The sequence below is a fragment of the Pseudopipra pipra genome, chromosome 1 (assembly GCF_036250125.1).
Source record: "Pseudopipra pipra isolate bDixPip1 chromosome 1, bDixPip1.hap1, whole genome shotgun sequence".
In the NCBI taxonomy this organism is placed as follows: domain Eukaryota; kingdom Metazoa; phylum Chordata; class Aves; order Passeriformes; family Pipridae; genus Pseudopipra; species Pseudopipra pipra.
Genome location: NC_087549.1, coordinates 38274646 through 38418529, shown reverse-complemented (window position 1 = coordinate 38418529; position 143884 = coordinate 38274646). Strand labels below are relative to the sequence as shown.

The following is a 143884-nucleotide window of genomic DNA, read 5'->3' as shown; positions in this document are numbered from 1 at the left end:
TGTCATAAATGCTGTTGGAGCAGACCACTCGAAACACTATGATTTCAAATAGCTCAAACAGTAAAAGCTAAACAGGATGGCTTAGAATGTAAATACCACCAGCCACTTAACTGGTATTAATAAAGGAATGATAAAGTGTGCAAAGGTAGAGCACAAAAAAAATCCAAGTGATGTCTTGAATGAGAAAAACAAGCTCTTTCAAGGATATAAAAGAATACAGAAAACTTCCTTCAGTGTTTAATGCAGTGGCAAACTAGTCAAGCACTATTGTACTATTTACCTGGGCTACATGAGAATGAACCCTTGAGAATCTGTATTTCACTTTGTGGAAGCAAAAAGACAAAATGTTAAAGGGCACATCTAGAACTCCCTGCAACATAAAAACAAGTCCCAACACATTGCCATACTAGTTATACATCAAACCAGGGGAAAATGAAATTCAAACTTCCTTCCTTCTGTGTTGCTGCCAAGGGACAAAAATATACCATAGGATAAAGGTTTTCTGCCAGCCCCAGACAGTTACAACATAACATACAATTAACTTTCACAGCTAGTCACAGGCTTTGTCAGAAGCCTGGGGAAAACAAAAAATCCTGTGTGTTGAACCTGATTGTGAATGTACTTATTAAATATGTCTCATTAAATCCATCTGAGTTACACTTGCTGCTAGCTAGGTTAGCTGGCTGATGATAGAACCACATGGGAACAGTACAACATGATCTACCTCGTCAATAAAACCCCTTAACTTCCATGGTCTAAATTGCTTTTCTCATTACAGTATATGCAGCCATAGTGAGATCTCTGAAATCATGCCTTTTTCCTAACTTTGGCTTCAATCCTGCTCACAATTGAACACATGCTCACAATTTACCAATGAGACTTACTCTACTGTAACATTTGAACCCTTCCTGTTAACTCTCTATGGCCAAAGCCATCACTGTATTTCACATACGTACCTATATGCTATAGTTATCAAAAACTCTACTACTGTGACAGTTGTCCCCTTTTGGACCCAGGAAGTTCCTACTTACTGCTCAGACATGCTAACTTAGAGGTTTTTCAACTAGCAGAGTGTAGGCTGATTTTAAGTCACCTGACAGAAGATTTTTCACCCCTTGTAGTCCTTGCAGCCATGCTTCAGAGGTTTGCCACAAGCCTCAGGGGTTTGTGGACCACTCTTTTGTCTGACCTCAGAGTAAAATGGGCAGGGTACTTGTGTGCACCATGCTAAAGTGATATTTGGCTACCAGACTGGAACCTGACTATGTATGTTGGACTTGGAGCACTTAGACCTATCTAAATTCATCCAAATTAGTGAGATTTCAACACAGAATCTCCAAACCAAGTTTTTTAAAGGCATGAACACCTAATGTTAAATGGGCTTCTGATTGCTGCAGTTATAAACCCAGTCTAGCAGAAGTGACAGCTATTCAGAATTACAAATAATGCAACTTCTCTAACTACATGGATCTGTTTATTTTAATTAAAATTAACAGTCCTGGTATTTATCAAGTTGTACTGTAAGGTGAGGTGGGTACCAGATGAGGTGAATCAAACTGGATTTAATAATCTCAGTTGTATTCTTTTTATTGTTTCCAAATGATCCCCTGGCTGGCGTATTAATGAAAATTTTGCCATGGAATTGAGTCAGAATATAAACACCAACACACGCTGCACATAGAAACATTTTCATCTCTCTATCACATCCTGGTAAAAGCAAAGATATTTCAAACTTTCTTTGCAGTGTACTGGCATAATTTAATGCCCCCAGAAGTGAATTGAAGACAAGCCATGCTTTTTTGTCTAGAGCATTGAAGGTGTTGGAGAATAAGTAAACCATAACTTCACACAGCTAAGGACATGCAAGTATGCTTAACTGTCTTAAATTTCTGTACAGAAAAACACAATTAAAATATGTTTATATATACAAGTAGGTGATCCATTTAAAATAACTCCTATATATAAATGTATGTTAATTCTATATTTTGTGGTATTTTCTAGGTGTGTCCAGAGAAAACTTGATATTATATGTACAACAGCCCTATGTGAACCACGTAGTTTCATATTCCACTTTAATTATGTTTTTACTTGTAATTCACAGCATGATGTTGCTGCTAGCAAAGAATAACATCGCAGCCCTCCTGAGACTACTTTAACATATGTACATTCCCGTAGGAAGGCTGTGAATATAATGGATAAAGTGTATATTTAATTTGTGGCTTCACTACAATTCACCTTTAGCTTTTCTCAAGATTCCCTATTTCCCTGTACCTATTACCAGGAAAAGTTAGGTTAGCTCTTAATTGTACTTAACCTTACTTCTTTTTTAAAGCACATCTTCACGGAAGCCAAAACAATGTGGAAAAAATAAACACAATCATCTGAAACTGATCCATGGATTAGCTTTGTTAGGAAAAAGAAGAGGCTATCCCAGTGTGTATGCCCATCCATCTAATAATAAGCACTGTAAACTTCCCTTCAAAAACTGTCTGGCATTAGTAAGAAGTTGTAGATTGCTTGCTAACAAAAGCCTCTTCCTCTGTTTCTACATCCATTTGCATTTTCACAGAAGTTTAGGCTGAGAGCTAGGCATCAGAGACAGTAGTAAACCACTTAAATAGCCAGCAAGGAATGAGAAAACTGTTCCAAATTTCACTGCAGATGTTGTGTGTAACCCCAGCCTCTCTTAAAAACATACATTTATAGGTCATACAAAATGAACTCACACACAGACTTCTCTTCTAGAAAGTGAATGATGCAGAGGAGTGTTCCCAGGCACAGGAACTGAGATCATCTTTGCTCTTAAACATTAGAAGGGTCTCTGGAATGTATTTGGCATTGTCTGACTTTCACTTTTTCCTCAGAGTTCCTAGGCACAGTTTGGGAGATAGTATAAGCCAAGGACCACTCCCAAAAGACAGCTAAGCGATTTTACCAGGTATAGAGCATAACATGGAATATTTGGTTCCATCTGTCACTACTACCATGGAAGGGGTCCATAAAAGAGAATTTCAGTTTAAGAGTGTAATAAAGCCTTAAGGAAGTCCTGTCAAGCGAATGGAGCTAAGTTAGCTTTGCACTTAGGCTGCTTTGCACATGAAGGAAGCCTTTAGTTTACACTTCAGTACTTATACAAAGAACTCTATTTCACAGCAATGTATTTGATTTAGGTAGAGAGAGATAATCCTTCCATAGCCTTGACACTTCACTGAAAGCATCTGCTTATCTGCTTTGTTGGCATGTTTCATCTCTGTGCAAATACCTGGTAGAGGAGAGAAGTTCACTCTTTCAGTTAGGAAGCTGTGTTAGATATAAAAGCTAACTTGATGCATCAGCATTGCTGTGAGTTTAAAAACCAACCAAAAAAAAAGCCTAACAGATTGTAGCATGCTGATTCATAGACAACAAGGCCATATGAAACATAAGGTTCATCACGGTGTTCATGAACTAGAAGCTTCTGTCAGGATCCTGTTACCCAGCAAAAGCTTCATCTTCCTTAGTCTCCTGAAACTGGATATTCAGTCATGTAGAAAATCAGCTCCCCTTCGTGCCCATTTGCAATTTATATAATTTGGAAAAAGCTCATTTCTGCATTTCAACAAATACATTTTATGGTTCAATTTCCAGGTTCCTTTGTCAAAATGATGTTCCCGCATGTGGAAAGCAATAAACTCAGGCACTTCCAAGATGCCTAGCTATACCTGAGGAACATGCAGACAGCTATCTGTGCTGTGCAGATAGATAAGTGCTTTCTGCCTACAATGACATATAGCTCTGAACTTCTAGGTCCTGGATTTGAGGACTGCTCTAATTCCACTCGGCATTTCACTTGCCACTTTTTCTCCCTTGTGAAAGACACTCATAAGGGAGATTCTTCATTGTTTCCGGGGGCTGCTTCCTTCTCCCAAACCATTTTTACTTCCTGTGGCATCCTCTCTGACCTGCACAGCTTTATCTGTCCCAAATTAAGCTTCTGAATGCTTCATTCCTGCTTTTGTTATTAGAACACTTACCTCTGCCTGGAAGAGGAGACTTCAGATAAAAGTTGCTGTGTGCTCCCAGATCGTATTAATTATTCACCATAAGTGGTTTTAAAAAGAGAGGGAGACAAAACATATTCTATAGACTTTTTTTTTAATAGTATTCTATAGGCATATATCTTTCCCCAGAACAGTTCCTAGTCACAGTTTTAATTATAAGACCCTCTGCCTTCCAAAGAGCAGGACAAGCTCTGCAAAGATAAATTACTTTGTAAGGAAGTCTGAGAGAATACAAAAGAGTGTCCCTCTGAGATCACAGTGAAGGTAAAAAGGAGCTTGTAATAGCATCATATTCTAATGGAGTTCTTCTGCCAGGCAGGAATAATTCCACAGGCAATATTATAGATCACACTCAGGAAAGGACTTGTGGCCTGAAACTGAACTTCCTCACATGACATCAAAATACGTTCCCATTGCCTTCAGTATGGCAGTATCTACTTTCAGTGCATTTAAACACGGCCGAAGCAGTGCAAGTATTTATACAAAAAAACCACTGACCAAATATTTACATAGTGGAAAAAACGTTGCAGACATTGGCAACAGAGAAACTGCAGAAGCTGTGTGACAGGAATGCTCTGTGACTTCATGCAACTCAGTTTTGCATTAGTTTTGCTTGCTAAACGCAGTGCATCAGACAACATCACTGAGAATGCTTGTTTTGAGTCATGGTTATGGTGCAAGTCCCCTCTACTTTCCAGAAGGGAAAGCAAGCAGCTTGCTAAGCCTAGCCGCGTCTTGGAAGAGCTTTTTCTTTTTTGAATAATGCATATCCATAGGTCCTCACACACCAAAGAATGGCAGAGCGTATTTTGATGATACACAACCTCTAGCAGTGACATATAGCTACTTCAAGTGTGAAAGACTGCTGGTAGTTCATGTGGTACCAACTACTGGTACCATGTAGTTGCAGCATTTGGAGACAGGGAAATCATGGCTGAGGACAGAAAGGTGAAGCTACTTCATATATTAGCCAGGAGATTTTTAATGTCGGTGCTGCTCTGACAGAAACATGACTTTTGAAGTCTAGTCTTGAATATTCAGCATCTGGCAAGCTGAAGGAAATTCAATTTATTCAATGCAGCAAGGAGAAGCAAAAACTCAGTTTGCCACAGTAGTTTTAGCAACTGATGCTGGAAATGCTGCCAGCTGTGATATTTTAAGTTTCATCTGAAAACCTGAAAATGCCACTACCTAATCTAAGCACTATCACCACTGCAAGTAATGCCTAACACTCCCTTCAAGTGCTCTCCCATGATGCTGTGAACTGCCTAAGAAGGCAGGAGGGAAATTTTATGCATCACTACAGCTGGATTGTGACATTTCCCCAATTATATGCTTTCTCAGCCACCAGAACAGCCTCAGCATTTCAGAGTCACAGAATATTCTGAGTTGGAAGGGACCCACAAGGATCATCGAAGTGCCTTGGCACATTTTCCTCTGTACTCAACTTCCTTCCAAAGACCTCATTAAGAACTCCTGTGGAAGGGAATCTTTCTGAGTTACTAGGCTTTTGAAGGCATGCCCAGACCCCATGTTTTGCGTGTAATCACCTTCCAGGCCGCTGCAACCTCCCATGATCAGTGGAGCCATAGCATTTCTACCAAGACACTGTCCTTCACAGTGAGACTGGTGGCCACCCTCCTCGCCATCTGGGACAGGACACTAAGCTTTGGAGCTGGAGGTGAGACAATAAAGTCAGTGAGGCCTGCAATAAAGCAAGACAAAAATGATAAAAAGACTTCTACTTCTTAGAAATACATTTGGAGCAGGTGGAGCGGGTAGAGCAGGTGACTGGGAGTCTGGAGAAGGCATGGAAGGCTATGAAGCTGTGTGGGGAGATTTCCTATGGGATGAACGGGGTTGGGACTGGCTATCTGGGTTTGTGTCTGCTGTGTAACTCTGTTGGGTAAAAATACCTCTCTGAGTGAACCTACCCCATTCTTCACTCAGTGTGACCAAAGGCACTTTTAGGGCAACCCAAGATCGCACATTACATCCCACAATTAATGATGGGATATATGGGAGAAGAAAAGGTAATATAAAATTGAGACTTCCCTTCTAGTCTGAAATTATTCTTGTGAGTCAATTCTCACGTAATAATTGGTAGACTTAGCAATGACATTGCAGTCTTTGGTCAACTCCAATGCAGGGCAGTGGTGAAATAAAATAAATAGGTAGAGAAAAAAGAAAGAGCACTGAAAGCTGGTGTTATTTGACTTACAACATCAAGAATCACTAGATATACAATCGTCAATGTTCTTCTGAAAAAAACCCACTTTTATTAATATTTAATGGATTCGTAGAATGGTACCTATCACATCAACAAGTATCAACAATACAATTGATAGCATGGGAGTACTAGGAGATGAAAAGGCACTATAAATGAATGGAGGAAAAGCATCCCTAAGAGCATATATACAGCTTGTGCTATCTCTTGCATCAAAACACTCCCTTTCAGAGATCAAATGAAGAGTTGCAGGTTAAATTTGCATGGCTAAAGAGAAAATAAAGTCCTACTGAGAGGAAAGAGCTGTAGAATGCTTTGGTCTTCTGTCTAATGAAACCATTAAAATGAACTCATTTTTCCCTTTATAATGGAGAATATATATCCACATGTGGACATGACTCAAAAGCATGACAGCTACCTTCAATGCATGGAATAAGAGGCTGCAAAAAGAAGGTGAACTAACTCTGGAAGGGTCAAGGGGTATGATTTTTAAGTGTTGGGACAGAAAAATCTAAGCTGAAGTCCATATTCAGGAAAAAGGTTCGTGGCAAAAAGATTGTATGGGAAATACTTTACTTCAGTGTAATGTGATGTGAGAGAGCCCTAAAACAGGCCTCAGCTGTTGTCAGCTTCACCCTTTCAAGACCAATAGCAACAGCCTGGTGCTCTGTATCAAGCTCTTCTGAGAGGCTCTGAGACGGATGACTTCATGTGAATTTATCAAATTTTGAAGTCTGCTTTAAGCTGGTCTAGAAGACAGAGCACACAGGAAAAGAGGAAATTCATGGAGATAATATTCATCTGATCATTTCCCTTAGGATATTCCTGGCTCAGCTTTTCATGGGAAAGCTTTCTTTTCAAATTAAACTCATCTATACTTCATACTACAAAACCAGGACTGTTTTCCAAGTGTCTCAAAGGCTCAGGAGCCAATGTACTTTACGTGTTTGCCATTCAATCCATTGCCCAACAAGGCACTAAAGTACTATCTTCCAGCCACACACAGACATTTTATGGCAGGAACGAGAACATTAGAATGTAAAGCTCTTAAATATTGGATATATTTTCAGCCATAGTAAATATTTTAGACTAACTGGAACCAAGGTTTCTCATGTTTATTATGGGGTCTTTTGCTTCACACTAAAATGTTCATTTATTGTAGTGCATTACTTTGCACATACTCTTAAGTTGTCCTTCAGTCACACACTGTGCTTTTAGTCCATCAGACTGCCATTGCATTTAAGTGTAGAAGCAAAATACTCTTTCCTGACCATCAGCACTGCAGACCACTCATTACATTATAACTCAGCGTGACTGTCCTACTACTTTGTGCGGCATCTGCTCTTACCTATATCTTCTTTAGTCCCTTGCCCTATTCACACCACAAGGGACAGATTCTTTCAGAATGTGTTATCTATACATTTCTGAATATGCTTTCAAAACAGTAGCAATGTATCCTGTGCACATCTCAGCTTTGTTCAGAACATACTCCTTTTGTGTTCAAGAATAACGAGTAAGTTTATCTTATATTTCAAGAATAAATGCATATGGTTTAAAGTTCTTTCATGTTGCCAGAACAGTATTTGGGTATCTGTAAAGAAGAATCGGGTCCTACGAGAAACAGGTTTTCAGAATTCCTGCGTGATTTTCCATAAAAAGTTTCCACATAAGAATGCAAGAATACAGAGATTAATCACTACCTGAAAGATATTAATTTCCTAATAGCTATTAGGATAGGGAGACAGTATGAATCATTTCTTACCTGCTTCTTCCAAGTACAAAATCTGAGAATTTGATTTAAGCATTAATATGTTCATGTGAATTAATGGTATGAGAACTGATTTCAGTGTAGATGAGATGATACGCCAATGTTCATCATTTCAAATGTTTTGCCAGTTACATAATATGTTTTTTTCCCATAGCATCAATCAGAAAATGCACAATAACATTAAAATCATTGATATTTTAAATAGAGCCTGAAATAATAATTTTTTCCAGTTACTAATCAGCATGAAATGTATTCACTTTGCATCTGTTTATATAATTTGAAGCTAGATAGTAGATATTTGATTCTTCTTATCAGCCAGTAACCAGGAGAATTCACCAAAAACAAAGAAATAGAAGAGAAAGGGTACTTTTCTGGCATCATTTTTATTGCTAAGGAAACCATCTCCTTTTACAACAGGCTACAACACTTATTATATTTCTGGTGTTTATTACATTTGCTCCAGTACAGTTAATTTTGTTGCATGGCAGCAGAAAGAATTTAAAGTCTCATCACTAGTAATGGATACATTTAAAAGCACTGCCTGGTAACTGATTTTGTTTCTCTGAATTTCATTATACAATCTGCATATTTATTTTTTTTTTCTGACAGCTGATATTGTTCATAGGTTGAAGTTTTTGACACATCTGTTTACGTACGACTCAGTGACTGGGAACACATACCAAATTTTTATACAATACATGCCATGCAGTGAGGAACAAGTCCTTTTTTTATTATTATTGCTTTCAAGCAACAATAATATACACAAGGGTGTGTAACATGCCAAGTAGGACACTGCAGTGGGATGAATGTAGCAGATTATATGAGCTGGAAAAATGTAACTGAACATCTTCTGTACTGCGTGGTCAGGACTATAACTTTAAACAAAAAGACGCGTGAATTTAGAAACAAGAGCCCTGGGTGCCCACATTACTTAATTGTTAGCCTGCCCTGTTTGGGACTGTTTCAACAGGGTTTATCCTTGAAAAATCTGCGCTAGAGGAGTCAGGTGCTAGGTACTATGTATGCAAGCAAGTCAATGACACTTGGTCTCTTTAATACACCCATTTATATGTAACTAATAGTGTATCTACATCACAAAATGGAGGGTTTTGCAGAGATACTCAGAGTCCTGGGAATCTAAGTGCTTGAGTGGGCCAGTGTAGGCACTGCTGTCCAGTGTTACACAGATTTTCCAAGCTGGTGGCCAGATGCAGCCCAGATGTATGGAGAGGCAGAACTGACTGCACGGTGAGATCAATTCTGGACCTAAGGTGACACATTACAAGTCACTGCCTGATACCTTGTAGCCCACAGTGATTGAGGTTAAAGTACGGTAATTTGCCAGAGAAAGAGAATCATCTTCTATTGCTTAATTAGTATGGAAATCCTGAGGAACCTTTTGCAAAAGCTAGACTTCCTAACAATATCTACTTGACGTTTTGATTCATTTCTACTGCTGAACTTTCTATTCTCCACCTTGAATGTCGCTTAGAAAAGTCCCATGATATCATTTCCTTTAATCAAGACTTTTTCTTTCTTAGCGTGGAAAAAAAAAAAAGGAGGGGATAAGTCTGACACTTTCTCCCTCCTAAAAGATGTGATACTTGCACTCTTTGCTAGTCCTACCTTCAATAACTGCATTGATATTTTTGGACATGACACGCAACACGATTGTGACTAGCAAGTAGTGATTTCATCGTATTGGCTGCCACAAGTGTTTTCTGTCTCCTAATATTGTTTGCCTACAGAGCTAATGATAACATTTTCTCCAGTCATCTCAACTAAGTCTGCTCTGTTGCACACAGCCCTGTTCAGTATGTAACCACATGACATATTCTTGGAACAGAATAGAATAGGCTGTTGTATGGGCTTTTAAGGCTTTACTGCCTTTGATGAATGGCAGTATAAAAACCTATGGGAAGAAGAGGCAAAAAAGTTATCCATTTTCTTCATTCTAGTTTTGTAAGATAATAAAATTCACCAAACGTGGCCTTAATTTTACAAAATTAAATATTGCTAAAATGTCAAGGTTCAGTCCTACCTTAACTCTAACCTCAGACTAGCAAGATAAATTTGGCTTGTAGAATAAATAATCATAATATTTAAAAAATAAATCCAAGTAATCATATCTAAAAGGTCACGGACAGCAGAAGGGTTCATTTGGCGCTTCATGGGACAAATCCCTCTGGCCTACCGCATTTCACAAAGGAAACACTGGCAATACCACCAGATGAAGCACTTAGAGCTGAAATACTTATGCACTCTGTGCAGCTAGGGAAAAGTGAGACTGAAGGCATTTCTTCTCCACACACATTTGCGTGGCCCAGTATTTAACTGTTACATCAACACAAAGTATTGCGGGGGGCCTCACACCCCACCTCAATCCAGCCACGATGGATGACATGGCTGGACCACCTGAAAGATTTCATTGTATTGTTTTCAAAGCTATAGTATTTACAATGTAGGTAGGATATTTCCATACTTCTCCAAAAATAACATATATCTCCTGTGGCTGGGGTTTTCAAGGGCAGCCAGGGAATCACACCTGCTGCTGAGGGTTTGCAAGACATTAGATCCAAAATCCCTTAATGCTTAGAAAATGCCAATCACTGTTACCTCATCTAGATATATTTTTTTTCTCAAATATAACACAGACAATAGCATCTCCAGACCCCCAGATCTGGCATTTCTTTGGATTTTCCCTCTGTCACCTGCCTATTTGCTTCAGTTCTGCTAGCTCGCACTGCCAGGGATGCAGTCCAGCACCTTGTTTTATCTGCTCAAGCGAGAACATAAAAAATGTTCCTGTATTTCATTTCACTTCATGGGTACTTTCTCAAAGGAAGAGCCCCACCCCCCTGTCCAGTGTCCTGAACCCTTCCCTCTTAAAAAAAACCCAACTCTCTCATGCAAAGGAAACATCAAATTTCTTTCCCTTGCCAAAGTCCTTTTGCCCAAAGTTTCACCTTTGGAGCACAGCTGGGTGCAGTGTCTTCAGGTGGCCCATTTTGAATGCAGTGATGGGTAGGTGCCAGGGTTTGCCCAGCACTTTTAGAGAACCCTTAAAGCTGCTGATGGTGTTGTAAAAGAAGGACATGGGGCTGTAAAAATGATCATTTTGTTCCATCGGGAAAACAAAGGAGAATATCAACATTTGGGTACTACCAGCATCAGATGGAGGTAAGAGATAAAACATTAAGCAGAACACTACCAAAGCACTAGAGCAGTCAGGAGAGGTTGATGAAGTGGCTTGTTCTTCCCCATGATTTCCTGAAGGTATAGTTGCTCAGGACTTATAAAATTCTCTTGTTAAATTTAAAGGGCCTTAGGTCAAGCCCACTGTAGTGCAGAGTGCTTTTCCCATATTGCTAGCAAATAAATCATGTTGCTTTTTGACATTTTCCGTGCTTGATAAGCAGTTGATGTGTCTTTCACAGTGGTGTGAGGCTTGTCAGATTGGTGCAGTTTACATCAAAGAGAAATTTTAACACAAATTCCAGCTTTCTGCAAAAGCCTTCCTTCAAGGGAGACTTGTTTCCCTTACAGTCTCTGCCACTCTAAGGGGGTCTGTTTACGTAGTGGAATATTTGTAGATTATAGAAAGGTCCTGTTATTTGGATTTAAACATTTTATTTTAACATTTCATGTGTATTTAAACGGTTCCAGGGTTTCATATCTTTCAACCACTTAGATTGATCTTTTGAAGTCTGGTGGGAGCCATATTTGTCACTCCCTCAGAACAAAGCAAAGCAGATGCACAGCAGTTTTCCAGCCTTGTTTTGTATTCTACAGCCCACATACTTTCTGGACAAAAGCATAAAGTCCAGTAAAATTAACATTGCAAAAAACACACTAAGTTTCCATGATTTCTTCCTTTCCCATGTAAATTTGCCTAGGATTAATTCTTTTAATTAAAGTATAACCTCCTAGGTGACACATATATTGCATATTCTTATTTCTTTCTCAGAAATTTCTCTTCTGCAGCAACATATTTCTTGTTGAGTGAATTTTGTGACTCCCGATAACCCATTCAAATGAAACCGTAGAATGAAACAGCAAAATCAACAAAGTGTATATTAAGTATATTCATCACTGACTCGGCTGCAAAAGTATCTTAAAGTATCCCTAAAGGTCTCTCTCTGCCCCCCATTTTCCCATGACATGGTCATCTAAATTTCTTTATTGTTCCATGTCTTTTAACAAAGGTAGTATCCTGGGATCTATATGATTTGTAATTATATTTGGGTTTTTTTCTTCTTTCTATATGCTAGATTTATCCAGTCACAACTTTGTCTTGCTTGTTGCGGAATCTAAAGTGAATGAAGTAACACATTTAGTTCTACTGTTAATAAAGAGAAATTGTATTATAGATTCTCTAGACACTCTGCCCAAATTTTCACTTGGTAAAGCATGCTGTGAAACAGCCTTCTGAAACTTGGTAATTTCCTCTCATCCTCAAATTTATTACAGCTGTATATTTTGCTGTATATTACAGCAAAGCAAATTAAGAGTAGGTTGTTCTGGTTTAAAGAGAAATATTAATGTCATGTATAAATTAATTCACTGCACTCCACAGTGCTAAATGCAAATAATTTCATTAGTCACTGTCTAATTAAAAAAAAATAAATTAGAATCTCCTCAAAATAGTGCTATATGTCACTTTTAAATTGATTCTTATATATTACATTACAACAGAGTCATCATTACACTTTCATTTTAGGTCATTTTGTGTCTGTGACCAACAGCTTAGAAAATTCTACTTTCTTTCAGCAGAATTATCCACCTCCAAATTGTATCATAATACAACTTTCAGGATGCACACCAAGTGCAAGAAAATTGTCAATGTACTCAGCTTCATAACTTCTTTCAGCAATTTCTTTGACATCAAATACACTATTTTCAGAAATGAGCAGGACTTCAGTTGCTCTCAGATCAAATTCTTGAGTTTTGAGCCTCTCTTAGGGACATATTGGCCTTTTTGAAGTCACAAGAATGTCTCTCCACCTCTCCCCATCTCCTATTCACCCCACTTAGTATCAATAAATATATATATTTTTTACTTTTTTTTTTTTTTTTTTTAATATTTCTTACCTTTTACCTATTTTTGCACATCTCTAGGCCAGTCCAGGGACCTGTCTGGAACTCTCACAGTCAGCAGCACCAGCTAAGGTCACACCTATTTAATATGTAACAGTCTTGACTGCCCATGCTTTTGAGGACCCAAGTAGGGGGAAATGGTTGCTGTGACTTTGAAAACAAAAAAAAATACAATGAAACACTTCAATCTTTCTGAAGAGACATTTTTTTTCACCATTTTATTCATGCCAGAACACTTCTATAGAATCACAGAATCATAGAATGTTAAGGGTTGGAAGGAACCTTAAAAACCATCTAGTCCCAATCCGCCGCTGTCATGGCCAGGGACAACACTCACTAGACCAGGTTGCTTATCCAGCCTGGCATTGAACACTGCCAGAGATGGGACATCCACAACCTCCATGGGCAACCTGTTCCAGTGTCTCACCACCCTCACAGTAAACAATTTCTTTCTAAACGTTTGTTCAGATTCAGAAAACAAACTTTATTTATTAAAGTGCTGCTATTTGAAGAGCTAGAAAATTCTTCTCATGGCCAGAAAAAGGCATTGCTGTCCCTTTCCAGTCATGCTACAGAGTATCTCTACCACAGCTTTGGTCTAAGAGCCCTCAGCACTGGTCTGGGAAGGTGGGAGCAATGCTTGTGGCTGGCTGGAGGGAGCAACCTCTCTCATCTGTTTAGAAGTATGCTTTGTTCTGGTGGCAGGGCTGAGCAATGGTGCTCTAGTCACTCACTACACAGTGAGGCATGCATGGAATACTGGTTAGTGCTAATAGGCATACAAGCCTTTTCAGCATGCCATTTTCCCGTAAAGTTACGACTGGACTTTGACAGCCACAATGCAGAACTGGTGGCTCCCAGTGCCGTGGCCTCACCTGTCTTTGCAATGCTGTGACCCTTGGTGTTGACTCCGGACCAAATGTAGTAAGATCATTCTTTTTCCAGCTGCAGAATCACCACATAACTGCACAAAACACTAAATGCTGAGACCAGAGCATGAGTGTCACCTGCATATCCATACCACAGCTCGCACATATGTTGTATTAGCTAACTAATGCTCAGCCTTCTAGTGACTATAATAGATGTTGAGGTTTTCCAAAGTAAAACTAGTTGTCGTCAGCATAATGGAGGATGGGAGTCTAACTGTAGTCCTAGAGACAGTCATTGACTCCTGAAATATCAGCTCTGTGTTATAGCAAGTCTATATTATATATCATAAAAGAATGATTCCATATCCAATAGCAGTTTGGTGTTTGTTCTGTTGAAGTCAATGCAATGTACAGCAGACAAAAATACTCATTAACTTGCCTCATCTTTGCCTGAATAGAAATTGTTTTCTCTCAAATAATCTCATAGGCTTCAGGATGTCACTCAATACAACAAAATAAGACTCTACCCTGAGGGAAATCAATAGTTTTTCTGTAAATGATTTTAAGATAAATATCTCTTTGGTGGAACTGAATAGTTTGTTTACCGTGAAATTGAAGCACCATGTAACACACTACAGAATACTAAAGCATAATGAAACAGAAAGTTGGTTCTAAATGTAGTCTTTCCTTATATTTTGGGGACAACATATTTTATTAAAGTTGCACTTTTGGATTCTAGTGAAGAATATGGCCCTTTGTGTCATTTTAGCATCTTGCATGAATCTTAGTAGACAGACTCTATAATCCAACAATCACAATCAATGCCTTGTTACGCCATGGAACAGAGAAAGGGTTCTTTGACAGGATGATTTGGTGTTATACATGCTAATGTGAGCCATAGCATCTGCAGAATAGCTCATGAATACCCCCAATACTGTTCAGCACTCTAGTCAGAGATGTGTTTTACTTAGCTATAGTGCCAAGATGCCGTTTCATTAACCTTATTTCTCTTTCTTTTCTGTAAGGCATAATTCTGTTGTAGCTTAGACTCACCAGGATACGTCATGGATACCAAGTAGAGTAAATAGTATTAACATAATATGCACAGTCTGTGCTTCCAATTTCCATGCTTCACACAGGAAGATGTGTAATGACTAAAGTCTGACAGTTTAATTTATTCAGCCCTATGAGACTGGTTTGTTAAAAAACCTTTCAATTTCAGATTCATTTTCCTTTTCTTAAACCATGAAGAAGGAAATAATTTACTTCCATTCTGCCTTAATTTTTAACTGACCTATGTTGCATATGGTTAATAGAAGAGCTCAGACTTTTCAAATGTCAACAGGATCTCTGTCTCTAGTCTATATTTAAAATTCCAACCACTTCTTGGTATTGACCTCATGCCACGGTCTCTCAAAGTCAAAGAACAAATGAGTTAAATGTATATTCAGGAAAAGAACAAAGTTAGAAATTCTACATTAGAAGTGAGTTTTCACGATGCTAAGAGGTAGTTTGTTTTAACAGGAAGGAAGCTGTTTCATCTTCAATTTTAGCAAAGCTAAACAAAAGAGAACCTGTACTATGTCAGAAGTTGATGGAAATAAATTCATTGCAAAAATACGCAAATATAAGTGTATGCTTCTGGAACTAAACTTTTTCAGGCAGACCTTTCCAAAAACCTCAGTTCAAGTCTCCATCACAGGTTTGTACTGTAATCCTAAGCAAATCACTTATGACCAAATTTTTAAAAGTATTTAGACACTAAATCCCATTAGACATTTTTCTGTGTCTGTAGCCACTTCAGTAACTTGGAAAAAATCAGCTTCTCTGTCATAAAGTTCTATTGCAGGGAGTATAGATATGCTGATTTTGCTCAGAGATGTGTTGGAAGTACATAACATATGGGAGTAACTGATAACTTTAGTAAATTAAAATACAAAGAAAGTTTTCCTTGCAAATCTCAACTTTCCAATATTCACAGAATTCAGACTTTGAATTTTGCTTTCTGTAGTCTTCAGTTTTTGATTTCTAGCAACTTCACTTTCAGTTGTAACAAAAGGTATAATAATTAGCTATGTCAGAACAGTTAACCTGTACAGATCACATTACAGCCTGAAGGCTCTCAAGTTCGTCTATATGTGAAAAAGTTTTGGACTGTGCTACCAGCATAATTATTCTGATGACTGAACCACTCCTGTTACATTATGTCTTTTTCAACACCCGTATTTTTAACCCTTTCAAAGGTATTGTAACCTAAATCAAAACACTGAACTTTCTTACTTGAACTTTTTGTAAGGTTACAGTATCCACTTAAAGATGGATGATTTAAGTCACATTTCTTTATTTTTGTCACTTGGTAAGAACACACATAAATAGTTATCTCCATGCAGTTGACAAGTAGCAGTTCTTGAAGTCACAGACCACAATCCTGAATCCCGCAATCCACACTTCACTTTAAACCAGCATACACTTTCCACACAGTCAGGACTCCAGACTCCAGTACAAATTCCCCGTATTGGCCTCCTTGGCTAGCACTGAAAGCGGCTTCTGATGACTGAAATGATCCAGACGTTCAACTGTGCAATCCAATATTCCAGTCACATTCTGAAGTGGAAGGGTTTTGAAAATTCAGGGTATATTTAGACAAGCAAATTGAGCTTAATGTCATTACTAATGAGAGAAATACAGAAAGGTCCCTCAGTGGCCCCAAATATGCTCATTTTTTATTAATTAATGCAACAATATTCTGTTGAGCAAGTCACCATTTTCCCCCTTTTCTTTCACAATAAAAAGCATTTCATTTTCTTCCTAATACAAATGTAGCATCTAATTGCTTCACAGATGTGCTGTGCCAGAGGTGCCACTGCAAAAGAAATCTCTCTGTTGATCAAAGATCTCTATCTTGTTATTGTTTCTATCCTGTAAGAGGTAGGCTGATAGCACTCACCCACAGCATTTGTTCTGGCTCTGCTAGACTAACGTCAGTGTATCCGAAGGTGCTATGCCTTGCTAATATCTTTGATTCCTGGGCCAATACCAGCTAATTGTTTAAACCAGCAATACTGAACATGGTTTCACAGTCATGAGGGTAGAGATAGATAAAAGCAACCCTTAACAAATCAGCAGTTTCTAATAGTGACCAAACTTACAAGCTGACCAAACTCGACAGCAGATTGATACACATCCAGTAGAATAAGAAGTTGATACCATGTGATACCAAATAATTTCAAACAAGGACCAAAATGCCCTATAGCCACTGACTACTTATGCAGTCATGCATGAGATTTGGACTCTGTAAAATATTGCATGAGGAAGAGTCTCTCCGGGAAATTTGGCTCCATCATAATTGTACAGCCTTGGAATATCCATCTTGGGAAAGTTTGCCTTTACTAGTGTCTCATCATGTAGAATTACACAGTAAAATGGAAAATGAGTGTTGAAGACCCTTTTTTTTTTAGTGCTTTTCACTTAAATACAAAACAGGTCAAAGAGAGGAATTGAGGTTTACATAAACACCCTAGGGGAAACACCTAGCAACCTGTCTTTTGAAGGCAGTGACCCATTAACAGCTGGTAGCTCCTAAATGGCAAATCACAGCAGAAGCATGAATTAACTCTTCAGAAATTCTTTTAATTATGTAAGGCCTGCTAATGTTGCTTGTCAGCGCTGTAGCAACCAGTAGTTCTTCCCTGATCAGAGGTGAATGGGAGGATGTCCAGCATCACCAGGGGACACACAGACTGTCCAATCTGGGACCGTTTTTACTATACTTTTACAATAGCTGGACCAAAGTTTGTTAACATATTTGACAGGTACATAATTTCACGTCAGTCTGAAATACAGTGCCACAACAAGGCAGATAACAAAAGAGTGCCTTCGCTCGGAGATGACTGACTAGATTACTAGATGAAGAACTTGGAGAACCTCAAGAGTATTTTCACAGTCATCTGTGGGGAAGAACATAGAGGCAGGACTGCAAAACTGCCTAACCCTCCTCTCTTAAATACAGGTGAGCAGAAATTTCTCACTCAAGTGATTTTTTGACTGCAAAGTGCTATATTGTCAGAGCTGACATGTTAGTGAGGAAAGAGCTTTGGTTTCAACAAATATTTGTCCCTAAAAATATTTTGAGGGAAAAACTGCACATTTTGAACCTGTCAAAATATCTATTAGCATCATTATTAATTAGGATATTCCATCTCTAGTAAGTTATTTATTTGGAAATTCAAGCTACTTCAAACTATCAAAACTAAACAACAAAGAATAAATAAAGTTACCTGTGTAATTTTGCTCATGAATATATTTCAAGGTTTTAATTTTTCATCCTGATTTAGCAAGGGCCAAAACTGATATTAAAAAAGGAAATTAATGGAAGAAAAACATTTTGCTTCTAATATTAAGTTGCAGTTGACTCCCAGTTACTCCACTATGCAGAAACCTGCAAGCATCAGTCTACCAACTTGTGCCACACCAAGTGACCTTCCCTGAACTCCTGTGCTTTTGCTTTGTACAGAGCACTTCAAAGACTCACTGGAGATGTCTCTTTTTCCAGCATTCTTTCTTTATAGACATTTTTCAGGTGATGTCTTTTTCCAAAGTTCACATATACAGAAATAGCACAGGTGGTGTTCATCATCTCTCAGCTTGCAAGGTGTGCCAGGTTCTAGGGCTCCACCATGGGCTGCCCCCACTAATGTAGATTAATGGGAAGGTGATTTGTAGGTTCAGATTTCTATAATTTGTCTGTAAGAGCCTAGAAGATGCTGCATTGGCAGGAGAGTAGCAGTCAACAGCTGTCTCTTGTTATTCACGTCCTTTAATTGCTTCCATTTACTGTTTCAGCAATAAGGGAAGATTAAAGAACTGTCAAAGACGAGAAATGAAAAATGTAAAAATGAAAGGAAAGGTTGCATGGGCAGGATGCTCGTAGATGACTTTCTAGAGCTTGCGCTGAGTTAAAGGTCAGAAGCTTAAGAGAATGGGGAAGAAGTATTGCCCATATTCCCTAGCACTCTTAATTTCATCCTCAAAAAAAAAAAAGGGGGGGGGGAGAACATGTCAAACTGTGCTCCAAGAAGGAAGAAGTAACAAAGGATAAAAGAAATAAGGACCAAAAGGAATACAACAAGACAGAATTGGAGTTGTTTCCAAAAGAACTGGAGACTTAATCAAATTTTATAATACTGTGAAAGAACAAGTGAGAACTGTGTGTAATTCTACTTATAAGAGACAGAAATTCAACAAACCCATGTATTGCAATTACCACTAGCAAATTAAAGAAAAAATTAGTATTTCCTGGGATTAAATTCCTTACAATGTGTTGCCTGTACTACAACTGATGTTTCCTAAAATTTCACCTTAACTTATGATAAAGCTTCCTGTCTGACAGACAGGAAGAAAAAAAGACTCAAGGAAAACTGTAGCTTTCCACAACTGCATAACCATGAGATATTTATATTAAGAGGACTTTGTGAGAAATATGTTCTTCTTTGAATAATTCACAGGGTAAAGGAATCAATTTCAGACAAGTTGAAGTGGTAGGGACACTGTTTTATGCAGAGACTATTTCTCTACAAATTATTTTTCAAGTGCCTGCTGTACAATGCAACTTTTCAGGCATGTCTCTTTATGTTTGCAGTAATACAAAGTTATTCATGCAGGTGAGAACTATATTGAAGGTAAAGAAACCATCTCAACTTGACCTTTAGTTCATTGGCAGTGTTTTTTCAAAACTTGTGAGAACATCCATGACTACTATGTAACATGTTTTTAACCTATTTGCCTGAAGCAAATAGGAACAGCATGCTGTATATTGTCTTTTTGTTCTCTGTGTATGTAGAACTTAGACCTGTGTGGCATTGGTACACAGTTATAGCTCCCAGCCTTCACAGCAATAAGATGACAATATTTAAAATTAGAAAGTGATGTGGTAATGGTATCAGCTGGGATGAAGACTTTTGAAGTGTTGGCCTTAAAGCTGAGCCTGCGGATCCTGCTTATTTGTTGTGTCAGCACCACCTGCTGGTACCTCACGCTTTTTGCTTTGCAATGCAGAGAGAAAGTTTTCCCTTTACATTTTATTGAAGCTCTAAAAATACTTGAGGAGGCTTTAGTAAAAAATTGTTTTGTTTCCTAAACTCTTTTGGTATCACACTAAACAATTCATATTGATATTATTTGGTTTAGGGACAACAGAATAAGAGGTCTACCCAAATCTCTTAAATCCTGAGCTAGGCAAACCTTGCTCTGAAACCAATAGACAGGATCTGGGGAGATGACTTCTGGTTTGCATAATTTCTTACATGCTATCTAGTTCATCATATTTTTGTAACTGAAACAAAATTAGATTCGTCAGCACAGCGAATGATTCTGGAAAGATTTGTACACACACTATATTTTATCAGTTGTGACGTTTCTAAGGGAGGATTCATCTCATCTAACACAGTCACATCCAAAGCATGTTCCTGATCCAGCTGATAAAACATACCAACGTTTTTTTACTAATTTAAAGTTGATTTGTACTTTCTTTTTGCTAGATAGCAAAATTTACCAAATAGATGCCCAAGTGAGGTGGAGATAACTTATTCATGCATCGGAAAAGGGAAATGTAGTGGTAATGAAGTCTGTACGTTCTTCTGGGAGGCAGACAGCAGGACATGCAGCTATGAACAAGCCACAGCAGATGCTGTCCCTGGTCCAAGTGATGGGTCAAAAGAGGTAACTAAGAGGCATCACAGGGGAGATAGGTCATTGCAGTGCAAGGGTGCTGGGAACACAAAAATGCCAATGGTACTTACAGAAGGGGCTGTGCGTTCTGAAATGGCCTTAGGGAGGACAGGAGAAGGCAAGAAGCTGATGTTTTGGCTTGGAACTGGAGAGGGCTATAAAGGGAGAAATGGAAATAGGGAATGCAGGATATAGATTTGTGGGAATTTGGCTTCCTTAGTTCTGTTGAACTGTTTGTCTAATATTTTTATTATTCCAGCTGCCCCCATAGCAGAAGCAGTGGAAGGTGTGTTGCAGACACACTGCCTGTAGACTTGCTCTCACATTGATGTAAATATGTCCTCACTGCTTTTCCTCATCAAGATGCTTTCTTACTACAGTCTCATAAATCTGATTTGCAGTATCTGCTTCACTACAGACCAATTGTCAAACCTTTGAAATCTTCATCTTTGTCTGTACTATGTCTCTGCATCCATTAGTGCCCCCGAGGGAGGCAAGGGGATGGTTAGTGGAGCATCAAAGGGAAATAAACATACAGAAGCACTGGCAGGATTAATTTAAATATCCTGATTTTCAGTGCATCTGCAGGAAACATAGAAAGACTTGATTTCAAAATATCCTTAAAAATATGAGAAAACATCTGCTTTGCCTTTATTTTGCATGTATTGTATGTGAAGGATTTGTCTGATAGCCTTAAAGCCCTGTGTTCTTTCCTGTGTGTTCTTGAACCCTTTGGTTACATAGTGTGAACTGCAAAATTAAGATTGTCAGGGATCCAAATTACTTGAATTTTCCTTTCAAAGTTATTGAAGTGATCGGCCCCATTTGTCCACTGTAACTGGGGGCAGTTCAGTTCTACTCTTGTATGCTACAACTGAAGCTGTATTTTTGGTTTTGTTTTGTTGTTTTGGTTCACCCACACACACCCCCATCCCGCCCTTGTCTCTCTCCCCTCTTCCTCCTTCATTTTATTCTACTGTTCATGTTCCGGTAGAAAACTCTGCCTATGTGCAGTTCTTGTCAAATAAAAGCCAAATACCTGTCATTTGTAGATCCCATGGATGAATGATACATTATTAAATCTTTCCAACACTCTAAGTAACCAGCAAAAACCAAAATATTGCCTGTGATGAAATATTTGGAGACAACCAAACAGGTGCGGGGAAATGAAGACACTATTGCTCTCTTGCAGTTATTGTAATATAAAGTCTGTAATAAAATCCAACACAAATTTCAGAGCTAGACTGAAGAAATTCTAGGTTGAAGTGATGATGAAATAGCAGAACATCAGACCTCAACAACAAAAGGACTAATAAAATATTTTAACATACTGAGTTTGAGAACTGTAGAGCTTTAGAAATTAGAAATAGCAATAGATTTTTACTGGACTATGTTCTGTTTGCTTTGGTGGTGATTTTGTTTTTTAATACAAATACGAATCTCTCAGCCCCTAAGAAACTTCCTTTAATTTATCAAACAATGTTATCAGTTGCAAAACTACTGGTATATTGTGACCATAGGCCATGACAATCCATTGTGTTCTCCCCAAAACTTTTCTTGTTCCTACATTATTTTCTATGGGAAATTTCCCTTTAACACAGTTCACTCCACAACCAAAAAGCACAGGTGTCCATCTCCTTACTGCACTTCTCCCTCTCCTCCACCAGTTCTATGGGACTGCAGCTCCTGGAGAAGCAATAAAACCAGGACATTACCTGCTGCTCACTACTCACAAAACCAGTCTTAAAGGACTATGCATTTTGGCAAGAAACAAGCAAATTAATTTAAATTCAAATGCTATGTCAGCACTCATTCATTTGGTGCTCGAGTAAGAAAGATCCAAGTTTTCTAATCAAGATACTTCACTGTGCCTTTAAAAGTTTTTATCTTACATATCTTCATTCTCCACACTTTAGTGTGGGTTTGTTTCAGTAATTAGAGAAATAAAAAATAAGACAAAACCAAGCCAAACAACCTGGAAATTTATCACAGAAATGCTGTATGAAGCCAATTCAATTCTAAATTAGAAATTCAAAATCTAAAGGATGGAGAGGCACAGTAAATTGTCATAGCATTGCTAGCAAAAATTTCTCAAGAGTGGAGATGGAATGTTCACAAGAGCTACTGATATCCTGAGATTTCAGAAAAAACCTTGCTCCCAAAGCTCTCTTGGACTCTTCCAGCTGCCACACTTACCAGATCAAATGCTTCTCAAGAGTTTCTGCAATGATATTGTGCCTTCTCAGTGTAATGACAAAGTGAACTTCTTGGCAATATCCACCTCAAACTTCCCCTCCCACTGCTAGCTCTCCAAGTCCAGAGGTGTTGGAAATCCAATCCTGGACAGCCCCAGGACAGACAGAATCTCTCACTGTTTTGACAGGTCATAGATGCCACAGCTAAATTGAAAGAAAATTATATTTTCTGTGTAAGACTTAATCTATCGTAGTAAAAAATACATTAAATACAGCAGCCAAGTTCAAATTCTGGGAACTCCCACAAAAACCACATTGAACTATCAACAGTTGTCCTGGTTCTGCCAGATGACATCTTCCCTTGAACACTTTCGATATAGGAACATTGTTGACAGACCTTTTTGAATACCCTGTATTCACAGAGTACTAAAGGCAAGAGGCTTTCCTGGAGGAGCAGAGATAGGTGCTTGACAAATAAACCTAATCCAAACAGTTATTCCCTATTTCCTTCAAGAAAAAACAGCAGACAGAACAGAAGATCCCACAGATTGCATGCAGACTATGTGCTGCCAGTTAAACCATGTTTAGCTATGGAATGTTAACCAAGTAAACTAATTATACCCTCTGGTCTTCCTACCTTTCTAGATATAGATATATTTAAATAAACCACAGGACTTTTGTCACTTTAAATATGTACTTTTTGTTTACTATTTGAAGATACTTGCGTTTTTGTTTTTATGTTACTGAAAATTACCTTCCAAATTGATGTGTTCCCTAGAAGATAAAAAGGTCTCCCATATATTCCTGGGGTTTTGGATAATCCCATCGGGCCAATATGTAATTGGTTTGTAACTTAAATATTTTGTGCTAGTTTTGTTTGCATAGTAAATTTAATGTGGCATCACTAGTCCTTGAAGTTCAAAGACCTGGGATTATATTGCCTGTCTTACTTCCATCTCAGTTCAATGAACATTTAATCACATCAAATTTCAACTCTGTCTCAGCCTCAGCTCTTTATACTCATTGTTCCTTAATGTTTATAAACCTAAAAATATGAGTTTTGATGTCCATCCCTATCTTGATAACTCTTTTTAAAGCCTCTACAATGCTTTTATTTTAAATGTCTTCCTAAAAGTTACTATTAATTTTATCTTTTTTTTTTTTCTTTCTTCATTCTTATTTCCTTTTTCTCTCTAAAGTTATATCCAAAATGTGAGGTGGTGAGTGGGTTGAGATTTAGTAATTTAATTTTGTTATTTTTACTTGTGATTTAATTATATATTTGCTTCTGGTCAGCAATTACTGCAGTGAAATTTTAGAAAAAAAAAAACTGGCTCACTCCCAAATAGGAGATTGTAAATGCTGCTAGTTTTAATCTCTAGGAGGAAAATATCTAGGATAATTGAAGAGCATTTCAGACATAAAGAAATATACAGGACCAAATTTAATTAAGGAACTAGAGCTGCCAGATAGTAATTAAATGTTTTAAATCCATAGCTGTGTGAGAAAACATTGGTCACAATAGTAATTCTTTGCAGATTAAAATGGCTGCTTGGGTTAGACAGATTTAAATTTCCATATATCTGTGATTATATAAATTTTACTGAGAAAAAAAATTATGTGTTAATCTATATTCAGGTGATCTCTTGAAATGTTGTTGGCAGCCTTAACCAGAGAATGCAATCACAGAGAAAGACAGACAGGAATAATGCCAATGTTTAGGGAAGATATGCCTGTCAAAATATGGAACACCGAATTATAAAAAACTGATTCCATAATGAAGTTATTTGGCTTTTAAAGTGATTACAGTTTAGACATCCTCTCTACTAATTCACTGTGCATCACCACAGGACATTTTGACTTACTTAGACAGCAGCTGCACACTGTGAATCAATGCAAGGAAGGCTGAATGAAACAACATGTGACTACGGTTTTATGCTTGACATAGTCCTCATACGAACACTTCAAATACAGAAGACAACCAAGGGGAGATACTATATTTTTCAGATTTCTTTTTTCTCCTAAATCAAGGAAAGAGTCTTTTGCAAGCATACTTGATCAGCATATAAAGTCCAGAATGTGGGAGCTGTATGAAATGTACTATATATAAATTGTTGTATACATATATATACATAGAACATATCTCCTCAGCAGTGCCATTCTTCATCAAGCACAAAATACAGTTCTGCAGGAAAAAAACAATTATTCCTGTTTACATTCTCCATAAGAACAGTATTGTCACAGTGTAGAGCAGGTAGCATCAACCCTTGAGATGGATCTGGGTACCAGACCATGTGGATTTTTTCTGTGGTTTTTTTTGTGGGCTGGAAGAGACTGGTCTGTCCATGTTCTCACTGAGGGTTTGGCTAACTATGAACAAGGTGTGAACTCCGCATAACTGTAGAGCTATAGTCTAGCTTAAATGGTTCTATGAGATCCCAGCTCCATTTGCCACCATTAGCAGTGTTTCTGAACTGTAAGCTGGTGTCAACAGGGTCTAGAGAGAATAATTAGAAAGCACCGTGTCTTTGAACTGCACAGGACTGGAAACCATGGAGGATGGTTAGCTGGCCATTCCAGCTGCAGCTTCACAGTATTGCAGTTCAGCATTCAGGTCACAGTCAAAAGTTCTCCATGCTGTCTAGGTTGGAGTTCCTTTTCCATAAATGCTGTGTTTTGGATTTTGGGGTAGGATAGCCCCACCCTGATAAGGCCTAAAATCCAATCAAGCTATCATGCAAGCTATCATGCAAGATCAACTTCTGGAGCCAGGTCTTGGTATTAATTATGCTAAAACCATCCTGGTTCACTAGACTCCAAACACACACCCTGCTTTTTGAAGTCTGATTTGACAGATAAGGTGATAGTTGGCCTGTAAAGAGATAGCAGTCAATCACTTTATACTAAAAAAGTCCAGTCCCCTCTCATACAGTCAGGTTCTTCTGACATAACCCTTCTTGGGTTGTGTGTGTGGAGATTCCTCCTTTGTCTGGGGACACCCTCCAAGGATACTCCTTGAGGCTGAGAGAAAGAGATCTCCCCATGAGCATTGGTATGGGTGAGTTACATCAAATCTCTACTTAATAATTATTTCTTTTTGCTAGCTTTAATATAACTGCTTCAATAATTGCTTTGTTACAGTGCTTCTTTATGCCATATTATACTCTACTAGTAGATTTTTAGCTATTGTGTAGTAAACAGTTCCGATTAAGATCTTTTTTCTGATCATTTGTATAAATAAATTATTAATTTTATATAAATATTCTTATTTTGCCAATCATTAAAAACCTGCGAGACAAAAGTTGTTCAATCACACCTCTAATAATTCCTTAAATTTAAGCTTTTGACATAATCCAAGGCTAAGATTGGATTCAGCCACACCTAGACTCCTCTCTGAGCAGGGGTTTAGAAAGCAAGGGAGTCCTTTCTGCACCTCATGACTAGACAGCAGGACTTTTAAACAAGTTTTATCTAAACCTTCCACTCCCAGTCGTGACAGATTTGTGACTAAAAACCAGCATTGATAACACAGTGGTGCTTTGGCTATTGTTGAGCAGGGCTTACACAGTATCAAGGCCTTTTCTTCTTCTTACTCCACCCCACCAGCGAGCAGGCTGGAGGTACACAAGGAGTTTGGAGGGGACACAGGCAGGACGGCTGAACCCAACTGACCACAGGGACATCCCATACCATATGGCGTCATGCTCAGCATATAGAGCTGGGAAAAGAAGAAGGAAAGAGAGGACATTTGGAGTTATGGCATTTGTACACCTGCCTGCTGATGGGAAGTGGTGAATTAATTCCTTGCATTTGCATAAGCAGTTTTGCTTACCTATTGAACTGTCTTCATCTCAACCCATGAGTTTTTGGCTTTTGCCCTTCCCATTCTCTCCCCCATCCCACTGGTGGGAAGTGAGTGAGCAACTGGATAGGCACTTAGTTGCTGGCCAGGGTCAAACCACCACATTACAGGTAGCAGAGATCTTTCAGTTTTTACTTCTAAGTTTCTAGTTTTAATTTCTGACACGCAACATTTTCAGGTTTGGTACCTGACTACAGAATTATGACAAGACAGCTAGCATTTTTCTCAAAGTTTCAGAGTATATCAGCCCAAAAAATAAAGTGAGAAACTCAACTTCCATATTTAGAAAAAGTTTTTAATCCTTAATATGTAAGAGTCAGAAACAAAACAAAATCTCACACTTTTAAAACCACATTAGTATTCTAGCATCCAAGAGTCACCACTTTGAGCACCAATATGCCTTTCTCCTCCAAGTGAACAACCCAGTTTGGTTTTTAGCCATCATCGATGGTACTTCATAGTTCTGGAGACGGCCTTGCATGCAAAAACAGACTGAGAAATTCCCTGTGTGCCACATGCACACTCTGGCCATTGGACTGACACCAAGCAGTGAGGTCTGCCAGTCTCCTGTCAGTGGCCACAGGCCTTCCTCTATCTCCAAGTGCTGAGAGAAGGCCACAGGCAAACCCACTCTCCCATTTGCGCTTGCTGGCATGGATACAGCTGGGCTCCTGCTGCCCGAGGGGATGCACATGCTGTTTGCCTCCTGGGGAAAGGAGTCTGAGGGGACACAGACAGAGGGACAGACAGGGACACCAACACACACCCATGTCCCAGCTCCCTTGGTGGCGGCAGGACCTGCTGTCCCCATTTATACCAAGCCCCTCAAGATCTGAGCCCCTCAAGATTTGCACAGGTGTTTGTGTCAAACTTTGAAACTGTTTTTTAGTTGTCATTCAATAGCTGCAGCTGGACAGTTATGACTAAGCAATTGCATTGTGAATGCCATACACTTGGCTAATCTTTTGTTTAAAGAAAAATAGAAGACAATCCCAAGATGAATGGGCTGCCTGGACAAGAGCCAGCAGAACTGAGTAGTAACTCAGAGAGACTGAGTTACTCCCAGAAGAGTCCAGAGAAGGGCGATGAATCTGGTGAAGGGTCTGAAACACAAGTCTTATGAGGAGTAGCTGAGGAAGTTGGTGTTGTTTAGCCTGAAGAAGAGGGGACCTTATCGCTCTGCAGCTACCTGAGAGGAGGTTGTATCCAGCTGGGGGTCAGGCCTCTTCTCCCAGGAATTAGCCATAGCACAAGAGGATGGACATATAGTCTTAAGCTGTTACCAGGGGACGTTTAGCTTGGATATTAGGAAGAATTCCTTCACAGAAGGGGTGATTAGACATTGGAATCGGCTGCCCAGGGAGGTGGTGGAGTCACCGTCCCTGAAGCTGCTCGAGGAAGGACTGGACGTGGCACTTAGTGTCATGGTCTAGTTGACGTGGTGGTGTCCAGTCACGGGTTGGACTCGATGATCTCAGAGGTCTTTTCCAACCATGGATTCTGTGATTCTGGGAAAGGTAATTCCAGCAGTGAGAGGTCGCGACCACCGACTCACAGACCACCTATTTCACAGACCCCATATTTAAGTAGAGGGAAGAACTGCGCCTGCGGGCTAATTGGCATGAGAAGCCAGAGATATAACTAGGAAAGAGGGGTGTGAGTACTAATTGACAGAAAAGCCATGCAATTCGCAAACAACAAACGCTGATGTTTGCTCGCTGAGACGCACGAACAGCGCGGAGCTTTGCTGCGCGGGGAGCCGGCCCTGGGGGGGCTCAGGGCAGCGCGGCGGGCACGGCGCTGCCCCTCCCGTTGCCATGGCGGCCGGGCTGGGCGCTGGCCCCGCCCCGCCCGCCGCTCGCCACCGCCTCCCGAAGATGGCGGACGGCGGGGCAGCGCCCGCGCAGCGGGACGGGGACGGGGACGGGGACGTGCCCGCGGCCGGGGACGGGGCCAGGGCCGGGGCCGGGGCCGGGGCCGGGGCCGCCGGCGGCCGCAGGGATCGGCAACCCCGGAGCAGCGGCCGCCCGCCTAGCGCCCGGGATTTGCAGGTGAGAGGGCGGCGGTGGGCGTCGCGCTGCCGGGGCGGGGCCGGGCGGGGCGGAGCGCCGCGTCCCCTCGGGGGCGCCCCAGGCCTTCCCTGGGGGTGCTTCAGGCCTTCGTCGGGCCGCCCTGAGGGGAGCGGTCGGTGCGTGGGTTCCCAGCCGGGGCTGCCCCGGCGTGGGCTCTTTCCATCCTTCCGCCGCCCACGCCCCTTCTGAGGCTGGGATGGGAAGGATGCCCCTGGAAGAGCACTAGGCCCCTTGGGAGACGGTGGGTGGAACTGGGCGGGAACTCTTCAGGGAACTGGAGGGACTCTGTCGACACTTCAGTATCTGGGTTCTAACTGTGCTTGAAGTTATTTTGGCGCCATTGTATTTCCTAATTATTTGGTAGGAATGTCTCCTCCCGCACGACAATGTCAGTCTCCGCAGATGTGGTGTAAGACTAACGACAAGACCTTTTCCCAGGCGTACATGGGAAGAGTGGAGTGTGATCACAAATGTAACTCAGCACTGGTATTTAAAGGCTTGATTACAAACCCTTTTAGCAGTATTCCTTTTTTGTGTGTGACTTTGACACTGAAAGGTCAAAATATTTGAGAAACAAATCAGTTGGAAAACACGTGAAATGTTTATTAACTGAAAGTGCCCATTTCATTTAATTGTACATAATTAACAGAGAAAAATGGATATAGGTTTTTTTTTTTACCTTGGTTACTATTTGTAATCTTCATCTTGCTGAGATTAATTTTGCTACAATCATAGAATGATTTGGGTTGGAAGGGGCCTAAAGATTTACTTCCAACCCCTCTGCCATGTGCAGAGAACCTTCCACTAGACCAGGCTGCTCAGAGCCCCATCCAACATGGCCTTGAACACTGCCAGGGATGGGGGCATCCACAAATTCTCTGGGAAACCCATTCTGGTGCCTCACTTCCCTCTGAGTAAAGAATCTGTTCCTAACATCTAATTTAAATTTCTCCTCTTTTAGTTTAAAACCATTCTGCCTTGTCCTATAACTGTCTGCCTGTGTAAAAAGTCACACTCTGTCTTTTTTATAAGCCCCCTTTAAGTGCTGAAAGGCCACACTGAGGTCTTACTGGAGCTTTCTCTTCTTCAATATTACTGTTGCATTAATCTCCAGTATTGCCTTATTACTGTTACAGTATATAACAGTAATAAAGTCTGTGTTGATACTTTTCGTTCATAAGGTGTTAGTCAACTGCAGCAGACCGGCATTTTGGGTTGATTCTTATGGATGAAATGCTAAAGCCCAAGGAAAGTACCCTTCTGGGTCAGAGTAGCTGACCGTCCATCCATCCATCCCTGTACTTGATTTGTCGTGGCACTGTAAAAGATGCAATATGAGGAATGCACGGAAGCCTGACCATGCCCTTTTATGCTCCCTCAGCATCCCTGAGTTTTTGGATTAGGGATGGTACAGGGTAGATCTTTGCCTATTCTGTTTAGTGTCTGCTCTTGGACATGTTGTTTGTGACTTACCCCATCAGCTTTACATATCTAAAAGGTATTTGCTTGTTTTCTCAGATAGAATGGGGGTCTTCAGTGGTTTTCTTGAGTTGTCTTTTTACTCAGTTTAATTTTCTTAATGGCTATAATTCCTCAGCTCATATTTTTCCCTGCAGAAAATGCCTCACAATAATATGGGGTTAATATTCTGTGTTTGTAGCAATGTGTTTTGAAGGACAGATGATGTTCAATTTTACTTTAATGTGTATTCCTTCAACATAAAACTGCAATGAAATTGTAGCCTAGTACCTTTTCTGATGTGTGTGATATCAGTTGCATAATGTGAACAAAATGGTGTGGGATGATTCAACAAACAAATTATTCAGGACAAAAGTAAGATTGCTAAAAGTGGCATATTAGATGTCCCTTGCACAAGTTCCTAGAAATGAACTTGCCAGTGATATGGCAGCTTTTAGTGAATCTTTATGGAAAAGCTGTTGGGGTATTTGCAGTGATGTCTTGAATTCAAACCAGCAAGGCTGAATTCATTCTTCATTCTTCATTCCAGTACAAGCTTATTTGAGTTACATTTTTTCAATTTCTATGTAAAATGTTTGTAATATTTATTATTTGCTGCCTAGTCTTATCAGAGGATTACGTAGCTATTTTAGTTTGTTAACATTAATGAGCTGATGCTTAATATCTACCTGTGTATATACTCTGTGATTCTGAATCTAATACAGGCTTAATGTAGCTAGTGAAGCAGTGTGAACAAGATGACAGCAGAGTACAGGTTGCAAGTCAGAATGGCATTTAAGCATTGTGTGGGGTTTTTTTCATAAAGCAGAAAGGAAGCTGAATTTTAGTTGAGGTTTCTCACGTTGATGTTTCTAATTTTCTGGAGAGATGCTACATTTCACATTAATTTTTGTCTTATTTCTGTTCAATATATAGTTCTAGAGTTGCAGACTTCTAAAAAGAGTTCTGTTTCCTACAGCTGGCCTTGGCAGAGTTATACGAAGATGAAGCTAAAAGGCAGTCATTGTGTTCTGACAAACCAACAGCTACAAAGATCAGTAACACAAAAGCATCACAGAGGTAAGACATGCTTTGTGCTTCAGAAAAGTGGGGATAGGTGCTATATTAGCTCACAAAACTTCATCATGCTTACTTGTTCCCCTCCTTGTATAAAAAGCAATCTAAAGCAGTTCATAATCCAGAATTTTGAATTCCCGCGATAATGCATTGTCTGTCTTCTCAGAATGCTTTTTAAATTGTATTTATTTAAGAGCCTTTGTGATATATGGTATTCCAGGAATTCCAAAACACTTTAAACCCCCTTCAGATAAGACTAAGATGCTGTAAGTGAAATGCAGTGTTACGCTTTGTTTACACAGACAGAATTTGGAAATTTGCTGTCGGAAAAATACTGAAGTTAGTGGCTTCTTCAGAATTCAGCAGATAGTTGTTTGTGTGAAACTTGCAAGTGAGCTGCTTTCAGTGTTGTATTTTTGTCAGTACCTGATGAGACAAATAGTAATTTGGAAAATTATTAGTAGCTGCACTAGTAGGCAGCTATGGGGTGACAGAAATAAGAAAGACTTCTTAATTAATTTGTCTGGGTTGGGCAGGTGGAAGGAAAAACACATATCTATATACAAATCCAGGTTTTGCTAGCCTGCAGTGTTTGCAGTTCACATAGCATTTGAAGATTCTGTGTAGTCTTGAATTTTTTATAAAGAAATTTTGCCAGTTTTTAATTAATTTTTTTAAGTCACGTGAAGAAGAGAAGTTTTTACATCATTACTGTCAGTGATGCTATAACAAGTCTTGTATTTGGCTTGTCTTTTAATTGCTGCTGCCAGTATGGATCTCTGTGTTAAAGGAGAAAAAGAAAAGATCATAGTCACCAGAATCATACTTCAAGTACATCTCTAAATTCAGATCTCTTCAGGAAGAGAAATTTTAGTAAAGTGTGTGACACTTGGAAAATAATACCTGTTTTGGTGACTTTTTTTTTGTTGTTTTGGTGAAACCACTTCAGTTGACTAATCAGCTACATAGAACAAAGTTTACAAACAAATAAGCAAACAGCTTCATTTGCAGATACATATCATGAAGTTAAAACTTGTACTCCCAACCAAAGGAAGTACCATTTCTCAAATACTTCAGTGTGATAGTTGACAAACATGTGATCTTTGTTGGCAATCACACTGGAATCTATCTGAGAGGAAGAGATGGCAGCTATGCATGGTGTCCAAAATGAGATTTTTATTGTAGTAGAATTCAGTTTGCTCTCAGATGAGCAGTGTATTAATTGTAAGGAAACATAGTGCTGCTCTTGAAGGCAGCTTGCCTTCCACAGTTACAGGTATAGAAGATGCCTCTGAGCCCTACTGTCATGTTGTGTGAGCTCCTTAGAGAAACTTACAACTGTGGGCACAGAAACACAAACCCCATAAAACCCCATAAAACAGTGCGACACAGGAAGAAAATAAATTATTAAAACTAAGGTTAAAAGTGTTTCTACTGCACATGATCTAAGTCCATAATAATACATTTTTTTTCTGAGAAAATAATGAGAAGCAGATTCTTCACTGAGATACAGAATTACATTGTTTCATCAACACTGATACTTAAAAAAGAAATGGCTACACTTTGAAAGAAGTGTAGAAAGAAATCTGCTACACTTTGATTTCAAAGGTATAGTAATCAGAAAAATTGCATAAATCTAAACTAGTGATCTGCCATTACTCATGTAGCAGGCTGTAGGTACGTTATCCCATGGTAGTTAGCTGCCTCATATACATCTCATATTAATGATTTTTATCAAGTCCTACAGGATAAGAGCATATATCTGCACAGCTTTCCTGGCGTTGTGCAAGCTTACAACCCTGGATTCTGAAACAGCTGTTGAGCTTGCATATATCATGTGTTATCTGTAGGACCACCAGTGGTGTAAAGCAGAATTCTGCATAACCTATGCTAGAATAGAATAGTTCAGTTGGAATAGACCTGCAATAACCATCCAGTCCAACTGTTACTGCAGGATGACTCTACCATACATGTGCCCTTTCCTGCTTATTCATTGAGAGACATTCATGGCTATGTACCTTGTCAAAAAAAAAAAAAAAAGATAAGACCAGAAAAACTACAACTTGATATCCTTAGTTTCTGAAAAGGAATTAGTTTCAGAAGTTAGATGTAAATTACTTAGTAAGGTGTATGTACCAGTCATCTTCAAGCGTATTTTTTTATTCTCTTGGCAGTCTTAAACTGGATTCTCTTAGAAGGCTGAGAAAACCAGAGAGAAGCATGAGTGATGACAAAGAAAACCAAAGGTATTTTTAAACCAAAAAAAAAAAATATTTAACAATCGTGAGAGTGATTGGGTTTTTTGTCACATTCACACTTTGGTCCGTCCTGTTTTTTTCAAAATGCATGTGAGCTAGGTCTGTCCTGCAAAGGGCTAGTAACTGCAGGGATGCCATGGGACTTGTTAGAGTAAGTGTTAGCAGTACACGGCCGTAGTAAAACTATTAGCAGAATCTGACTATAGTGATGTAGGACCTGTAGATGCCTTAACATGTGACTGTGTGGTTGTAAAAATTGTAACTTACACTTGGCACTCATAAAATTTTTTGCCTTTTCTCAATTATCCTGAGTTGTTCTTTGTATCTCTTGTTCAAATATTTGAGTACTTCCTTTCTTGAATGAATGACAATTATGAGAATTCTTGTTTCATCTCCTTACCACTATCATTCTTTTAAATCTAATAATTAAAGATTTTCCATATAAATGGCAGTTGAGATAATAAATACGGATTTATGTACAAAGGGAGATGTTACTAAGGGATTGACAGTTATGTGACGTCATAAAAGCATTATGGTTGTAGAGTACCTTCATGCCTAATACTGGTTTTTTGGTAACTGTAAAATATGGTGGAGTCAACACATTTTGAAGTCCTTAGCCTGAGAGACAGTTTCACATGGATTAATTGATTTACCTTGCCCAAAGTGGTTAAATGTAAATGTTGAGAAAAACAGGAAGCACTTATTAATTATTAATGTTTCCTGTAATCAAAGACAAAACACTCAGGTTTGCCAGATTATGTATTTATATACGGATTTTTTTACAGCATCTGTTCTGTTGGTATTTAGAGATTATAATGCCCTTCTCAGATCTTCATAATCAACCAGATACAGTTTTGAACTATTAAACTATTTTGAATTATTTGTAGTTTAACATTTCATCTTCAAGAGCTAGTAATGGGACTGTGGTGAAGAAAAGAACCCAAAAATTAGCTTTCACAGCAGTTTCTGCAGGTTTTAAAATGCCTTGAAAGGTTAATTACAGTTATTTAAAAATTTCAATTTCTGGTGTTGGCAGGAGTGGAAATATGCTAGATCTGTAAATTAAAAAATCAAATTGTGGCACTGGTCTGGTTTTCCAGAAAAAGTTTCATGTTTGTTCTGCCAAGGTGAGATTAGTTGTGACTCTATATTCTGTCCAGCCCAGGCACAGTCCCACGCACAGGAGTTTCCCTGAGGAGATGTACCTTTCTGTGAGCAGGTGACATCCACATAAGATGCACAGCTGCATCAGGACTGTGTTCACTTATAACATATGACCCTGCTCTCTAACCTCTGGGATCTGGTTGGTTATTAGTGAAATGTCTTTGGTGTAATGCTGCTTGGATTACTGAGAAGATCAGAACCAAATGGAAAATTTCTGTGATCAGAATGAAAGGGGTTTGTGCCAAATTTGTCTCTTTGTTAATTTTTTTTCTTTTGATGGAAAGATAAAAATTATGCTTGTCATTTAAAGCATTGTTGTTTATGTACATTACTACTCTAAAGATTTTATTCAGGTGACTCAGAATATAGAGGATTACAGATTTCTGGGGCTTCCAGTAATCCGAGTAAAATTGTTGCTGAACTCTTCAAGGAAGCAAAAGAACATGGAGCTGTCCCTTTAGATGAAGCCTCAAGAGCATCTGGTGATTTCGGTAAAGCTAAGGTAAAAGTTAAAAGATGCTTTGATCTCTCTTTACATTAGTGTCTCTGAAACTCATCAAACCACATCAGAGCAAGTCCGCTTTTTTGTTGTTTTCAAATAGCAGAGGGTTTGCTCAGCACAGTTGTGTGTTATTGTCTGTGCTCCAATAGCTTGATCTAGAAAATAAACAGGGCAAGAACCAAACAATTTCAGAGGAAATCATTAGACATTATCATGAACTGGAATTATTTGCTTTGTTTTTAATTATAATTGATTACAAAAGAAACCAGTCTAAATTTGGATCCCAAATCAAAATCTCTTACCTGTAGAATTGCTCTAGAGGGTAGTGGTCAACAGTTCAGTGTCCAGATGGAGATGGTATCCATGTTGGGATCGGTGCTGCTCAATACCTTCATCAGTAGCACAGACAGTGGGATCAAGTGCACCTTCAGCAGGTTTGCAGACCACACTAGACTGAGTGTTGTGGTTTACATGCCTGAGGGATGGGATGCCATCCAGGGGAACCTGGACAAACTGGAGAAGTGGACCCATGGGAACCTCATGAGGTCAACAAGACCAGGTGCAAAGTCCTGCACCTGTATCAGGGCAACCCCCAGTATCAATACAGGTTGAGACATGAACAGATTGAGAGCAGCTCTGTGGGGGTGGACCTGGGGTACTGGTGGATGAAAAGCTAGACACAACCCAGCAATGTGGACTCACAGCCTAGAAAGCCAAACATATCCTGGGCTGCATCACAAGAAGCGTGGCCAGCAGGGTGAGAGAGGTGATTGTGCTGCTGTACTTCACTCCGGGTGTGAGACATCACCTGGAGTACTGCATCCAGCTCTGGTGTCCTCAGCACAAGAAGAACATGGACCTGTTAGAGTGACTCCCGAGGAAGGCCACAAAAATAATCAGAAACGCAGAGCATCTCTCCTATGAGGACAGGCTGATTGCTCAGCCTGGAGAAGAGAAGACTCTGGGAAGGCGTTATTGCAGCCTTCCAGTACTTAAAGGGGGCCTATAAGAAAGATGGGGTCAGACTTTTTAGTAGAGCCTGTGTTGATAGGACAAGGGGTAATGGTTTTAAACTCAGAGCGTAGATTCAGTCTAGATATAAGAAAGAAATCTTTTATAAGTGTAGTAAAACACTGGATCAGGTTGCCCAGGGTGGTCATGGATGCCCCATCCCTGGAAACATTCAAAATCAGGTTGGATGGGGCTCTGAGCAGTGTGTTCTAGTTGAAGATGTTCCTCCTTGTTGCAGGGGAGCAGTTGGTCTAGGTGACCTTAAAAGGTCTCTTCCAACCCAAACTATTCTTTGATTATGTTTGAAAAAGTGTACAGAATAGAAACTGAAATGCATCACACAAAGCTTGCATAGCCTGATTATGCTTACTAGGTATAATTTTCCACTTAGAAAATGCATGTCGTAATGCATGTCATATGCAAAACCAAATGCAGAGTATTTGGTTTTTATCACAGGAACAAGTTTGTGGATGCTTTTTTTTTTTTGCACCTAGATAAGAATTTTAATAAACTGTTTCCGATAATTATTTCAATAAGCTTTTCTATGTATTTTTTTCAGTCATTTTCTGGTGGTGGATATAGATTGGGTGACTCATCACAAAAGCACTCTGAATACATATATGGAGAAAATCAAGATGTAAGTAAAATTCTGAATAGCAGAAAACAGAACCTCCAACAGATGCCTGTTTAATCACATGCATGCCAGTATTACTGTAACCATGTCCATGAGCAAAAAATAATACCTAAATATTAGGTGTGTTTAGTAGAAATTGTTAAAGTGTCTGAAGAGAACAGATGTTCATTGGATATCCCTAAGGCCTCCATTAAGGAATTGTCAGATGTAAATTACTTTGAAATTCTTAGCACGCCTTCCTTTCAGTTACTTTCCACCAGGTGTTGTTCTGCATTCTCTTTGCTATGCTGACATTTTAATCCTCCTGGGAAATGATTCTTCTTGTGGCTCGCATAGTAGCCAGTCTCAAACTGGAGGACATTTTTGTGTTCTAGGAAAGGTGAAGCAGCATGTTAGAGGCCTTTTGTCATTGTCTGGCCTTTCTTTCCTATCAATTAAAAAGCAGAATGTGAGGAAGAGGGTGAGAAGAAACAAAGTTCTCTGCACTTTGACATTTTTTGAATGGCTGGAGAAAGTGTTAAGCTCATTTAGAAACAAACCCAAGAAATAAGTAAGGCCAAGAGTTGAGTAAGGATGTGGTTCTGGCTGGGTAGTGCTGTCATGTCACCAGGAGCTGCTACTTTCTACTCTACTAAGTAATCCTTCTACTCTCCAAGTAATAGCCATCTGTACTCAGCCAGAAACCTGTTGCAGTGGGCTTACTGTAACTGGGAGCAGGGGTAGTTTTCTAAAGGAAGGCCAGTTTTACTGGCTAGGGAAGGGTAGTTATGCTGGACTTCAGGGCAGTTGCAAGGAAGAGGTACAGGCTCTGAAGCTGAAAGGCTCTGGCTGGACCTTATATGTAGCAAAATAAGTAAGGAGGGAAGGAAGCTGGTTTCCTGGATTCCCAGCATTTGAACTGAAGGTAGCTAGTATCAAATTCATTGGAGCTCAGCATGTTATAATTTGAAGAGAGAGTAGTTTTGGCAGTATCAGCAGTAATTTGTAATTTTATGGGTTTATTTCTTGATTTATCAACAAAAATATGTACTGCTTTTAAAAGTAATTGGAATGCAGTCACTGTATCATACTTTATGTCATGGATGGGACATTAAGAGATTTTTTTCCCATGTGTAAAAGTGGTCTCAAAGTAGATACTAGTTATTTGCTTTTTTAAAAAAAATCTGACAATGACAGTTACAGTCCAGTGCTCTGTTCTTATTTTGTCATTTTCATTCTTGTTTGTGATCTGGTACAAAATGTGTTAAGTGTAGATCAAGGCTTGTATAACTAATCTGTATGAAATTGTACTGCTTTGTTTGTCTGTCTTCACTTCTTTTTTTATTTCACTGTTTAAACCTCATAGGTTCAAATTTTGCTGAAACTATGGAGGAATGGCTTCAGTTTAGATGACGGCGAGTTGAGATCCTATTCAGACCCAATAAATGCTCAGTTTCTTGAGTCTGTTAAAAGAGGGTAAGTTAAAATGGCAACTTGTTTGATGTATGACTTTCAAGTGAAGTGAAGAAAAATGCTTTCTCCACATGTTTATAATTATTAAAAGCTCCAGGCTTCTTCTCTGCCTGCATCCATAAAATGTATGCATGGGTATTTAAAAATTTGGAATACTTTGGTTCCTCTGGTGGTTTAAGTCTGTATAGTACTTGTTACTGCAGCTTTTAGTTTCACATATTTTGTTTGCTCATTCTGTGTTTTGACTGTCAGTGTATTTTAGGTTTTGACTGTCAGCTCACTGATTTTTTTTTTCCTTCCTTTACAATGAAATTGATTCATAAAACAATTGAGAGTGACTTTCAAAATAAACATACCATTAATATTGACTCATACTGTGTGTGTACATTTTGTATAATTTCATTTTGCAGTTCAGAATGTAATTGGGAAATCTTTTATCTTTTTAATTAAGGGAAATTCCTATGGAACTGCAGCGACTTGTTCATGGTGGCCAGGTTAATTTGGATATGGAAGATCACCAAGAACAAGAATATGTGAAGCCCAGACTGCGCTTCAAAGCTTTCAGTGGTGAAGGACAAAAACTTGGAAGGTGAGAAAAGCTAGATTTTCTATTCTGTGCTGTATATTCGTATTCTGTTTCATTCTTGTGACTGAAAATTTCAGACTACTTTGTCCAAAAGTGCATAATGTCTGTTCACCCAGGTTGGTCAGAGTAAACAGTAATGTGACCTCAGCTCTGCCAGTTGTCAGCTTTTTCACTTAACAATTATAGCCTTTGAAGCATCTTATCCAGCTGACTTGATATTAACTGTTGGACTGTACATAATTCTAAGTTTCTGGTCATCATCGCATTTATTCATATAATATATTTGATTGCCCAAAAAAGGTATTACTGATGTGCTTCTTCAAGTAATTTAATTCAATAGATGATTCTTTACTGTTTCTAATCTATTTCCATCTTTTTAAAAAGGAGGAAGTATGCTCAGTAAAACTGAGAAGGGGGTAAGCTCTTGTAGAGGTGAAATGGGGAACAATTGTATATGATAACTTCTTCACCTGAGCACTTGCCCATATTGTTGAAGAAAATAACTGGGCAAGAGAGGAGGTTTCACATATAAGACAATGTGCACCCAGTTGTATGGCATTTTTTGTTTGTTTGGGTATCTGATGAAGTCTCAGGTATGTAAGCAATAAAAGGAGGAGCCAAATGGTTATCTCTAATCAGAGCTATATTTATCTATACTAACTGTAAAAAAGACCATATGCTCTGTGGTGGTTATCAATGTCTTGTTAATATCATTTGTGCTCCAAAAGGGTGAGGGATGCTCAGAATCTGAAAGCAATTCCTAAAGCAGTTTGTGTCAGTTTAGTGCACTATAATGGTGTATGATTATTTTTGAATATAGTCCAGGAGATATGATATATGAATCTTAGTATCAGAGGCTTTTGTCATTTCATGCTCCGTAAGCATAAACAAATATAGTTCTATTTGTACTTGGTTACCTATTTAAAATCATGCAAATATAATGATATCAGAATTATAAGGCAAATAAATATGAAATATTGCAATCATTGACAAGAAACTACAAAAGCATTATTTCTGTCTATTAGAAAAGCCATGTTTATACTTGGTTCAGATAACTCTGAGAGGATTTTCATTGCTCATTTGTACTAGCTGTACATGGTAGTTATTCAATGAAAAACACAACTGAAAAATTCAGTTCTGCTTTGACTCAATTAGTAACAACTGGTTTGTTTGGGGGGTTTTTTCCAATCCTTTAGCCTTACACCTGAAATAGTCAGCACGCCTTCTTCCCCAGAGGAGGAGGAGAAATCCATTCTTAATGCACCTGTTCTGATTGATGATTCCATGCCAGCAACTAAAATTCAAATTAGATTAGCAGATGGAAGCCGATTAATACAAAGATTTAATCAAACACACAGGTAAATTGATTCTGCGTCAATGCAGGTAACAGTAACTGTTTTGATAAGTTTGTGTTATGTCATTAAATGAGTATCAGCAAGACATCAAAAAGGGGGAGGTAGAGCTTCACTGAAATGTATAGCTCTGTGTCATTTCATTACATGGATATACTGATAAAATGACTGTCAAAGCAAAATTCTGTATATGAAAACACAAGATATTTGATAACTGCAAAGTCAGAACCTTCTATAACCAATTATGTCCAGTGATTTTTTTAAGGACACAGCACAAGCCATAACTGTTCTCAGGATGACTGAAATCTGGACAGCCCTACTATGTAGTCATCCCAACCCTGGGCCTTTCTTAGGAGGAGCAGATGGATGACTCAGAAAACACTGTGAAAACACTTTATTGCAAAGTGGTTTTGCAATAAAATATGGTAGAAATATATATTCCAAGATGTGGAATATAGTCCACACTTTGGGCGGAGAAATCCTGTGGCCTATAATCAAGAGCTCCAGCTTTCTACCTTGTTATACTTAAGAGCGTGGCTAAACATGACATGGGTTCTAAGTGTAGACTGCAGCCCATTTGCAGAAGGCTGTATAGACACAACATGTTTATTTGTAATTCCAGCATGTGGACTGGACATAATACTGAGAACCAACTTTTGTTTTGTTTTGGATGGTCAGCTCTTAAGAATTGGCAATTTGGGAATTTGGTGGGGCTTTTGGATCTGTTAGTAGCTTGCTTGCTCTGATTAGAGCTTGCCACCGATTTTGTTGACATTGTTGGGGCAGTGCCACAAATGATGTTGGCCAACCCCATTTATTTACCTAAGAGGTTGATTTAGTACAAGGTTCTGCAAAGCTCTGCTTTCTACTACGTGGCTGAGAACTGTGGGCAGAGAGCAGAGATTTGGGCAGTAGTCCACCAACGCTTAAACAGAATTCAAGCCAGCCTTGATTTGAAATCTGCACCATTGTGTTAGAGCACAGGTGAAACTTGAATCCTGACTTGGAGGTGGTCTTAGCAGTTCCATGTTAATATTTTTACATGGGCAGTTCACCTGTTTCCTTCTTTTTCTTCTTGCTTAGAATAAAGACAATGTGTGGCTTTCTTCACCTGACAATATACACAGACAACGAGGCAATTTTAGCTGAGATGCCAATAGGGAGGAAGATACAGCAATAATTTTTGATACTTTAGCAGACCTGATAACATAAGCTGATAGTACAGGCCCGGATCCTTTCCTCACAGCACCTCTGCAGAAGTGACTCAGAGAAACCTCAAGGCTCATTGGGAGCCTCTGTAGCCATGCTGTGTGTTCTTCTGTCTGCATGAAAGGGTAAAAGTGGTAAACTTGCCAGTAACATCTGTAACCAAGAGTGTGTTGAGAGGAGCTTATTTTAATCATTATTAACTTTCTTTTAACTGTGAATTTTTTTAGTTATCCTTGACTTATGCATGATCAAAACCAGCTACTAAAGTACATTGCTTATCTCAAAGGCCTTGAAGACTGATAGAAAGCTGAAGTCCCTGCTTATTGGCTACAATAAATCTGCCAACTTAGTAGTTACAAAAGATGTTCAAAGATTTATTCTTAGCTTAATGTCTTAGGGGAGAAACCTCAAATTTCAGATTTTTATCTCTAAAATACTATTTTCATCTTCCATGTCTTATAAAATTAAATTATTACTGTTACACTGTTCATGCGATGGTTTTGTTAACTATTGTTCAGAAGAGCCAAGTGAAAGAAGGGAAATCTCTTGCTATTGAAGTGCATTAATAATTCCCCCCTGCTTTCTCTTCAGTGTGACCATATGTTTTAAGATTCCTCCTTCCATTAATAATTTCACCTTTTTGGAATATAGTAACATGATCTGACTCTTGGGTATGGTCTTGTGCAGGGCTGAGGGTTGGACTTGATGACCCTTATGGGTCCTTTCCAACTCAGCATATTATGTGATTCTGTGAATTAATAATGAAATTTTTGATAGTGATGGTGAAATTACTTGACTTTCTGTGTTAGGTATCAGTTTGTAATATATTCCATGTTACAAATTTTGTTTCTGTTATTTAAGAAAAAAAGCAACATTCATTTTAATTTTTCAGGATGTTTTTTACAGGAGTCAGAAAATTTTTGTAGGCTACAATCATTAGTCATCTGGATCAAATTGAAATGTGAAATCTAGGACTTACTTAATGGCTTAGTCTGTTTGATGGTTTTGTGTTGTCTGATCATCTTAATGTACAGATATATATCAAAATGGAATCATACACAGTTTTCATGTCCATATCCTTTTCACAGGATTAAGCACATTCGAGATTTCATTATCCAGTCCCGTCCAGCCTTTGCAACAACTGATTTTGTTCTTGTGACAACCTTTCCAAATAAAGAGCTAACAGATGAAAGCCTGACACTACAAGAAGCAGATATACTTAACACTGTGATTCTTCAGCAATTAAAGTAATCTTACGGTTGTTGTACAATATAGGGAGCCTGCTGTATTGTCATACAATATGTTTCCAACAGATGAAAGAAAGGAAATATCAGTGTCTTTTTATTTCCTCATTTCCAGGGATCAGATTTTTGGATTTCATGTCTTCCAGCTATAACATATCTACCTTTTTTATTTTAATTCACAACATTATTCAACCTTTTTTCAGTGTTAAAATTAAACTTTCATATGTTGTTATGTTTCAAACCACATCTTGTACTAAATGTGAAATGAGACAGGACTTTGAATCATTATTTTGAGAGGGGTGGGGAAAGGAGCATTTTGCTGAAGGGGACAGTATCTTTCATAGAGTTGGTAAGATTTGCACTATGGAAATGTTCTATGCTGCATTGACAAACAGCCATTTGAAAACTTAGACTGTAGGTTATGTTTACCTTCCAAATTGTATTAAGGTGTACTTTTTAATAGGTTTACAGATAATTAATGCCCTAATGTAATTTTTGTATGTTCTATTTGTAGTGTTTCATGGTGCAGTATAATATTTATATTCTTGTTTTTCTGTCATTTTCCTTGCATCGTTACTCGTATGAGTGAATCAGTCCAGGAGATGCAAACCTCAACTACTGCAGACTATAGTAGGTTGTTCTTACTGGTATTCTCGTTGTTCTACTTGTGATGAAAACAAGTAAGAATTTCTTTCTTCTTGAAGTTAGAGAAATGTGAGAGACCACTGTGATCTGGGGAAATGATGTGATTTGGAGAAGGCCTGTGGTCACTTTGAATCTGTGTATGCGGTTGAAACCTGTGCAGCTACGTGATTCTTTGCACAGTTACTTAAATAACCCCAAACAAAAATACACCAAGGTGCACAAACACAGAACTTATCTGCTTTTGTGCGTGCCAGTGACAGCATAAATGTGTTAATTGGTCATGTATTTTTGACCTGAATTTCAGGTCTTAATATTGGGAATTTTGGCCAAAGGCATTTTGTATTATTCAATGAGGATTTGGTTGTACAGCTTTCAGTATTCTTGTTTGGAAGCTGTATAATTAAAGCCCTTAATCTTTGAAATTATATATTTTTTCAAATAACTTGCCTCAATACTGCAGTAAACAGATAGGAGTTTTGTGTTGGGGGACAACTGTCTGTTGTGCTTTAGTAGTATGCAGTTTTATAGTATTTGGAGATTTGTATCAGACAAGTGGATCACACTCAAATGGAAGCTAAATGGGCTGTTTCTCTTGTACTGATATATGTTTTAAAATTTGCTGTTTTCGCTCATTATTTTTTTCTGAAAATATTAATATTTGTTTATTTATGCTGTTATAATTTCTCAGTATATTCTTACATTTTTACCTCAAAGTAGATATTTGACTGAGTAAATTTTAAACATGAAATTGTATTTGAAGTATTTTGTTTTGCAGTCTGAATATCTGCATGATTTTAATCATAATTCATTTCATGTGCTAAGTAAATAAAGTTTTATGTTGAAGACCACGGGCAAGACTTCTTGTTTTATTTCAAATTTATGTTGTGATGAAGTGGTGATTGTGTTGTGTGCTAAGTATTTAAGCCTAGACAGAAAGGAATGGACATATGCTACACATATATTTTAAAAAGTAACAATTCTCTATATAAATGCAAGGCCAAAGTCAGTATTGTGATATTGATCTTGGACAATCTGTGGTTTACGCATATTTCAATTCAGAATATACTTAAAGTTACATTGCTTATTATTTCTGAAGACCATTATTAATTAAACACTGATGTACAAAGAACAGTGGTTTAACTAAATTGTAAGTATTTCAGCACTTCTCAGCACTTTAAAACCTATGGAATGTTCCATCTCATAATTTTATGTCATACCTTTTATTATCATAAGTTCTCACTCATGTAGCTAATATCTTGGCATTTTTGGCACAAAACTGTTCTTTGAGTACAGACCTGTGTGGATACGCAGTTAAGACTGGCTACAAGGGAGAAGGAACTCAGTAGAGGATGATGATCTTTCCCTCGCAGTAAGGCTGCTGAGCTTGGGAGTTTCTCTTAGCTTCCATGAAATACAGGTAATAATCCTATTGCTTGCTCTTGTAGGCAGCTTTTGAAAGGCTCAGGCTTCACTTCTGCGTGTCTTCCTTAGAAATCCTTTCTCACACACAAGTCAAACAAAACCTGAATATTTTCTTTTTAAAAAATCTCAGAAATCATTTAATATGGATAAATGCAATGTTAGTTTTGTTGGTTTTCTTTTTTTTCAGCAGCACATCGAGAAGTTTGTAAATGTCCTGCTTTAATTAAACTACTGGGCACACTTGTATAATTAGCATTTATTAAGAGTTAGCTCATGCTGTTCTTGCTCTTTGGTGAAAATCTGTGCAATATTAAATGAAGCGAGGAAGAGCACATAAGTACTCCAAGGTGCTGTTTGCCAGCTCCCTGCTTAGTTGCTTGCACTAAGTTAGTGCTCACTTGGTCTTTAAATTGTGTTATTCTGTGCAGGGAGAACAGACAGACATGCACCTTCCCCTTGCTCCTGCTGATTAAACTTGACAGGCCTCAGTGGAGGCATGTGCTGTTCTGTGTGCAGGTGAGACAGGGAGCAGAGAGAGTCTGGGATAAATACTGAATTAATGACACGCCAAAAGCAGTAAGCTTGTGTTGTTTCTGTAGGATGGATATAGTTGGAATGGGTTCCCGAAGAGATTAAAAGTAGGACTGGTACTACTTAGCTGCTTAACAATTGTTTAAAAATAAATCTTGGAAACTCAAATATTAGTGCAATGATAAACAACAGTAGGCTGCAAATATGAACATTTAGTAGACGGTAGCAATTGGATCACTTGCATCCTTAATACAACCAAGCGTCAATTTACGACTCTGAAACCAACTGTGAAAGACACTAATAGCCTGGAAAGCACTGGCCCTGGAATGGAGTTGGATGACAGCAGAAAAACAGTGCAGCAGAACTGTTTACACCCCTTTTGAGGTTTACAGGTTTGACTTTGTGACTGGAAGATGATTTTAATCCCTGTGTTTGTTATTGGTGAGTTTGAAACTGTTTATGGTGCTGGTCCTGCTTTAGACATAGGAGCAAAAAAGTAATGTCAATGATAAATTAAATGTCTTATCTTAAAAGAGCTCAAAACAGGTAACTTGCCAGGAATAAAACAGGGAGATGAGGTGATTGAAAGTGGGCAGTTACTTCACAGGGGGAAAACATGTTAGAAGACTATTTGGTAGAGAAAAGCATAACATGAATTGCATAACACAGCTTGTACAAAGCTGCAAACTGAAGTATTTTTAACGTGAAATCCAAACACATTTTTCAGTAGTTGAACTACTGGAAACTACTGGAATGAACCAACTTTGAAAATTAACTTCTCTGTGTTCTTTTTTTTTTTTTTTTTTTTTGATTCTCACTGTTATGCTGGCTTTCTGTAAGATTTGTTTTAATTAAACCAAATTTATTTGGGTTTGCTAGTAAGACAAAGTAAAATAAGATGTCCTAATTTTTGAAAAGCAGTTTACTTTGCCTTTGTCTAGTCATACTTAGAATTAAAATAAATGTATGTTTCATATTTAAAGGGCTGGAGATGTTATGTACATCACTGCACATCTTCAATATTTTCATTACAGATCTTCCAAAAAAAGTCTGTTGAACGTCAAAGAACTCAGATTACAAACCAGAATTCATCTTCTTCACTTTTTACTTGCAACTCTTCTCCTTTAGAACTGGTCTTCTTCTGCTCATAATTGAAAAGCTCTCTGGCAGCACATCTGAATGTTAAAGGAAAGAAACTACTTTTAAATAGTTTTTAATCTAAAACTGAGAAATGAGGAGGGTATCTTAGTTCTTTTTTGTTTGCTGGGAGCTGTCTGCTCTCGAGTTAAATATGTGATCTCTAGGCTGCTGTGTTTGCTCTTTCAGAGGTATAAGAAGGTAGATGTGTTGGTATTCCACATTGCATTAAGATAAACCGGAAGAGACATTCTTATCTGTGGAATTAAAAAAAAAAATATCCTTTAAGGAATCATTCTGGAAGACCTACTATTTTACATTTATAAATCTACATCAGTCCAAATTACTTTGGTAAGATCTTAGACCTTTTAAATACTAATGAGCAAGAACTCCCAAATGGCAATAACCACGAGTCATTTTCCCTATATGATATTTTTAGCTGGTCTGAATAGAATGAATGACTTATGCAGGGCTGTGAAGTTGGTATTTATTTCATAGAATTCTTAGTGTCTTACTAGGTGCTGATATAAAAATTGTGATTGCCTATTCTAGCAAAAACCAAACAAACAGGAATTCATAGTGTTTATTAGTTCTAACCTTAACACTACCAAATAATTGCACTTTGAGGACAAAATAAATTTTCTGAATTCCAAATTAAATTTTAATTAATTTTTTCATGGCAATAGCTGTCTATGGTGTTTTAAACCATTGGAAGCCTCAGAATTTGTGCCTGCATTGTGCAAACCCCAGACAGATGTTCCATTCCAGTGAACAGAATTCATTTCTGTTTATCTTGCAACTGTTCCTAATCAAGTTATATTAAATATAATTAATCAGATATTCACAATGTAAATGTCCCTACAGTCATCTGTGATGCTTTAGTTAATCCATTTTAAATTAGATTTCACAAATAAAAACTCAGCCTGAATGTGAAAATGTAAGTGCTAGTTTTTTGGAAAGCTTGCAATTAATAAAGAAAAACATAGATAAGGTATTTATTTCTACTTGCATTTGAATTCTTCACTTAGCAAGCTGATTCTTGTTATAAAAAATTGAGACATTTTCAATAGAGAAGACTTTGGCTCCAAATGCAAAATAGTGCTACCACTTTTTGTCCATAAATGAGTACCTCAATACATGTGAATACTAGTTTCTACTTTTTATCACTTTTTTAATGTTGGTTCTCTAGTTTTATGTGTTTTGATAGTATTTTCACATGTATGCTCTCAGCTCTTTTACCTATAAAATTATATTCCTGCATATTTTTATCAAAGCAGTGCTACTTCCCATAGCAGTCCCCAAATCTTGTAGTCTAGAAGGAAATACAGAAAGCAGAGGACAGAGCATAAGTGGATATATGTAGGTGGTTATGTTAAAATGTTTTTCACTGAATTATTTGCTCCTGCTCTTGTAGTCTAATAATTTGCTTCATTTTCTAAGGAGTATTCCTGAACACTGTGTTTCCTGGAAACAGGCACAGACCTTAGACCCAGTTGGAACTCCATGGTAACCTCGGTCACCACACAAAAAATTGTAAGCCAGGATTTGGTCTCTGTGAAAGGAGTGAATGTTTCAGCTGGAGAGATCAGATGATTAGACTTTAAAAGGATCTGCTTAGGATTCAGGTTCATTTTTTTCCCTCTGCCTTAAATCCCAACACTGGATAAGTTTGGATGAACCACTGCAGTTTTATTTTTGACACATCCCCTCACGTCCACCAAAGAACTCAATAATATATGAGGTTTACTTGGCTGGTACTTTTTGTATTCCTGTCGTTGCAGAGCCCAGCCTTTGGAATACAGTTGTCTCTGGGTTTTTTTGGGTTTATAATAATGTGTCATGACTCGAACTAAGAAAGCAAGCTTAGATTGCACATATGGTGAGAATACGGTCATGGTGTCAGCAAATAAATAAATGTGAGAAAACTAGGACCTTGGAAGGATTTTGGAAGAACTTTGATTCTCCATGTTTTTTCTCTAACCTGCACTGACCTCTTCCACACAGAGGCCTTCACCTTTTATTTACTCATCTAAACATTATTTTAATTTTGTATAGAAAGTCTCTTTAAGTTCTGTCTTCCTAAACAACTCCCTGGAGACTACTGGCTTGGCTGTAGGTACACATGAGAATAATTAAATGTAGGTTTGATGCTCAAATCCTACGTTTTTTTGTGGCTGATTTCATGTCTCTCATTGTGTCTGCAGTTCCTAAAAATAGTGGCTGCCTGGTTCTAGTTGCAATCTTTAGGTCCTACTGCAGTAAAACTTTGAAAAATAAAAAATTAGGTTCATGACTGTGTTACTGGCTTCTTCAATTCCAGCTCCCAGTGCCTGGGCAAGTGCTGGGTCTGATATTGCAGTATCAGAACATGTCAACCTGGCAAGGTCTGTTTGCCTTAGTTGTCTGTATGGGCATTATTACCCAATCAACTGCGCAAGCAGAGAAGGTAGAGATGACCTGGAGTTAGCAATTTCCAAATGGCCTTTACTCATAGTCAAGGCCAGCAACAAACATGCATTTAGTTATATGAATTTTCTTAGAATAGTAGCATATCCAAGCTCAGATAGTGCTGCTGTCTTCATACAAGCACAGTAACTAAGTATTTATTAAACACTGTTACAATAGTGAGATATCATTATTACAAAGAAAGTTACATTTTGCTAACAGACTTGCCACCAAGATGATTAGAGTGGTGGAGCACCTCTCCTACGAAGAAAGGCTAAGAGAATGTGAATTGTTCAACCTGGAGAAGAGAAGGCTTCATTGCAGCCTTCTAGTACCTGAAGGGAGCCAACAAGAAAGATGGAGAGGGACTATTTACAAGAGCATGTAGTGACAGGACAAGAGGCACTTCTAACTGAAAGAGAGGAGGTTTAGATTGGATATTAGAAAAAAATTGTGTTCTGTGAGGGTGGTGAGATGCTGGGCCAGGTTGCCCGGAGCAACGTAGATGCCCCATCCCTAGAAGTGTTCAAGGTCAGTTTGGATGAGGCTCTGAGCAACCTGGTCTAGTTGAAAGTGTTCCTGCCTGTGGCAGGGGGGTTGAAACTAGATGATGTTTAAGGTGCCTTCCAATCTAAGCATTTCTATGATTCCATGATACTCCTAGATGAACAAATTAGTCTCCTTTCCATAGAGTAACAGTGTGATAGGGATTTCTGTAACGTATTCAGAAGAGCTTGAAATTTAGTGTAGTAGCAGTAGCATTATTATAGAAAGCTTGTCCGCAGTTGTAAGGATATTTAATTCCTGCAAGACGGGGTTGAAAAAAAATCTGTAACTATACTATCATGGTCATGGTCATAGCAAATTATTAGGGGGAGTTTTTTCCTCCTGTCTTTATTCCTGTCATTCTGTGGGAGGAATAGATTATAACTCATATCAGGTATTTCTGCTAGAAAATCTTCAACAGATATGAAAATAAAAGACATTGCCTTCTTACTCCAGCTATCATAGCACCACAGAGCTTGTGGTCTGCGCTTCTCATGCAGGTGGCTGCCCTCCTTTGATAACTGTCATTCGTTTCTTTCTGTTCTTGCCTCCTTAAACATCTGTTGCTGAAACTGAGGGAGTCTTCTGACAGCGAAGTTCCATTCTATACTATCAGGGTCTCATCTATTATGTTTCACCTCATCCATTTTATTTGGTCTTCTGCAGCTAATGCTTCTGCTTGAGTAATGAGTTGCTTGGGTGGTTGATCACAATAGTTTGTATCTCAAGAATTCACCTTCTTTCTGAGAGCCAGATTTTTGTCTGTATTTAAGAAATTATTTGGAAGACATATACTAAAGCAGAAGAAAGGAAAACAACTCTTCTTCAACTCAAGAATGAAAGATTGTTGTATTTCATGTAAACATCACTAATGGATTCTGCTTTCTATGCCCTGCACTTCCTTTTTTTTTTTATTTTTTCCATAGCTAAGCTAAATTTTTTATATCAAAGACCTTGAATCTGTTTTAACTTTTTTGACTAAGTGGACAATCATCACCTTTAGTCCAAGTTTAGGGCACTTTGGCAGTATTGCCATCCCAGTTTCACCCCAGTAATGTGATTTTAGCCATCATTGCAGCTGATCTGTCAACCCGTGACATGCCAAAAACTGCAGATATTGCAACCTAGCTGTGGGAGAACTTCTCCTTTCTGTTGTTTCTTCTCTTTCCTTTTTTTTTTTTTGTTCCTCTGTGTCCTAAAGCAGAACAGTCTGGATTGTTGTAGAAGTCAGCAGGAATTTGTTCTTGTTCTGTGAGCCGACGGCTTGTCGAGATAAGGAAGTTAAAAGGCAAACAAACAAAAAAAGTCTTGAGCAGCAAGAGTGACACTGCTTATGATCTTCTTCCTATGAGCAATGCATCAGTTCCTTGAAGGTTAAACAAGGCCAAGTGCCGGGTCCTGCACCTGGATCAGGGCAACGCCCGGTATCAATACAGGCTGGGGGAGAACGGATGGGAGGCAGCTCTGTGGAAAGGACTTGGGGGTACTGGTGAATGAAAGGCTGGACATGACCCAGAAAATGTGCACTTGCAGCCCAGAAAGCCAGACTTGTCCTGGGCTGCATCAAAAGAAGAGGTGATTCTGCACCTCTGCTCTGGTCTCCTGAAGGATTTTGACCAGATGTGGGGTCCTCAGCACAGGAACATGGAATGAGTTCAGAGAAGGGCCACAAAAGTAAACAGAGAACAGGAGCACCTCTCCTGTGAAGACAGTCTGAGAGAGTTGGGGGTGTTCAGCCTGGAAAAGAGAGGGCTTTGGGTGGACCTTAGAGCAGCCTTTAAGAACTTAAAAGGGGCCTGTAAGAAAGATGGGGACAGACTTTTTAGCAGGGCCTGTTGCAATAGGACAAGGGTATATGGTTTTAAACCGAAATTGGGTAGCTTTAGACTAGATACAAAAAAGAAGTTTTTTATGATGAGGGTGGTGAGGCACTGGAACTAGATGCCCAGAGAGGTGGCAGATGCCCCATCCGTGGAAACATTCAAGGTCAGATTGGATTGGGCTCAGAACAACCTTATCAAGTTGAAGATGTCCCTGCTTATTGCAGAGCAGGGTCTGGACTAGGTGACCTTCCAAGGTCCCTTCCAACCTGAACTGTTCTGTGATTCTAAGAATTGCCTGGCTGAGGCAAACCAGATGTGATGCACATGACAAATGAAAAGATGAAGGTTTGTGGACCCATTTGGACCACTGTCATCTGTGACAACTCTTTAAACAAGGACTTCATTCACCTTATTTCAAAAATTATGGGAATAGGCGTCAAGAAAGGGAATGACCCCAAAGACTAAAGCATAACCTTTGCCCATAGAATCATGTCTTTATAAATTTTGTTTAATATGACTGAATTTTCTATTGTATATTAGTGAGATTGTCATTTAGGGTAGAAAGTAATTCTTTCACAGAAGAGTTTTCCAGTTATCTTCTGGTTTCTTTAAAATTATTTATTTGAATGATATTATTAATATAATTTCTTTCTGAAATTTGGGGGGAAGTAACAATGGAAGTAAATTTAACTTACACCTATAAGTCGAATGAGACAGGCTCTTCTTACCTTCTCTTAGTAGAGACTGTTTTTTTTACTCTCTGTATAAACAAGTAAATTAACAAAATTCTCATGCAGCATCAAATGCAAATATGTAGAAGCTTATTGGGATAAATAGAAAAATAAAACAAAAATGTAGTATTATAAATAGCAGTCGGTGACTTTGATTTGTGATTAGGAATTGGGATAGGTCTTCTCTGTTATATTTTAAAATAAACAGAAAAGATGCAGCCCTGCACCTGAATGCTTACTGTAAATGGTTTGTGCAGGATGCATCTCACCAACTGATTTGAACATTATTGCTCTGATAGTCATGAGATGCTGCATAACAAAATCTAATGTCAGCAGACAGAAACATCTCTTCAGTTTCCATATTCCATATTTATGCATACAGCAATAGATAGAAAATCATTCTTGGAATCTACTCTGATATATATCTTCTGTAATTTCAAGTTAATAGAAATATACAGTTACTTTCTGCCCTTATAGTAAAAGTTATAGAGGAGACTTTCGAGAGCAGTACACATTGGTTTCTCTTCCTGTGGTGAAAGTTTTAGATTAAATTCCTGTTGATGTTGACAAGATGGGAAGCAAACTAGTGCTAAGTGTGTTGGGGAACTTTTACTGTGTAAGAACTCCAAAGAATTGGCTGGTAAATGTTTTCAAAAGTAAATGCTATACGAGTCTGCATAGATTTCAATAACTGAGTGCATGGGAGGAGAAAGGTAACAGTCCTGTGGTTAAAATGGAAAAGCAGAAGTTTTAGTTACTAGGGAAGTTATGAAAATAATTCATTTCAGAAAGAATTAGATGGTAAACATTTAGTAGATCTGACCTAAGTCAAATATATTAGATTTTTCAGCAAACCAAAAGACCGTGACAGCCAGTATAGATCAAATTAAATAAAATGCTATGCTTTCCATCTTTTGGTCCTTTAATTTGAAGTAATTTCAAAATGAAGGCTTTTTAAATGGGAAGAAAATCAGAAATGTGTCATTTTGAATATAATGAAAGGAAATAATTAATTTGCTTATTTACAATCCATGAATTTCAGCCCTATATAACTGTTTCAGTTGACTACAATGTGCATTTTTTCCCACAAAAGTTGTTGGCCAAAGTGTTTTTCCAAATCTGTGCAGTCTTGACTCCATTGGCTTGTGTAAAAATTGCATGATATGATCTCTGAACCAAGAACACTCTCTCTCCAGGATCTCCTCTCAGAGTGCAATCAAGCACAGCAGTCTCTAGGACAGTTTTATTATTTATATGCTTAAAAGCTATTGTTCCTGTTGAAATCAAATTTTGTTTTTTGAAAGCAGATGACCAAGACTGAATTCAAAGCTTGCATTTCTTTGATAGTCCTCAAAACTCTGAGAATGGAACTTATATCAAAGATTAGAGCACTTAAATGTAGGTTTCTACCTGAATGCATTTATTTATGAGCAAAGGGCCCACTTCCCATTCTATTCAGTGGAGTTTTAGGGCTTGATCAGGCTGCTGTCCCACAGTCAGATCCCAGAAGCTTTTTAGTCTCCAAAGACATCATGAAGTCAACAGATTTGACACTTGACTTTTGGGATGTATGTCTGTATGAAGGGATTCTAGAGAAACATGGGATACTACAGGGCATTTCAAAGGTCTCTAGATACCTGTATGGGGACAAATGAGTCAAACCTCTTGTTAGTGCCATCGTTTCACTTTAGAGATTTGTTTGGCTTACCCTAAAGTAGTCACACCTGTTTGGGCAGCTGCTGGTGTTCAGCTGCCTGCATATCCTGACCAGATCTCCACTGGCTATATGAGTTTTGAAACCTAATTCATGTATGGACACCTGTGATCTGGCTCTCACTTTGTCTGTCTGTCTGTCACTCTCAAAATAGGACTTCAAACTTTTTTTAAAATTTTATTTTCCTACAGTCTTTGGTGGCACAACCTGATATTTTATTTTCCAGACTATAACATATTTTCATCTAGATACGTGGCACCCATTTGTATTCTTACCATATATTCATTACAAAAATCTGTATTACACTGAAACTAAGAACTTGAAGTAAAGGCTATTAAGTTATGCAAAATACCTGCCTCAAAATTATTAGGATTATTCCCCAGATAAGCATAAAAATCAGTAAAAATCCTTAGTTACCCTAGTACCTTAGTTTCCTTAGTTACTTCTTGTTACCCAGAATGTTTTTGAGAATATATAAATTGTAATCATGGTTCTATGGTGCTGCTGATAGTTGCACATGTGTTTTATTTGGTAGGCTCCAGACACATTATACTCTGTATGGTTTCACTGGTAGTCCTCTGCACAAAGGGTCAAGGCTGACTGATGGTGCAGTTTGATGTACTGATCTTTATCAATAGCTGTAGTAGTGGGACACCTTGGATGCTGTTCAAGGCCAGTTTTCAGGGCTGAACATTATCACCTAATATCTTTGATCACAGTGGTGGCAAATATTTGCATAGTGCTTGCATGTGGATTCAGTCTGTTGTATTTTATTTACAAAGTAACTGTTTGGAATAGGGTCTGTCTGAGGTCTACTCTGGAAATTGAGGTTCATGGTTTCCACAAAAACATGCTCTTACAGAGATCTCCTCCTCATCTTCTGACTCCATCCTATCTCCTGAGAGTCATTCTGTCTGTCACTCCTTCCCTTAACCTTTTGTTCTCTCTCACTCTTTTGTTACCTAATGCAAGCTTACTTCAGTAGTGTTCATGTCATGTTCCTTTCTTGCTTCACAACTTGCTGAATGCACATTAAAAATCACATTCTGGAGCACTGCTTTTAAGTGCTGTCCTGGCTTCCCCAACTGAATTCATATCTGCTTTAATCAAGTGACACTGTTTCCCAATGTCTTTAGTTGGGTCAAGACTCAAAATCAGTACCTCACCCTCACCCTTGGTCACCCATCAGTAATCTCTGTCACTGTCAGTGGTACTTCTCTTCGAATGTTGTCTTGGTTTCTGCATAACTGCTGATAGGATATAGCCTTTCTTAGCCATTCTCCTAATAAAACATTCACCCACGTGTTTCCTCCTTGCACTGTAGCAATTTTCCAGTGTTCTCCTCTCCTGCTACATCCATTCAGGCTCAGAGGCTCAGAGGTGACCTCATCACCGTCTATAACTACCTGAAGGGAAGTTCTAGCCAGGTGGGGGTTGGTCTCTTCTCTCAGGCACTCAGCAATAGGACAAGGGGGCACGGGCTTAAGCTCCGCCAGGGGAAATTTAAGTTGGATATCAGGAGAAAATTCTTTACAGAGAGAGTGATCAGGCATTGGAATGGGCTGCCCAGAGAGGTGGTGGATTCACCATCCCTGGAGATTTTCAAACGCAGATTGGACGTGGCACTGAGTGCCATGATCTAGTAAATGGACTGGATTTGGACCAAGGGTTGGACTCGATGATCTCGGAGGTCTTTTCCAACCCAATCAATTCTATGATTCTATGATTCATTCATATTTTTGCTGCAAAGGGCATTTATCTATGCTGTCATCCCTTCTTTCTTGCTACCTTGCCCTTTATCCTTTATAGTAACAGATAAACTATGCTTTTTTTTTTTTTTTTTCACTACCAAGGAGCTTCATAGCTTAATCCCCACCTATCTGCCATCTGGTATAAACTATCTAGTTCTCATGTTTTAGATCTGACCAGATCAAGATGCTTTGGTGTCAGTGATAAACTTGACTTTAACCAACCTGTTGGTCTCTTCAGACCACTAGCTGACATGCTGGCATCGCTGCCTCATTGTTTCCTTGCCCTCTTCTAGATGGACTGGTTTCACCTTGTCTTTTCCTTAGATTATGACATCCTTGGGAGAAGCATTGTGGTTTTGTTCCGTGTTTGTACAATTCTTATAACAAGTCCTGATCTGTGTGGAAATAATATCAATAAAATAGATAACCATAGTAAAAACATTCTTAGCAGAGAAGGCCGGGGAATAAGTGTGTAATTTGTGCCACCAGTTAGCTTTAGAAACCACTCATGGGGCAACATGGGGCTGGCCCTACAGCCCTTGCTCTGTACACATAGAACCTCAGCAGGTAGCTGGAGTCTTCTGAATTGCAGCCTGGCAACTACCTTTTGCCATTTCTGTTCCTCCAGGGGGAACCTCATGTCACCCATCTGCAGATACCACTGCAGTGTGGTGTATCTCTGTATATCTGCATCCAGCACCCCGAGACTCTGGCTATGGTTTCTGCATATTCACAGAATTTCTAGTGCTTTATCATATCACCAGATTTCAGGAAAAGTCCTCTGACTATAGTCTCTTCACAGACACAGGAGAAGCTCTTCTAACTGCAGACGTGGAACTTCAATGGACAACAGTTGTTTAGCCAGGTCTGCTGTGTCTAAATAATGCATCTAAGAAGCTAATGTACCAAGAGTATGAGTCACAGTGAACAGAACTCATGTAATTGACTATTCTTTGCACTGTTAATGGATTCCCCTGTTGTTTTTAACATTGGCTTTTAATCCTCATAAGGATATTATTTCTTGTTCCAAGATCTTATATCAAAGAAATAAAATAGCCATGAAATGAGTCAGTTCAATGTGGATGGTATATTTTTAGAAAGCCCCCCCCCTTGACTGTTTGCTTTTCCCGAGGCTTTGCTTACTTGGGCAGAGCAGTGGAGCTGAAATGCTGCATAAAGCAGAGAGGAAGTCTTTGCCTCTGTAAGGAGCAATTATCTTTAAAGAAGGGAGCAGAACTGAGGTCACTGCAGGTCAGAAAGACCCAGTTCCCCTCTTGCCTGCTGATGCAACCCTTTGGCCAATGTTCCTCACCCTGTGCTTCAAACCAGCCATGCAAGCTCGTGGGGATGAGGAACAGAGATTCCACAGGCACGAAATGTTCATATCTGTCTGCAATTCCCTTGCAGGCTCTGGTTTACCTTCAGAATTCAGATGTCTGGAGCACAGGCCAAGATGAGATGGGGATCTGGCACTGTTCTCTCTATAAACAGTGAGAGGTGAGACTGGCCATGGCACAGCTGGCACAGACACAGGCACACCACAGGGGCAGCAGCAAGGACTGTCCCTGTACTCCCACCAGTCAGCACTCCACACAGGGTGCTTACCTGCAGTTAACACGAGGACAGAGGCCTCCAAAGCCCTCCAGAACCTGACAGAAAGCCAGTTGTTCTCTTGGAATGTGCTGACCACTTGTAGGTTGAACACCTCTGAGAGCAAACCTATTACTTAGGAGCCTTCCACAGATCCCAAGGAAGCTCCACTCATGTTTACCATACCCCTGGGTAAAGTGGACCTCTTGCCATACCGAGGGTGATGTGACCTCTAGCTTGACTTTTTCCAGCCTATGCTATTTAATGATCCTTTTGTGGATGTTTGTGTGTCTCAAGTCTGCAGTTACAGGGGGCTGGAAGATATCTAGTCCCCTTCCAATTGTCTATTACACAAATGTTACTGAGAAATAATTACATAGCCCATCACACTGAAAAGTTCTCTAAACAAGAGTGATTGAGTCAGCCAAAATGTTTTAATCCTTCAAAATCTCTATGGGATCCTGCTATCTGGTGAGACAAATTTCAGAAATTACTGTTATCCTTAAAAAGATAATTGGGGTCTGCAGTATCTCATTTATAGGTGAATTAAGTGAAATTAATGTTTCATTTAAAAAATCTGTGGCTCTTCAGTGAATTGTTCTGAAGTGACCTCTCTCTCCTTTCATGACATGTGAGCCACTGAACATCATTTGATTTGAAATGTGTCCCACAGAGTTGTCTGTCTTGGCAGAAAACAAAGTCAACAACAGTTAGCAAGCTGGGTATTTACACTGATAGCAGTCCATTTAATAGTATGTAACCTTTTTATTATTTATTTCTAAGGTTATTAGGAGGCAATGACTGCTTTTACCACCAAACCTCCTATATGCAGCTAGGCATAATTATGATCAAGCCTTGTCTGTTTGCTGTTTAACTGTGTGGACCTGGTGGTGTAAATGAGAGCAGATCATAGAATCACAGAATCACAGAATCATAGAATAGTGTGGGTTGGAAGAGACCTTTACAGGTCATACAGTCCAATCCTCCTGCAATGAGCAGGGGCATCAGGAGATCTTGACTCTGTCTTCAGCCTGCTGATATGCAACTGTAGCACTCTGTGCAGTTCATAAATGACAAAAAACTAATTATGCTGCTACAGTTCTCTGTTTATGACAAGATGATGAACAACAGCTTCTGAAGCGCTCTGTCACCAAGTAAGGTATAGTTATCACTAAAATTCATTTCATGCTTTCAGAAAAATTGTCCCATGACTTTTCTTCTTTTTGCTTCCTTTTTTATTAGATCAGAAACTTGCAGGAAAGGTCTCATCATGTAAATAAAGTTTATTCTGAACTTTCTAAAGTAAAATTGAAGAACTTTAGGCAGGGCTTGAAAATCTTTATTCAAAACCACTGTTCACAAGTGGAAGAGTGGCTGCCTGAAGTAAGCTCTTTTACTGGGTTCCTACGGTTCTGCTTCTTCTTGAACCCAAAAGTGCTGTAATTTTTACTGAGAAGAGCAGCACTTTGCATGCAGCTTTAATCCTCAGCCTATCAGGTCCATAGACCAGGATGTCCTCTCCCTCTGCCATTGGGAGCTCCTCAAGTCCCCACACAGTATTGTGGCAGCTACTTCCTTTAAAAATTTGGCTAGGATGGTTTTAGCTTCATTCTGTCAAGCAGTCCCAGGCTGAACTTTAACCTCAAGAAAATCACCAGCGTGCTGCAACTCACAGGGGCAAGGTCCTAAGCCCTGAGAACCCCCCTCCAACCCTACCACTGCTGCCTTCAAGTGTGGCCGCTGCTGCCTCGTGCTTATGTTGCTGCAAAGGGGCTGGTTCAGTTTGCTGGAGGCAGATGATTTGCCCAGGGTAGTTTTACACGACCCTTAACATCCAGCAAAACCTTATCTGGAGTAGTTTCTCTGTGGATGAATCCAGGTTGGTGATCAACAGCTGTGGCCAGCATGGTTTCAGAAATGTAAAACTGTCTTGTTTTCTGACAAGGTGTCTTGTTTCATTAGTAAGGTCATCATACCACCTCCAAGATGGCCAATCAGTTAAGATTTCTTTTAGCATGGAAACTGTAAAACATTTTCACTGCCTAGATTTGTTCAGCCAAAATACCTCCTGCTGGATTAGGAGCCACCTGCCCTTGCTCAGCTGGCTATGTCTTGCTCATAATCCCAAAATCACTCTGCAGAGTCACCTGACTAGCCCAATGCAGAGCTCATTTGGGTCAAAAAAATCTGCGCATTTAAACTCCTTGATATGCCTAATCTATGATAGGCTTACATGTCCCCCAGGATGTACTCCTTGCTCTTTACAGAACAACCACAAGGTTAGAGTTGTCCCTTGGGTTGAGGGAGAGACTGGACTCAGTAACCTCCTCTTCCTCAGGGCCTTCAATCCCATGTTGAAATTGAATCTTTCCTCAGCTAAGAGAGCACTTTAGCTATAAGGGCACTGTCAGGGTGTCGTACAAATCACCCTGTTGAATCTGTTACATTTTTTCACAGAAAACAGGCTACAGATTCCCTGGGTAAAGGAGTGAACACCTTAGCTAACCTAATGGCTAGGGTCCTCACCTGGGGGGTGAGATCTTTGCCCCCTTCTGCCCATATCTCTTTATGCATTTTACCCAGTAAAGTTTTTATTGTGAAATACTCACACAGCCCACAGCTGCCTGCTTCCCACCAGCCTGGATCTGACCGCTATTTTTCTAATTGCTCTTATGGTCTTAAGTATAACTTTCTTTTTTTTCCTCCTAAGAAAACGACTGCTTTTAGGAGAGGCATCAAAGAGAATTGTCCTGTTATAACCTTGTAGTGTTGTGACACTGACAAGGCAGATGACTACTGATTGCTGAAATATTCGATTACATTAGCTGAGGCATAGTGCCATGGACTTTGTACTCTTTCTTTTCTCCCCTCACTTGCATCTGTGTGACCCTAGTAACAGGGGTTTAACTGAGGTTAAGAAATTAGCAGCCATGGCAGCAAACAAAAACATACTCGTATATAGCCCAATATTGAAAAAAAAAAAAAAAGAAAGAAAAAAAAAGAAGAAATCCCTGTTCAAGCTCTTCATTTGCATGTCTTTTTTCACAAAGTGAAAGCATACTCAGGGGCTTATGCTGGATCTTTTCAGCTGCATAACAGTAGGTCAAACATTAAAGAGTGTCACTGTGCCACAGAGTCCCCCAAAGATATGCTGTATACTCCTCATGGTACAGAGGTCCAGAACTAGCAGAAAAAGCTGGTTTCCTCTATTGTATACACTGAATATCAATCCACAGTTTATGGGTCCAGCCATCCTTGGAGAACTGCTACCCCAGCAACAGAGGAGTGGTGGCAGGCTGAATGGTGAGGACCACGCTCCCACAGGAGTTTGGGCAGGAACACTTGAGTTGCCCCTGCAGGCCCCTGTTTGGCAACAGTGCTGGTTTCTGCCAATTTATTACAATTCTACAGTTAAGTCAGTAGCCTGTTCACAATGTTCAGGACTCAACTTTAGTCTGTGGTGTGAATCCTGTGGTGTTTTTACCTTCCCCTGAGTTCTCTACTGCTGGTGTTCTCTTGGTGTGTGAGCCAGCTGAGGCAGGACACAGGAACAACCACAAAAACGTGGATGAAATGCAGAGAAAATCTGGTTTTGTTAAAGCCAAACCATGAGTCTTCTAGCTTTTATCCTTCTAATACTCTCCCTGATCCTACTGGTGGAGGAGTGAGCGAGTGGCTGTGTGGTGCTTGGCTGCTGGCTGTGGTTAAACCACAGCACTTACCAGTGGGGGCATCCCCCAAGCACCACCCAGGAGGAGGCCCACAAGTAGGGATGCAGGCACTATGGAGCTTGGTGCATGCTAGGGAATCACCAAACCTGCTCTTTTCACTTGTACCTCAGGGATGTGTGTAGGTGTAATTTACCATCATTTGATCTTTCCCACAGCAGGGCAGGAATCTCAAGCATGTTCAACAGGGTGCCTCTAAATCTATCACAGGCCTGTGTTATCTAAGCACTGATGTTGTTCGACACACAAGGCTAAACAATGATTAGTATGATGTGTGTGGGTTTTGACACCCCAGCTGCAAGCCACTTGAACGCGTTCACAATGCTCCTCACCAGTCTTCCATTATTTTTCCACACTTGGGAAGCTGAAAGTCAGATCATCTCTAAGAGCTACTGAATACTTCAGTTTCTCATAGAACAAAGGAACTGAAAAAACCCCAAACATCAAATCACAATCAGAAAAGCCTGGAGCAGTCGGTTTGAAGGAGACAATGGGACATAAAAGAAAGCTTAATTTTCCAGGGAAAGTAGAATTAGTTTAGCAGTTGTCTTATCTTTTTTTCTGCTGTTATATGTTGAATTCCTGGTCATCAAGGAAGTGTATTTTGCTTAAAACATCACATAGCCTTGCTACCCTCAAAAATGGTTGTTTTAAGCAGGAATTGTTTAAGAAAGGGGGAGTAGATACTCTAATGATAATAACATATTGCAGGGCACGTATAATTATGATGTCAGGCTTGCATGCATTCTCCAAATCAGACCTAGCTTACATTGAAAGTGCTATAATTTATATAAATCATACAAAATATAATTGACAGAAGTATGAAAATAAGCTGTACCAAATATTTGCCTTACCAAGAGAACCAAAGTAATAATTCAGAACACTTTGCATTGTCTGTAATAGTTTAATATTATACATATTGCAAATGGAAACGCATTGGTGTTCTCTGATCTCCTTTGAAAATGAAAAAATATTAAATAAAATTACAAAGGCAGCACATGGAAAATAAACAATCACACACCGCAAAATCTTTTTATTTACCTTTGATATTTAGCATAGTGGATAGTGAGAAGAGAAACTAATAGACAATTTAAAGCAGTTCTAGGACTCAATCCAAAATTCTAGGAAGAGCTCTATCAACTAGACTTGACGTCTTGCCAGAATGTGAAACTTGAAAATATGTAATAGCCCTGTATCTCCTTGTGTGTGATGAGGCTTACTTTTGAGTCAAGTCAAAAGGTCAGACCATAAGCCCTTAGAAACACACAAAACTAGGATAACAACTTTTTAAGTCCATTTGTTCTTTTCATCAGCAGATGATAAGAAAGCTATTTCTTTCAGATATTTCACTAAAAAATGGACTTTCGTGACATACATACATCTGTCATTTGCAGCGGAGAGGGACGGGGATGTTACAGAGAACCAAATTATACCAACCCTGGAACAATTGTTCTTATGGACACGCCACCACTAAAAATGAAATGCAGGGGCATCCTACCCATGATAACTTTAATGGAATTAGACTAGGAAGACCTAAGGAGGCTTATGGAAATACAGAGTTTAGGCAATGGGTCAAAAGCCAGCCAGAACCACTGATGAATATAATGTGGGTATTTATTTATCTCCATATTGGTGTTTGAGTTGGCTAATTTGAAAATGGTTTAGGGGCTTTGGATCAGTGCAGAAATCTTTGATAATGTTAAGATGTTAAAACAAGAAACAGTCTAGAAATGCATTTGGTTCAGCCAATATAATTTATTTTAATACAGTTACAAGTTTCTGAAAATAAGTATATTACAATGAATATAATACAAGTCTTGCAGTTTCACTTGAACGTGAACATTTTTGTAGGTTTTCTTCAAGTCTTTTTCTAGTTTTTCATAAAACCATAAAGGTACTTCCCTAGGAAACTCTTCTCTCCCCACTGTGAATCTGCCTCTATACAACAAAAACTTTATTTCACCTGTGGGGAGAACCACCATCCCCAACAATTTCAGTTATAAAAAGGAATAAGTTTTAACTTATTAGTTAATTAGTTAATTAGTTTAATCTTGAGAATTATTTTGAATTAGCTGATGAAATTCTAAGTAACTGTGGGAAAGTCAGAAAAAAAGCTGCTACTATACAAATGCAATTCAAAATCTTAACTTGCATTTCCAAACGATTGATAAAGAGGGCAACATTTTCATCAACACAGTGTATTAAACCCGCTGCATGTCGGTACCATGCTGGTAAACATTTTTCATTAGACTGGCAAATTAGCATCTTCATATAGATTTTCCCCCAAGACTTGAAATGTTTCATTTGCATATATACATAAAATGTATATAAAGTATGTGTTATATAGTATATTTATATACTACATAGTCTATATGCATAATATAAAATATATACTCATAAGCATTTCAGTCTATACCTGAAATCAACATCATTTGACGGCTGCAAAATACCCAGTCCTGCACGGGACTGATCTAGAGAAGGACATTTCACATTATTGTCCACAAGCTCTATCTCAAAATATGAAAGCATCAAAGTCAAAAATTGTTTAATTTCATGGACAGCAAATAACCTGCCAGGGCATTTTGCTATGCCTGTCCCAAATGGCATGTAGTAATACTTCAGCTTGCGGCCGTTGCGGTAGAAGTCAGTCTTTTCTTCTCCATTCTCATTCAGAAAGCGATCATATTTGAATGTCTGTAATTAAGCACACAAAAGAGTCACTTGATATTTGAATGCCCCCAAAGACCAGATAAAGCCATTGAGACATAAAATGAAGGCTGGGAAAGCAGAGCCTCTAGCAGTAAATATACAGCATGTACAGCTGCTTTGGAAAGGGTAGCCACTGAGAAGTTCCGTTATGCAGGACATGATCCCAGCTTCTTTGCTAATAACTCTTCTTTTCTTTCCTGACCTCTAAAAATAAAGATTATAACCTGCATCCTTGTCTGTGCAGCAGAACTAGAAGAATTCTCATTCTCTGCCTTTGGGAAAATATTATCCTTAACCTTGTCCTTCTTCAAAGACCCCCATAAGAGTGATCTTCCCTCCCTGAGGAAAGCAGTAAGTAGAAGACTCTTTGGGCTGGCAGCACACTTTTTGGTTACACTAAAACACATTTTGCAGAGAGTGCTTGCACTGACTTTATTCTTTTTCTTGCCCAGATCTCCAGTTGTAAGAACAGACTGTCTTTATAAAGGCCTGTTAGCTTCTGCCGGAGCTTCGTGTTTAGGGCACTTTGAAAAATACTTACCAAGGGATCAGCGTAGATTTCTGGATCAAAATGCAGCAGTTGAGGATAAAGAGCTACGACATCATCTTTGCGAATATTGTAAAAATCGTTCTCTAAGTGCAAAGTGAAATCCTCCTTGGCAACTCGGAAAGTCATGGATGCACTCGATAGCCTCATTGCCTCCTTGATGATGCTGTCTGTTGGGAGAGCAAAATGAACTATTACCCTGGAAATAGTATGTTTACATTCTTGGGGACAGTCATGCACATTGAAATATTTCAGACCCATTATCAAACCCTGAATGTATTAGAAGAAATATTTTATTTATAACTTTTTAAATGCCTAAGCAAGTATCTTTCTCATTTCTTTTTAGTATTTCTATCTGTTCTGCAGATAACACCGAGAACCTAATTGGCTTTCCCCTAGAAAAATGCTTATAGTTGATGCAACAGAATGTTTGAAAGTGAGACACTGTCATTCTGAGACAAAGAATGAACCAGTGAAAAATGGAAACATAACAAGAAAAAGAACCAGTGCAGTGAGTAGGATATTCTAAAACTTTAAGAGGTGCTGCATAGAAACCTGTGCTCAGAAAAGAAGTAATTTGGGTGATTTTTTTGTTTCAATATACCCTGACTTTTTTTTTTAAAGCAAAAGTAGTGAAAATATAAACATTTTTTTATTTGAGCTAAAGACATAACCAAACAAAATATTGTTTGGAATTATCCACAGATCTCCAATACTATGTTAGGTAGCTGTTTAAGAGTATTGGGACATGACATTACCCATGAAAAAATGCTATTCATGTGCATTTTCATACTCTCAGTACCACCTGGAACATTTGGAATCCTGGTTGTGTTGGCTACCGCTAAGGAACATACAGTTTCTTGTACTGTTTCCTTGCTAATTCCATAGCATGCACTTATATGGTAATAAATTGAAGACCATGGAAATTGTAGTGTGATTTCCGGTACTCCTGCATAAAATAACCATACCTAGTATTGGCATATTATCCAGCTGTTTTCGGTTCAAGGAAATACGTTTGCCATCTAAGCTGATATTCTCTTCAGCACTCTCCAAAATACTTCGCACTTCTTTGGTAGCAGCTCTCATTGCTTCTGGACTCCTAAGATCAAGAGAGCAAAGGTATAACATAATTTACACTTCAGAATGCTTTAAAAAGGTGTTTTGCCATTAAATTTCTTCCTGACTAAAAATTAGTTTGTTAGCTGACAAGTACAACCTTCTAAAATGAAAACGTTGCAGCAAAATGCTGCAGTTCCTCTTTATCATGTCTTGGCAAAGGTATGATAGCTCCAAAAAAAAGAAAAAAAGAACCCCAAATATTTGATTTTGTCTCCAACAGCAAGATGGAAAGTGAGACAGAACTGATGTGTGTAACTCGGGTAAAAAATAGTAATGTCACTAAAAATCAATGCCAAGAATAAGAAATAAACCAGCCAGTTGTAGATTAGGAAATAGCCCTTCTGCAGTTAGAAAGTTTAGGAACAGGATTATAGATCATTTTTATAACATCATTTATGTTGCCTGGTGTGGCAATATTCTGTCTAGCTGAAAAGAGACTTCCCAATACTAAAAGCCCACATCGTATCTTTCACTTTCTAGACTTTCTTACAGACACAGAATATATAAGTTATGGTAAAATACATATAGACAATAAAACAGGATGCAATAGTATCTTGATGAAGGCACAATCAGGGTGTTAAAAGACTCCAAGTCCAGAAAACCTAAAGCAAACGCATTCTGGGAGTGAAAAGCAGTAAAGAACCTCACAGATTAACATTGGCAGATAGATATGAGGGTGCTAAATAAATGTGTCAGCAATTTAGACACATACTTCAGAGTTAGTCCTGCTGAAGTAAATTATACTCTACAGAGGCCCACTCTAAAATGCATATTTAATAGTATTATCTGAACTGTGCACTTGTCTCATGAGTAACAAGCTCGGCAGCTGCAGTCTACACTGCAATCTCAGTAGGATCTATTGATGCATAAACTATTTTCTATTAAGTACCTGTGAAAACAATAATGAAATTAAAGCTCATTTTGCTTGCTCAAGTGAGATGGCCTAAAAATGTCCAGTTATATTTGGAACCTTTAATGCAATTAATGCTCTGACTGCAACTAGTACTTTTGATGTCATATCATATAGATTTACTCCAAAGCTTTCTTGGCAAAGTGTAGCATTGCCCTGGAGTGTTGTTTTTTTTCAAAAAAAAAACTCTACAGAGTTGCTCTGTGCTATCACTACTTGGCCTCAGATGAGTGAAGATGGTTTCTGTGGAAGTCCAAAACAACATACCATGTCTGTTGCAAACAGTAAGTTTTTAACACTGATGGAGTATCAAGCCATGGAATTGGCCTGTATTAATGGTTTCTGAAAGACAACAAACATTTTTATTCTCTGGGAACAAGAAACATTGGGACTTACTTAAGAAGAAAGAATAAGGTCCAAAATGTGGCAGGAATGGTGTTGGCTTGAGAGGCCCAGAGCACTGCCACATGGGTCTTTGCTTTTTCCATGTCATCGAAGGTTGACAGAGTGTCGTTCAGGAACATGCGGAGGGTGACAAGCTCAGAGAGGTTGTCCCTTTTCAGGAGGTTCTTGTGGAGGAGTGCCTCTCCCAGCTTCTCTCGTGCACTGTGGGCACTCTTGAAGAGGTGGATGGGCAGCCCTGCCACAAGGGCTGGAAAAATCTTATCAAATTCCTTGAAGTTTTCAAGGGCATTTAGGATATGAGCTCTCTCAGTTTCCTGCTTTGATGACAGGTTTTTGTCATTATTTGAATTAAATTCTTTACCAAAAAGTGTTAAAAAGCCAGACTCAAACATGACCTGGCAACAGAATGTATAAAGTCCTTCTGTCACCCAGGTATTAGACTGAAGTTTAGGTGTTCTTGACTGCAGCATGACATACTGTAGGTTTTCCATCATTGCTTCAATGAGGGCATCTAGGGCATTGCCTTGGAGGGTTCTAATGAAAGTCTGATGAAAATTTTCAGTGGTGTTTCCCTCTGCTGGGTCAATGCTACCATGCCCAAAAGCCTGTCACAAAATAAATTGTATGCATGATAAGTAAGGCCTGTCATAACCTTGATGATAAAGTCTAACAGAAATGAAAGACAAAGTATAACTTCACAGCTTAATAGAAGGAAGCACACATAATAAGGGCTATTAATACTAGAACTGATACTTTCTCAGTGATCCACAGCAGTGAAGTAGCCAATGAAAATAGATTCAAATAGATGCTTACAAATAAATGGCCTGGTTACCTACACCTTCATTCAACTGCCATTGACATCAACAGGAGCCTTCTTGCTTACTTCTATAGCAGTTTGACTGAGCTCCTATTGTGATACATAATTTTTTAAGGCATTTAGACCAAATCTTCCAAAGTACTGAGAACCTTCTGAAGGTTTCAGATTCAGCAAGACACACTGTCATTTTGCAGATGGTGATAACTGTGTTTCTGCTTTAACAATTTGGGATATTAGGTTGCTAAATAATGTACAGTCTTAGACAATCCAAAGCACTGCAAACTGCTTTTCCACTAAGGAAAGGAAAAAAAGACCACAATGTTTTAAACCAGTAAAAGTGCAGAAATGTGAAACAAATTCTATTTCAAAGGCGTAGCTATGCTTATAAGAATTAACTGGATATGTCAGCAGATAGTTTGCATGTTAGATATTAAAACCAGCAGTACCTTGGCAGAAGTAGCAAAATGGAACTTCTTCCAGTCCAAATGTTTTCCCTGGCGCATCAATGCACAGTATGAAAAAGGGTCGGTGAGGAAATGAATGTATTTCCCCGCTACATGACAAGTGAAGATGTGGCCATGCTTCTTCTGCTTTTCTTTGAGGAATTCAAGGGGGTTGGCACCAAACTGCAAGGCACAGCCCAGGTATGGAAGGAACCCATTTTCAAGTGGTGGCTCACCTTGTCGCCTACAAAACACAAACAAAATCTGTATTTATAAGTATGTATAAAGATCACTTCTCTAGGACTACCAGGTAAGTCAAATATTGATGCTAGGCTTTTTGTAATGTAAAAAAATGAAAAAAAAAAAATCCCAAACAAATAGTATATTAACAAATATTTTTATCTCCTTTAAGGGCTAAACCCATTGTGAGGTCTATTCTATGTAAGAAAGAATAACAGCCTGTACCATTCATAAACATAATAAAACACAGTGTGATTATATAATCTTTTTTTCCCTATATCAGAAGCATATTTTTCACCTGTTTAAATGCAAAATTGTTGCCATACAGAGTTATGCAATTGTGACATTAATAAATAATCCATCACACTAATATCATCTGATACATTTTTAGGCAATGGTATCCCTGATTTCATTTGAATACCAAGTGGAATAACTTTTTAGTGCAGAAATGTTGTTATTATTGGCATAATCCATTAATGGACCAGACCTTGCTGAAAATAGTGGGAACTTTGCTATGATCTTCAGTAAGCATAAAAGTGTCATCAAGCACGTTCTTTAACTTAAGCATATGCTTAAAGTGAAGCATATGCTTAAATAATTTTATTTTCTGAGTCAGAAAACTTCCTTCCTGTATAAGGATGTCATAGCTGCTAAAATAACTTTCATATAGTACTTTAGCTTTTCCAGTAAATTATTAAAAGTTATTATATGAATATATAATATAAATATATAATTAGATATAAGTAAGTATTAGCTGTGATTACAATACAGGTAAAACTATCATCCAGAACTTTAGGAAATCACAGCATGCATATTCATATTTTAAATACCTCATTTATGCATAGATTTGTATCTACAGCTACCTCTATGCATTACTACACTATTATTACGAAGTTCATATACAAAAATTCTATGAAAAGACCAAACTACAGCATTGCCTATGCTATCCTGCATCTGTCCATCTGACAGTCTTAAGACTACAGTTCTTTTAGTTACGTACATGGTACATTTGACACAAATAAAGGATAGGTACACTGAGATGCATGTACAGACAGATTCCTTACCTTCTTCTTCTTCCTAGAAGAAAATAAAAGGCACAACAAAGTATTATTGTTGTTCCCCAGATCCAAGATGCTAGGAACATTTCTGGTAATGCCCAAAAAACTTCCAAGGGGAGAACTGGTAACCACCAGTATGGCAGGAGAGGTGACTGAGAATGACAAACAAGACAGGTCACGATTTATATACAGTGGGTGCACCACTGAACCTGATAGCACTGAATCAACCTAGAAGCTATTGATTAACCATTTCTGGAGAGAGCTTGTTCTGTCTCTGATCTGGCACCTTTCTGCAGAGATCTTCGCTGGATTGATGCAGACAGTTGCAGATCTGGCCTTGAGCTGGTCACATATCAGTAGCGGTTCCAAAGTAACCACACAGCTGTAATAGTTGATAATGTGAAGGTCAGTCAGGTGTATTTCGATTAATCCTGCAGATTTACCAATTGCAGTTTATGGTTCAAGTTTAGCAATATATGAAATGGCTACTGACCACTGTCCAGAAGATTCAGACTCGGCTAACTGGTGACTGCAGTTTGTGCTGTCCTTCAGCTGCCAGCCTGTTCCCCCTCCCTTCTCCTTCTTGTGGACTGGCCTGGCTCTGGTGTGCCACTGCAAGAGGGAACAGCAGGGTTCAGCTGTTGGGTAAAGTGATGGCTGCGGAGGTGGACTCACTTCCTCTAATAACATTTATCTGTAAGAAAGGAAAAAAATGGGCTTTCACAAAATCACTGAATGAATCATAGAATGGTTTGGCTTGGAAGGGACCATAAAGATCGTCTTGTTCCAACTCCCTGCTCTTGACAGGGACACTTTCCACTCGGTCAGGTTGCTCAAAGTCCCATCCAACCTGGCCTTGAACATTTTCAAGAATGCTTTCTGTAATGTAGCACAAGAGAGAAAAAAGCAGGATTCAACAACCACACTAGTTTGGGGGTTTTTTCATTGCCCTTGGATCACCTTTTATTTTCCCATTAAACCTGTTCCCCTTTCTGTTGTTGACTCGTGAGAGTTCAAGCTTTGGCTTGCTCCTAGCACCTGGCATCAAGCCATCAAGGAGGCAGCTCAGGTATAGCGATGTTTCATTAGTCATCCAGCATCTACTATGTTTCTAAGAGAAAACCAAAGGGTTTTTCAGGCTCACTTTTGTACCACTTTTTGTTGGTGTCCCTACAGCTGTGTGATAAAACAGTGAAGATTTGGACTTTTTGCTGTTGCAATTGAACACTACACTGAAGGCACTGACATGCAAATCTGGCAGATGGGAATATTGTCCTGGCTTCAAACCAAGGCAGGCATGGGGTAATTGTGCATATGCCATCACATTTGAGGCAATTTTAAAGTTGCTATACTGAAGAAATAATCCCTTTTTGCAGCACTGAGGTTTGCCCTCACTTAATCTAAAAGATGTAAAACTCCTTTTGAGCTGTGTAAGCTCAAGATCCAGTCCTACCACATTTTCCTTTAAGCACGGGTGTTTCTTTTATTTTCCTATGAAAAATTCTTTTTCATCAGCTGAATTTAGTTTGCTATTACATAATTGCTTTATAAAAACCTTGCTTTCCCATTCCTTGCTTGTTTCTGTTATGGAAAATTTCAGTTCTGGGTGTCACCTTTGACTTTATCCTATGACTTCCTCATCCTAAACAAGCATAATAATTTTATCCTATTTGTGTCTAATTCTTTTTGCATGTGTAGATCTTGGCCTTTTTTATGTAACAAACAACACTGAACAAGAAAGTCAGAAGCTACTGTCAGTTTTGTGTTCAACATACAGGAATAACATTTAACCAGCAACACTTGCCTGTGGCTCCTCACACTATCCTGTGCTGTGTTTGGTAGAGCTGTCAGGCACACTTGCCTTTTCCTTCCATGCTTTAGGTTGTTGCACTGCAATGTGATGGTAACATAATTTATAAATGGCATCCTGTTGCCAGCAAACAGCAGCAGTAACTTCTCTAAGGTGCCCGCCTTCTTTCACTTTCTGCCTTGTACATATATAATAGTACTGGAAGTATAACCAGTAGGCAGAGCACAGGAGCTGCTTGGCAGCCTACCTGAAACAATTGCTTTTTCTCTCAGGGAAGTCTTAAATAGGCCAATCTACAACCCAAAGCCAGCCAGTACTATAGTTGGCTGCAGCCTGTGATATGTGTTTTTGTGATAAAGTCAAGCAAGAGTGTTGTCTGCCATAGATACTTTCTCAATATGAATCTCCTTTCATTTATACTAGTGGGCATTAGACCTTCCTGATTTTTCAGCAGTGCCAGTAGAGTGCCCTGATGTTCTGGGTGTGGTATTTTGGTGTTCTTCAACTTCAGACAGACATACAACATCTGGATGGACACTGGGTCCCATTTCCCACTGCCAAAACTCAGACAGTTGTCACCAATCTGCACAGCAGGGCTTGAAGGCACTATGTGGTCCCACTGATTGATAAACACAACATTTTCTGCAGCACATTGTATGTTATGTGTGAGTTTGGCTCTCTTGCCACTACCCAAGAGGGTGACTCACAGGAGTTATGGATACAGTCAGAAAAAACATATTGAACTTGTTTTGCCTTGGCTTCATGAAGAAGGCTCCTGGTATAAATGGTAAGATGAATTTTAATGCAAAGAACTGGCATGACTTGGGCTCAAGACTCAACTCAGGCCAATGACACTGTCGCGGTTTGAGGAATAAAGTACTACAAATCTTTGAATGTATAAGCCTTTGTTAGTGCAGGTTTGAATATGGGTGTTTATCCCTCAAGAACTCAGCAATGCATTAAGATGGTAGTTTGAAAATGCAGAACCTTTTAACAACTGTAATTAGACCTTTCACATAAGCCTTTGTGTACACTGAGCTAATAACAGTCCAAAAAGAGCAGCTCAACAGCACATGGATGCAGGCAAAAGAGCGTGCTGACTGTTTTCTCAGTATGGTGCATTTAGCACCTGCTTCTACCCCAGACTGGCTGCCCACACTGGCTGCAAAGTCAGCAGCTACAGAGCTCTGCTTGTGTCTTCAGGGCCATGAATTGTGTCAAGATTGGTGCACAATTACACCACACCACTCTCCCTCAAAGGACACCAAGACACTTTTCATCCAGATACACCCACTGGCTGTGGGTAGAGGCTGCCAGGAGCACTCTTATCTATCCCCTCTGCTCCAGATGGTCCCAATGGAGCCAATAGTATTCCCATAAAACAGGCCCAGCTCATTTTTATGGTGATTCCTGAAGCCTTCAGTCCTGCTTCATCTTGCTGCTCCAAAACAACTCGCTAACCATCCAGACCCCAGCTTTATGCCATATATTGTAGCTATATGGCTTTCATTAGTCATGATCCACAAGGTATTTAAATTAATAGAAAACAATAGATAGGGCAAGCTGAGGTGAATAATTTTTTTGCAGGGCTACTAATGGCTTCATAACTCAGGAGCACTGGTGCGCAGAAGGGTGTGATGGAGTTAGGAGAGGCTGCTGATTACATTTGGCAGTAAATAGCAGATTTCCACACAGCTAATTATAAAACTTTTTTATTCACTGGAAGTAAATAGGACGTACATGCTCTAAAGATTGACTTTTTTTCTCTTGCATGAGTTTCAAGAACTGGGTTAATTTCTTTCATCGGCAGACAAAAAAACAGTGAAACCACAGAAAATCCCATTTTGCTCAGCAGAGGGAAGTCAGCCCTCCAGTTCACAGAACAGGATCAGGCTGACGTGCTACAGCCAGGAGATGCAATTGCAGCTGTGAAACATTTCTGCAGCTGTGAAATGTGTGAAAGAGATCTCAGAAAGGTGCAGGAATATGAAAGCAAATCCTAAACAAGAAGTTGCACAGTGTAGCCGCCCGTAGCTCAGAACTTTTTACAGCCAGAAAATAACCAATAAAAATTATATGTCACCACCTACTGGCAAACCCCCTTGTGCGGCACTTGTGTGTTTTGTTCTATGGCAGTCATTGAACTCTGAGAGTCAATATTTATTTCTTGTTTCTATGCAACAAAAATGGCATTTATTCTATGTGCTTTTATGAAGATATGGAGTTATGCTGGCTAAGACCACTGAAGTTCCGAGGGCCCAGTTTTCTGGGGTCACTACAAATGTTGCATTCAACAGAGTTACGGCTTTACTCTTCTACAGAAACATCTATTTTTAGAGAGGAATGATGGCTGCCACCACACAGGATTCTGTACTGCTGGGACAGCCCAGAAATTGAAGGTCCTTGTACAGCATCAGTGTTGACTTGACACAGCCACGATATATCTACAAACTAGAAAGCATCAGTGGTGCTCCAGGAATAGTGGAGACAATGCGGGCTGCTGTGTCCACTAGCATCAAAAGACCTGACCTCCAACCACAGCACCAGCCTGCATTCATAAACCACCTGCTGTTACCAAGTGCTCATGCCAGAAATGTTGTATCTTCCCCAGAAATACTGGAATTCCAAAAGTAATCCTACAGATACCTAGCTGGATTCACCTTTTCCCTGGTTTTCCTGGGTCAATGGAATAGGTGGAAGCTTTTTATACCTAAATAATAACAGGGTATCTAAAAGAATATGAGTAAAATTTTAGACTGCAGAGAATAATGCCAATCGGTTTGATTATTTAATTACCTACACAGTCTAAAATAAATTCATGCTACTCTTGTATCACTCTACAGCTCTGTTTTAGCAAATGTCATGGTTGTTGAAAGGGTAGATTTTGCTGAAGTTATACTCTGCTGTCTGCAGAATTTGCGAGTCATCTGGCTCCAGGAAAATAGTGTGCTCATATTCCTTTCTTTAAAAAGCATGATGATGATGACTATGACGATGATTAATATTATCATTTTATTTATTTATTTATCGGTAGACTGTAGAGATACAACTCTTTTGTGAATCTGATATAATTGTGATATATTTGACCCTGTCATTTTTTTCATGATGAAGCATTCTGAATATACAGTGTCTTGTATTTACATTAGGATAATCAACATTGATGGGCTATAAAGTTGGACAAGCTTGAGAACTGGGTTTATTTGCATCCTGTTTTAGGACAATTGCCCTGTAGCATTTAAATAATAGTATGGACAGATGTTTCCTCTAATGACCAAGTTAATATTTCTCTATTTATCTCAGAGTATCCTCTGAATGTACTCATATATCAAATAATGTACGTGGCTTGCTTACAGCATATCAGTTCATTTTCTGTCTAGGATTTTCTCTGTTCTTTAGGAATGTCAATTAAAAATTTGGTTTCTATCAAACCTGGAATTTACAATGCCACTATCTTCCCTTTAATATCAAGCATTAGAAACTAAATCTTGACAACAAATACCATCCTTTTTTTGAATGAGAGCATTTTAATGATATGTTGCATTCTGGTATGACAGGTTTCCCTAAAATTGTAGAAAAGGGAACTATTAAACTTATGGTTGCTGTTAACAATTAAGAATATTAAGATTTATGAAAGTTTTTTCCAAGTATCACAGAAAAGAAACTGCAAAGAGAGCAATTATGAAAGTGGAGACAAAAGAGAACTGAGATGGGAACCCAAGCAAGGAAAGTAAACCGCTGTAAAATAAATCATGAGGAGTTATTAACCCTCACCCCGTGCACTGAACTGCATCTTCTGAAAGCAAATTTTTCTTTCCTTTTTACAACTCCAGAGTTGGATCATATCATCTGATAACAAAACAGAAGCTTCCATATTATTTTATTACACCTAGATGCCTAATTGCAGGTGCTCAAAACACTGAACAGGGAGAAATCAGATCTCAGACATGATTACAGAAATGTTACAGCTCACTTCTACTAAACAATTATTTGGAAAAAGGTAGTTAGGTAATAAGACGGTAGAAGATTACTGCAGTATAATTGTCTGGGCGAACATGATAAACAGTTCTGGGCTGCTCCAGCAGATGGAGCAGGGAATGTAACAGCACCTTCTGCCCTGCTTTTCTTGCCTTTGCTTTTTTTCTGCTGATGCTTTTTCTTTCTTTTTTCTTCCTTTCTATCTTCTTTTTTTTGTCACTTTCGTGACAAAAAAAAAAATAAATAAAATTTGCTATCAGCCTTCCAATACGTAAATGGGGCTTACAGAAATACTGGAGAGGAACAAAGGAGAATGGCCTTACTCTGGAGAAGGATAGGTTTGGATTAGATACGAGGAAAAAATTCTTTATTATGAGGGTGGTGAGACACTGGAACAGGTTGCCCAGAGAGGTTGTGGACTCCCCATCCCTGGAGGTGTTCAAGATCAGGCTGGATGGGGCTTTGAACCTAGTGGAAAGTATCTGTGCCCATGGTAGGGGGGATGGAATTAGATGATCTTCAAGGTCCTTTCCAGCCCAAACCATTTTATGATCACATGATTCATCTGCCTGAGTTGGGCACCCATTAGGTGTAGCAATTAATTTATGTCCCCTCCTTCATCATACTCACAATTCACTTTATGTCTCCACTGAGAATCTAAGGAGAATTCAGGTGTTGGAAGGCCCCTATACATCCAAGTCTAAGTCAGCAGTAGCAAATGGCATGAGACAATAGGAGTGGATATGTAAAATTGAATGGTGCTGAAGACTTGATGTCCGCTCTTTTTTTTTTTTCTTTTCTTCACACCATCTCTCTGGCCCAATGGACTGAATGTCACCAGGAGAACAGATTAGATGCCCTCCTGTATTGCAAAAGTTTACATTTATCTAAAATCAAAAAAGGCACTTTGTGAAGTCCTAGTCTGCCTCACCAAATGCAAACCAAAGCATTGTAAGAGGGGACATTTGGAAGGTTTGATTTGCCATTCTGATTGAAACTAAAATTCTAAAATATGTAAGCCCAAGTTTATTTCTGAAAACATACAGAAGACCTTTCCTCTGTCTACGTATACATCCAAGTAAGATACATTGTATGTGTCTTTCTGGACATCTGAATTTCATGATTGTCACAGAAAAAATATAATGCTGGCCAAGTAAGTCAAAAACAAAGGCTCCAAATCAGCAGAGGCTCAACCACCACCAAGAAAGCACCAAATGCTTTCACAGATACCTTGGCTGTTGGTTAAGCAGGCATCTTAAATGGAGACCAAAGGACAGTATAAAAGAAGGGTTGTTTTGCTGTTCTCCCATCCAAGCCACCCATCTAGATGAAATAAATCCAGTTTTAGCTTCAACAGACTGGAAGATAGCTGCAAGGCTTTGGCAATGTAATAGGAGAATGTAGAGTCTTGGATGGTCAGTTAGTAACTAGGCAGGCAAGTTAGAAAATATTAAAAATAGTCAGTGACACCAGTACCTATTCTGTGAAAAGGATGGCACCTTCAGAGCCACTCTGTTGTTTACAGCTATTTCCATCTTCTCTGTGCAAGTGCTGGTGTCCTTCTAGTTCTGCAGTCTGTGCAGCTTCAGCAAAACTCACATCAGGTTGCTGGGGGGTTGGTTATGTGTTCCTTTTGCTACTGAAGTGATCACCCTGTGCAGTGGCATCCTCCATCACTCCAGTATGAAAGGAAATAAAAAGGTCCATCACCTTACTGGCAGGATGCCATTCTGGCTGTGAACCACCTTGGCACCTGTAGTCACAGTAGGGACTCTTTTTTCCAGCTATGGCCACTGCAGATCTAAGGGGAGGCAGAAGCTAACAGGTAACCAGCAGTTGGAAACCACCAGTGACTTCCCTTGGTGATTTCAGTGTCTGTTGTGGCCACATGGGGACTGGAGAAGTCTCCAGATCCTTAGGGGAAATGGAGAAGTTGGATTAACAACGGAGCTAGCTGGAAAGGATCTGTAGCCTGAAAATGAATACTGGGGGTTATCACTACTACTTTCCTCATAGAGTTTTTCTGTGGTTTCAGAATCCTTTCACTTTTCTCTTAGATCTATACATGAACACAGGGATCATTCTCCAAGAGCACCCCCGGTGGATTGCTGCTAGCCTATTGCCTAGGTATGGGAAATTTTGCCAAGAACAGCTATATATAAATATGCCTTTTAATGTAGATCTGAGGTTCACTGGACTGTGCAAAATGCAAAGAATTAGATGAAGTGTGGGGCACACAGCTATGCGACTGAGCTACATTTTACTCTTCCAAGGGAAAGTACACATCCTTCTACTCCTAGATTTACTGAAATATTATTTTTTCCTATCTCTATGTTTTACTTTTTATAATACAATATTTATTGGATGATAGAAGTGAAGAATTGAAGAGTGAGCACCTTTCTATATTGCAGCAGAAGTCTGCCAGTCATTGCCTCAATTCTTTTCTGCAATACATTCCTCTTCATGATCATATTTCTATGCAGTCAAAGCATTTTTCTTTTTTTTTTTTTTTTCTTTTTTGGCAAAAGGGAATGGTGGCAGTGAATAGTCTTCATTATGCAGAAGAAAGGAAAAATAAGGCATAGTAGTGTAACAAACATAATATGAAACCAACTTCAAAGTGTGAGGCTGCTCAACTGTCCAGATTAGATTAAAAAGAGATGAATATGGGACAACATAAACAAGCTGTCCAAAGCACAACCTACTGCCTTTAAATGTGAATCAGCCTTCTGGCCTGAGATAATTGAATTGCCACTCAATGCAGATAGCTAATTTGAAACAATATCTCTCTGTGCAGATGTTTAACAAGTAATATTGATTCTCCATTACCAGAATTGCTGTAATATTGGATTTTACCCATTTCCTTTTATATGTTTTTATATTATTTTTTAACCTAAATAGGTATAGATCAGAGATATACCTCTTATAGCTTTGCTTTGCAGTTGAAAAGACAAACTACAAGTAGAAAGACAAAAATGAAAACAGAAATGTACAAAAAACCCATGGTAACGTAGGAAGAAAAAACTGATGAATGAGGGGTGACAAGTACACCTTTCAGAGTACAGGAGGTGAGAAAGATTAAGACAAAACAAAAGGTAAAAGACAGAAGCATTTAGACAGCTGGAATGTTTACGAATGGGGACAAATTATTGCTTTTCTTAACAAACAGACAAACATTGGTGCTCCAGTAGCTATATGGCTCAAGACTGATCTCAGAAGTGAAACAGGTTTGGTGTGGTCAGAAATGCAGTGGCAGACTTCCAAAAACCACTCCTGATCTACAGCAAACCACTCCTGATTTGCCTTGCTTAGTCAGTGTGGAGACAGCTCCCCAGAAAAGTAAGGGCACTCTGCCAACACCAACACATGCCTTTGGATGAGTCGCCTTCTGATCACCCACAGCAATTCAAGTTCCCATGACAGTCTGCCCCAAAGTTTTTGGCTTGGTCTAAAGACTTACAGTAGTCACAGACATAAAAGGGAAATTCTAATTATAACTGTTCAGCAGTGGTAATTCGTGACTGAGGAATGATCTGGCATGGAGGGCAAGGAGGGGTTAAATTGGCTGGAAGCAGGAATGCCAGAGACAGAACAGACTCCTTCCAAGGGAGTGAAGTTTCCCTTGGTGAGTAGGTAAGAAATAGTCTCAGCTTTGTCTTGCAGCCATCCTGGGGGACCCAAGCTCAGGGACTAGCTCTGGGCAGCAGAGCTGGTTGAGAGGTGGACCCACAGCCATGCTGAGGTGCCCCATGCAAATACTCTTGGAATGGTGCTGGTGCAAGTATCTAAGGAATCTGCTTGTGACACATCTTTGAAGATTCCATGTAGAACTGTATATTGAGGTGGGACTCTGCCCAATGCATTAAATTAATTAGCTTGTTATTTATATTTAATCACAAAGGTGTGTTTAATTCACTTCTAGGGTACCATAAAAATTCTCCAACAGATGCCACTAGTGAGCCTTGGTGAAGCGGATGACGTTGCTGTTGGCCTTAGCTCTCCTTCTCCTCTTCTGCCAGAGGTTACAGCCCCAGTAGCCAGGGCAAGAGAAGTGCCCACTGCTGTCACACCACCTCATCCCAAAGGCTGGTGTCTGCTCAAATGCATCCTTGGTGGCATCTAAAGACAAAGAGCCAGGCTCCCACTGAGGCATCAGAGCTCATGATTCCCCATGCTGTGCTGGTCACAAACATTTGTGCCCTGTGTTTGCAAAGTGTGAAGGAGAAGTCACCAGGGTGTCTGCCCCATCTGTACCAACTGACTGGCAGCCATCGTGATGTTTGCTGGACAATCCCAGTGGAGTTTCTTTGGCAGTGGCTCTCCAGTCTGTCTTAATTCTTTCTTCATTTTCACATTCAGATGACTCCAGTGTATTATTTTGACCCAGTAAAGGTAAAAAACAGACGTATGCTCTGCTGGTTTATTTTATTTACATATATGTAAGATCTTGCACCTGGGACGGGGCAATCCCAAGCACAAAAACAGGCTGGGAAGAGAAAGGACTGAGAGCAGCCCTGAGGAGAAGGATTTGGGCGTGTTGGTCACAACATGAAGCTCAACGTGACCCAGCAATGTGTGCTTGCAGCCCAGAAAGCCAACTGTGTCCTGGGCTGTATCAACAGAAGTGTGGCCAGCAGGTCGAGGGAGGTGATTCTCTCCCTCTGCAAGACCCCCACCTGGAGTACTGCAATCAGATCTGGGGTGTCCAGCATAAGAAAGATGTGGACCCGCTGCAGCAAGTCCAGAGGAGAGCCACAAAAATGATCAGAGGATTGGAGCACCTCTCCTATGAAAATGGGCTGAGAGCTGGGGTTGCTCAGCGTGGAGAAGAGCAACCCCTTCTCTGAGAAGACGTCAGAGCAGCCTTCCAGTAACTAAAGGGGGCCTACAAGAGAACAGGTGAGGGACTTTTTACAAGGGCATGTAGTGACAGGATAAGAGGCAATGGCTGCAAAATGAAGAGGAGAAATTTTGATTACATATGAGGAAGAAATTCTTTAATGTGAGGGTAGTGAGGCAGTAGAATAGTTAATCAGAGAAGACACGGATACCCCATCACTGAAAACATTCAAGGCCAGGTTGGATGGGGCTTTGAGAAACCTGGCCTAGTGGAAAGTGTCCCTGTCCATTGCAGGGGTTTGGAATGATATGATCTTTAACGTCTCTTCCTATGCAGATCATTCCGTGATTCTGATTTTCAGGGTAGAGGGATCTGTCCGTAGTTCTTTAATCTGGCTTCATGATTCATCTAGACCACAGAATGTCACCTAAATCAGAGACCACAACCTGAACTAGACTGTATCCAACATGAAATGGATCAAATGTTGATTTAGAGATACCAGGAGAAAGGAAAAAATATTGAATCCCTGGGGAAACAATTAAACAGAAAAAAATATGGCTACTGTGAAATATAGATCTTATTTCTGCTATGCCTACCTAGTCTTTATGATATGAGGGCAAAGAATATAGATCCTTAAACACTGAAACATGTACATCAGAGATAGGAAAGAGCTGTTCGGGTTATTTAAGTTCTTCCCAGCAAAATATCTCCTGTGGATCAGGCACAGGAAGAGCACAGTCACTCCCTCCTCCTCGCCTGTATAGAGCTCATATCCACCCCTTCCTTGGCTCTCTTTTCTGTCTCCTCTCTCCTAGGACTGACTCAGGGTCTTACATGAAGGAGCGTGTTTTCTGCAGGGCCTCTGCTTCACCTGTTATAAAGGTTTGAAGGTGTCTGATGACTGAGGAGGAGAGAGGAATGTCTTACTGCTCACACCCTGGACTGTCAGGCTATGAAGTTGGGTGCTGTTCTCACCTCTGCCACAGAACTCTCCTGAAGTGACAAATAAGTCCTCTTGCCAGGCTCTCCACAAGTGGTTCCTGTGTTTTGCTCATTTTCCATTTGCCTCACAGAGGCTCTAGGTCTAATCTGCAGAAATGCTGGGCACACACAACATTGAATGAAGTCAGGAAGGTGGTGATTTAACAAAATATCTACTGTATTCTCACAAACATGAGACAAAATTTTGTAGAACTGAGAGCTCAGAATAATGTGTTATGCGCATATTCAACTTAAGTGCCTGAATTCCCTGTCTGTATCCTAGGAATTATGATAGAAAATAAATGAACAATTGTTTGCACAGTACTCAGGCGTTAGGGTGTTACTTAGAAAAGATGGTGAAAACATTAGTATTTCCATCTTTAGAGTGGAGTTTGAATAGTAGACAGGAAATTAGGCATGAAACTGCCAACTGAACACTGGAAAATCATACACTCAGTAAGCACCATCCATCCTGTGGGCTGAGGAGGGTACGATGAAAGTAATATGTTATAATGCATTTAAAAGGAAAGATCAAAACAAAATATGAACAGAGAATCAGAACCAAAGTGACCCAGCAGTTTCTAATATTGAGTACTTTACTGGGGCAAAGCTTCTGGAATTTAATTCTGCATACTAGGATTTTATGCTGAAATTCTTGTTTCTATATGTAAACTCCAAAAATTCTTTTTCACAAAGTCTAGAGGCATATCAGCACAGCTCAGTGCAATGCAGCACCACAGTTACTTAAGCTGGTTTGGGGTGGGTTTATTCTAGAAATACAAACAACATGTCAGGACGCTCCTTGCACCTGGCTTAGGGCAGGACCCATGAACTCCTTCATAACTACCCCACGTATGGAACTACTTTAATAAAATTATTCTGTTTCCATTGCTGACAGGGTACTATCTTGCACAATTTGTACATGTTTTGAGTGACCACTGATAATGTCTCATTGTTGAATGGGTGGAGAGCTTCCTAATAAACAAAAGCACAACCTGTTTCCAGCTTCAAAAGAGAAATGCGAATTTTTGGGTAACAACCATTTATTAAGAATTTTGCAATAGCTGAGACTGATACCGATCAGTAGGTGGTTTCTATTATTCTTTGAAAGCTGGCACTAGACCAGTAAAAAACCCACAAACAGTACACTGACAATGGAAAATTATCATACTATTGCCCATGGATATTCTAATTTCAACAAGCAAAATCTGATAACTTGGCCATTTGTTCCACTTCTTTCAAACAATAGATGCCCTTAACCTGGACTTTGCTTGTTCTTAGATTACATATCTATAATAGTGCACACACAGTATGCCCAAAAAGTAATAGACTATACGGAACCAAGTGTTTAGGCTAGGACATCATCATGAAGAAAATTAACATCCATCACAGTCTTGAGGGTAAAATCAGAGAGGGTGCCTCGACAGTGCAGGTCTGACATCCACTGACAAAGGCTGCTACCTGGATAATAGTGAGTTGTCTTGAAAGACCAAGACAAGAGATAAAGTAATGCAGAAAACAGCAAACAATGACCTAGTTTTCTGGAGAGAAGAAAGGTCTTTGCAATGAGAAGAGCATGCAACATCAAATCAAAACATTGCCCTTCAGTTATCTGTGCTGGTACCCAGCAGAATTGCACTACCTGGAAAACTATCAATCACACATCTTCAATTTCCATGCCTCATGTACCGTACAGTACTCTCGATTCTCCAGGGTGAGTACAGGGCTTCACCGCACCGAGCTCATTGCAGGATGAAGGGTCAGACTCTTGGTTTGAGCATACAGTTTTAAACCTTTAACTGCACTTATGTTAAAAAAGTCTTTTGGCTGTGTAGAAAATTTAGCACTTCAAAAGCAGTAATCATCTATCATTATTAAACCAGAGCTAGATTCCCTCCCTCCCTCCTGGCCCAGAAGACACGTAACACAGGATTTTTGTGAACTTATACCCTAAGCCCAAAATTTCACTTCATATATATTTAATGATTTGTAGTTGCATGAGTCAGTAGCTGTGAGTTCAGGCACTGGCATACAAGAAGGTTTCAGGCCTGGCTGATCGTTGGATATAGACACAGGAGCCTTCTTAGCAGCCAGAGAGTTGCTGATCCTCCGTATTCAGCACTGCTGTGGCTGCTACCCCAATCCTGTGCACTCCTGTGGTGCTCACCAAAGATGCTGGTCCAAGAACTGGAAAATATACATTGCAACAAAATCTCTGTTTATGATTGTGCAGGCAGTTCCAATGATGAAACAGCCTGTTAGTACTAGAATGAAGGGAATCAACCTTTCCTCTCATTTCCATTTCTCCTCCCTCCTCCTCCTCCTTTCTCCTGTTTCCAGCTACACACTCCCTTGAGCTGGCTCATGCTGGTGCTTGAGAGATCTTTTTGTTGCTAGTTTGGCTCACTAATTAGCAGAAAAACATTAATGTTTTTGGTGGATTTCATTTCTGCTGGGGCAATGAGTTAAGTACTCCCTCAGAAGAGCTCAACAGCTGCTGGGACTGGCTGAGGACAGGAGAAAGAGACTGAGGTGGGAGCAGACCTCCTTTCTAGGTGCTGGAGGACTGCTAAACTGGTCTACTAAACACTCTGGTTTCTTAGGTGCAGAGAAGCTCTAAGGCACTCAGCACATTTAATTATCTATATGATGAACAAGATTTGACAACAGGTAAAGAATCGTAATGAAGAAGGATTTTAAAGACTGAAAATTGATGCTAGAGAAGTTCATGCTCTAAATAAGGCATACGGGGAATAATTATGGTAATTGACTTATGAAAGCCTTTTTCCAAGCTTGTTTTGGGATTTCCCTGTTGCTGGTACAAGTTACATCATGGTTTCTCCAGGGGAGCCTCTCTAGGCGGACAGCACGACTTCTGACAGATACCCATGAAAGAAGGCCCAGACAGGTGCTGGACCACAGGACACTGCCCCCGGCTCTGGCATGTCACAGCTTGCCTGGACAGAACATCCATGCCTGGACAGCAGACACAAAAAATAAAGCTGATTTGAGGCGATTAGTGGAACATGCCCTATTACAGGAGAAACAGCACCCCCACCCCCAAAAACAAACAAACAAACAAACAAACAAAACAAACCCAAAGCAAAACTCCAAATCAAACCAAAAAAGTTGGAAAATGAGCAGAAAATTATATTTTTTCCTCCACGAAGACAACAGCTGTGAACCAATAACAGGAAATGATTGAGGCAAAGGCAGTACAAAAAGAAAGCAAGCCAGGGGTAAGTCTCAGACAAAGAGGCTCGGGAGGTACCTCATTGCTCGCTACAGCTTCCCGAAAGGAGGTGTAGGGGGGTGGGGGTCGGTCTCTTCTACCGTGCCTGCAGTGAGAGGACTAGGGGAGATGGCCTGAGACAGATTCAGATTAAGTATCAGAAAAATTGTTTTAACTGTTACGGTGTTCAGGCATTGGATTAGGTTGCCCAGGGAGGTGGTGGAGTCACCATCCCTGGAGGCATTCAAGAGGCGCCTGGATGTGGCGCTGTGTGATGTGGTTTAGGGGTTACAGAGGTAGTGCTGGGTGGGCGGTTGGACTTGATGATCTTAAAGGTCTCCTCCAACTTTGATGGTTCTGTGATTCTACATGAAACAAGCGGCCAGAGGAAACCGAGGCCGTCACCACCCCTCTCTCGACCCTCGGCCCCGGAGCCCAGCGGACAGTCCCGGCCGCGGGCCCGGAGCATGCGCGGGGCCGGGCCAACGTCGCCGCCGCCCCCGCCCCGCTCACCGCTGCGCTGCCGGGATTTTCGGAGCCGGTGCCGCCGCCCCTCTCCGCGCTCAGGGCCCCGACCAGCGGCAGCCACCGACCCCCCAGGCCGCAGGTAAAGGAGGGCGGAGACCGGCGGGGGGGGGTCCCGTCCCCGCGGCCCTTTGTGCGGCGGTCGGTCCTCAGGGGTGGGCGGGGGGCTGCGGGCCGGGCATGGCGGAGCGGGGAGGGGGCGGCCGGTGCCGGGGCGGCTCTGCTGGCGAGGGCCGTGTTGGCCCCCGCGGGGCCGCGTCGTGCTCCTGCGGGGCCGCCGCTCCCTGCAGCCGGCCGGGGGCGGGGGGAAAGGCTTCTGCCGGCCCGAGGGGCTCCTCCGCCCGCAGACAGGGAAAACGGCGAGTGAATAAGCCCCCGCGTCCCTCCGCGGTCTGGGGGCGTCTTCTGACCTCCCGTTCGGGCTCCGGGGTCGTTGCAGAGAGTAGGCTCGGACATTTGTAGTAACTCCTCTTCAGACGGGCTGGATGGTGCTGCAGGGGTGGGGTGGATACGCCGTGCCTTTTCGGGCAGGCGGGCCCAGCTTCGGATCTGAAATGGAGGCAGCAGGTTTCGGAGGTGAGTGGATAATGAGGACAATTGCTTCGAGGCTAATTAGATATGTATCAGGAGCGAAATACCGAGTTATTAGTGGAGAACGTATCTTACAAAACAGTTCCTTGGTTCCTGATGTCTCAGCCTGACCTCCGGGAGGTGTTGTCCTGCATCTGCTTTAAAGACGAATTTTGGGGCTCGTAAGCTTCTAAATTCTGGAAAGGGGAACCAGTGTTCACTATAGGTGCCGACATTGTGGCCTGCTGTAATCTCTCCACGGGCCACAGGCGGAAAGCACTCGGAGTAGCGCTTTTTGTTTTGGTTTGATTTTTCCTCTTCCCCAGTATTGGCTGGGGGTGCTTTCAGAGACAGCGGACACTACAGGCTGGCCAGGTTGGAGTTCAGCACGATCCTGTGTTGTTTGTGTTCAGCTCCGTGCTTTCCGACCTGGAGAATGTGTCGGGGAGCCCGTCTTCTCCCAGCCACGCCACGGAGAGCAGTTCGGGATCACTCCCACCCTCAAGACTTCCTGCTGGCAGGCTCGGGGTGTCACGAGTGACGCGTTTCACAGGTCTCCGACCAGTGGCCCGGCACTTCCCTTTGGCAAACAGGATCTTCTTAGTGGGAGGTGCTGGCACTGGCAGTCAGTCTTTCCAGCCAAGGGTACTGAGAAGTGGGGAGAGGTCTTTAATTCCAGGTTTTGCAGGTCACTAGCTGGGTTATGTCAGCCCCTCTTGCCCCCACGCTCTTCCTTTGGCTTTCACTTTTGCTTTCCTAAACACTTGTGCTCCTCACAATACATGGAAGTATGGAAATGATCGAGGAAGACGATTCTGATGTTGTAGATGTTTGAAAGAAAAGGAGGTTGTACTGACTCACCTTTTGTGGTCAGTGCCTAAAACTGTTACAGCGCCTGCTGAAACTCGTGCTTATAACTGTGCATAGCTCCACAAAAGCCATGGGCAAGTTCTTCCTGCAGTTACTGGTGGTCCCTACCACTGGCAATTGTTATTTAAAAATCTTATTTGAAACCAAGTGCACTATTTTTTTTTGGCTCTTGCATTACCTGACGAGAGGTATTTGTGTTACAACTGCTGCTGCAGAAATTGAAAATACCATATGCAAAGTTTTGAGCTCACTGAATGCAATTACAGTGGTGGCAGTTATTCTCTCTAATTGGAAAACCAAAACCACGAACAGGTGAGATTATGATGAAGGAACCAGCCCAGTAGATCCTTGGTGACAGACACTTGAGTTTGTGAGCCCTTGACTGGGGAGGGGATTGTCAAGTGGCAGGATAAGCTGCTGGAGTGTCATCATATGTGATCTGAGAATTAATATATGTTTAGCTTTGCTAGTGCTTTTCTACAGAAGGAACCTTGGTCCTCGCTATAAACTAGAGGAAGGTTGAAGTTGCATGTCTGTGACAAATGTAACCAGTAATTGCGTGCAGAGTGAGACTGGTCTGTGGAGAAGAACTAAAGCTGGCCAGGGTGTACCATGGAAGTTGGTCCCTGGGACAGGGGACCCAGCACTCCTTGTGCTGTTCTCTACTGCTGTGCGGATGCTGGAGATCACCAACTGCAAAGTGCTGCTGTTGTGTCCCTTATTGCCCTGCCACGGGGTGACTTCTTTGGGAACACACCGTCCTTGGCCTGCCCTCTTTTCCTGCCTGCTGCCGGGGGTGTGCTGGCTTTGAATGTGTGCCAGTGCTTGGGCCTGCACCTGAATCTATGAGAGCTGCTGTAGCACAGAAGATGTCGAGTCTGAGTGGTGTTTGCAGCGGAATGCAGCATTCAGGCACAGCTTACCTGACCACAGGGTTTACTGGGCTTGGGCTTACGTTTGCTGTTACCCATTTGGGATGAGCAAAAGCACTTGGTTGTTTGAGGTCAATGCTGGATTAAAACAGAACTTTAAACGGGCTTTAAATGTGTATGTTTAGTTTATAAAGCTTCCAGGCTTTAACTGTGTTTGGTTTAGTTGCATCAGTTAGTAAAAAATGTCAGTGGCAATTAATTATTACAATATAATGGTCCACATGTTCACAGTTTAGATTTCTGTCACATTTAGGGCATGCTTTTTTAAAGTTTTAATTGTAGTTTGAGATGATACTGGAGCTGTTGGACACTCTGCTGAACATGCATAAAGGCTGTTGATGAGCTTAGTGTAATATGAAGAGATGTCCTTTGTGTTACTGCAATATCACATTAGGCATCTCTGTGTGTGGTGTTCATTTAGAAATCAACTTAATATCTGCACTTAGAGAAGCAGTAGCTCAAGGATTTATGCAGCGGTCACTTTTAGTCTGGAATTTTTGCTAAATTGCTGCATGAATAAGGATCTCTGTTCTTTGGATGAGAAAATGAATCCCCAAACCAAAAGCTTTTAATAAATCTTCCTCATTAACTGTGTTCTCAGTGCCTTCTATAACTTGCAAAACTGTACCACATTTTGTTGTTTTCTGTTTCTATCCCTCTCTACCCCCCTTATTGAAATGTTCCCATTTACTGTTTTGGAGTGTTTTATTATGGTTTTCAGAAGTTCAGCTGATCTCAGGGAGAGTGTGAGTGAAAGAGCTTTGGAAAAATGGGATTTCCTGAAGCCTCAGGTGACAAGCTCTAACAGAGCTGGATGTCAGTGTGGTGCCTTAGAAAATCATGTGAAGTGGTTTATTTTTTTTGTTTTGCTTGGGTTTCTCTTCCCCTTGGTTTTGTTGTAGTAATTCCTGATAAGTTGTCACAGGGCTCTCCCAACATCACATGAGAGCCAACCTGGAGTCTCTGTGTTTTGAAATTCACCACTGACTCAATCTTCCTGGTTTATGGTCTCTTGCTGTAATTACTGTGTTGGAAATGGACATAGGAAGCCAGTTAGTGGCTTCTTGCTGGATCTCATGGTGTAACCCCAGCCAGCAACTAAGGGCCACACAGCTGCTTGCTGGATCTCCCTGTCCCAGCAGGATGTGGGGAGAGAATTAGAAGAGTAAAAGAGTGAACCCATGGGTTGATGTAAAGATAGTTTAATGGAACAGAAAAGGAAGGAAAAACATTAATAACAGAGTTGGAATATATAAAATGAGTGATGCACATTGCCCCTGTTCACCACTCGCTGACCAATGCCCAGCTAGTTCACAAGCAGTGGCCTTTGGCATTGTTTCTTCCCCACTTTATCTATGAGCAAGATGCCATATGGCATGGAATATCCCTTTGGCCAGTTTGGGCCAGCTGTCCTGGCTCTGTCTCCTCCCAACTCTGTGCCCCTCCATCTTTCTCGCTGGCAGGGCATGAGAAGCTGAAAAGTCCTGGACTTAGTTGTGGCTAAATAGTGTTTACACTAAAACAATCAGTGTGTTATCAACATTGTTCTCATCCTAAATCCAAAACACAGTACTGTACCAGCTACTGGGAAGAACATTATCTCTATTCCAACCTAAACCAGATCACTGGAATATCAGAACTGATGAAAGTGTTTAGATAGTTTGGATAACAGAGGGAAAGCTTCTGCAGTTTTATATAAAATACTGCCCCAATTAGGAGGAGTGCGATTAGCTTTTTCCTCTTAACCCTCATTATTGCATCCTGGCCTCCTGAAGTCTGTCTTTGCAATGCTTCCTGTGAAGTGGTTTTCTCTGTATAAGCTTTCTCATTGTTGAGACTTAACTTTCACAGTCATAAGTACATTAAATAAAACCTATTACCCAAAGCCTGCTGTTGATAACAGATTAAATGGGCAGTCGTAATGGAATTTATCTGTAGTGTCAGGTATCTTTAGTGCTGGCTTGCAAGTCACAGATCACTTATTTGGCACTTTGTCTGGTTTATTTTTCTTTCTTTAATTTTTTTAAGTTGTAAACTCAGTAAATATCTGACAGCTAACCATGTTGTTTGTTTGCTTTCCCATTTGGTTTTTTTTCAGTCTTCCCTTTGCCTAGTGAGATTTCATCAAAATGTCTCTCTATCCTTCCTTAGAAGATCTGAAGGTGGACAAAGTTATTCAGGTATGGTGGACTTTAAAAAAGATGAGTTCTGATGATAGTAATATATCTGATGATATTTAATCTAGGTAAGGGAAGATGTATTGTGGTTGGGAACTTGTTTTACCATTGTACTCTAAAGGGGAAAGACAAGCTCTTTACTTTGTAGCTTGATATAATGTCATTAATGCTTAATTTACTGCCTGGATATATTTATTTTTAAATTTTTATATATTCATTTATATTCATGTTGGGCACTCTGCTGAACAAGCATAAATGCTGTGGATGACCTTCAATATGTTGATATGCTGGGGTTTTTTGAAGCATAGATACTTGGTCTTAAGTAGACAAACATAGTCAGTCTCTTCACATACTTTGGCTCTGATATGATGATTGAACTAATTAACCTTCCATGTCTCACTCCCACTGTCCAAATCTGTGTCAGAAGGCTTTCTTGGTCATTTGAGCACCCCAAAAAAAAGAAGCACTGGCTGTCTTAATGCTGTCTAGAATCACAGACTTGTCCACTGGCTATTTCTTGGTAGTAACTAGGTCTCTCAGGACATCCAAGATTATCACATTTGTGTAAAATCCTTTATGTATAAGAATATTGGTAGTTTTATTATTAGACATGATGAGGACTAAAAAAATACCTGTGAAACAAAATGGTGGAAAACATTTTAATGGATTAAAAACTCTGTGAGAAATTTGACATGAATATATTTCACAAAGGGTTTCCTTGCTTTCTTCAATGTTTTACCTTTTCCTGAACTTAACTTGCATTCCCTCCCAGTTTAAGCAAAGGCGAGGAGTTATACTGAGTTTTAAGGTGACTGCTACTTCTGTCCTTGCTGTTCTCATTGGGAAGCAGTCAAGCAAACTGCATAGAACAGCTTGTTAACTCTGCTGTGCTATCCCAAAGTGCAGTGCCTTGTCTCATCTGTGTTTTTATGTGTGGGGTGGGGCTTTTTAAGTTGTGGGTGCTATGTTGGGATTTCTCTTTGTTGTGTCCACCCACTCCAATCTTCTTATCTTACCAAAGTCCTTTATCTACAGTTAGGTAATGCTGAACTGAAAAATGAGTAGCCTGGAGCCAAGAATGTGCTTCTTTGTCCTTTTATTGACCAGCTGCTAGGGTTTATATATTACAATGGGAAATTGTAATAAATGTAATCAGTAAGCCATTCCATTTTCACTGATATGTTTCATAGAAACGAGCAGGGACGTCTTCAACTTGATCAGGTTGTTCAGAGCTCAGTCTAGTCTGACCTTGAATGTCTCCAGGGTTGGGGCATCTGTAACCTTTCTAGGCAGTCTGTTCCAGTGCTTCACCACCCTCATTTAAAAAAACTTCTTTTTTTGTATCTAGTCTGAATCTACCCTCTTTTAGTTTAAAACAGTTACCCCTTGTCCTATCACAACAGGCCCTGCTAAAATGTCTGTCCCCATCTTTCTTATAAGCCCCCTTTAGGTACTGAAACTCTGCTATAAGGTCTCCCCAGAGCCTTCTTTTCTCCATGCTGAACAGCCCCAGCTCTCTCAGCCTTTTCTCACAGGAGAGGTGTTCTACCTCTCTCATCATTTCAGTGATTGTTTCCTCTGGACCTCTCCAACAGGTCTGTGTCTTTCCTGTGCTGGGGACCCCAGACCTGGACGCAGCATTCCAAATGGGGTCTCCAAGGACAGAGTAGAGGGGCAGAATCACCTCCCTTGACCTGCTGGCATCAAAGGCTAAATTATTTGCCTCTCCCAAGTAGTGCATTATAAAAATGCTATCTCTTTAAAAACATCTCAGAGCATTATTAGAAGAAAAGCGGGCAGAGTACAGAAAGACAATATCTGTATCCACAACAAGGAAGTGAGATTAAAATGACTGCAGGTTAAAACAAATGGACTTGTTACATTAAATATTATTCTAACCTGTTCTTTTTGTCCCTCATTTGAGTTGGAGCCTATTCTTTTAAGTACATGTGATATTACTAAATAATGAGTCATTCTTGCTGTGAGACCTTTTTCTGAAGACAACTTCCTGGAGTGTAGAGAACTAAGAAGTCTTCTATTTTTATGCATTTCCTTAACATCATGAAGTAATTTGGCTGTCGTGTTGTGTTAGATGATTTATGTGTCCTGTTCAGCATGATGTTTCACTGTGCATTTAGTAATTTCTCCCCCACCTTTGACATTCAATCTCAGGAAAGTTATTGGGAGAGCTATTTCCATCACGCTTAACAGGCCTCTGTAAGGCAGTGTTTTTCACTAGTCACGATTACACAGGGCCAAAAAATAGTAGCTGAGGTACTGAGAAGGAAGGAAACTGGCTTACTTAAATTAGGTCTCTTATATTTGTGAGTCAGTCAGCAATGCAGAAATTAAGCTTTATGTGTTCACTGTAGTGGCAAGTGCTGTAGAAAAATCATTTTAGAAGGTCTACTTCTTTCAGGAGATATTAAACCAGTAACATTGGATTGTGTGGAACTTGACACTTGAAAGGGACTTCAGTAGATCTCACTAATAACATCCGTAAATGGTGAAGAGGTAAAACTGCTGCTATCCAGATGAGAAAGTAATTGCAAAATACTCTGCCAAAGGTCATACCCTAAAACTTAACGTTATAAAGCTTTGTCAGCCAAGTTTAATGAGTCCTTTAAGGCTCTTTAACTTGCTTGATGACAAAAACAGAACAGGCTGATGGTAAAGCCTCTCTGCATTATAATTGTAGCTTTGTTTCTGAGGAAGATATGAGTTCACCTACTGAAGAAGTTGTGATACTACTATAGCATGTTGTATTGAAGCTATTTATTTCAAATAAAAAGATTGACTTCAGCACTTCAAGATAAATAGTAACTAGCATGTACAAAAGAAAATTTTGAGTCTTCTGTCTGCATAATAAAGATTTTGTTTTTCTTGTACAAGATAACATATGTGAGTTTCTTTGCTTTTAGGCTCAGACTGCCTTTTCTTCAAATCCAGCTAATCCAGCAATCTTGTCTGAAGCTTCTGCTCCAATTCCTCATGATGGAGGTAAGCTCATGTACTGTATACTATCCTAATGTTGTGGAAAGTGGTTACGAAGTACTGAAGTTAACGGTACAGTCAAAAATACCTATAAATATGTAACCCTGTTTACAAAGGGCAAGACCATGCCTTTTTGGAAATGCCAACACCCACCTTGGTAAGGTGCTATAAGAGTCAAAAAAACAGTGTTTGCTTATAAAAGGAAGTTGTGGCAAGTACTCACCCATCTCTTTTTGAAACCTTTTCCAAGTGAGCCTAACATAATAAGATTTGTTGTTGGTACCATTGAGCTCTTTTTAACTCTTACCTCAGACAGCTTGTTGTCCTTATTTATCCACCTATATATTTGTAAGCTTTAGAGGTCAGCATGTCTGAGTGTCATTCTTCTCCATATGAGCTTGCTTAGGGACAGACAAACACAAATCTCTGTCAAAAGAGAAGTGCCCAGGAAGGTGGCGCTAAGTGTTGTCCTGCAATCAATATAAAGCTTCCAGCAGATTTTGGAATCAACTGTGTGGTGGGGAATCCATCAGATCTAAAGCTGAATGACTTGTACCCATTTATTCTTCTTTTCTCCCATGCACATGTACATCCATGAAGGTGCACAGGTATGTTTGAGGTCAGAACTCTGGATTAGTAAGTTACCCTTGATCTGAAAGGCCTAAAGCCTCTGACCAGCAGCAGTGCTGGAATGGCTGTCAAGAATACTGGTGGACCAGATATTAAAGCTTGGTGGATATAACTTTGTCTCCAGTTCTCTGGGCGCCTGTGTGTCTAAGATGACTTTAGGGCAGGAGTTTGGATAGCTCACCAGATAGTTGCCTCTGGTAGATCCTTTCTGGAATAGATACTGGCCTAACCTCACCAGACCAGATTGGATTTTGCTTCAGCAGTCCCTTCTTGGCAGCGTCCTTTCTGCTGTCTAGAGTTTGAATTCTCATGTAGTTTTTTGGCCAGCAGAGGCAAAGCCATAATTTTGACAGCTGTCATTTTAATTCAGCCTGTGTGAAAATTGCTCAGAAACTGTTTGTGGCTGTAGAGTCATTAATCGTTCAATATATCCCAAATGAAGGGAGACGTACATCATCTATAGGATGTGCCAAACCCCCCTGGAAATTCCTCTGTCCTGGCAGAGACAGGAGACTTTACAACATCAAGAGCTTTTGGATATGTTCTGCTATTTGGAGCTCTCTCTGTTTTAAATGAGAATGTAATATAGCCAGTAAAGATGCATCATATGTTGTGGTCTTTAATGGAGAACAAAACAGAAAAATTGGGTAGCTGCAGAAATTTTGTGCAGTGTTGTGTATAATCCTATGTGCTTGAAAAAGTAAGCAAAAGTAGAAGATTCATTCATGAAAAGCTTATTAGTCAATATTGCTGAAACTACAATTTAAGAGATTAGTCCAGAGATATGGTCAGAGAACTCTCATGTGAAGCAGTGTATTGAAGAGAAAAAAAGTCTGTTGTTTGAACTGGCGTTCACCTTGCAGTAACCCTTGTTCCTTCCCAGAAAATTTGACCGTTGCTGGTCAAATAGTTTATAATAGCTGTTTTTATACATATACCCATAAATGAACCCTAGAAACCTAAGGTTTGTGTACTGGGGAGGCTGTTTGCTTCTGAAGTCATCCTTTGCACCACCTCTCTGTCCAAGCAGCCTTTTCTGTCCCCACTGATTCAGTAAGAACGTTGTGTGGACTCAAGTGTTCTCATAACTGCTACTTGTTAAATGGCACCAGTTAATGATCTGTGGAATGTCAAGAGCAATATCAATCTTATTTCTGGACTTGTTCGACTCAAGGTCTGACAAGTGTCAGTTCAGCTTGCTTTCCTTCCACTCCCTGCATCTCACTCCTTTTGAGTATGGCAGGATATTTTAAGGGCTGTGTGTGGTTTTTCTTGTTGAGAGGCATGTCTAAAGCCCCTTCATTTTGAAGCTGTGAGAAAATGGCAGCTGCTTTGTTATGAAGACTCAAAGCAGCCTGTAGAGCTGACCTTACAACCAGGAGACTTCTGTAGAAACCTTCCCATGCCTGGGACCTGGAGTATCCTTGGCATGGATGCCTCTTGCAAGTGCTGTTTTGAACTTGGTGGAAAGTCCGTGTGTGTTCTTCAGCGCACCTGGTTTGGGGGTAGGAGGGAGAGTAGTTTCCCACTAATCGCCCAAAAGCTCTGAAGGGTAGGCATGTCGTCATGGACTGAGCACAGTGTTGGTTTTGGAACCTGTCACCTCATGTCTTATGTTGTTTGTGCTGTAAAGAATGAACGGAGTAACTGAAACTGAAAGTTCACCGTAAACTCTTTATCTCAGAAATGCTACTTTTTTTGGTTGCTCTTCTAAACCAGTCTTGATTGAATTGAGTTTTTTGTCATAATTTTCCAATTAAATAATTACAATAGCACAAGATTTGTTGAAGTAATTTACACATAAAACCAGTAACTGCTCTTTCTGTTAAACCACCATGTATTGATTTATTATTGTTTTGTTTTTCTTCTATAGGCTTATACCCCAGATTGTATCCAGAACTCTCTCAGTATATGGGCCTGAGCCTCAGTGAGGAAGAGGTGCAGAGAAACTTACCAGTGGCAGCAGTTGCTCAGCCACAGGGTGTAGGTACCAGTCAAGCATGTTTTAGAAAGCAAAAGTATAAAGACTAAATATGTATCTAGCATTCTAGAGAGCAGACTGTTATTTGTCTTAAGTACCATACTTGACTGAGTGGTGAATTGTTGTTAAGTAACAGTGCCTATTTTAATCTGGTCTTAAACTGAGCTTTATGTTTCCAGTGTTGGGAGGGGGTGGGGGAGAGCTGGTGTTGTGATTTAATTTGTGTACTGTTTTTTGTAAATATTACTTCATATAAACTGACATATAGCTATTTTTGAAAGTTGAAACTAAGTTGTCTGGCTGTTTTGTTTTAATCAGCAACTGGTAACACGACCTTCTACTAATTACATGGTAGCTCCAGTGACTGGAAATGATATTGGAATTCGCAGAGCAGAAATTAAGCAAGGCATCCGTGAAGCAATTCTGTGTAAAGATCAAGATGGCAAAATTGGGCTTCGCCTAAAGTCTGTTGACAATGTAAGTGTAGAAGCTTGCTTTTGCCTCTAGAGATCTTCTTGCTGAACTAATTTAGTAGAGAAGTTAATGTATGGTCACAAAATTGTCTTCTGTATAGTGCTTTCCATTAGCAGAATTTTAGTCCTTCATTAGATCCGTAACTAGATTTCCAGCTGTCTGGACTCGGATCTGAATTTACTGTGGCAATTTAGTGACATGTGTTTTATAACACCTGAAAATTACTTGTAATATTTATTTTCTGCTTTAGAACATGCATAGCTGCTGTGATACTTTTTAGAAGTTCAGGACTTCTTGTCTCTATCTTTGTGGAAATACTGGGCAGTACTTAATGTTCAGCAGTATGCAGAGAACTGCCCACAGCTTAGAAGTATTTCCTCTTCTATAGAAGGTCCTTAAACATGGTCTGAAGCTTCTGTTTCAGGATCTTTTGATTCTCAACATGGAAAATGCTACTCTGTTTGTTCTGTTTGTGTTTTCTTAGATGTGTTTTGTTTTGGGTTTTTGTTTTGTTTTTTTTTTTTAGCATGGCAAGGCCATTTAATCTGAATGTTTTAAAAAAATTAAACTGACTGTAGCATATAGGGTTAAAATGCTTCTTGTAGTCCTGCTAACGCAGCAAATGGGGTTTTCTCAGGGTAGCATGGGGTGGTGTTGGGTTTTTTTTTAACACCACTTCTCCCCAGAACTATTATTTATACTTTGCTTTGATACGCTTTACTTGGTTTGTAGGGGTGCTTTGACTAGAAGTAGTCTTGTTTTTTACCTGAGGTGGTAGCAAGTCATAGTTGATTAAAAAGTTGAAAGCTAACGGGGTTGTGAAAGAAGGAGAAATTTGCTATGTTGTTTCTAGCAGTGCTCATCTATTTCTCCAGCTATATATAGACTACAGTGTCTGGCAAGGGAAATATTAGTTAAATGCAGCTCAGATATGCAAATTTACCACCAGTTTGTGGTGGTCCAGTTGTTCAGATTTCCTGTTAAAACAGGAAAGTATTTACCCCTTCGGGTAAGAATTCAATTCAATTAGCTCTTTTTTTTTGTTTGTTTAGAGATCTAGACAGAACTGATTTGTTAATTTTCAAACTTTATTCTAGGATTAATTATCTGTCAGACTTTTAAACACATCTCTAAACAGACTGATATTTCAAAAATGCTCCTTAATAATAATTAGCAAGTCCTTCTGTCTGTTTGGCTGGTATTGCATAGAGAATGGGAAACTTTAAAGGGCTTTGTGCTCTGTCACTGGTCTTCATCTTTAAGGAAGAACTTCATCTCCTCTCCTCTTTTTCTTCTCTTTTGCAGGGTATATTTGTCCAGTTAGTTCAGGCAAACTCTCCAGCATCCCTTGCTGGTCTGCGGTTTGGGGACCAAGTTCTGCAGATCAACGGTGAAAACTGTGCAGGATGGAGTTCTGATAAAGCACATAAAGTTCTGAAACAGGCTTCTGCAGAAAGGATTTCAATGATCATTCGGGACAGGTAAAGCCAGCTGCAGATACGGATTGTCATTATCTGTCTCGGAGTAATTCTATGGGGCTTGGGTCTCCCCTTGCTTTAGCAGGACTGCAGGCATAAAAAAATCTCTTTGTCTATGTACTTAGCAGTAAGGATCCTCAGAAATGTTCCCTTTTGTGGGGAACAATCAAAGTGGTTCTTAACTTGAAAACTTCCTGAGTATGATGAGGCATAATGTTTTTCCAAGATAAACTAGTGAGTGATAACACAGGTTAAACTTAAACCCTGAATTGAAGACTTCTGTGCTTTTTTAACAACACAACTCAACTTTTGCTTATACTAAATGAAACAAGGGTAGTACCAAAATATTTGCTGTATTAATGGACAAATTTACATTTTATTTAGCATGGTAGTTTTCTTGTGAACTCTGCTTACATATGACTTAATGCCAGTTTTACTAACAGTGTGCTTGATGAACCCATACAGATTTTCAATTGTATTAAATGACAGGCTTGTAGATAGTTGTATGTAGTAACAACAGGTCATATTCAATTTAAGGTCTGTAGGCTGCAAGAAGACAGATGATGCTTGATATGAGGTATATGTCTTAAAGCCTTTTCCAGGTTTATTCTTGCTTAAGAACCAAATTTGACCCAGTGGAGGGCAGCTACTTCTAGCATGTATTGAATCAAAATACTCTGGTGATAGATTCCCTGCTGTGCCTACCACTTCTGTGCCCAACTCCCCACCCCCTTCCTATATTTACTGCTTTTTTAAGACACAGTTTAAAGGCTTATTGTCTGTAAAGCAGTAGAAATGTTGTTGGGGAAGCCTTATACTCCAGAATCTCGTGGTCTACCTACAGTTGTTAAAACTACCTGTGTTATTTTATCTATCTTATAACATTTGTAGAGAAAACTTTATTTTTAATGGACATTTGTGTGTGTTTGTTTGTGGTGGTGGGTGGGTGGATGTTGTATGGGATCTTTGTATTATTAATCCAGATGGTGCAGAATGTCTGTAGAACAGGGAAAACATGTAAGGTTTACAAACAAGTATATATTGGTATAACAATATTAACAAAATAAAGTTAAACCCAACTACTTTTCATTATAGTTGATGTATGAGTCAGAGTACAATTACTTTTTAAGTTAAAGATGCTAAAATAGCATGTGGTTCCTTTTGTGGTTTAGTAGACTGAGCATTGTTTTGTATTTTAAATGTCTTTTTAGACCTTTTGAACGCATTATTACTATGCATAAGGACAGCTCAGGGCATGTCGGCTTCATATTCAAGAATGGAAAAATAACCTCAATAGTGAAAGACAGTTCTGCTGCGAGAAATGGACTTCTTACAGAGCACAACATCTGTGAAATTAATGGCCAGAATGTAATTGGATTGAAGGTAAAATATGTGGTGCGTGTGGAGAACTGGGAACTTTTTAGGTGCGCATAGTATCTGTGTTTTGGAGAGGGAAAAGGTTTGTAATATATTGTTTAATGTTCATAAAAAATAAGATAGTCAGTCAGTCATGAGAGGTACCTTGATTGGAGAGAGATACAAGTTTTGAGGCTTCTTTGCAGTTTTGTATTGGTAGGCAGTGCAAGTCATTCCTTCTCTCTGCCTCTACCTGGTGAGGCTGACCTTCAGTTTTTATCTGTAGTCTAACTTTGCTGGCAAAACTAAGAATAAGCTTCCTCCTGCCAGCCTGCCTCAAATTTTAGCAGGAATTCTGTGTAGGATGTCTGTGTCCCTTCTCTAGTCAGTTCATGTGAGATACTTAGCATCAAATATCTATGAAGTGGCATTGCAGGTTCAAGTGATTTGTCCTGAGGGTTAAATATTCCAAGCAAGTAGTTGTGGGTCCCGTAAGTTGCATGAAATGTGTCTAGAAAAAGCTCTTGAACTGCTGCTTTATTGGTCAGCTCAAGCTGTGTTGCTCATATAAATAACTTTTTGTTTAATAACAGGACCCCCAGGTTGCAGACATCTTGGCAACAGCTGGAAATGTAGTGACCATTACTGTCATGCCTTCCAGTATTTATGAGTATATAATAAAGAGGTAGGTAATAAAAAGCAGCCGTGGTGTTAATTATAATCAAGTTGACAGTGACTATAAAATGCACTCACTAAACTCTAATTACAAACTTTGCAGGAAGACTGGAGGAGGGGGTAGGGGGGAGTCTGAAAATTTATTTAATCTGATGTTTTGCTTAAACTGTGTGTCTTGTTTCTGTTTTTAACCTGTTCATATGTTAGTGATGATCCTTTGCCTTTTCCTGTCTGGAAAAACCCTTTCTAAACATATTTTGACTAAGCTTGAATTTGTGAGAACTTTCAAGTATGTGGATACCACAAGTATTTGTTACCTTGTAACTAAAATATTGTTTCTAGTGCAACTAATTCTGGTGACGTAAACATGATTCTTGGCAGGATATAGTTGGGCTTTTTCTAATCCTTTGGCAACAGTGGCTTTCTACAGCTAAATCTGTCCTGCAAAAATATGTTTTTGAAGTTGCTCGAAATTAATAATGCTTCAGGTATAATTGAGTCTTTTTTCCTGTTTGGTTGGTTGGTTTTTTAACCCCCTTGGCTCTTTCTACAAGGCAGTTTTCATTCTAACAGCCACCTTTCCCCTTCCCCCCCTTCCCTTGTGCTTGGGATAGTACTCTGCACACATGCCCATATCCCAAAAGATATTGACAGTATTGCTCAGGTACTAATAGAAATGTTGAGTGTTGTGGGCTTCTCTTTCTGTGTGCACTTTGGTGCAGCTTTCTGTAGCAACATATCTGTTCTCAAAAATAGTGGAGTAAAAGTCCAGCTTTTAACTTGTATTAAAGGGCTAGCAATGATAAAGATACAGTGAGCAGAAGCATTAGTGGTCTTCTGCAGCTGTCTTACAAAACTGAATGCCTTTTCCTTTTATTTAGGATGGCAACTAGCATCATGAAAAGCCTGATGGATCACTCTGTTCCTGAAGTCTAAACTTGCACCATGGATGTGTGTGTACATATATATAATGATGATTCCACTAAACTTGGGCTGTTATACTCAGTGATCTTTCTTCTGCACATGAGCCTTTCTGGGGGCTGAGAGAAGATATGCTGCATCAAGCATTTGCATCTATAATGGCTGGGAATGTTACCGTTCAACATATCTCATTTATTCACACACTGTAAAACTCGTAGCCTTACATGCTTGACAAATGTGAAATTCCAGTTGTGTTATGACTTCTTTTCCTAGGTCTCTTATTTAGCTTACTATTACTATAAGCCATTGCAACTAAAGGAACCAGGTGTCACTTGCAAAGTTAGGTGTTGTTACCCAGGACAATGCTGCGCTTTGTATGTTGAAGACAAATGAGTATTTTTACTGCTTTTTGTTTGCAAGAGTAGATTTGAAATAGAGTATTAGAAGTATGGCTAGTACTAGTTAATTTTTTGTTCTAGTAAATACTGTTTACACAAGAATGCCAGCTAAGCTGAATATAGCTCAAGGCATCAGTCAGTAAGTAACCGTAATTAAAGTAGTGTACAGATACTCAAATCTTTTTATCACTTGTTATACAAATTGTAACTAATATGCTTATCTCTCGCCTTAACCATGTTCTTTTAAGGATTCAGACATAACCAAATAAATGACTGAAACTTTAGATCCTGTGTGTGTGCATACTTAAGATGAGTTAAGACAGGCTTGTTTTATTGAGGTCAGTTGCAGGCAACAATGAAGACAGGAAATACAGTGTAAAATATCTAAAAAAGCTCACTGCCTGTGACATTGAAATGTTTTAGAAGGATAGCTCTGGGATACTTTAAACAAGATGTGCTTAATGGAAGAAATTCTTCACTGTGAGGGTGGTGAGGCACTGGAACAGGCTGCCCAGGGAAGTTGTGGATGCCCTGTCCTGAAAGTGTTCAAGGCCAGGCTGGATGGGGCTCTGAACAACCTGATCTAGTGAAAGGTGTCCCTGCCCCGGCAGAGGGGCTAGAATGAGATGATCTTTAAGGCCCCTTACAACACAAGCCAGCTACAAGACATGCTAATTGTAGAGTTGGAATTTAATTTGAAAACTGTTTGCAGCTTGCTGGGTCTGGCTGTGAGGGAGTTAACTGTTGTTGTAGCAGCTGGTGTGGTGCTGTGTTTGAGGCTTGTGACCAGGGCAGGGATGATAACACACCAGTGTGTTTGCTGTTGCTGAGCTGTACTTGAACTGTGTCAAGGCCTTTCCTGCTTCTCCCTCTGTCCCCTGCCCCCAGTAAGCAGGCTCAGGGAGTCAGGAGGCTGAGAGGGAGCACAGCTGGCCCAAACTGAGCAAGGGAAAATCCCACACCCTTTGACATTATGCTCAGCAATAATTTTGGGGAGAATCCTTCCAAAGCAGTTGTTGCTTGGAGACTGGGCATGAGTCTGCTGGTGGGATCTGGGAAGTGATTACCTTTGCATCAATTTTTTATTTTTTTTCCCTTCACTTAGTAAACCATCTTTTGCAATCCACAAGTTTTCCTAGCTTTTGCCCTTCTGATTCTCTTGCCCATCCTGCTGTGGGCAGGGTGAGGGGGGAAACTCTGTAGTGGCTCAGCTGCTGGTTGGGGTCAAGCCACCACAACAGGTCATAGGCATATTCAGCTGAAACTTTCAAGTTCAGTGATCTGAAGTTAAATACCAGTTGTAGTGATTTTTCTTTTTTTTTTTTTTCCTCCCCTGTTATGTTCCAGGTTTCAGCTATGAAATTTAGGATTACTGAACTTTGGTCTTCCTCATAGTGGGCAGTAGCCCAAAGCATCGAACTTCAGTTTAGTATAGGTATTATTTGTTCTAAGATGGATTTGGGGAATCACTTCAACTGTTCATTCAGAACTGATCTGGATCCGGATTTGGTCTGGGAAGGGTGGTATCTTAATTATTTACTTGCTTGTCCATTTAAGGGAGATAATACTTCAAAAGATGTTTATAAGAGATCACATCAAGAAGAAGGGAAACAGTTCAGAGATTGGCAGTCTGCAATAAAAGGAGTCTCATCTGCCAGTCCTTTATTAGCATGTGTAGCTAATTGCAGCTTTTCCAGTTTGTAGGAAAAGCAGTGATGGGGGAAGGCTTAGGGTTGTGGATCTGAGCCACAGACCTGCTCTTTCTGGGATGACTGAAGTTTAGCAGTGGAAGCTCAACTCTGCCTGTCACGAAAAGCCTTATTGTGTAGATTCCTGTTTCTCAAATTATTTTCTCAGTTATGGTAACCAAGAGAAAACCATCACACCACTTCAGGCTTTAGTGGTGATCAAATTCATCCTGGGAGTAATTTTAATTGGACTGTTTGGTTACTAAATTATGTGTCTCTGGAACCACTTTGGCAAGTATGCACTGGCAGTAATTGCTGACTTCATCTAACATAGATATAATTCAGGCTCATGGGCACAGGACTTGTGGCCTGCAGCAGTCAGCTCTAAGGACCGTGGCTTAGCTGTGAAATCCTTGGAGAAATCCCAAACCAACATACTGAAATGCTGATCAGTTTTTACTTAGGATCAGATGAGGCAGCAGAGGCCAGTTCTATACCTAAAGCAGGTTGATCAGTGAGGTTTGGCCACCTAAACTCCTTACTAAAAACAAATCTGTCTAAAACTAAAAGTAAAAAAAGTAAACAGAGACAAAAACACGTTGGGGGAACGTAAGAAAACAATACTCATCTTGTTGTTATCAAACAGATAGCTGCAACTAAGGGGGAGATCTACTGGAAATAACGAACAGGTACAACTTCAGTACAAGTACTTAGTGTTTTCCTTCCAGCTATAGCATGTAGCAACCACAAGTGAAGAATAATCAAAAAGCTCCTGTTTTAAGGCAGAAATTACCTAGCATTAAAGAGTAACTTACAGTTAAATGTATATACATAGATTAATTTGAGCTAAGCTCCAAGAAAATCGTGATCTATATGTAGCTCCTTGCACACATATGATTTGTAAAAAAAAAAATCCCCAACACAACATACTAACATAGTAACGGGTTTAACTTGATTCCCCCCCCCCCCTTTAAAAGCTATGGCTGCTTTAGGCAATGAAGAAGCTGGCTGATAGCTGTTTTGTGAGCATGCTTTCCAGCAGAAAGTAAACCTCAGATGCACTCAAGAGCTATGCACGGCCTGCATCCATATTTAATCAAAAGAAAGTTAAGAGTATATTCTCTCTGAGGTAGTTTAAGTTGAAACTGAGGGGTCACATCTTTAGGGTCATTTTCCTCTGGTTTAGCTCAGCAAGAGGACCCCTAGTGAGAAAGGACAATCCTCCAACACGTTTTCAGGCAAGTGTAGAAAAATCACATTCTATCTTTGCCTACACACAGATATTTTTGGGAAGTAAATAAATTGAAAGGTGAAGAAACTGTGCAGACACCAAACATTCTCCTGCAAGATTAAGACTGGTACCAGCAGTGTGATACGGCTTATTCTTTTGCCCCATGTGCCTTCCCCACACACACTCCTTGATTACATAAACGTTCAGTTATTTGCTAAGCCAAGTGAGTAGTGCAGCTGAAATAAATACCAGTTTGGTTTAATACCACTGCCTTACTGAAAAGTAAGTTCACACTCCAGCATAATAAAAGATCAAGGGAGTGAGAGAACAGCCCTTAACCACAGGCCATTTGTTTTACAATACAGCTGTGCTCTGGAATAGGCACTGGGTGTCAAACCCAAGGCAGGATATCTACAGACAGAGGACTGAGTGAACATAATTCAGAAGAATGTTTGTCCTGGACACATGGACAACACCGACAGTGGAGAATACCAGCAGTGAAATAAATATTGATCTTGGGTCATACTCAGGCAACATCACCACTGCAAATGCTCATTGCTGTAATAAATCATTTAAATACTATTTCAAGTCTCTCACTTCAGAAAAGCTCCTGACAGGAAATGATACGCTGGAGAATAATCCTTGTGCAACACTGCTTTGTCCCTGGGTTAAGAGAGTAACCCAGAATAAATCAGGATAAGCCCAGGAGCTGTAGCTCTTTTAAATGCTGTATTTAAATTCTGTCTCAAAGGTGATTTGAGTTGAAAGTGGTTGAGAACACTAAACAAAACATGAAAATGCTGGATTACTAAGAGAAGGATAGTAATACAAGTCATGAAAGGCAATAGTAACAGAGCATAAAAGACTAATTTAAGGCACAGGATTAGGGGAATACTTATATCAACACATGTTATCTGTAACTGTTCTCTGTTAGGCAATCAGTTTTATGTTTGTCTTTCTTTCAGGCCAATATATCAGTGCTATTTTTCAGTAAGAAAAAGCAATATAGAATACATTCTTATTCTGCTCTATGCCTTTCCAAATAACCACAGCTGAAGGCTATCTAGCAGACCAGACTGACCACTGCTCAGAACAGCAGCTGCCTTGGTGCACCAAGCAGTATTTGCAATCACATGCATGTTCACTAAGAAGGAAGGTTGACTATAACACTAGAGGTACACGCATCATGTCATGAGACATGACACGAAGCTGCAGATGTCCTAAAAGGCTTAAATTAAGAATCAAATGCTTCTTCTTTCAAACCAGTTCAAACAGCAAGCCATGATGCATTCCATGTAAAGCAAACAATGACTGCAAGTTAAGAGCTCTTTAATTACAGAAAAATAGGTCTTTAATTTCATATCAGTTATCATTTTAGACAAGCAATTTCAGTATGATAGTCCATGAAAAACAAATGCATACGCTATGGAAGTTAAGAGCTCTCAGTGAAGTCACCATAACATAGAAAGTTGTAGTTGAACAAAGCTTCCTATCTGGTTGAACTTCAGCAACCATCATTGCACACAGTTAAGTTCCTTTAAAAGGTTTCTTTTAAAATTAGAGTTCCTTTAAACAGCTGGAGGGAAAGGCACTTAGTATTGCAGTTTCCAGAACATGATTTGTTTGTCTTCCCCTCCTGTAATAACACTGTTGCACTGTTCATTCATCCACATGGATGTTACAGCACCTGGGAAAAAAACCCAAACAACAAACAAGTAAGTCCAAATGCAAATAGGTGTGATACTCAAGAAGACAGAATAGATCTTCTTAAGAGAGATGATCTTTGTCTGGTCATTAGTCTGGATTACACTAACACCATATATGCTAAGAAGAATTTTAGTAGCCATCTAGGTGGCTGCTCCTATTCACAGTAATGATCTCACACTCCATTGCCTCAGCTGACTTTGTGTACTAGAGAGACAACATCAGCTGCAGTGAGGAATGCAGGGGGCACACTAGGAAAAGAATTCCTGGTGAAAATGAGCTTTTTTGCTCTGCCATTAGGACTTCTCATGTTAGAAATGTATTCACATCTTCTACCACATCCTAGAAGCCCACTTTCAAAGACTCCCCAGCTACAAAATGATCTCTACACAGGTCAAGTTCCAGAGTACAAGCTTACAGTGGGGAAGTTTGACACAACTGTTCTTAGTCAAATAGCCTTAAAAACCGAACAAAATAAAAGTGAGAAGCTTTTGTCCTTCAAACAGCTAATGGTTGCTAATGAAGTAAGACTATACAGATACATTTAATCAGCCTAGAAATCCCCATCTAAAACTATTTCTCTAGTGAACTTTACTTAATTTGTTGTTAGAGTCAGTCTGGATAGACTGTGACAAAAGATACAGTACAGTCTATACTATGCTTTGACGGCTATGAGGTAGAAAAATGTTGAATTTGAGATGTGTGAATTAGAAAAACTGAAAGTAATTTCCCTCTTGCCAGTATTGTAAACAGCAATATTCCTCCACTGTTATTAGATTTTCTAGGAGGCTCATATGGATCTATTTTAGTTCTGGTGTTCCAGGTAACCCTAACATCAGGAACAGCCCACTGGCTGAGCAGATGGCTCTCAAAATCTTTCAATTATTATTCAGTTACTATTTGATTAACAGAGCTGAAAAACGGGAATCTTCCATGAATTTTGAGAATAAGAATAGTTCAGGCATACCTGTATGTCCTTTGATTCTTTCAGTAACTTTTCCTCCAAGAAGGTCCCAGATCAGTAATTCACCAGACTGAGCTCCCGATAAGATGGTGTTTCCATCCCATTTGAAGCATCTGCAAGTCATTCTGAAATCAGTTCATTGTCAAGCTTTTGTATAATGAGAGCCAAACATTTCCAAACTAAGTCAAAAAAGAATTGAAAATAGAGGTACAAAATCAAAGGATACTCTACCCTTTAACACAGTCTTTCTGGAAACCTTATTCCCAAATTATTTTAAAGTGTCATGACCCGAACTTGCTTCTCTGACTGCCCTAGATCCAGCCAGACCTTCTCCCCACCGAAGGATGAAACGTATTTCCATAACAGAAGACCCAGTCAGCTACATATATGTATGATATCCCAGTACTCTCATGAGCCACCACTTTCACTTCTGCCACTTCATATTCCTGAAACACTCACTTGAACTGCAAAGATGACTTTCCAGTAAATAACTAATGAAAATATATATGTGCATATGCATATATATTAATGTAAACCCACAAAAAAAGTGAACAAGTGTATTCCATGTATGGCTGCTATATTTTTACTCCAGTAACTGAGGAAGCATTCCATATGTTTACCTGATAGACCATAAATAACTGTATGCTTTTCAGTTTGTGGAAAAAAATGATCAGTCTTTAAATGTAACAGCCAAACTTTCTTAAGATTGTTGAAATAAAAAGGAAAAAATTAAAAAAATAAATCAGTATTAGTGACAGATATGATTTAAATAAGAGAACTGTCTCCTTGCTAGACATGTCCATAGCTCAGCTGCTATAAGAGCTGGTTAGCTATAGCTGTCATCATTTTTTATGGACCTTAATGTTATTGTTCAAAAAAACCCACAAAATAGTTATTTACTTAGATATTTGTTTGTTTTTTCCCCCAGTTTGGAAAGCTTCATTCTAATGCACGCAACATGCTAGAATGTCAGACTTTGTACTCTAAAAAGTAATCCACTAAAACAAAGTTGCTGGCATTAGTGCTCTTTCCACTCTGCTATCACCATCTCCACGGTTAGCGAAGTTGGCTTTGCAGCTTTGTCACATGCACATTTTCAGCATTACCTCTGTGGCTCATCAGTAGTTACAGAAGATATAAGCATTCCAGTTTGTACATCTATTACTTTAAAACAAGAGTCCTCTCCTGTGCTGAGTAGATGTCTGCTGTCTGTACAAAAGAAGAAAGCAAACGAACCAAAAAAAAGCACGTTTAGATATTCAGTTCTTGTTACTAAAGCAGTCTGTGATACAGCATGTTGGATGTGACATTGCCTGACCTACTTGTCTCTAAATAATTTACTGCAAATTAAGTCTCCAAGCAAGCAATGATAAACAAGATTGGTTTAGAGTCTAGACCACTGGTCTAGAGCCTAGCATAGCCCTGTGTACGATTATATTGTTTATAATGGAGATGTGTGTCAATCCAAAACATCTCACCATCCCGCTTAAAGTAGTGATTCCAGTAACATGGGTATGTTGCATGGTATCAGGAATAAGATTCCCTTAGAAATTGCCAAAGATGCGTATTAAAATCTAAAATCCAACGTACCAGGACTAAAAGCAGCATCAAATACAGTCCCAGAATGACATGGCAACTGGTGTAACACTGTTGCTGTAGTAACATCCCAAACACTAATGGTACCGTCTTTGGTTCCAGATGCCAGTATAGTATGTGCAGCATTAAGGTCGATTGTATTTACCTAGAAAGTTAAATATTCCATGATTTTCCTATTCTTTCATGTCAGCCATCTTGAGACAGGTTTTAAACATACACAGAACCAAGCCCATTGTCTGTAAGATGATATTTTATTTACAAAAAGCCTTTAATTTAATTCTGCAACATTCTAAATTAGGTACAACTATGAAAAATCCAGACCATAAAAAGTAAAAAATAGGTTGTTTTGATGATATCTTAAAATGCTTGTGGTTTGCAGAATCAGAAATGCTAGGTGACATTTCAGATTACTTTTAGTTCCCATATTGTCCATTTAAATGTAAGACTTTACCCTTAAGGGTAAAATTCTTTACTTTTAAAAAACTTCCTACCCATCAGTTGTTTCCAATTCTCTTCAGTACAGTTCTTAAATGTTACCAGAACTGTTTCAGTATTTGCCTACGTTGTGACCTGTTAAAAAAACTATTAAGAAGGTTTAGAACACAGTAATTCTAAATATCTTACTAGGTTGATGTTAGAGGCTATAAACAAAGTGTGCAGTTACACATTTATGATTCACTGCACACAATATATATTTATAGTGAAATTCACTAAGATATTTTATACTATGGTAAACAACTCAGAGGAATTTTTTCATTTGCTTGCCTTACATTAAGGGGCAATCAAAATAGCTGAAAAAGATCAGTCTGCTTCCAAAACCAAAGAAGCAAACAAACAAAAAAAAAAACAAACCCAAACCTCCCTGCCCCCATAGGGACATACAAGCTGAGCAAGGCAAATAAAGAAATCTCTGTTTATACAAAGGAATTTAAACCTCTGTTGCTTCAATCCCCCAAAGAGGACCTTTCAACTCAGGAAGCAGAGGACACTGGTACAGGATACATCAGACAAAGAAAACCCCAAAATGAAACAAAAAGCCCCTATACCTATTTCCCAAAACATGCGTTCTTAGCCCCCTAACCCAATCCTTGTGCTTTACCACTAGATCATGATTTTGATTTTAAACAAGCAATTAATTTTCTTATTCCAAGTTAGAATATCAACATACTTACACTAACATCATGCTCTAACTCTGCAAGCAGTTCAAAGTGGTGTTTTTTATTGCTCAAGGTCACTCCAGGAACACAATGCCACACCTACAACACAGATAGTTAGGTTTGCTCAAGGAAGCATTAGTATAACCCCTGACGAGTTTCCTCTGAATTCTCAGGATACAAGGAGGACTTGTGCTCACTGTGGGCCTTGCCTACGTGGCAGAACACAACAACAAATGACACCTGAACTCATTTACCCTAAGCAGAGCCACATACTAAACATGAGTATGCTGATTCCAGATAGCCTACAGGAGCCCTCCTGTGCACGGGTATATCACTGCACTGAATGTGTACTTATCAAAAAGCCACACACAAGGCTTTGGAAAATTCTTTTCTGTCTCTAATTCCAAATTATCTTTCCACCTAATTGTAGGCATGCTCTTTAGATTATCAAGTTTCTGGTCCCCTTAGCTGAAGAACATAAACTACAAAACTATTAAACATTTTGGAAGCCTATTCCACTAAGGAGAAAGAATCACCAGTCAAAGTCAGAAAACATTCCAGTTCCTCCAACAAATACAGTTTGCCTTCAAAATCCCCCTGTCTACAGTAAGTTAGAATGAACAGATTTTCTTGAAAAGTAGCACTTAGCTTTGAAACAGTTGAGATAAAACTAAATGAAGAAGATATTCTAGAAATAAACTTACTGTGATACTAGCTAAGTTATTATTCTAGTACAGCAGGTATATCCACCCCAAAGCATTTGGCTGGCTGCATTTTATAAAGTGCTAGCTATAAATAGTTATGGAAGTGTAACAAACCCATCTACAAACCTTCACAGTGGAATCCCAAGATGCAGAATATAAACGCCCATCACACCAACGGATCTTACTGACTGCATCATCATGTCCCATTAGGATATCTTGCTGTCTTCCAAAGGCAACTGAATAAAAATATCTAATAGGAAAAGGTTATAAAATCATTCCCACCTTCATAAAACTTTTTTTTTTCCCTAAGTAAAGTGACTTTGCTTCTGTAGTTTCTAACAGAAAGCTAGTGGAAAAAAATAGAAAATAGACACTGTGTTTAACAATGAATTTCATTATCATTATCTAAACCCACAAACATAACAACCAAGACACTCCATGCAATTCAATAAAGTCAATAGGAAGTAAATACACACATATGATTGTCCCATGAAGAACTTATGACAGTAGTATCTCCTGGTAAGATTAGACAAGATGACAAAGCCTGTAAGAAAAAGAAAGAAGTAGTGTTCACGAACATGATTTTGGAGAATAAGTATTTTAATCTTCTATAAACATAACATGCAAGTGTTATATGAACACTAATCAAGAAAAACCCTGGACTTTGGACACTGAACAGCAAGAATATTTAATTTCTGCTAAATAAATGTAGCACTGAAGTTCAGAAATACATGCAGAACTGATGGATCTTTTCAAATGCTGGTGTTTCGAGGACATGGTATGTAATTCCTCATTCAGGAGAAATTGGGTCAGCTCTTCATCTTGTAAGCTGCTGTCAATTCTAGATGCAAACAACTGACAGAAACCAAAAATGAAGGTTTCTTTTGATGTTTGCTGTCCTCCACAGCTACTTATCAGCCCAGCTCTTTCAACGAACAAACGTAACTACCTAATTCCTAATACTCTCAAAAAGAAACATTATTTACAGACACCTGCTCAGTTACATTACCATCACTGGAAACAACAAGGCAAAAGAAAAAAAAAACAAACCCACCAATCAGATCAGTGCTTCTGCTAATATCATTACTGGTCATATTTTAGATCTGTTTAAAAAACAGCAAGCTGCTGGACTGTAAAGACTGTTTCTTCTAGCATTGCTGCAATAGATCAGCACTAAAACTACAGAGAGGAGAAGAATAAAAGAGTGTACAAGGCCTCCTCATGAAAAACAGACTTTTGGCTTAGGAATCAGAGCTCCCTTCTTACAGTGCCAAGAAACAATGTTCCTAAGTTTCCCTTTGCTAAACACTGGGAATTGCTGTACTGAGATTCACCTGCTACCATGTCCCATGGCAGACCATAGGGTCTTGATCCTGCAACTTACTTGGTGACCAGTTAGTGCGTGCTATGGCTTCTGTTTGGGCAACCTATTTGCCATTCTTGTTTACCCTAGAGATGATGGTACAGAGAAAGCTATCCATTTAAGTGTCTTGCTGCAATCAAAGACTGAACACGACAACTGGGAGTGTATCTTTATGACCCAGGTCTGGCCAAAGTGCTCAAGCACAGGAAAAAAAAAAATCAAATTCAAAATGTCTTTCCAAGCTCTGTTTTAGGAGCAAAGGGTTGTTCAGAGGTTGCTGAGATCGCTGCTCATTGAAGAAGCATGGCTCAAATTCACCCAGCATAGATTCTACTCCCTGTGCTTGGTTTTCCTCTCCCAGCTGACTGACAGCCTTCAAACACTTGAGTGCAGTAAGGCAATGTGAGCACATGGGAGAAATCTAAGCTTTGTAATTCTGGTCCCAGTGGCAGCTCAAGGTTGCTCAGGAAGACTAGTCTCTGCTCACGCCAGACCAGCTTTGTCTACCACAAGCCCTTCCCCTGGATAGCAGGCCAACTCAGAACAGAGCTAGTGCAGAAGTAAAGTGAAACCATTAAATGCTCCTTCCCCATGTTTGCAGAATGTGCTCTGTCTCTCTGGTGGCCTGACAGAGTTTCGATTCACTCTGCTGAATTATTCACACACAGTACAATTGAGTAGGCAGGGGAAAGAAAAGAAGCATTGATGTATGCTAAGAGCCATCTCTCTGAGCAGCTTTCAGAAGATTCCCAATGATCTTGGTTTTATTTTGACAGCAACTTACCATGTTAGAAAAAGACACACTTCTCTGGATAGTTTTTGACTCTTTGGAAAACATCTTCAAAGTTGAATCTGGGGAAGATGGACAAAATAGAAGATAAAAGGACTATTTTATATTAGAGAGGATAATAATTTTGCTCTTGGCTGAATATTCAAATACCTTACTGTGAAAAGCAAATATAGGTTTCTCATAGTCTGAGAAACTTTGTGACTTGGGCCTGGGACTACCCTGTTTTGAACCAGTTACCTGCTCATCCAACTCTAGGAGAACTCTGGTATCTAAATGGAGAAATTTCTATTATTATCTATTATTACCAACATTATCTTCCCAAGCCTAGATAATATTGAAATCCTTGAGTCAAAGTCATCTGAAGGTGAACAAATTCATTACTTGAACTATTTAATTGCAGGAAATATGTATTTAAATTTCATGCCATTTTGTTCAAAAACAAACCTGCATTTGGTAAATACCTGTGCAATAATACTTACCTTGGGATGTAGTGAAAACAGAAGACCCACTGCAAGGGACTGCTATTCCAGTAATTGCCCTGTTTAATGCAAACAAGCTTGTAGGTGACTTCATAGGTTTTAAAACTTAACTACCATACTATAAATAGACTACAGTTGAAATCTGTTATTTGATCTCTGTAAGAACTAAGACATTCAAGGAGATTAAAGGCACTGCAGTGGTGTGTTATCTGTCCTAGAGACCAAAATATATCTTGATACAAAATGGGAAACGCTAGTACAGGACCCCCATAGTGTTCTGCAAGAACTTCATCCTCATCAGAAAGGATGCTAACAATCTGGTAACAGAAGCCCTTTCTCAACTACAGATATTACCTTGTTTTATGGGCATAATAATATTTTCCTAGATTGGGTTGCAATCACCAAAAAAGTAGCTGGAATTAAGGTAGAAAGAAATCCTCCTAGTAGTCTGGCCACTAGGACAAGGGATGGGGCCAAAGAAAAATCTGTTCTTTGAAATATAGCTGACATTGTTCGTTATTTGGTATTTTCAAAGTTCACCTGAAGTGGCCCTCCTGACTCTTGACTCCCTAAGAATCCATCAGAACAGTAGTTTGGTACCTGGATTAACTGAAAACCTATAGCTGGAGACTTGGCAAACTGCTCACACAGCAGCAGCTTGAGGTGTACAGTAGCTGAAGTTAAGTGTTTAACCTTTCAAATCAGATAGGATGAAGAAGTTAGGTCCTCCTGGGGTTATAAAAAAAAATAAATGGAAGTCTTTATCTGGCTGCTGCTTCAGGTACTGAAAGAGTAATGAACTTAGCTCTAGCTCTGCATAAGGAACAACAACAACAACAAAATCAACCTGACAAATACCTTTTCTAGATTGATAACCCACCATATACTCAGACTCATCTTGCATAATCAAATCAATAAGCCATCTCACAAAGAAAAGTATTTACCTGAAACCCTAACCCATCATTCAAATTGACACACAGACCCCCACCCCAATTAAATGGAAGAATTTTGACTGAAAAGAATAGTACCTACTCTTTGTGAATTTTATATTGCTCATCTAATTTTAATTTGGCAATATTGTTCCAGGCAAGTGTTATACTTTCTTCTGTCAAATCTTCAAATGATTCTTCATTTGGAGAAACTGCAATAAAATGCCACGACAAAGTTTCATCACAAATAGAAAATAAAGACAGATTTCAAATACGTAGGTAGCTGAAGTTGCAGACATAAATATGAAAGTACTGAAATAATGCAGAGCTCCAGGAATAAGACCTTTAGGCTAATGTGGAGAGTGACAAGATCAATAGCTTATTTCCAAGTCTCTTCCTTAATTTCCATAGGCTTACACAGTCAAAAATAGGATTTTTCTCCCCAAACCAGGGCTTTTAAACTGCAGACTTTACAGAACATAATTCCAAAATGGAAAACAAACAAAATAGAAAAACCAAAAACTTTTTGGCAAAGATGTTTAGGAGCCTTTGAAATGCCAAGAGCTTTCCAAATGTAACAGTACTAGAAAACCAATTTATTGCTACAATAAAGCATATGCTTTTGTTATTCTGTTGCACTCTGTTTTGAATGTCACAACTTCATTTCACTGCACTGTTACAAAAGGAGTGAAAAATGCAACAAAATTGAAATAATTAGATGTCAATTACTATAAAAAGGTCAAACCCAAGAGGAACTGTTCACCTGTGAATTAATGACTTAGGCAGCATACCACCACATCTATTTAACACATATGACCATTATCATCACATACAACTTTCAAAGCCACTCTTGCCATCTGGATGCTACAGGTTGCCACACTAAGTAGCACTCGTCTTCAGTCCTCTGCTTAAAAATGAAGGCCATCAAATGTTAGGTGAATTGAAGTCAATTTCAATTGAGAAAAACCTTTCCAAGTGATACCTGGGCTGAAGATTCAGTCCAATTTATAGCTGGATCACTGCACATATGATGAGGACAATAGCATCTTAGTTTCAGAGAAGTGGTGTAAATTCTGCCTTGAACAGAAGTCTGTGAAGGCATGACATATCCTTTTCTTGAAGTTATTTAATCAACTTTGTCCCTTTGTATTTAGGGGGGGAAAAAAGAGTACTTTCCTTACATATTTTCATTCAGGTAATGGAAAAGGGAAAAAATTCAGATGCTTAATTTAGCTACTAGGGGTTACTTTGATCAAGCCAAATGATCACCCCGAAGAACATCCCTGTTAAAAACCTGAACAAATCTTTACACCATCTACAATGCAGATACAGTCACTGAAACTGTTGTATTATCAGCTTGAATTTGAAGTGTTGTGAAAGGCCAGGGATGACAGCCCTCCCACAGCTTCAGAAGCAGAGGTTGAACAGTCCCAGAGATCACTGGAACAGAAGGCAAAATGAAGGACAAAGCAGGCTGACATCTTTTCAAATTTGAAACTGGTGTTGTCCATTTTTCTTTACCATTTAGTTCATGGATTTATTTTGAGTTGGCTTACAGAGAATGGAACCAAGACAGCTGAATAATGAGATCCTGGGGGAGAAAGACACAGAACTACTCAAAGTTACAAATCCTTTACATCATCAGTTTATCTGTTAAACATTTACCTGGAGACTCAGTTATGGAAACGCTGTGACTCGATGTTCGAGACAAGCTTTTCAACCTCGGTATTATCCTTTGAGGATGAGGGGTTGTAAACAACTGCTTTGGCGTCTGTCCAAACTCCAAAATTTGTGTCAGCAGAGCTACTTTTTCATTGGGGTCCATAATACTTTATAAAACAAGATATATAATTAAGCCAAGGAGGTGAGTACTTTTTTTCCCTTCCCGTTCCCTGAAAGCAAGGGCCTGCATGTGCAGTTACTATAGCACTATAGGCCATCACAAATTCTTACAGAACTGATTTACTATAGATTTGACAGACAGTCATATGATAGCTGCATCATTTTGTTTATGTACAATGGCAATATGCTCATCAATTGAAAAAGTGAAGCAATTTCAAAAAGCTGGACTGAAGAAATGTTCAAGTAACAATCTTCCAAGACATGCTAAAACTGAGAACATGATGCTGGTTCTCTGCATATTTGGGAGCATGAAAGAATAACTACACCATTCATGTACAGAGCCCTTTTACAGCTGGCAGAGAACTTGCAGAGATACTGAAAAACTCAACTAACTGCTTTAACAAAAACATTCAGATTCTTGATAATTACCTGTTTAAATCCACTCCTCCTTCATAAGTTAATGGGTGAAACACTGGAAAAAAAAGTTTATTTGTACATTGTAGGTATACAAGGCTCATTCTTTTGTCTTGCTATAAAACAAAGCTTTCTTTTTTACTCATCTTGGCTATATTTAAGCAACTAAGCTGTTTCAGCAGGCTATAAAGTTTGAGGTCTTACATTTTAATCCTGTTTTTTCAACCTGAAAGAAGTTCAGGATTTTTAGGAGACTCTTGGAAAGTTTCAAAAAGAAATCAGTCCTTTCATAAAGGAAGGATGACTCATTTAAGCTTCATTAAATACTTTCCCCCAGTTAATGCAGAAGTAGATAAATAACAGTTGCATAACTGGATCTCTGGTTAGTTTTTAGACAAGTAACAAAAAGTAATAAAGAATGATCAGAAAGGTCTGTGTATTCACCTTTTCATTTGCCATTATCTGAATTACTTTGGGGCCTCTGCATAAGAACATTTACTTTGACATAAGTTCATTTACACACAGATACCTTCTGTCTCTTATCTACTCAAGTGTCTGCAATTCATTATGCTAATAAAATCCACACTGCAGCAGAAGCAGCATATTATGCATAAAATGCTCTCATTTGAGAGGTAAAAATAGAGGTGCTATAACTTATATGCTGATTTACTGTATTTAAAGCCTCTGATACATTGTAATTGACATTTACATTCACAGCATGACTGGCTGCCAAACCCTGAAATTCTAAAATATAGCCAAATCATGCTTTAAGGACATGTGGAAAAGTACACTAAACAGAAATGAACAACAACAACAACAACAACAACCACCAAAACACAAAAAACCCCAACAACAACAACAAAAAACCACACACCCCAAACTAAAACAAACCCCAAAAACACCTCATCATAAAACAAGCTACACTATCTTACCCTGGAACCAAATACTGACTACCAAATGAGGAGTTCCTTATTCCTTCTGTCTCCACCACTGTAGTAAGGTTTTCTTCCTAAACTTTTTCTGTCTTGCTAAGTGCAAATTATCTCAACATTGTCTGTTACTTACAATCCTTCAAAAGGATCACTGCTTCTGGAGTAAACACCATAAAAATATGATCTGCTAATCTTCCCTTACTATGAGGACATTTCCTTATTGTTTAGTAACATACACAGTTAAATATCAGACTTCTGAATAAGTTAATAATTGGTATTACTATTAGGTTTAGATAAATACATCAACACAGCAATCACATAACCACATTCCCCTTTGTTAGCAACCACAGTGCCTAAACACATGTTCAGAATAAGATTGCAAACAGGGAAACTTCCCACATGCAGTAGTATATAGGTAGACAAGGACAAACCCACAAATCCTTCTTTCTTTCTCCTAAAGAGCTTTAGCCCATTAGTCCATTCTTTCCCTTGCTAGTTCTCTCAGGAGGAGGGGGAATATTGCATTGAAATTCTTATACTGCAATTGAAATGGGGGAAAGTTAAATACAAGTTTACGTGGAGACCCTGCAGACGCCCATTTTAAATAGGGAAATACTAATTCCATACTATATTGCCACACCATGCTGTGTGAGCAATTTACAGCAATGCTATAGAATTTTCTTGCCTACCACCTTAAGTACACCCTCAAAGATGCAAATCACCACAAAGGCAATGTTATCAGATACGTCATTATTTCCAGTACTGAACAACTGCATTTCCTTTAGGGATCAAGCATTCAGAGCACAGTTATGAAAGCTCAAAACAAAACAAGCATTAGATATCTTGTTATTTACCATTCCTGCCTAATTGAAGCATCCCTTTTTTTCCTGTTTCCATAAAGTGTGTATTTACCATTGTGAGCTGCAACTGCTTCACTTCCTTTCTGCTTGTAGCCAAATATTATGTCAATCCATTCATGAAGATGTTCTGATACATACTGACTTTCTAAAGCCTCTTGGCTCTTCTGAAGAAAGTCATCAGGACCTGACAAAAGAAGGGTTAATTAAAGGAGAAGATAACCCACTCAGTATTGGTATCCAGCTCTGTCCCTCCTTCTTGAAAAGCCAACCAAACACCCCCCACAAAACCTCAAACTTCTTATAAAAATTAAAAGCAACTATTAATTATGTCAATGTTTTAAAGAAAGAATTCCTTTAGAAGAAACCATAATGCATATTTTGAGGAAGGACCACCATTCCAGGAATCCAGATAATCTTGAATTAATGTATATAATACAAGAAGTTTGACTATTATTACCTGATGCCCAAGGTGGAAGCTCCACATCTTCAACTATCTTTCCACCCTGCCTTTTTCCCAAGTCCAACTTCAAACTGTTTACTAGAAAACTAGGATCGTTTTCATAAAATTCTGGAATCAACTGGAAGTTAAACAAACAAACAAAAAAAGCAAGTTTTGAGATTAGCTTAGTTTTGATCACTTAAACAGAATACATTCAGTGTAAAGAAAGTGGCTCAAACTGCCACAGTTACCAAAGTTCAAAGTTCGTATGTCAAGTCCTAAAGTTAAGCACTAATTTTCCAAGTTTTACCTACAGGGCAGTTCTCTGAACTAAATTCAGAGTGGCACACATATTTTAACATGTAATGTGTGACATATAAACCCATAATATCTAAGAGTATCTTTAGAACTCTTATTGCATAGGTACCTTCTCATTTTCAGTATTTTCAATACATCAAGTAAGAATAAAGAGAAAAATCTAGAATAAAACTAGAATTATGACAGAAGTTTCAGAGGTTAAATCAATTATTTAAATACCCTCATAGCTAACCATTAACTATAGACTTTTTTTACCACTGTATTAAATAATGTTTCTTTGAGAAAGGAGTTTAACAGTGCTCACTATCTGACAGTTCATTACTCTCAAGATATTCTCCAAGTTATAGTTTCTTAAGGCTAAAAAAACCTAAGATACTACTTCTAGAGTTTAACTTCTCCAGATGTAGTATTGCAATACAGCCAAATCTTTACAAGATTCCAGCAGACAATACATAAAATTACATCTTTGGAGCCTTAATCCACTCTGGTAATTCCCATTTATTTCCAGTAACATTCACAATGATATGCTAAACTAAAAGCCAGAAAGCAGACACAGGCAAGCAATCATGGAGTTATAGAATTGATACAGGATTACAACAGCATTCATAAAGCATTCATAAAATGTAATCATCAGCCTTAAAAAACAAAACAAAACAACAACAAAAAAACCCAAAACCAAAACACCAACCAAACAAAAAAAAACACACCACAACAAAAAAAAGGAAACAAATCCACACAACTGAAAACCACAAACAACAAAATAAAAAACCACCAAACACACCCCAACCAAAAACTCTCAGATCAACAGGAGATGAGAAAGCATAGCAGAGATAACAAGAAACACTTGAATAATTTTCCAGCCATTTACCTCTTTGAAATCTGTCGCACCATCCAAACAGTTTTTCCAGGTTTCTGCAATACTAGATAATACAAAAAATAAAAAATTATTTTTAAGGCTTTGCAGTCCCCATTAGTGCATATTTGAAAACAAAACCAGACTAGTTATAGACAAAATGTAAACAAACCTATTGAACATTCTGTCAGCGTGATCAAACTTTCCGTTCTGCAGGCAGAGCATGTATTCTGGAGCTAAGGAGAAAAAAAATCATCAGCTTGCTCCAAGCCTTGTATGCTTTGGAGGTAATTGTCTGCTCAGAGAGCATGTAAAAGCTGTCTTACCAACTCTAACGAGATAAAACAAAACGTAACCCGGAGATGAATAATGGCTTCCATACATGAACTTAGGCTCTGGCATTTCCTGATAACGTGTCTGCAACACAAGAAGAAAGAAATGTCTGTTTAAAATCAGCATTCCTGCTTTCCCTCAATACTAAACACATACATGTTTTTTAAAGGCACAGATTAGGGCCCTCAATTATTTTTCTAACAATAAAACAAACTCTTAAATTCTAATAACTATGCAGCTTTAATCTGAGCAAATTGATACAGCAAAACAGTTGTTAAAACTGATCATCCAGAACTATCAGATATTCAGGCTTTTTTCCTCTCTCACTTTTACATGTAACTGCAATGATTCAATTTCCAAGGTGTGCAAACAGACTTCCTTTTTTGTCTTTCACATCAAGTTTAGTGAGAGTATGGAAGAACATACTGACTCAATTCAACCTGGAATATTCCTTCTTGTCTGAAGCTCCTGTGTGTTATCCTAAAATCTATTGTAACCTAAACACAATGACTTTTACTGCAGTAAGTATGAGGCAGATAACAGTTTGAGAAAAGTCAGATTTTAGAAAGAAAACTTTATCTACTATTACTGAAAGCATAATATTGATCATGTTCTTACCTTCTGCAACCTTAGGAAGCTGTATGACTTTGAAACATCTTATCTTTTTTATCAATATAATGCAGTTATTCTGTCAATAATTTTTTCTAATGCTTTATTAAGAATTAATAAAGGTTCCAGCACATTACATATAGTTATGTTCTGTAAATTATTTTGGCATAATTAACTTTCTATAGGAGACAATGATTTTATACAAAGAATTAAAACCCAAGAAACTGAGGACCTTTTAAGTCTGTAACTACGCATTTGACAGCTTATGAAAAGAAAGCCTACTCTGAGAAATGGAAAAACTTGGTGCACTATTATCTGCACACAGAATTTTCAAGTTAGTGCTCTGATCTCCATGGATCCAGATTTCCACCCTTTGAAGTACTCTCCCTCAAATTCAGCATTTTTCTTAATTGAAATACTTCAGATTTCTACCACTTTTTCTTGTTTGTTTTTTTTTTTCCAAATATATTTTACATTATGCATTTAAATCCATTGGTCTTGAAGTTTCATATATCCACGTATGCTTATAGCATCTCAATGCTTACCATAAACATACTTAAATGGATTTGGGGATATTATTTTAAAAGCAAGGGAAAACATTCAAAAGCATAACATATGAAACAGAGAGAGGAAACAGATTCTAATAATTTTAAATTAGTACTGACAAAACCAGTACTGATGAAATTAAGCTGAAAACATTATAGGTATGTTTGCTTCTGATAGGTTTATAGTTAGCTTTAATATCTATGTATTTCCCAAATCTTGCTGGACAAAGCTTCTTTTATTGCCAATAGGTACAAGGCCGAAAATGTGCAGCACATAAATGCCAAGATATACATACCAATAGCCTATCCAGCCTTTCCTTATTCAGGGCACCAACTGGTTTACTAAGGTCACGAAATGTTTCAGGCTTTGTAAGATCTAAAAAAAAAAATTTCATAGACTAAGTATTCTATTAGACATTCATGTACTCTCATCAATATTTAAAAACAAAAGAAAAAACCTACCCAAACAGCAACAAAACAAACAAAAAACAACACAGAACCCCTTCAGTAATTTTCTCTCTCCCTACTAACTGCAAAATCATTAAATCTTATTGTAAATGGCTACTTATCTTCTTCCTTCCAGGTAGATAATCTCATAATCTCTTGCTTAAGAACCAGTAGTTAATGTATGAGACAGGTACTGCAATAAATATTACCTAGGCAAGGTCCTGCTACCTGAGGCACAAAACCAGCTGGTATCACCTTCTTCCTACTCATTAACTATTCTGTCAGGCTGCAGTTAAGTCCCACCATACAACCAGACTGAAGTGTTTGAGCAGGTGCTGATGAACATCATGAGATACCCCTACTCTACTACTTGTAGAAGGACACAATCCTCAAAAGGACCAGCTTCCCACACAAACTGCTCTAAGATCCTTAATAAAGGAGCCTATTTAGGCACAAGCCTTGTCAGACTCTTCCATTCAGCTTGCAATGTTAAGAATTATAAAAGAACACCTAGATTCTACACATTTCAGTGCACCGAAGCTGTTCCATAAAGAGTAATTTTACTGGTTCTTTTCTATTTTTTAGAATCACAGAAAGGCTTTGAATGCTCAGTGTTGCTGATTTGCAAAGCAACCAAGGAGACGTTTAGAACATACTCTGTATGTGAGGAGTGCAATACTTAACAGAAAAAGGTGAGGTATTTTGTCCCCTAAACCAGAGGGGAAGGTTAAGTCCACAAGAAAACATCCAAGATCACTAATACCAGATTCATTTTGATGTAACATGAATTTTATGCAGTGTAAAAGCCCCTCCCCCCCCACGTTTCAGGCTGGATATGATGCAGTAACATGCCTTTTTTATACACATACCTAATACTGAACTAGAGTAGTCTGCTATGATCCAAGGAAATACAGGATACTGGGAGAGATCATTGCAGCTTCTATCAGCCAGATTGTTGAGATGAAGAAGATACTGGTAATTTGAAATATGTCCTCGCTGCCACTGCAACATATAACTTTCAGCTGTATGCTCTGCAATATGATTTTCTAAAATAAAACAAAACATTAAGAGTTGTGACGTCTGGAGTTCCACCCCCAAATTATAATGTGATTAACATTATGCAAGATACTATAAAATAATTAAGGGCATAGTTGCTTAATAGGACAAGTCAGAATCGAGTGGCAACTTCATGTTTCAATAGCTACCATACTTCACACTTTTCAAAGATCTTTTCAAATGGGCCTAAAGTGCATTCAACCAAGAAAAAAAATAAAGAAGGAGTGCTAAAACAAAACAAAAAGAATGGATGAACATTTATGGAGGAACAGAAAAATGTTTCCAATCCATGAACAAGGCTCTTGGCAATCTGGCAACCTTTAAGATTTCAAATTTCCAGAAGCAGTTCTGCTAGAGTCAAGAAAAAGTTAAATATATTTTCTTACTGGTCAACTAAGGACACTCACTAACAATGATGTGTGGAATGGAGTCATATATGTACATGAAGAAGATCTAATTTCAGAACCAGTGAAACAGAGACTAGAGGGAAAAGAAAACTTGACCCCTACTTAAGAAAGTAGGAATTATGCACCTGGAGCTTCTGTTTGAATAATAGTCAGGGGCTCAAGAAATTCAAGCTGCATTACTCTCTGCTTAATAGCTGTAATATCAAGGTATGCTGATGGACAACTGGGTTACTTATTTATTTTTAAATTGTTCCTTTCTTTGATTCAGTTTACAGTACCTTGCCAAATGCCTGAAATGAAGGACTGCAAACCATGGCATGATGGCAAGAAAAAAATTTGGATTAGATCAAATCAGGCCTCTATTTTAGCTCACCATAGGCTGGAAAGGCACATTCCAATCCTCCATTCACTTTAGTACTTTAAACTCTACAAGTAAAAAGTGTTAGCACCTTCAAAGAGAGGATCTTCTACTGTCAGAGAAAGATACCGAGGTGCTAGAAACACCTTTAGATAAAAGGCTTTTTTTTTATCTCTAAGCTCTAACATCATCATCATCATCATCATCATCATCATCTGCACCTTGAAATTTCATTTTTGAAAGTTATCCAGAAAACAAAGTCTGAAGCAGGGGAATAGCATGTGGTTATTTCAATAACAGAGAAAATAATGTCAGAATCTATTTCCTTTCCAAAGAAAAATGTAAAACACTAAAATAATTCTCAGCGAAAATAATTCCTTTGTGACCTTTCCACTTTGCTTTCTGAAGTGGGAAAAATGTCAACTGATATTTAGGCGAATTCATTAAAACAGAACTAGAGCTCTGGTACAAAACAAAATAGCAAAAAATTTACATAAACATTTTCAATATTGGCAGTAAATATGAGTTTCAGTGTTTCAGTTGAAGTAGCATTACAGGAAAACTATTCGTTTTTTTCTCCTTTTTTTCCAGGACATGTGTTTTTTAGAAAGTTTCTGTTCACCATCTGCAAAAGACATGCATCACTCTCCAGGAATTAATGAATACAAGACTTAATAGAAATAAGAATTTAACTATTTCAGGATGGTACTTTTCATCAACTATCACTAAGACTGAGGAAAGTTCAAAATGTGTGCACTGGAAATCCACCCACTGCAGGAAGTTTCTCAATAGGATTTTTACTTGGACTAAACTGAGTGCCAAGGGGATCCATACACAAGTCAGTGTATATTCTTTCAGCAAAACACTGTTTAGCTGAGTGGATCTTATTTATCTCTTACTTTGAAGAGAGTGTTTTGAGGGGTTTTTTGTTTCATTTGTTTGTTTGTTTGTTTTTTTGGTGGGTGTGTGTTAAATGACAGTGCATATCAAGTTGCAAATTAAAAGAATTAGTTAATGCCGTATCAGATTTCATACTCAGCTCTTCAAACACATACAAATAGATGCAATTTCACAACCTTTATTCTGATCTTTGTTTACTTCTATTAAATTTTTTTACAGCTTCTGTTTATTCTTCTCATTCTTCCTACAAATCAACAGACCAAAACCCAGACAAATTTCCCTTCACAAGGTACGCCACATGACATGAATAAATAAATACTGCAAACCTATATATGTTGCAATAAGGAAATAGACCTCATCTCGATCTTGATAGTTGTAGAATTTCAAGTAGATGTCAGAACACAGATCGTTTTCTGTGCAAAATACTTCAAGGCCCTTAAAAGTTAACAGGGGGAAAAACATAAATGAGAGCAAGCACTAACAAGCTGTAATACTCGTGTTTGTTAACAGAATATTCCAGTTACTAATATCTAAATCTTCAGACTCTATACTGGGGAGCAGTTTTGCCCACAAAGTGAAATATTTTAACTTTTCTATTTCTAATCATAAAAGCATTCAGTTTACATCCAAGTGAGCACATGGCTTTACCGCTGTCCATAGGTTGGCTCTGCCTGGATTAATTGAGCATAGGTAATATATTTTTTTTGCCTAAGTGAATGGAGTGATGCAAAAGAATTAAATGTCGATTTGGTTTAATTGTGTTTCAAAACAAAACATTTTCTACAAGACTAAAATTTCAGTGCAAACACTGAAAGCATAGAACTGAAGTTCCACTGGAGCAGTCTCATCATCTCTTAGTCATGTACAGTGGGACTCATCACTCCACATTAGCCTCTATCTGAAGCAGTGACCAAACTTCCTCCATGAATCAATCCAGAGAGAAAATGCACTATGAGAAAGAAATTAATTCTAACCCAAGATAGGTGTTTGAGATAAATGGAATGAATTGCTCCCTGGTGATACTCCCTTCTCCCATTCCCCTATACTGACTGCTTATGAAAAAAACTTTTCATCCTTGTCAGAGTTCACCCTTTCTGTTTTCATCTTTTTGACAACATAAGGAAATAAAACACTTAAGAACCAGAAGGGATCATCAAGTGCCGTTCACTACTTACTCCAGAGCTCTAAAAATGCATGTTTTTTACCTAACGATGCACACGGTTTCAGAGGGTCATTTTAAGAAACAATATACACAGCAAGACATGAAAATAAAATAAATATTTGAGCTTACCAGTGGCATTAGCCCATGTCTTCTTTTATAGATCCGGCGCACATTTTGCAGTGTTATTTGTACAACCGGTTTCTGTGGGGCATGAGGGAGGGGAAAGAAAAGATGGAGACATATCAGCAGTTTTATGTTCTACCTTACCCTCTCCAGACAATCTGAAGTTTTTGCTAACTATAAATACTAGCAACACGAAAACAATATCCATCCATGTCATTTTAGCAGTGGAATAAAGATGCTAAGCAGTCACATTAAAAAGAGGAAGTTTATCTTTGCTGTTGTTTTCTGCCTCAGTAGCAAAGTAGTTTAAGAATAAATAAACCACAGTGTATTATCAACCGAGTCTGTCACCAGTTGCAACACTCATGCAAGAGAGAAGCAGCACACAGCAAACGATTTCAAAAGTAAAGAAGCCATCGAGCTGCTGGGCAAACTGTGCCAATGGTGCCACCTGGCGGCTGGAAAAAATGGCACTGTCATCTTCCACTGTGACACACACTTTCCTTGCCTGGACATACTTCTATCATGTCATAGAATCATAAAAAGAGTTTGGGTTGGAACAGACCTTTAAAGATCATCTAGTTCAACCCCTCTGCAATGATCAGGGACATCTTTAACTAGATCAGGTTGCTCAGAGCCCAGTCACATCTGATCTTAATGTTTCCAGGGATGGGGCATCCATCAACTCTCTGGGCAAAACATGCCAGCATTTTACCACAGTCATTGTAAAAAACTTTTTTTCTATCTAGTCTGAATCTAGTCTCTTCTAGTTTAAAACTATTACTCCTTGCCCTATTGCAACAGGCCCTGCTAAAAAATCCGTTCCCCAAATTCCTCCTGCTTTGTCAAACACACTTCTCTTACTCCTTTTTCCATTTTCTGTACTAGCTTCAGACTTTCCTTCCTCTTGTCACAGACATGATCTCTCTAGGTCAATGTTTCTTTTAGAGCAGTTAGAGTTTTTTCTTTCTTTTCTCTGTTCCTGGGACTCCAGACTCCTTCTCTTAATCTTCTGCTTGTCTTTTCCTTGTCCTTAGGGCACTCAAATTAGGCAGATTCCTTTCTTCCCCCCAGGGTACTCAGCAGATGAGAGCACTAGAGGTGGGCTCAGGTACTGAGCCCCGTGGAGGATACTAGCAGCCCAGCATTGGGATTAGAGGATGGGTCTGACTTGGTCCTTCATCCCTGGCCAGACGCTGCTCTACCAGCCTGTGGGACCAGTCATATCCAGATGGAGCAACAGCAGGGCTGCTGATGCAAACTCACATGCTGACAAGCAAATTGGGAAAAAAATTAGCCTGAGAATAAAAATTTTCTGGTAACTGTGCCACTGCCATGTCCATATTGAAGGTGTTTCACAGAATCATAGCTAAGTCAGTAGCCTGCTAAGACTATCGCTGCTATTTCTGTGACAAAGTTCCAAAGCAGAAATCTATCTGCAACAGGTACTCAGTTTTCCTCTAGAGAAAGAAACGACTAGTTTAAAAGAAAACCTAGCTAACATCTTCCAAAGTAAACTACATGTATATAAAGCTCTCACTAGGTAGGAATGGCATCACAGAGTAAGATTTGGAAATTTATCTTAAATGAAGTGTTACAAAAAAAGATCTTCAAATATTAATAGAGAATGAACAAAGGACATTTTGTGCTTTGTCATTAGAAGGTAAATTTTAAGCAAGTTAGCACAGAATAAAGCCTCAGAAGAGAGATACACTAAATGCAACAGAGCAGAACAGATCAAAGAAAACTAAGGAGCTTCTGATTATAACTGAAAATAGTGTCTTCTTGGAGATATGCTCTATGTGCATTTAAGAGAAATAGTACAGAAAATTAAATCTGTCCACTAGCAGGGCAGCGTGCTCATGTTGTATGCAAGATCATCTATGAGACACTTACAGGATATCCATTAAGAGGCTGGAAGTACAAGTTAGCATCAGTAACACACACATGCCCTGGATTAGTCACCAGTGGCGTCACCATTTCTGCTTTACATTCCATATGCAGCGTTTCAGAAATGCTTTGAAATCTACAAGTGAAGAAAAGGAGTAAGTTTACCTCCAGTTCTTACTTTGGTAGAGGCACCCTTAAATTCTTTAGAAAGGTTTTAAGTTAGCTTATAGCCTTGGAACATCAGAAAGGGGACTTCAGGAAGGATATATCACACAGGAAAAAAGTTCTTTGTTGAGACCTTTACTTGAATAGGCAGTCTGAAAAGGAATGCTGCTGCAGGAAACCAGTTGACTTTTCTATACAGTTTTATTTGACATATGCTGATGCCCAATTTACAATAAATTCACAGATAAACAAAACAGTTTAGAGACATAAAAAATTAACACGTTCATCTTCACAACATAGAATTTCCTACTCTCCATTCCAGACGCTTCAGAATTCAAAGATAACAGTCTGAATTAGAGAACTCACACTACCTTAAACAACCACCTAAGTATCAATGCAGTAGACTAATCAACCAAGCTAAAAATGATTTCTCTGTAGAAAGTGATTAGAAAAGTACCTGTTTTTGTCAAATGAAGTTCTAGCCAAGCGTGATTGCAATATAGCAGTTATCTAATGTGGAAGGAAAGAAAAGTAAATATGGTCTATGATTCAAATAGAATTAAAGTTATTATTAAACAGTGATCATGATACCATTATTAAACAGAGATATTAGAAATAATCAGATACTTACCATGGCAGCTTGATCTCCCATCTTATCTAGACAAGAAGCCCTGTAAAGCTAAACAACAATCTTTAAGTGAAATAGCTCAGAGATCTCCCACAGAGCTCAGAAGCTAACAGAAACAGGAGAGGCTTTAGCATTCTTTGTGACAGAATACTAAAATATCTATTATTACTTCTTTTTAAAGTAGGATAATGTTTGTTCATCGCTACTGGCATGTTATTACTTTGTCTGTATACTACCACTCTGCATACTAAAAGCTAATACAGGTTGCTTATGACAGCTGTCAGAACAAGATGTTGTTTTCAACTCTACATTTTAAAAATAGATACTCTAAGATTTCCATCTTGAGAACAAAAAAAGAAAACTCTACATTAAAAATCAAAAGATGCTGTGATGAAGTACGTAGTGATATCAAATAACCACATACCTGATGTAGAGTTTGCACAACATCTCCTACTTTCCCAGCAACATCCAGTTGGAATAAGTGTTCTGTTCTACCCTAAAATTAAAAGTACATTTACCAGAAATGAGTTTCAAAAAAAGCTCAGTGAAAAAAAAAAACTAAAATAAAAATAACAAAAAAACCCCAAACACCCTAAATTATAAATAAAGAAAATGTAGTAAAAGTATGCTATCAAAGATTGTGCTACACGTCAAACATTCCAAAAGCAGATGTAAAACCTGATCTTTTTTCTTTAGAAATTTATCTTCCCTGTGGTAAGCTCTTTGTGCAGTACTTTGTCCGTTGTTTGATACAATGCAACATAACAGCTTTGAACCGAACAAATTAATGCATTGTAAACACCAGTAAATGTAGAGCTAGTACACGTTCTGCCTATTTTAATATCAGGTAAAAATAAAGTAAATATAGAACTAGAAAGTGACATATTACATTTAAACAGCTACTGTATATCTTGTAGACAAAAGATACCAGCCCATCAAAATTTTAAAATATGGGCTAAAAAAGTTAATCATTCTTCTCTACATAAATGACTTTGAGAGGAAAAGATCCCAAATTCAATCACAGCCTATTTTGAAGAATCATTTACAAAAGCCTCACTAACACATCACTCAGTATATGCAGAACCCTCCTTTTTCCCCTACAAAGTTTTTCCAGCTTTCTCAAGTGTCATTTCATAGTAGATTTTTCTGGTTTTAATGTCAGTGTATTAATAGTATAAGCATGAACCAACTGATACTAAATTTACACATAACTCATATTTAGCAAAGGTTGTGGGATCCTTTAATGACCCCTGAATACAGTATAAAACTATATCAACACACTTCTGTAGGTTTTTGTAAATTCTAAGGCTAGACTTTAAAAAAAAGTGATCAGTAAGAGTACAGCAAGACACTGATCAGTGGATATAGCCAGATTAATTTAAAACTGAAGGAAGGAAGACATGAAAATCTAGACAATCTTTGGTGTAATATATGTGATCTGAGCTGAACTGACACCAATACAAGAGGAAAGCATGCTTCAGGAAGCAAATGGAACTGGGTTATGGGGAGACAAGGAATTCAGTGGCACTTTAGATAAATGCTTTGTAACATTTCACCCAGAGCACTATTTTCCTTCAACAGGGAAAACACAGCTCTCAGAAATCCTAGTGGATGGTCTGTAAGGATTGCTTACAGCCAACAATGTAAAAGCTTATGTGATCAGTTGTCTCTGTAGCTCTCCAACCATATGCAAAGACAATAGCTCAGTATTTTGTAATTGATCTGAAACAATCAATGCAAGACAAGGAAGATAAAATGTATTACCCAATTCCAGCACTCAGTGAAACATATGGAACTGGCAATGATTCAAGTAGAAGATATTTAGCAGCAACAGAAAAAAAATCTGAAGTGATTGAAGGTGAACTGTTTTAAAATGCAGAAACACAGCTGCACTTTAGTGAAGTAAATTGTAATGGTTAACTGTCAGAAATGTTTTAGCTATGTATGAATCATAACTTAGGAGAAAATGAAGTGAAAAGCCTTCTAAACAGTCCTTCTGACTCTTTTCTTTTTCATTGTGTTGGCAATGGGATAAGGTATTTCTGTGATACTTAATAAATCTTGCACACAGATGCAAACCAGAAAATGGTAGGACTAGAAGACAAAACAGGTTTAACACATGAAGAATTAACAGAATAAAACAAACAAAGAAAGAAAAATTTAAACTCCTACTTTAGAGGCAGATCTAATCACAAAACTAACCCAAAGCAGTTGTTGGGAGAACAGAAATAATGTCTTGCCCTCTTTGCTGTTCACTACAGTAATGCAAATTTATGGACTTCATCATTCTTGAAATTTCTTACTTGCACAAATATATTGAGAAATATAATTCTGCTTGTTTCAATTCTCGGGCAATATGTCTAATGACTATGTATTTTCTTTTTGTGTCTGTGTCCTAACTCATCTCACACTTCAGGCAAAAAACCTTTACTTCCATGCCTTGAAGCCTCCAAGCTCTGAATCAGAGCACACCGACCCCATCAGCAGAAAGCAACCAGAAGTAACCTCCAATTTCTGCTGTGAGCCACCTTATCTGCAATTTCTTTGAAGTGTGAAGCACTCAGCTGGGAAATATCAATTAGCAATCTCTCATCTGAAGTCTGAGGAGAAGTCATTTAGCCAGGATGAGGCGTCCACTGAATACTAGCAGCCCACTGACAGCTCTGACCATTGAGCCCACAGAGCTACACATCAAGGTAAATGGCAAGCATCAGGTCTGCAGTATGTCCTCCATGAAACATCAGAAAGCCATCATGGAAGAATTCAGAAGTGTTTTTTCAATATATACAATTATTTTTTTTCAAGCTTTACTGTCATATTCTTCAAACGATAATTATGTTACTCATTCAGAAATGAGAACATAAATCCTTGCAAAACTTCAGCTTGCTAAGAACACTGAAAAATATATACTCACTCTTATTGTTTTATAGGGTGCAATAACATTCCTTTCTTTAATGAGAAAAACCTGAAAGAGACATTACAGTTTCAAACATTAAAAAATAATAAAATTAATCAGAAGTACTGATAAATACAAAGCTAAGACCACTGTTTAAGCAAGCAAAACACTGGGTTGTAATATCCTGCTTTAGCTACCGCAGATAAACTGTAGAAAAACAATGAGCTTTTATATCAGCTAGCAGCAAGAAGGGGCAAGAGTCCAATTAAGTTCAGGGGCTTACTTATGTAGTTTATAGTAGGCTTTCATGCTAATCATATGACCTTCAAGGAGTCGCAATACTAAAGCCAATACACACAGCTACATTCAGGAGAAGGATCCTCTTCTGGTGACTCATGGCCTTAGGGTTTTGTCCAAATGGGAATTATTCCAGACTGGCAACTCACAACATAAACTACTGTGTAAACTTTCTCAAATGAATGCCTTTCTTCTGCTGCTAAATGTTTTGCTTACAGTTCCAGCCACCATGGACACCAGATTTCCTCTCTCATCCCATGACATGCTTCTGAACAGTTTTATTTCTTCTCACATCTGAGAGGATCTCCCCCCACCCAAAAGCCACATGAAACTACTCTCCTTCACAACACTCTCACAACTTCTATAAAAAGACTTTACTGCTAGCACATTGGTTTGTAGATACTTGTGCCTCACTATCCATTGTCTGGAAGACAAGCCAGAAATAAGTCATAGTTTTGCTCTGTTTGTAGGGAAAGCTCAAACTTGCTAAAGTTTGCTAAAGGCCTAAAGTGTAAGATTCAGGATTGGTTCTGAACTGCACAAACCACACTGGACTGCATTACCTACTGTCTTCTAGTTCATGGCTCAAGAGACTTGGCTGATTAAAGACGCTTTTCCAGTGCCTTGGTTTCATTCCTACAGCCACCACATCTGTGGCTCTACACTCCAAGGCACTGTGGCAGCAGCCTCAAACCAAGGACAAGTATTAAACTTGCAAGAACAGATAGGTACGATGCTCTAGCCAGAAGTCTTCTGGCTGCTACATAAAGCCTTCCCACTTTTACCAGCTGACAACAGAGCCAGCCTTCACCACAGGACCACTCACAACACTGTCCAGCTAAAGAAAGCAAGTGGCGTGCTTAGAAGCTCACAAGCTCAGCATGCCTCTCTAAGTGCTACATAAAATATAATGGCAATTAGTGTCATTCATCTGACATCAGCATGTACAGACCTGAATCACGCCAGAGGAGAATCAGAATGAGAAACCTGCATTACGTTCAGATCACTCTTAACTAAACATTTTAGGGGTAACTAAACATTTTTCTACACTGAATATTTCATGTTACATGAAGTAGACATGGGGTGTTTTTTTCCTTTACTTGTCAGCCGAGCAAAAATTTTAGCATACTGTATTCACTTCCTATTTTGGAGGATTTCCCTCCAATTTTATCTTGAGAAAAAATACTAGAATAATCTCAAATTATTATTCCCATTTACTGTCTTTTAAAGTCATTAGTTTCTAAGTTGCCTGCTGCATAAAGCAAAGCTGTTTATCCAGTTATGTATTGACAATTTTTTTTTTGAGTCTAAAAGGCAAAGATGTTTAAGATGTTCCAATTATTCACTACATGCAGTTTCCTACAAGGCAAAATTCTACTTAGAAATAGATTTATAATTAGATCATGATGTGTCATAAGTACAAGTGACTACTTGACACTTGAAGGTCTGTATGCCTCTTATACAAAATACCAGCATTTATCATGCCACCCAACCATTTCAGAGCACTTCCACAGAGACAGGAGGATGACTAGTGAGCTACACATGGGAGGAATGGGGGGTGCTAACCACACTTGCCATCTTAAAAGTTATTCTCCTTTCCTATGAGATGTTTTTTATAATCATTTATTCTTAAGAACATTTACTAATGATGTATGGTGGAACCATTGCATGGAACAGTTAGAAACACCTTTTTTACAAACACTCAATATACAAAAATCTCACCAACTCAAGAAATCTTGACTACACAATATTCTTCACAGAAGCAGTTTTGATGAAATTATATATACTGATTAACACAGTCCACAAACTTCTCTGGCACCGATAATGTTAAATGTGTGAGTTCATTTTTGACTGCAGCAGTACATAACTGAGCAAGGCTATCAATTTCAGGTATTGCTAAGAACAGGTTTCACAAATATGCTAGAATGTTTAAAATTGTAATTCCCACCTCAACACCATTCTTTCCCGAAATGAAAACATTGTTTTGAAACTTTTACAGCTTTAGAACACTTACCAACTGCTATTTATTAAAATTTGAAGTGTATTCCCTTGGTTAACTTTAAGTATGATCATATCCAAGTTAATCAAAACTCTTGATTGAAACTTAAAGATAGTATTTCAAGACAGCTTCTGAAAACTGTTTGGTGGACATACAGCACAAACCAAAGTTTTCACAAAGCTGAAATGGAAGGATCAAGATGTCTTTGCCATTACCACAACACACTGCAGGAAGTAGAAGAAAGCAGTATAACAAGACCAAACTAAAGACGATTAATAACATGTTTCATTTCAGTCTACCCTCCCCTTCCATTCAATTCTGAAGTTGTCTTAAGCTCCATTATAAAATGAACAGTGCAAAAAGTTCACTTTATGAAACTAATGACTTAATGAAGTCATTAACAGTTCGAAATTTCCAGCATCAATAGCTTCATATTACTGCTGAGACACTAGTTAGTTTTGTTTTCAGTTAACTCCCCACCCTAGGACTCCAGTTTTGAGACAAACACCATTAAAGAATCCAAGCTCGCTTGTTTATGTAACCTCACTCATTTATACATCAAGAATCTGTTATATGCAGGTCTTACCTGGCTACATAGAACTGAAATCCCTCCAGATGTATCCCTAAAATGTAAATAAGATATTTGAAGCAATGGGCATTTCAGCTTTAAAAGAAGTTAAATACATGTATACAGTAACCCAAATTCACCTACCGTGTGAAAGGGTTATTTGCTTCATTATCTTCTGGGGCTTTTATACTAATGCAGTCTCTCAATGGTATCTGCAGCAAGTTATAAAAAATATAAAACCTTTCTTAAAACCTGTTTAAAGAGAATCTTAAGTTACCAGAAAATTTAAGTTTGCACTGCTTACCTTGATAATGGGTTGGATATTGTCATCTGGTTCAAAAATAATTGACTTTGAACAGATTTTTAGAGAGCCTCTGAATTTTCTAAAAGAAATAATAATAAAAAAAAATTAGTTGTGTTTGAATACATGAGACTAGAATGACTCCAGTAAATGAAGTTACGTAAAAGTTGCGTACCTTTCATCTTTGTGACCTTTATTTATAATATGATTAGCTGTGTGCTGTTCAAAATAATATTCTTCCAGGTTAAGAAGAAGTAGTGAAAACCTACAAATAAATAAAAATCATTTATTCCAAGAGGAAATACCTTAACAGTCAACATTCTTAATAAAAGCTATCAAGTGTTTAGGAAGTCTTCACTGATTTCTGCACTGTGCCCCATATACCAAGAATGCATTAATTTAACTTTTTAAAAGATTTTATAACTTATAGGAAAATTTGTATACACACGAAGATCGATTGATGCTCTTCCAACACATATAAGGTTAGATATTTGATTCTGTTCACGTGCCTTCAGCAGAAGCTATTCTAGTATAGCCAAGCTTTCTACCCAGTAAAGATCAGTTTAGGCCTGACCAGCCAGTCAAAACGTGCAAAAAAAAAGGAAGGGCAGGAACTAATTGCTGAGAATGAAGGAAATTAGATCATTTTGAAGCAAAGCCAAATTACATTGGTCTAAAGTGTTAAGTGAAAACACGTTCACAGATTTTACGACAAGCTGAGTCACTCAGTTGATGACCTCTGAGGAAGCATTGCCTTCCTCTCCAACCACACGTCCTGTACTTCCTCTTTACCACCACTTGCTCAACCCCACAGTAAGCCCATGGGGACTGATCCAACCAACAACGAACCTCAACAACAACAAAACAAAAATAAGAAATTGAAGTCTTCCAAAATATTTAATTGTTGGGCTGGTACCATGTAAATGCAAATGAGGCAGATCAGAGGGAACATGAAAATGCATTCTCTAACAACTTAAACTGCTGCAAGTGATCAAAACTCAACAACTTTCTAACAGAGTGAACACTCAGTCACTTAGTGTTTCAGCTGTGGGGAATGCCAGTGGATACTGGTATAGCAGGAGGAGCAAAAATGTATCACTTCAGTTGGAAGTAAAATAGCTTGTTTGTGCGCAGGGCTGCTCTGATCTACAGAAGTACTTAGTATTTATTCACATCCACACTTGGAACTTTTTGTACTGCGTTCATGATGTACTTTGCAAGAGATGCCTGTGAAAACACTACTAAACACCAAGAGTCCCCAGAGAAGTATTCAAACAGCAGTAAATACATGGAGAGTTCACAAAATGAACCGGATGAATTGAATAGCCTGTTCATTAAAAAAGCATATTTCACAATAGAAAAAAATAGCATTATTGAGAAATACATCTTGTTCACTTAAAGATTTGTGTTGTGGTTCTTACATTAAACAGAACATAACAATAAAAGTTTACTGTAACTACAAGTAACAGTGGGTCCATATATTCAAAAATGCTTGTGTGTCCAAGACACTTTGTCCTAATTCTCTGCTGCTTTTCCAAAACAGCTTTATCTTTACCACTCCTCTCTTTAAAACAGGCATTTTATGGTCCCACTGTGCTAGTTTTGGCTTGATTTTCTTCACAGTATCTACTATGGGGCTTTGTTTTGGATTTGTGCTGAAAACAGTGTTGATAATTCAGAGGTGTTTTTGTTATTGCTGAGCAGTGCTTAAACAGATTCAAGGCATTTTCTGCTTCTCACATCACCTGCCAGCGAGGGGGCTGGGGGTGCACAAGGAGTTGGAAGGGGACACAGCCAGGACAGCTGACCCCAACTGACCAAGGGGCCACATGAAACCATAGCAGCTTCCACACAGTTACCATTAAATTCTATTTTCTCAACACATCATCCAGTTGAAATCATCTGGGACCAACTTAAAATTTCTGTGCTTTTGCAAACTCAGATCTTGCAAGTCCTATCACATTTTAAAATTCAAGCTTTTTAATAAAGCTACATTTGGGTATATAAAGAGCAATTCACCATCAAAATGTTTTTTCTAGTATGTATAAAAATATACATTTAGTTTATTATCCACAAGCCGAAATATTTAAATAAAAAGTTAAGAACAAAGGCAACACCCAGATTTGTTTGAAAAATATTTTATTTCACAAGGAAACAGACACTATTGACATAGGGAATGAGCTTCACAGCAATGACATACATGGCACCATGAATTTTTTTCCCCAGGAAAACTGATAATTCCTGGTTGATAGAATTCATTTCTGAAATTCTTCATTCTTGGGCTCTTTTCTTTGTCTCACCTACTTTTTTGACAAACTCCTCACATTTTTATACTCTTTCCAAATTCATCTGTTGACAGCACTGGTAATTACTAGATTTTACTTTTAAGCTTCTGGTAAATGCAGGCATCCTTCATATATTCAAGACAAGCCATGTTTTTACATCAAAATATTGGCTTTTATTGCCAGTAACTAGAACATGCTTACCATAACCCAAAACACATTAACCAAGAGAGTTCTCTTCCAAATTTTTCATTATAACTATCTCCATGAAACTGTTATCTTTATATTTGGTACTTTATGGATCAATTCACCTTCCCAAAATCAGAAGCTGTGGGCTACTGAGAAGGATTTGAGGTACACTTTCCCTGGCATAATCCTCACTCCTACTGAATCAGATGATTTCATGACAAAAATAATGCACAAGATATGCACAAAACCTCAAGAAAAACTCTTCATATAGGCTAATTAGGTACTGTGGGAAATTGTAGGTTTCTTCCCTTTAAAATGCCATGTTTACTAGCAGCATCCAGTTTAGCCTTTCGCTATTCTCTCTCTCTGTGTCTCTTCCACATGACTACTCACTCCCCAGGTTTACAGAGACACCACTTCTGCACAGCTCCTTGCTGGAGACCAGTGACCTCCTAAGCCATGATCTCACGTTCACTGATCTCAGCTTTCCTGTCTTGAAAAAAGTTTGTATTGCTGGCAGCTGTTAAAGCATTTCTTCAAACTTTATACATCATATAAGGCAAGTGCATTTTCCACATTTTATCTTTCCCCTCCACTCTCCACAGAGTCCATGTGGTTCTGCAGACTCTTCCAAGCATTTCTATACTTGTTGCTACTCTACTTCCAATTCCATTTACTCTAACTGCATTTTCCTATATTTTTTAGGCTGCAATAAGTCACCTCTGCAGGCAGACAGAGTCAGATATCAAATCTCCACAAACAGAATCACCACTCTACTCTTCTCAAGCACCATGGCACATTGGGATGAACTTACAGCCTGTCCAAAGATTCTGTCACAAAAGCTGCCCCTTTTAAAAATTGATACAATGCCATAAATGAAACCAAAATTTTCAGACTTGCATCTCAACTACTGGCTAACAAAGCTAGACCAGTTCAAGTTACAGCTAATAATGAACTCTTGAGATTATGATGCCTCATCTCTGGATGAGAAATTCCTCCTGGAATTTCTCAACTAATCTCAGTCTTTACTGGTTAAGTATCTAAATTTCATTTGCCTGTGTTAATGATCCATAGGGTTGTCAAAAAAAGGAAAAAAGTCAAGTTTCATCAGATGTTACTTGAGTACAGTCAGAGTTTTTTATCTTCACAGAACAAATGTCTTTCACATAAACAAATAGAGCCACTGATAGTTATCGTATCAACAGGGTTCCTCTTGAGAGCCATCACTACACAGGATGATTCTTCAGGCTTGCCAGGAGGATAGCAGTCTCAAGTATTTTGAATGAGTAGGAAGTGTTGTGAAGGCCTGAAAAAAACAGGACATCAACCACAACAGCTATAAAATTACAGCACTGGGGATCTTCAACGTGCCACTGAGCAGCTGGACTTTAGACTGACTGCCTCCCAAAGAGCTGAAGAAGGTATTTCAAAGACACATATCAAGAAGACTGGCATACCAAACGTATATACTATCAACTGCTACGTAGTCCTACAACAAGAATTTGAATGCATGCTTAGAATAGACCTAAAATAGTAATTTAATTCTTCTGCACATGACAGGACAACAACAACAACAAAACACCCCCCCCAACAAATAACAGTAGTAAGAGAATGCACAAGATGCCCTGTATAAGAAACTGATTAAACCTGTGATGGGTGAAAACTGAGTTTTGGTCTTCAGCCACTGAGCAGCTGTACTGTGCTGAGTAATGAACAGCACAGACTGTACGCCTATGACTGCCCTGGATCACAGAACCAATGTCAATTGAAATAACAATAAGCAAGTCTGTTCCCAGTCTACCCTCCCTTGCCTTCAAGTCTGATCGCAAGACATAAAAAAACCCCTCAACCTCAGCATTTAGTCAGGCAAATCATAAGCTTTAATTGGAAAATGTACATAAATGCTTTGGTATCTAAAATGAAAATGGTTGGGGGGGGGTTTTTGTACTTTTAAATTATCAGCAAGAACCAGTGTCTGGAAAAAAAACAAAAAAACCAACCAACCAACCAAAAACCCACCAAAAACCAACCAACCAAAAAAACCCAAACAAACCCCAATTCTGGTTCTAACAGAAAGAGTTGTGTTTAATAGAAATCAAAGAGACCTTCTACATTTGCCTACTGCTGTTTTCCTATACTACAGTAATAATCAAATATCACAAAGTCCTTTTTCAGGCAAACAGAAAAGGATCAATTTTGAGATATTTTTGTTATTATCAGCAAGTAGTTAATTTTAATCCATTTTCAAAATGAATAACCCAATTTTTACTTGAAAATTCCCAACTATAAACAATTTAATGAGTGTTTATTAAAAATCTACTTAGAGAAATTTCTTGGAAAGCAAGTCAAATATTGTTAACACAAAATCCTTTGAAATCAAGCAACAAAACTCACACCTTAAAGTGTATTACAGGCTATTTTTAAGCTTGTTTCCTAATAAAGACACATATCACAGGTTAATGTCTGCAATTTTGTGGTCACAATGCTATTTAATGTCTTGCAACAGACTGATGAAGTTAGTAAGCCACAGCCATGTCTTCAGGGATCATTGACCATTTTTACTTGTACATTTAACTTGACATACTAGACTATTTAAAAAAAAAACAAAACAAAATATTATTTTGAAAATGACACAGAGACAAATTAGACAAGATTTTCAAAGCAAGTTCAAACCCCACCAAAGTAGCTACACAGAGTGAGAGTTTGCAAGGTTTTCAATGCCTTGTACTATAGCTTCTTAACAATCCAGTCTATATCCTCAAAAGTCTCATCAGTAGCAAGTTTTCAGAAAACTTCCAGAATGATGGTATTTTCTTAACACTTGTAATATTTGAAAGTTGCAACTTAAGGGGGAAAAAAAAAGAAAAAAAGAGAAGCAGCTTCAATAGCTTTGCTGGTCGCACCCACTTGTAATGCCTCAAAATCTACTTACAATTGTGGAGATCAGCCAATTGTGACTGAAAAATTCATCACATTAGCAGATAGACCAGAAAACAAGCTTCTGTTCAGAGCTGTGGAGTTTTCTCAGGACAGTTTTGCACAGTTTTAGTAACCTGGATCAGTCCATGGAAGGGCACATGAAGTACCAGAGCCAGTACAATGCGAAGGGGTCAGGTGCAAGAGCAAGGTGGTTGGGAACAAGGCCTTATCCTTTGGAAGGCAGCAAATCGGCACAGTAGCTCTGCTGTCAGAGGTGCTGAGAAAGAGGCAGTTTCACTTCCCAGGGTGAAATAAATTAGCAGCCACCACTGCCACCCAGGCAAAGCCTTGAGCTTTACAAGCTTGAGCTCACTGTAAGTGGGTGGAAAGGCACTCATGCCATTACTTCTCAGGTTTAATGCAAGTTCGATATTCAAAATCAACAGCAGCACCAGCTTGGTGTGGGGAGAAAGAAGAACATGATAGGTAAGGGAATATCTTCTATTATAGCAATTCACATAGCTGGGAAAAACAACACCACCAACTTCAAATAACACAAGAAGTTTCACAGATCTAAAATGGAAAGATTTTCAGCCACAGAGTTGTGCCTGTCAGTAGGAGGTTGTATCGAGCGGAGGTAAAGCAATGTTTAATCAATAAAACATAGGCACACTCACCTCTACAACCCCCCAGATAACTTTAATGTAGGCTCTAACAGCTTTTGTGTTAGCACACCTTCAATTCCCACCCAGTGTGAGAAGTATACAGAAACTAGTGGAGTAAAGAGTTAATCTTTTAATAGTGTATGAGGAGCTGTTTGAGCTTAAAAGGTAAACACCTACACTTAAGGGGAGAAGTAAATTAAAGCATGCCACTATAATTTTGCTTGAAGACTTATTTCAAATTCCTGGCTTTCTATATTCCCCCAAAAATTATACTAAGAATAACCAAAAAAATCATATGCAAGTGATGTGGACAGTATTTTCTTGTGAAGGTAATCAGTATTGCTTTGAGAAGCAGCTTCAGGGGAAGAAAAAAAAAAGAAAGGGAGCGACCTTGCCAAGAAAAACATAACTTACTGCCTTTTTCAAAGAGCTCCCATATAATTGCCACTCAAAAAAGGGCTGGGGAATACAAGTCAAGAACACACCCAAGATGCATAGGAAAACTAGGACCTAAGTAGCAGGAAAACACTCGAAAAACTTCACCTCATGTTATGTCATTCTCAATACACAAGGTTTGAGAACCCAAACTGCACCCAAACATTCCTAGCATTGTTCAGAGTACGCAACAAAGAAGCGAAACACACCTTACAAACTGCAAACTGGGCTTTAAGAGTCCTGCCAAGATACTACAAAATATCCTCCAAATAGAAAGTGTGGTGCATCAGATTTCGTCTACTTGAGAATTTTACTTTTACTTTGCTTGATGAGCATGTCCCTCTATCCTTCAATTTGAAAAAAACTCATCTGAGATCCAAAAACACGTGGAGGAAAAAAAGAAAACAAAACAACAAACCCACAGTTCATTTTATATACCCATATTTATATACCCATATATTTTTATATACCAATTTTGTCTATGAACTGAAGCACTGGACTTGTTCAAACTGGACACAGAAATGACTGTGCAGGGATCAGTACCTTGGCAAAAGCCTGTTTACACCACCCAAAGAAGGTACCCCACTGATCCTTCTTTAAATTCCTAATCTGTGATTGAATTCTTACTATTTTCATCACTTCATCAGAAAAGCACATGCTAGAAATCTACTTGGACACAAGGATTTCAAGTGGTTGATCCAACACATCTTGCACAATCACTTGATTTGATACAGGAAGTACAATCCCAGTAATAAAAGGACGTTGCAGGGATGAAAAAGCAGGCCAGCCCAATCCAGCAGCAGCCCAAAGCTATGTAAAATCAATTCTAAAATTAAACCCTCTCCTAACAAGAGCTAAGTATCAATAGGCCAGCTGTAGGACTCATTTGTTGATGTTTGAATAAAAGCTTTCGTTATGTATATTTTGTCCCAATAGAGTAAGATAATGCTCCAGATACCAAAAAAATAAATAAAAAATAAATACCCCAATGCACAAGCAGCCATCACACAAAAGATCCATCTGCAGCTCCTACATGCTGCCAGTAGGTTGCGTCATGTGAGTGATACTTCCAGCAGAAGAGATGAACTCCTCACACAGGAAGCCGAGAACCGTGCAAGACAATCCAGGAGAACTATTTATAGAGTCTATATGTATCAAGTGGTACAGTGTTACACTTGCCCACCTTTGGGCACGCTGCCAACAGAACCGAGAAATCACTTTACTAAGGGAGGGACAACCTGAGTCAAAACACCATGTAATTTACTTTGAAGTTTTGTGACTAAAGTTGTTTGTAAAAAAAGGATTCCTGTTCGTGAAGGATTAACATTTTAGGGATTAAATAAACTGGATAAGCATGCATACAGCGCTAACTAAAAAGGGACATAACTTTCTTTACCATGAACACCTGGGCAAAGCGAAAATAGAGATGAACACAGCTGAAACAGAGATACAGATGAATTTTAAGGATAAATTCTTTATAGAATGAACCCTGCTCAGTAGTGACATGGATTTGTTTAATCAAATGTAAAGTAAAACCCACTCCTTGTCCTCAGTGTGCACACAGGACGTTTCAACATTTTCTTGTTTTCTACTAGAAAATGGCACATAGTCAGAAAAGAAGGTTTATGTAACCAGATATTAAAGCGGACTAACTAATTCGTTAAGAAGAAATATTTTTGTTTCGGATCACTTAAAATCACTCAGATCTCCCCCCACTTAAAGCAACTGCACAAGAAGATTTAATTTGCTTACCAAGTTTCACAGTACTCTTAACCGGAACTTCCATAGCTTACAGCCTTGTGGATAGCAAGGTACAAATAAAACCAACCAAACAACAACAACGCCAAAACCTAAACCCCAAACCACGCACCAAATGCAGCTGCCACAAAGTTTCAGAAAGTCCCAGCTATCTCAACTAGGAAATATCTACATCAAGGATACAAAGACCAAGAGAAGCTTTAAAGCAGAAGCTGGTGCCTCTGTGTAACCACTACCCAACAGGAAGGAGAAAAGTTCTGAGAGGCTGTCCCTTTAATTAAGTAATAAAGAGCTAGGTTTTTTTGCTGTTTTAAGGCAGAACTTTAAGGAAAACAGGTGACAAAAATTCAGTATTTCTAATCTGACATTTCAAAGCTCAAAATCTTTTAAATCACTTAAGTGTTTTTAAGATTTCCTAATTCAGAAAAGCACAGGAAGAGAAGGAGGGGAAAAGACCCGATATGCAGTACAAAATATACACAAATTTACTTTGATTTTACATGAATATCAATTGCTAGGTAAGGGCAAGAAACAGAGAAATGAGTTTGCAGATATAGGAAAAGCTGCCAGTGCAAATGAGAACAAGACTCATCTTTCATGAAGTGCTCAAATTACAAACTCAAATAATAAAATCCTGAAATGCTTCCAAATATGACCAAAGACAAAATGTTCTCATCGATAACTGCAGATCAGTAACGCTGGCGCACATTGATACCTTGAGTTTTCAGGGCTTTTTAGAAGAGATTTAGATCCCATTCCGGTTCTTTGGGACAAGTCTGATGAGTTTTGGCCTTTTTACTCAGCTTCTCAAAAAAAAAAAAAAAATACTTAACAGAGCTAACAGAGTCATTCTTCTTGATTGTCCTACAGTTAAGATGTTTTACTTAAAAAATAATTAAAATTAATTAAAAATCTTTCTCTTTTCCTTCTACACAGGAAGACTGTCCATTCCCCCTGCAGCCCTTCACACACAACTGAAAACACAGCAGGCCCCAAAAACAACGAGATAAACAAGAGGACAAAAAGTGATCCTGAACACGTTTGTACTTCAAAAAACACTTCAGAGGATGTGGTAGCGTCAGGGGCTGTACAGCCATGAATCAGAATTTATATGGACAGAGTGAGTCCAGTTCTTCATCATGCGGTTTTCTCACCAACAATAAACAGTGCTGTGTAACCAGCAGAGACCTGCAACAGGAATTTGCGCAGGGCTTGCACGGGACTAGCCTGATGCCTCCACACGGTTCCTGCAGCAGGAAACAACGGGGGATCCCTGTTTCCCCCAGAGAAGACACCGTATCCCTCTGCTGCATGACCCACGCCGACCTATTGCTTTCACCTTATATTTCCTACCTGGAAATATAAAGATTGGAAGGGACTCTGAAACTCTGCGACAAGCCATATGCAGATAAACCACATAAAAAGAAAGTGGGACACTACCCAAAAATAAAGAGGTAAAGTCAGGATACACTCAAGCACGTGTGATGAGCCTTTGTTTGTATGTTCAGAAAGAAAACAGCTTACAGTCAGCAAGCAGGAACGGGCTAATTGAATTTAATACTTTAAAGAGCCAGCACAGAGTCTGTAATTTAAGGGCTGACAATACACTGATTATAGTGTTCAGGGAGGGGGGGGGGGGGGGGAGGAGAAGGCAAAGAAAAAAAAAGTAAAGAAAACAAACTATAGTAAAGCAGAGCTGTAGTTCCATGCCACCAACACAACTAAAGACAAATAAACAGAAATCTACAGGCGCTATTTTCATGCAGTTTACACAAGGCAAGCAGCATCCCTACTTTCCCAGGTCCTTTCTAGACCCTTTTCGGCCTTAACTCCGGGCAATCACCAGCCACCTGATCCCAACAGTAACAAAACGAGGCAGTGCAGCAGCAGCCGGGCTCTGCTCCCGGCGCTCCGCCGGGGCCTCCCTGGAGGCCGCGCTGCCGCTCCGCCGGGGCCGCTGTGGGGCCGCGGCCGAGCGGTGGCGGCCGGGGCAGTGCCGGGGTAGCGCCAGGGCAGTGCCGCTCACCTCTCCTTGGAGTACAGCTCCCGCTCCAGCCGCCGCCTGCGGATGAAAGCCATAGAGCCGCCCGGCCGAGGTGCCGGTGCCGCCACCACAGCAGGCCGGGCCGGGGCAGGCCGCGCCTCAGGGAGGCGGGGAGAGCGGGCCGGCCGCGGCCGCAGCCGGGCTGGCGGGCCCGGCCCGCCCCGTTTATAGCGCGGAGAGGCGGGGGAAGGTGGCTCAGGCAGCCGAGGAAAAAGAGCCTGGCGGCACCGAGGGCTCTGCGCCGTCGCCCGGTTGCGGCGTCTCTGCGGCCCTGCGGGGCCTCTGCGGCGCGGAGCAGAGAAGCGCACAGGGAGAGAAGCTCACGCTGTATCGCACCGCGAAACTGCCCGTGTATTTGGGTTAAAATAAAAATTGTCAGTGTAGTGCCATTGCAGCGAGATTCATTCTGCCCGTGATGCGTGTGACAAGAGCTGCCTGACAAGTATTGAAAGCCTAGAAACACAGAACACCCTGAGTTCGGAGGGACCCTTTAAGGATCACCGGCTCTAACTCCTTGCCCTGCACAGGGCCATCCCCAAGAGTCACATCATGTGCCTAAGAGCATTGTCCAAACGCTTCTTGAACTCTGCCAGGCTTGGTGCCGTGACCACTTCCCCGGGGAGCCTGTTCCAGGGCCCAACCACCCTCTGGGTGAAAAACCTTTTCCTGATATCCAAACTACCCTGACTCAGCTTCATGCCATTTCCTCGTG

General features: G+C 39.1%; 4 protein-coding genes across 7 annotated transcripts; 2 read left to right on the top strand and 2 right to left on the bottom strand.

The window, feature by feature from the left end:
• Positions 1-28646: 28646 nt before the first annotated feature.
• UBXN2B (UBX domain protein 2B) lies at positions 28647-44296 on the top strand. Of its 2 annotated transcripts, XM_064652612.1 has the most exons (10): positions 28647-28835; positions 31294-31394; positions 33566-33637; positions 35156-35315; positions 36886-36963; positions 38306-38415; positions 38864-39001; positions 40195-40356; positions 41178-41179; positions 42594-44296. In XM_064652612.1, the coding sequence occupies exons 1-10, from the start codon at positions 28662-28664 to the stop codon at positions 42716-42718; spliced, it is 1122 nt and encodes a 373-aa protein (XP_064508682.1). In that variant the 5' UTR covers positions 28647-28661; the 3' UTR covers positions 42719-44296. The 2 variants fall into 2 exon arrangements, with proteins under 2 accessions (XP_064508682.1, XP_064508676.1); XM_064652606.1 differs by lacking the exon at positions 41178-41179 and having other exon boundaries at positions 42648-44296.
• Positions 44297-62601: 18305 nt separating this feature from the next.
• On the bottom strand, positions 62602-69718 carry LOC135413183 (cytochrome P450 7A1). The gene is made up of 7 exons (XM_064652501.1): positions 69608-69718; positions 69121-69496; positions 67820-68060; positions 66548-67161; positions 65091-65221; positions 64117-64292; positions 62602-63560 (listed from the first exon to the last, which is right to left on the bottom strand). The coding sequence occupies exons 2-7, from the start codon at positions 69198-69200 to the stop codon at positions 63261-63263; spliced, it is 1542 nt and encodes a 513-aa protein (XP_064508571.1). The 5' UTR covers positions 69201-69496; positions 69608-69718; the 3' UTR covers positions 62602-63260.
• A 14703-nt stretch (positions 69719-84421) lies between these two features.
• Positions 84422-100217, top strand: SDCBP (syndecan binding protein). The gene is made up of 9 exons (XM_064652474.1): positions 84422-84559; positions 88948-89029; positions 91948-92026; positions 94524-94633; positions 94950-95108; positions 96411-96586; positions 97795-97966; positions 98533-98624; positions 99496-100217. Exons 2-9 carry the CDS (start codon positions 88979-88981, stop codon positions 99548-99550), a joined length of 894 nt encoding a protein of 297 aa, XP_064508544.1. The 5' UTR covers positions 84422-84559; positions 88948-88978; the 3' UTR covers positions 99551-100217.
• A 3963-nt stretch (positions 100218-104180) lies between these two features.
• Positions 104181-143478, bottom strand: NSMAF (neutral sphingomyelinase activation associated factor). 3 transcript variants are annotated; one of them, XM_064652443.1, is made up of 31 exons: positions 143155-143318; positions 133056-133145; positions 132884-132962; positions 132724-132791; positions 132598-132634; positions 129734-129784; positions 127244-127315; positions 126823-126870; positions 126649-126701; positions 126033-126162; positions 124143-124214; positions 123178-123286; positions 121000-121176; positions 119980-120059; positions 118523-118613; positions 118369-118432; positions 118212-118263; positions 117044-117164; positions 116639-116770; positions 114810-114852; positions 114204-114367; positions 112642-112750; positions 111610-111668; positions 111125-111192; positions 109454-109521; positions 109104-109227; positions 108289-108372; positions 107111-107261; positions 106627-106729; positions 105524-105633; positions 104181-104539 (listed from the first exon to the last, which is right to left on the bottom strand). In XM_064652443.1, the coding sequence occupies exons 1-31, from the start codon at positions 143205-143207 to the stop codon at positions 104445-104447; spliced, it is 2757 nt and encodes a 918-aa protein (XP_064508513.1). In that variant the 5' UTR covers positions 143208-143318; the 3' UTR covers positions 104181-104444. The 3 variants fall into 3 exon arrangements, with proteins under 3 accessions (XP_064508513.1, XP_064508533.1, XP_064508524.1); XM_064652463.1 differs by having other exon boundaries at positions 104298-104539; positions 105524-105645; positions 143155-143478; XM_064652454.1 differs by lacking the exon at positions 104181-104539 and having other exon boundaries at positions 105581-105699.
• Positions 143479-143884: the final 406 nt, after the last annotated feature.

Coding starts and splice junctions, on each gene's coding strand:
- UBXN2B (XM_064652606.1), top strand. CDS start 28,662: ATGGCGGACGGCGGGGCAGCGCCCGCGCAGCGGGACGGGGACGGGGAC. Junction 31,395..33,565: donor AACACAAAAGCATCACAGAG/GTAAGACATGCT, acceptor TTCTCTTGGCAG/TCTTAAACTGGATTCTCTTA. Junction 38,416..38,863: donor CTTGAGTCTGTTAAAAGAGG/GTAAGTTAAAAT, acceptor TTTTTAATTAAG/GGAAATTCCTATGGAACTGC.
- LOC135413183 (XM_064652501.1), bottom strand. CDS start 69,200: ATGTTCCTAGCATCTTGGATCTGGGGAACAACAATAATACTTTGTTGT. Junction 65,222..66,547: donor ACCTTATTCTTTCTTCTTAA/GTAAGTCCCAAT, acceptor TCTTGATCTTAG/GAGTCCAGAAGCAATGAGAG. Junction 63,561..64,116: donor AAATCTACGCTGATCCCTTG/GTAAGTATTTTT, acceptor GCTTAATTACAG/ACATTCAAATATGATCGCTT.
- SDCBP (XM_064652474.1), top strand. CDS start 88,979: ATGTCTCTCTATCCTTCCTTAGAAGATCTGAAGGTGGACAAAGTTATT. Junction 92,027..94,523: donor TCCAATTCCTCATGATGGAG/GTAAGCTCATGT, acceptor TTTCTTCTATAG/GCTTATACCCCAGATTGTAT. Junction 98,625..99,495: donor TATGAGTATATAATAAAGAG/GTAGGTAATAAA, acceptor CCTTTTATTTAG/GATGGCAACTAGCATCATGA.
- NSMAF (XM_064652463.1), bottom strand. CDS start 143,207: ATGGCTTTCATCCGCAGGCGGCGGCTGGAGCGGGAGCTGTACTCCAAG. Junction 132,792..132,883: donor ATATCCAACCCATTATCAAG/GTAAGCAGTGCA, acceptor AACTTGCTGCAG/ATACCATTGAGAGACTGCAT. Junction 106,730..107,110: donor TGATGCTGCTTTTAGTCCTG/GTACGTTGGATT, acceptor TCTTTTGTACAG/ACAGCAGACATCTACTCAGC.